Source organism: Vigna angularis, chromosome 1 (genome assembly GCF_016808095.1).
Source record: "Vigna angularis cultivar LongXiaoDou No.4 chromosome 1, ASM1680809v1, whole genome shotgun sequence".
In the NCBI taxonomy this organism is placed as follows: domain Eukaryota; kingdom Viridiplantae; phylum Streptophyta; class Magnoliopsida; order Fabales; family Fabaceae; genus Vigna; species Vigna angularis.
This window is the reverse complement of record NC_068970.1, coordinates 62,533,854-62,652,024: the sequence shown is the minus strand read 5'-3', so window position 1 is coordinate 62,652,024 and position 118,171 is coordinate 62,533,854. Positions and strand designations below refer to the sequence as shown.

The window sequence follows — 118,171 nt, the reverse complement described above, 5'->3', positions numbered from 1 at the left end:
AAGGATAAACATATTAAATTTGAATGAAAACGTTTATCATAATGTATAAAATTAATTAAAAAACATATATACTGACTTTTGTCATCTCTTCCATTAAATTTAAACATAGAAAGAATATTTGAAAAAACTGACAGAAAAACGAGAATTTTATAAAGACCAATGAAATGAGTAAGAGTATTACACACAAAATAAAAGCGGGAGAGAAAACCACTGTTGCAGTTTATTATTATTATTGCAAGTTTATTTTAGTATCATTATCATGGTTATTATTATCAGCATTATAACTTATTACTGTTCGATCTTTTTTATTATTGTGTCATTCACCAATATCAAATAATCTTTTCTTTGTTTTATTGAATTATTATTTTATTATATATAGAGAGAGATCTTTATTGATATTTTATATAAAGACTAATTATCCTAATAATTTTTTTTATCTTATTATATCTATCGAAATCTTTAATGTGTTTACTACCATTAGAATTAGTTGTGATTGTTATTGTTTTTATCACTGTTATTCTCTTTTTATCATCATTTGGCCACCGCTGTCGTTATTATTGATAATATGGTTATCATTATTATTCTTTCTGGAGAATTTTAATTAGAAATATCCCTGAAAAGCTGGTTAATGAGTTCATATATATATATTTGTTAACTTCTTTTATGTATATTCCTTCCACTGAAATCTTTTAGTACTAAAAATAATTAATACAGATGTCGCCACTGTCACTCTTCGTTGTCACCATTTCGATAGATATCATTAGTAACTAATTGTGTTATTAGAGGGAATTAGATTGGTCATTTGTGTACAAATATACATTCCATGAATAAGGAAATTATATTTCTTTTATTTCTTATTTTTTTATGGTAAGGTCTTCCTTTTCTAATCTAATCTAAGTGCATTAATTAAGCCACTCCATTAGTTTCATCACTACTTTATTTTGTTCCTATTTAAGTTAATTTTTTGTATCAATTTTTTCTTTGTGCATAATTTAGAGCTATGAACTGTGTAAAAATACGATTTTGAACCATAATTTCAGTTTAAAGTTAATTTTTATATTCAATTTTTTTTCATAATTTAGACGTATGAACTAACTTTAACCGTGTAAAAATAGATTTTGAACTAGAATTTCTGCTTTAGTTACTCAATTTAGTTTTTTTATGCCAAATATCTAGTTAACTGGTGACTATTAAATTATGGATCAAACTCACAATAAATAGCAACTTCAAAGACTAAATTGACTTAATTAATTATATTAATTGTTAAGGGTTTATATAACCTACTGTAGTTTCCACACAAAAATCTATTTTAATAGTCTTCCTTAAATTAATAACAACCACCACAATTTGAATTGCTTATATAATTCATAAAATAAAATCGACCAATACTTATTCCATTATATAATAAATTCCATTTTAGTAAACAAAAACTATTGCCATTTTACAATAAGAAAATACTCACTCAAATATTTCTCTAAACTTTAGGAGAATTTATCAGTCCCCTTAATTATTGTAACCTTAAACCAATATTTCACAAAATATGAACAGGTATTCCCCTAAGAACGGTGCAGATGTAAAAAAAAGAAGCTGCTATCATTTTCTTTTATTGGCTGTCATAACGGAATAGGTTTTTCCACAACCAAATCAAATGATTCTGCAGAGTAGAAATAAATAAAGGAAAGACAGTGATACGTATAACCTCTGACAGTGACAATATACTATCAGAGTAAGGAATCCTCCAATTGGGGTACACTAAACACCAACCACAGAAAAACCAAATGGCATAAAACTTGTGAACAAACCACATGGATGCCTTTCAGATGGAAAAAAATTCAAAACAAAACGGCAGGGCATTAAAGTACATCGCTATTCCTGAGTTATGGCCTACAAACCCTGCACTATTTCTCCTTCACAAACTGTGTATGGATTCATGCTGTATGTAGCATTTTTGTGACAGGGCCAAGCTTAAAGAGCAGTACCAAATTAATGTCCAACATCATTTCTGTACACTCTAGTCTCCGGAGACAAATTTTTTCTCTTCATAGTATCTTTGCTCACTCCTAGTTTTCTTAGCATTGCGTTTCTGCATTAAACAAGAAATCAAACCAGATAACAATGTCATCTTAAAGGATCAAACATCTATCGTAATTTTGAAAGCAAAAGCAAAAGGGGTGAACTTCTTTAGTCCAAAAATAGGAACTGATATAATCATGAGCCTGTTGATGCAAAACCCACTACAATTTGATCTCAACACACTCATTTCAGTTTCAAATGCTTCAGTGGTATGTGCATGATTCTTGGCTTTTTCACGTCAGACCCCACCAACTGGAGTACAATTCAGGAATGTGAAATAGTTTTTTAATGAAGTTTTACTTTGAGAGGTGAAACTGTGCATTTGTGAAGAATTATAAAATTAACAGCACCTTTGATAAACTCTATATTGGCCTAATACACTCGAATAACAGATTAACTATACCAATTAAGATTTGAAGGTTAGTCAAATCTTGAGAAGCAAAAATGGAAATAAAAAATCGTATTGAAGAGATTACCACGTAAGCTTCATGATTGGCCATTATCCTTTGGGCTACAGTGGCAGTAGTAATATCTTTTGGGCTTTCGAGCAAACGGAATATTCCCATGCTCTTGGGGACCTCATATGGATCTAGCTCACACTGCATATTAAAACTTGTTCAGAAATATGTGAACATAGGAAAATGATATCGTATACCAAGTGAACTGAAAAACTAAAGGTGCACTTACATTTAATGACTTCTCAGCAATAGTACCATGCACAACTAGTGAGATATTAAAAGTGGTGATCTGTTTGATTCCAAAATAAACATTATCATCATAATGAAAATATCCAATGAATTCAAATTATGTGCAACAACTCTTCAGATGCAGCGATGGATGTGTCAATAGAAAATAGACCTCATTGTAATGAAAATATCCAGTCGGTTCAAATTACCAAAACAAAATTGTATTTGCAAAATTTATGTTTTTAAGAGAATAGTGGGGAGGTGAAGTTTGACGAAACATTTTAAAAAAATGGTAAAACTACTTGAACGAAATCCAGAAAATGTAGAATCAGAGACTTACCATGTCCTTTGTAATTTCCCAAGGTGAACCAATAATAACTTCATCAACATAACGAGAAGCTAACACACTAAGGCTACGCTCATGCAGATGCATGATTGGATAGTGATTTCCTCTATGCTCACTGCAGAAAATTTGTTAGTTTCTTATCTGTCGTTAACACCAACTGGATAATACTCATATTCAATAGTAAATATATACCTCACGGTCTCATCTGAGTGGATTCCAACTAGAAGAAAATCTCCAAGCTCCCTAGCCTTCTTAAGTATCTGAAAGAACTCAGACAAATAAATAAGACAACAAATAAATAAAATGGCATGCGCTTTGATTTCAATATTTATCTGTACCTCAACATGGCCTGCGTGAAAGAGATCAAAAGCCCCGTCAATGTATACAATACGTGCATTTGGTCCAGGACCCTACAATAAGATGGAGTGACGATGAATTATCACAAACAAAAATTCCACAAACTGTAACAAAAAAGACAAATTGCCTCCAATGTGAACCTTTTAAGTGTAACATAAATTTAAGTCATTTTTGTTGTATTAAGTAAATCCGTATAAATCTTGGTATTGTTTTAGGGTAGCTCTCAAAGAAACAGCAAGAATATTTTCAACTAAAAAATCACCAGAGAAAATTGTGAACCGAGTGTGTTCTTCTAAAGAACAGGCATGACACAAGCAAACAAAAATACCTTGCCATTTGAAAACTGGACAATACGTCGGGAAGTTGGTAGAAATTGAGCTATGTGGGAAGCCTGTGATGGGTTTTCTTCTTGAGGTTTTACCTCACTGCCATTATGATCTTCACAACTTTTTTTATTTCTTAAAGAAGACAGTATTCTCCCTGTATAAAGCATTGTTAAATCAAACACATTATAAGCTTAATGATTCACAATAGTCGTTGAAGCATAAAAAAACATTTATATCAAGCCCCAATATTAGAGAACTCGGGTAATATTTTTCATCTAAAGAACCACAACTTCATACAAACGTATCACACCAGATTTTTCCTGCAAGCTTATTTACCCCTCAGCAGATGATGTCGTGTCAGTATCCTGATATGATATGAATAGAAGCTTAGTACCTACGATATCTGTACTGGAAACTCCTTCAGTACGCTTAATTTGCTTGTAACGACCAGCTTTCTTTGCTGCAGCATATGCATCTGTTCCGTCTGGAAGCAGGCACGGATCATCACCGTGTATGACATAGTCAATTTTGTATTCATGAAAGAGACGATCCAAGAATTTCTCAGTAATTGCATAAGGAGCATCGGTTATGACCTCATCCACCCATTTCAATCCACTGACAAGGGCCAGCCTACAAGATAATCCATAACTCGGTTTTCAGAATCACCGACACAAGACTTTAGAATTGAAAAGACCATACAAAATCAAAATTTATACCTTTCTGACATAGACAAAACGGGTGGTCCTTTATTGGCCACGATCTCCTCATCACTCACGAGACCCACAACCAATTCATCTCCAAGAGCCTTTGCTTGTCTGAGAGCATTGGCATGGCCATAATGCATCAGATCAAAACATCCATCCATGTAAACCCGAATGCGCCTCTTCCCAGACTTCTTCTTGTGGAAAATCCCCAAATTAGACCAAGAACATGGCAGTGACAAATAAGGAACACCAATCCCACCAAAGTAGCTGGTTGACAACCCCAGCAAGGCTGCTGTAACCATTAGACCCCCAAACACGCGCGGGTAGTAGTTTACCCCCTCCCAAATCCAACTGTTGTGTTCGTAATCCATGCCCTTTTTATTTACTTCTTTTTTTTTTCTCAGAAATTAGTTATTACATATAAGAGGAGGCACAGACCTGCAACCAACCATCGTGTCAAAAACAGAATCAAATCCGTTTTATTCTCACAAGTACAATTCCCACAAACATTGCTAGTAAAACTCAACGGAGAAAATAATGCTTCAAAAATGCAAAGAAAAAAGTTCAATTGCCACCCCCAACCAAATGAAACAACCATTTGCATGCAAAATCCTTACGGAAAACAAGAAAATTAAGAATCGGGGCATTCACACATCCCTGATCTAGCTTACAGCAACACCAAAAATGCAGCTTTACCGAAATGAAATTAAGAGTTAGAACGAATCTTCGGTAGCGTACGCAGATGCAAAAAAAAAAAAGTCCAAACTCAGAAATAACGAGAACCAACCTGAGATCCTGAATAAAAAAAGAGAATTGAGGAGTAACAAAGTGCGAAAACGAAGATATGGTAAGAAGAAAAAAACGAGTTCGACGAGATGCAATGGCCGAAAGCAAAAAAAAAAAATAGATAGATGGAAGAAACAGAAGAAAAGATCGAATCAGAACCTTTTTTTTCGTTGCTTTTTCCGTTGCCTTTGTGTCTGTGTCTCCTCGCTCTTTCTCTCTCTCTCCTCCTCTGATTCGTATGGAGGAAAGCTGGTGGTAGTTTTTTGGTTTGCAACACAACTTTGTCTGAAACAAAATAGGCTTCGCTTTTTCTAAACACGGACCAAATTGCAGAAATATAAATATATCGCAATCTTAGCGGTCAATTATATAGGCCAATGACTCTTTTACTCCTCCAACTTATGCTATTCTCTTTTCTTCCTTTGTTCTTCTAGAAAGATAATTCATTTTATTTCCTATCTTTCAAAAGTAATTAGAAATTAAATATCACCAATATCTGATTTAAGCATTAGTCCCACCTCGGATGGACCCCTCCTCTCATATGTGGCTGTGCCTCAATTCTAGACTCTTAGGAGACATTTTAGGGCAATATTAATTGCGTGTTGATTCACTGCTTATATATATATATATATATATATATATATATATATATATATATATTATTTTCAAATTATTATTTTTATTCAGTTACTCAATCCAACGGTCTGATTTATGTACATCTGGGTGATTCCAATACACCTGTTACTTGCTATTTCCATGCTGATTTCCGCACGTGTTAGAGCCTCTATATTTTTATTATTAGATTTTTAAAATTTTATTTTTATTGGTAAAAGAATTTATTACAAAAGTTATATATATATATATATATATATATATATATATATATATATATATATATTATAATCAATTTATAGTGTACATATTCATATAAAAGAGTAATATACTGCATTCAACTAAAAATGTAAGACATTTACATTATGACATTATGATCATATAAAAATGATAAGACATTTAATTATGACATTATGATCATTCAATAAATGGTAATTTTTGTCTTTACCATTATAGTGAAAACCATGTTAGAAGTATCAAATTTTCTTTATTAATTATTGATGTATATTAATTTTGAAATTTGTAATATTTACAAATATTTACATATAATTATATATTACATTATTTGTCTTTTTGATGTTATAAGAATTAGTTAAATTTAGTTTCTGTGTTTGCTTTTCTTATTACAATTTTCAAATTCTATTTTTATAATAAAAATGTATAAAATGAACAAAAACATCATTTTAATTAAAAGAATATGATTTATTAAAACGTTTGTTAGTTGGTATTTATCATTTGAGTTATGATAATGAATATCACCTAAACACATGTTAATGATGAGCGGATTCTGAGTGGGACATAGTATAACCATTTTTGTGTGATCAGTGTCATATCAATGACCAGGAATTTTGAATGATATGGTTTAGTAAATGGGTGGCTTCTCCAAAATATAACTATGTTTCCTTTTAATTCTTCTTTCTTACAATACTTTTATAGAATACATTATTTTCTTTCTTCCACGCAAAACCTTGTATGTTTGTCTTCTTTTTATATTACTACAATTATTTATTTTTTAAGTTCATATGCCACAATTTATATTTCTTTATTATAAGTATTAATAAAATATATACAACATGATTGTAAACTTAATATGAGTATACCACAAACATTTATGCGTATTTACTTGAGGTTTAATATTAGTTAAATTATTATTGTTATTGCTTATTAAGTTTTATTATAATAAAATATATATTTAAAACAATATTATTAAAATAACAAATAAAATAAATTGTTACTAATGAATAAATAAATAAATTTAATATTTTACCCATTTTTATTGTATTCTTTATTCGTATTTCCTTATTAACATGATTTAATGATTTATTTTTCTCTTTTATCTATACGTACTCTTCCTAAATTTACACGTCTATAAATTTATATCTCTATATAAAAGACTTTTCTTTCTTTTCCTCACTTTTTTTTTCACTTTTATTCTTTTTATTTAAATTTAACTGATTTTTTTAATTTAACATTTTTAAAATTAACTATTTTTCTAAATTAAAGAAATAAAATTTATTTATAAAATAAATAAAAACTATCTATAAGAAAATTGTAAAAATTATTTATATTTATTTTGATAATTATAACTTCATTATTTTTTGTTATAAAAAAAATAAACACAAATGCATGTGTTTTCACTATTATATAAAGATGATTATATTTTTGGTATTTTATTATTTTTTTAATAGAATAAATATTTAACCAATTTTATCTTTGAAGAAACTACTTTTTAAAATCTAACCATATTTTTTAATTTGATATTTTTTTAAACTTAACCATTCTTTTAATTAAAAAATGACATGTGAAATAAATAAAAATTGTTTATGATAAAACTATATTTAATTTTATAATTTTACTAATAATAATTTTATCAGTTTTTACTATTATAAAAAATAACACGTAACCTCCCTATATATATATATATATATATATATATATATATATATATATATATATATATATATATATATAATTAGTAAAAGACATTTGATCAACAAATATACCGTGTTAATTTACACTATAGTTTTAGGGAAGATGAAACTCACACCTCGAAAAAATTACAAAAATGTAAAATGTATTTTAACACATTTTTTTTAACCCATTAATTAAAATTTATTAATAATGATAAAACTAACATATTTATTAAACAATAAATAAGGTAAAAAGGTTATTAAGGCAATGTATTTAAAATAAGCCAAAGATAATTGGAGAAAAGTTTATGAGAAAAATAAAAAAATGGCAGAAAAAACAAGCACTTGGTGGTATAAGGGATTGCGGACTTTGATTCTCTGCTTTCGTGTGCAGCCATGGCTTTATCTCTACCTACTCATTCTTCTCGCTCCCTCCTCCCTCTTCCACCGTCCACCAAACCCACTTTCCCCACCCTCCGCCGCCTCAACCACCGCGTTTCACTCGTTACTGCTTCCATTCCCCTGCTCCAAGTCAATGACCTTAGAGCCAAGATCATCGAGTCTAACGTCCAGATTCTCCACGGCGTTAACCTCACCGTTAACCAAGGAGAGGTCCACGCCATCATGGGAAAAAATGGCTCTGGCAAAAGTACTTTCGCCAAGGTTGCTCATTTACCCTACCCTCTTTCAATCAATTGAAAAAAAACTGATTTTTTAGTGTTGAAATGTGACCATGCTAATTGAACAATATGCAGGTTCTAGTAGGGCACCCTGATTATGAAGTTACTGGAGGCAGTGTTGTATTCAAAGGGGAGAATTTGCTTGAAATGGAACCCGAAGAAAGGTCTCTTTCGGGTCTCTTCATGAGTTTCCAATCCCCCGTTGAAATTCCTGGTGTTTCCAATGATGAGTTTCTTGTAATGGCCTACAATGCTCGAAGGAAAAAGCTTGGTCTACCTGAGCTTGGTCCACTCGAGGTATTGTAAAGTTGATTTTAACTTTAAGTCATTTAAGTTAATCCAAATAGTACTCTGTGTTTCTCATATATTGTTATGAGGTTGGTTGTTGATATTACCTGTTATGGTTGTGATTGTTTTGTGGTGCAGTGTTTTTCTTACCTGATGGAGAAGCTTAAGCTTGTTAATATGAAGCCTGATTTTCTCAATAGGAATGTGAATGAAGGGTTTAGTGGCGGTGAACGCAAACGCAATGAAATCTTGCAGCTTGCAGTTTTGGGGGCGGATTTGGCTATTTTGGATGAGATTGACTCTGGGTTGGATGTTGATGCGCTTAGGGATGTTGCCAGTGCCGTTAATCGGATTCTCACCCCACAAAATTCTTTGATGATGATAACTCATTATAGACGGATTCTGGATCTTTTGAATCCTACACATGTCCATGTTATGGTAACTTATGACTTACTATTCATCTTCATTGTCATTGCAAGTTTTGGAGTTGTAATTCGTCTTATGTATGGGTTTTCACTCTTCGTTATTGGAATCATGATGCTAGTTCTATCACATTATTTTTCCTTTTTATTGGGACACTGTCATATTTAGCAATCCCAGGATAGCAGATGAAACTGAAAATATTTTACAATACAGGGCTTACTGGGATAATGACTATTTTGAAATAATTTATACAGTTTATATAAATATAAATGATCAAGTATTAACAAGTACCAAAGTATCTAGACATGTTCGTTATTAAGCCATAGGTTTTAGCTTTTTGAAAAAAACCTACAAGTAAAATAGTAACGAAGGATGCCGTGACTGACCAAATAGATAGAGAAAAACAGAGTGCTTTAGTGTTGTGCATGACTCATATCTATGGGTGGGTAGATGTTGGAGCGATTATAACCCTATTTCTAATTAACGGTTGAAAGACAACTGCCTTGTTTCCTAGGACGTAGGAACATTACTGAATCCTGTTATATCACTATGCATGTGTGTGTGCTAGTTTATTCTATTGTTTTAGGTTCCAGTTGTTGGTGCTATAATTAGTTTGGGTCCGTGGGTTATAGATAAAAGAACTCGAGAATTAGACTACAGAGTCAATAAATGGAGAACATGGACTGATGGAACTAAGGGAACTAGAGAAAACAGAAAAAGGAACTCAGTAGTGTGACAATAACACTAAAAACAGAGATGAATGAGAATAAGTGAACAATGAAAACTAGATTTAATCACGAGAAATCTGGAACTAAGAGTGAGAACTAGATGTCAAATAAGCTTCATCATGGGTTGCCTGAAAGTGGCCGGAGGATCAAACCGAGGTTGTGAAGTAGTCGCAAGATAGGAGGGAGGAGATAATTGAAGCATGGTAATCATGAACTTTAAAAGGAATTTCTTTAAGCTGAAATCCCTTTTTTACCTAAAATTACCTCCACAAATGACCCTCTAATGTTAATTTTGGTGGGCAATCTTAGGATTGTGGACAGTTTTAACATAACGGTGCTATATAACTGCTACAGAAAGTGCAATGCCATGGTAGTGCATATGGCCTCTATGAGCTGTTATAGCATGCTATTGGCAACTCTTGACACTGTTAAGAAAAATATTTTGTTAAATAGTTGTGATCTTGGGTATTTTGGTAGTTTAGAGCTGTTATTAAACATTTGATTTGTATCTTGTTTGAGTTTGCAAGTTAATAGACATTTATTTGTCTTCTTCTGATAGAATATTGTTTATCTTTCTTAGAAAACAGTTCTCAACCATGTATGAGAAACTGAATGTGCATTATGTTTATGCTGTATGCTTTGTGAAATAATATGAATGGACCTTTTCTTTCTTTTTCTCAAAAATCAGGACAATGGAAAAATTGCAAGAACAGGTGACATATCAATGGTAGAAACTATTGAGGCAGAGGGATATGAAACTGTCTCCACTTCAACATAATACAGTGTGTATCGGTATTTTATTTTACTTCAGTGTAAATTTCCTGATCCTATTTCAGTTTAAGTTCATTTTCATTTATAAATAGTTGAAGAATATCCCTTGCAAGAGCATAGTGGGGAATTGACAGTATATATTATTGTGAAATGAAGAAAACTTTCTTACCGGTTGTAGTGAGATACATAATAAGGTGAACTGATTTGTACTGAGTTTGGGAAATTTGTTTGTTTAACTGCTGCAAGTAGTTGAATACTACCTTGTCCTCCTATATATGAAAAACAGACATATAATTCATCAGGACCAATAAAAGTACTTAAGTTGACTAATCCTAATAGGGAGGCTTTTAGCAATAATCTTTTATTTCTGAGTACCTTAAAAATTCAAATTGTAATTGCTTCCAGATATGCCTTTCTCAGTAAGATAAGAAAATCTTTAAATGTTGAATTTCAGTGCATCTACATTAGTCTCAAATATCATCAGTTCTTGTAAGGAGCAGAAAAATATTTTCAACGCAGATGTGAGTTCGGGTGCACTACCAGGTAAAATTCATTCACGTTTTGTTTTTAAAGGTCTCGTCTAAGTGCTGAGCATTTCAAGTCATTAGTTTGATCATAATAATTTTCAAACCCATTAATATTTTTTAAATATTGTTTCAAATCCTTTATTATTTATTGATCACTGATATGGGTAAAATATATTTGAATTGACTGTAAGATAAATGACGAAACTTTGTAGTTGTTTGTCATTGATTGACCTTATCAAGCAACTTAGTATCAGGTTTTGTAGATTCATTTGCTATAGAAAAATTGTACATTTTACCATTCAACTTACTATGTTTTTGCACATTTTTCCATTTGATTTTTTAACTTCTACTCATGTTACCACTTTGTTGGTAACAAAATGATGCTTTGTTTACAAAAATTGGTAGAAAAAGCATAGTAAGTAAAATTCGCAGAATAATAATACTTGAGCAGTAAAATGTACAAGTAATTCTTTCAATTAACATGACATGCTCGATAAACTTTCTTAAAATAGCTGTTTGTGTTGCAGATATGTATGCAGTTGCAGTAATGTTTTGATTGCTCCTTTCATCTTTCTTGTATCCATTTTCAAAACGAGGAAGCTTCTTGACTTGACTTGGGGACATTTTCTTCTGGGCATTATTTCCGTAGTCTTTGGTATAGAAATTTCGAAACTATTGAATGGGAGGTTTTGAAGTTATGCTTTCGCTTTTGTTTTAGATTTGAGCACTTTTGAATTGTTAAATACCTACTTTAGGATCACACAGCCAACAAGGATTGGAACATATGTTAATTCAACGTTAAATGCTAGCCAAATTTTAGTTCCGGTATTTGCAGTTTACCTTCCTTTTTCTTTGGTGGGCATATTAAAGAACTTAAATTATTGCATTTGGAATCATGTTTATCTGTACTCGTGCTTTGTGCTCTGAGAACATTTATGAAGAATTATTGACAAGTTTCATCAACATGCCCTTTTTAAAAGCTGGAATAAAACAGGGTAAAATGTAGCGTAGCATCTATGTCAGCAGACCAAACAATGGTCTTAATATTATAATTAAGTGTTCCTTTGTACCTTTTCTGTTTAAATTGTTGGAAAGGGGTAGTTAGGAACTATGTGATATGTATAAGAAGACAAGGATCACCATTAACATATGTTTTGGACTGAGACCAGGATACTGGGACTGTTTTTTCCTGCATCTCTATAATTTCTCCCTCACCTGCATATGAAAATAATTCTGATTTTATTGGATTATACAATCTGGAAATCATTTTCCAAAGTGAAAATTAACCTTTGTTTAATCTGAAAGTCAAATTTTATTTTTCGGATTCCTCTTTAATCTAGAAGTTAAATGATTTTCGGAGTGTGCAATTCAAAATTTATTGTTCTCTTTTATTACTAAATTATATAATCTAAAAATTATTTTTTGTTTTCAAATTATACAATCTGAAATAAATAAAAACCAAATTTTGTTTATGTAAGAATACAGAAGCTTCCGGACAATGGTACTGTGATGAAAATGTTCAAGATAAAGAAAGAGAAGGGAGTGTTTTACTCACATATTGTGGTTTTATATAAGAAAATTGATTTTATAAATTTTGTACAGATGGACAAGGATGGAGTTCTAATATTTAGAACTAGAAATACAAAATGAAAGAAATTTGATATATTACCCTATAATTTGAATTGGAGAAATAAAAGAGGTTCTTAAGATGAAAGATGGTATAGTTTGAAAGTGTGTAAACTATCAAGATATTATTTGACTCATTAAACTTTTTTTAATGAGCTTTTCATATCTAACAAAAAAGAGTGTAGTATAGAAAGAACACTTTGATCCTTGTATTTAAGAACCAAAAGAAATATTTAGATTTGTTGAAATGCATGTAGAAATCTAATGAGTTACAATATGAAATTATAGAAAAGTGATTGAGCAAATTAATTTGGTTTAATGCCGCGAAGGTTTATAATAACAGAAATTTATCCTTTTAACAAAATCAATGAATAAGATATTAAAGTAAAGATAGAGACTTACATATAATTTTTATTAACTTAAAAAAAATTCATGATCTAAGTGTAAAGTATTCTGGAAGAGTTTGGAGAAGAAAAGTATTATTGACGTGGTTTATATTCAAGTTATACAAAACATACAAGAGGGAGAGGGAGTAACTATTAATAAAAAGAACTATAATAAAACTAAGGATTTTCTCTAAGAAAAATATTACACTAGGAAACTCGGATTAATTTAGTCATGTGGTCTATCAAGACATAAACATATATATATATATATATATATATATATATATATATATATATATATATATATATTGTATAATATATGACCAAGTGATCGATAAAAGTTGTTCTTAGTTGTATATGTCGATTTACAAAGCTGCATGTATCATGTTTATACCTTTTTTATTAGGATGACATTGCACTAATTGTATTACCACAGTTAACTAGGATAAGTTGAGATTAATAAATAATTAAATCATATAACTCATATTCATCCAGGTAAAGACCCATAAATAATAATATAAATAATGCATTCTAACATTCATTAATTATTATATTTATTACTAGCTGACACATTTGATTGACTTTTGGAGTATTTTTTAGAGACACAACGACTATCCAATTTAAGAAAGATAACTATTTCGCAAAACCACTACAACTTTTAGAATTGAAGGTTTTAAGTGTTCGAAATACTCTTAGAGTCTCCTTAACGTATATAAGTCATGTAAAAATAATATTATTTTATGTTTTTTGTGAATATAGTTTTTTATAAAAATAATATTATTTTATGTTAGAATCCAAGGGAAGCATTGACATTACATAAACTTTGGAGAGATACTTTAAAAATAAAGATTTTGATATATAACTTAACCATGACCAATGTGATGTTAAAAAGTAAGAAAAAGGAAAAATGTCATACTAATTTTTTTTAAGTTTAAATATCGAGGGTCAATACTAGAAAAACAAGGAAAAAATTAATGAGATGTCATAAATAGGATATGAACAAGGGTATTAAAATGGTATGGTGTACATGTTTGTTTTAGAGGGACAAAAGAAAGACGTGGGTTAACATAAATGAAAAAATAAAAATGGATAAAAAGATAATAGAGAAGGAAACGTCAGTGAAATACTAGGAAAAAAATTACATAGACATGTATAAAGGTGTGGAGATACACTTGTGAGAAAAATACATTACAAAATTTAAAGATACTGGAAGTATTAAAAATGCATTTTATGATAAATGTCGATAATGAAACTTTGATATTTTAACCGAGTTAAATCACCAAAAATAACCTTATAGCTGAAATTGCGATAAATACACGATGTTTTAAGTATGAACCTCAATGTCACTAATATATATATATATATATATATATATATATATATATATATATATATATATATATATATATAAAAGGGTCATATAGTGTATATTATTATATATGATTGATAAATATTTTTTAAATTAATAACAAAGTTATTATTATTCGTATAAAAATGTGATGAGAAATAATTCACTATTGTATTTAATATATTTGTTATTCAGATGTTTTGAATAAGATAGCAAGTTTAAAATTTATAAATAGAGAACAGTTAAAACATATTATTAAATGAAGATTAATCAACAAAATCAATGAGATTTTATATAAAAAATGACTTTTCATGTTTTTCACTCCATTTTCGAATTTGCACATTATCACAAATTTAAATTTCTTTACCCCAAATTCTCACCCATTTGTTTATATGTTTTTCTTTCAATCATCGTGATGTTTTTTCCAATTTTATTTCAAAGATCTTTCATTCTCACTCATGTACATAACTTTCCTGCCAGTCATTTAAATAATTTTTAATTTTTATTCACTAACTTTGTTGCTTGTTTGCATAACTTTCTCACTTATTTTTAGTGTTCTCATTCATCTGAATTTCTCGTCTGTATATTCTGTTTCTGGTGTTGTAATCATTACAGAAATTAAATTTCAGGAACTTAGAAGCGTGTGGAATGTAAATAACAGGCCGGGTTGACGCCTTTAATAAATGTTATTCGTGAGAAAATATGAATATTACCCAAACATTAAATATAAAAATTCTTTCTGGTGTGTATTATACTAATAATTAAACTAGATCGCGATCAAACAATTTAAAAGGTTAATTTTTAAGAACTTTAAAGCAAAGAAAATTGCAGTGAAACTCGCATGTCGTTTTTACTTAATAAACGGCCTTAAACTCTGTAATCCTCTCATAATACAAATTATTTTCAACCAGTACGACATTATTATTCTGTAAGATACAAAGACAAAATTGATTTCTCAAACGAGAAGACCACAAACATGATGAAGCAATAAAAATGGGTGACCTTGTAGAAACCGAGTGGGACTACGCACCGAAAAACTAGAGCTACCTAGTAATTTTTTATATAAAAAATATAAAGCTATACATGTGACCACTAAGATTGCTTGTATAAGGGAAAAAAGAGGGTAAAGGGGAGGATACAAGAAAAATGAAATTTGACGTGTGCTTAGCCTTGGCGAAACTGTTTGTATGGTAGTCAATCTAAAAATTCGGAACCAAAGGCAGCGCAAGAATGTTTGACAAGTAAGATGAATCCACCAGGGCGTCCAGGAGCGGAACAGCTAGTTTCTTCATTTCAATCACAATATACGAATGCATTAAACAAACGTAAGCACACCTATCGCCAAGGACCATGTTGACCTGAAAGAGAAACCCAATACATATCTTATGGCCACAGTACATAAAAACATCTGGAACAACCCCAAATAAACAAAAGGAGAAAACACTGAAAAATAAATTGCATTCCATCCTTTTAAGTCGTCACATGACACACTACCAAATTTTTTGATTAACGACCTACACTTGCATGTTTGTCTTGGTAATTGATAATATTTCTTTTGAATAAATTATTAACTAAAAAAGGGAGAGGGAACTTGAGCGGCCTGAGTTTGGCATATCCTACACCACCAATTTGCAGATCGAAGATGCAAATTTCAATTCAACCATGCATCAGCAAGATGTTGGCACATCAGCACGCTTCATACGTGTGAAACTAAACTAGTTTTGGATATCTAATGATTGGTGGAACGAATAGATTTGAGGACATGAAGTTATATGAAATGAATTATCACACTGGGTATTTTATAATGCAACAGAATAAAAATCAGAAGACCGTAGGGAAAATATGATATACCCTCAATTATCAAGCAGATAACCGTAGGGAAAATATATGATATACCCTCAAGTAAGCAAAATTGCAACCAAAACAAACTATAACAGCCAGAATAATTACATCATGTCATGTGATTTATTATTTCTAATAACATAGAAGTACTTTAAATCTCACCGGTTCCCTGCTTTTTCAGAGGATGGACTCTGTCCAGGTAGGGAGCAATTATGACATCTAGCTTCACTAACCACAAACCAAGGGCGGATGATGTACGGGGCATAGATGCAAACGATGAAATGATTTCTTCAAACACATCATCCGGAAATTTGCATTGAAACAACCAGTCCTTATTGATGGCACCAACAAAATCATCAAGAACCTATAACAAAAAATTCATACGAAAATAGATTTAAGTTAATTTAAGACAAATAGAATTTCAGACACTCCAGAAATTCTATCAAACATAAAGTTAAAACAATAACCTGTAAAAGCTCCACTAAAGTTGAGGTGCGTCTGAGTCGTTTCACCCATAGTTTATGAGCAGATTTCCTCCAAGCACCAACCAGGGCATCCTCAGGCATAACAGACTGTACAAAAAGTCGGGTGAGAGTAATGGAAAAGATTATTAATCTTCAAAATGCCCACGTGCTTAAAATAAACAGTAAACCATGTCATGTTTTCAATACAGAACATCAGAAAGTTGGACAAGCAGATAAAAGTTAGGGCAACACGTTTGAAATTAATTTACTGTCATGCTTATCTAGGATTAGAAGTAACATAACTTAAATATTTTCTAGAATTGCAGCAATACTATTCAAACAAAACTAAGTAGCCCAAAGAATGAAGTATCAATTTTCCCGCAGAAACCCCAACCAATTGCATGGAATTTGTGCCTTAAAAGGACCAATGTAACAAGACAAGACATCAATGCCAGTAAGAATATAATGATAAAAAAGGAAATGAATGCCAACTTACCTCAATAGCATAAACTGCAGCTTTCAGAGATTGAATCTGTGATGGCAGCACTTTGTGATTAGGAAATGTGTTGTTGTCTTCTTTCTCCCTGCATGTGGCTATGTGGATAGCATATTTTTCTTCTAGGTCAAAATCAAGCTCAAATGTCATATGGCAAATTTTACAGTGTCTCTCATCTCGCCAGTAAAGATCATGACAACTCTTACATTTGGCAAGAGAGTCCATGTAAGACCTTCTACCATATTTTACAACATTGAGATCTGAGTAAAAAGAATTCCAAATCCAAGAATCGTATTCTTGAACACGGATCCATTTTTTAATTAGATCCTCTACTTTCTTTCCAGCTTCAATTACCACAGCCCCAGCTGAAGGAAAGGAGTCTTTAGCTGTCTCGGTCATGTTCAGGTTGTCTACATCAGATGCAGGAGAATAACTGTCATCTGTGACCATATCCAGTTCAGACTGATCAGAATGTGACATAGAACCCATTCCAGTACTATTAACATTAATCCTGGCCATAGATCTGCATAGTGATGTTTGTCTCCTTTCCAATGATTCAATAAGAAGAGCCTCCCGTTTTCCTCTATCGTCCAGAACTGACATCAATGCACATAACGCCTGCATAGATGCAGGTTAACCAAATGCAAGTAAGTAACACTAAAATAGTAATGCAAACAATAGACACACGAGACTATGAAACATATGCCTGTTTGGTTGTTTACTCTTCCATGTTTCCAATATGTGCAGCTAAATATATTTTCTTACACACAAGAAAACAAAAGAAATTCACCTCCACAGTATCAATAACCTCCCAGTGACCATCTTCAGAAGATTCAAAATATATCCTCCTGTGACCAGGATCATCTACATTACATGGGCCCAAGAAAAGCCAGTATCTATTGTACCGACGATCAGATCCCAAAAACACTGATTGAATGGGATGTGACATAGATGGACCGTTTCCCTTTTGGAAGTAAGCTTCATAACTGTGGAATCTTGAGAATAATAATGAGGAGTCTACACTACAGGGATCAGAATTCAAGTGTACTTTATGGTTCAAAAGGGACCCAGGTTTCGTTACTACTGATCTCTTTATTTTAGCTCCAGATCCTGGTAATTGGATGCTAGAATTGCAATCAGCTGAGACTTTAGACAAATCCTGCATAAAACACATCATTCACAATACAACCTAACATGATAAGATTACTTCACAAAACATCTCAGAGGGTGGTTTTAAGTTGGGAAGGGATGTAAGAGGAATGGAGACAATACAAAGCCTGTAACTTCAATTTTATCAATTTAAAATTCAGGCTTAATTTGAAGGGAGGGGCAGACAATTGAATGAACCCTTTGCCTAGAAGTTAATTATTTACCTTCATCCTAACGCTGGATCCAGATGAAACAAGATCAGTTAAAGCTGCCAATGCATTCAATTTTTCTTCAATTTTTAAGTTCGAATATTCACTCTCCATCAGTCCTAACAACCATGCTTCTCCGGAACGGCTCTCATCAATTTCAGTGTATATTTTCCGCATATTATTTTTATGACTGTTTACACTCTTCAATTTTCTTATACTGGAATTAATTGAATCATTTTCAAAATCATCAGCACTGCTGCATGTATCAGTGTCATCAAGTTCATCATCAACACTACCAGAGTACTCCGTATCTGAATGAGATTCATCACTGTCCTTCATAACTGTGCTCATTCGCAGTCGGTAAGCAGTCGATGAAATCTTTTCAAATAAAGTAATATCACTTGACAGAGTAGAACATATTAAAGACTCAAGTTCCTCTGTAGTGCTGGCAAGGTTTAATTCAACAATCTATATGATATCAAAATACAGATGAAATTCATCAGTAATATAGGTAAAGAATATAATTTAAAAAAAAATGAATTAGAAAACAGTTAGTTGCCTGCATTGACTTTGCCAGCTCAACCACTTTGCATCCAGTGTTTCCTCTCTCTGACAAAATATTAAACAACTCACTCTTCAAGGTGCCAGGGCATAGACCATAGTTTACAAGAAGATTCAATTCCTACAAAACAAAAGCGTAAGACTATACCTTAAAACCTACACATTCAATACTGAAAACTTGGATGACATCCAATAAAAGATTATTGACTGACTCAAACAGTTTTCTAACTATTGTAACTTAAAAAAGAAATAGGTGGCAATATATGTTTCACTGATAGTACATCTTTTACCCTATCAATGGATCAGAGTTAAATCCAGAGAGAAACACAGTAATCTAAAAGATAGGTTCAGATTAAGCACATGAAAAGGGTAATGTTTATTAAATAACAAAATTCACTGGACATTCAAGGCTCCTAGCCACAATGATAATTCACCCACTAACTCCTCTTCAAATGTATAGTAGCATGCCTTGTTTCTTCTAACTATCAAAGTTTAACTAACCGTCTAAGGCCCTAAATCAACAGATCTGTCATGATCCAAGCTATACCAATTGAAACTGCTAAAATTTCATATCTGAGATGCCAAAGTCAGTGGTTTATACATTTGAGAATCGAGCAGAATTTGTTGAAATTACTTAAAAGTTACTTTAAGTTAATGTTGAAAATTATAACTTTTAACATTTGAGAACCTGAGAGATATCAGAGCCAGCTTATTTTTAACTTAAAAGTTACTTTTAAGTTAATGTTGAAAATTATAACTTATAAAATCAAGTATGAGGTTGTTTGTTAAATTCTATTTTTTAGCTTAAAAAAAATTTGACCCAACTCTTAAGGGGAAAAAAGGTTAAAAAAATATGTACGGTCAAACACAACCAAAGTACATGCTAAACAACTTCATCACATAGTTTAGTAGTTTCTGATGATACTGAAGCTTTTCAACAAAGGTTACTAATACAGTCAAGGAGTGGATAGTAATTAGTAAATCATAGAAGACGATGATGCTTTATTTTTTAGGGGAAGGGGCTGTGGGTGGAAGAAAGACAGGCATTTTTGAAACCTAATTTTTCCATGACTACGTGAACACCATGCATGTATTGCCTTCATCTACAACATATATGATATAATCTAAATATTATTTTACCTCAATCTGTCAAAGAAGACAACATACCATAAAACAGATGTTCACCATTTAGGATGTGTTGTAGTATGGCAGTTTATAAAAAAAAAATACACACTAATAATAGTTAAAAGCATCTAGAATGTCTGATTTATGTAAAAGAACACATGATAACAAAAACATATTAAAGTCAGGTCAGATGGAGAATAGAGGTTCATTTGGACTTTGGAATACCTTGTTAAGGACATCTCTACGTAAGGACCCTTGTTTCGAACCAAATCCAGAAGCAACCAGCACTTGACGAAGTATTTCAATCCAAGTAAGAGAATTTAGAGATCTTCTCCAGAAGTCCAGGGAATATTCCTGACTTTCAACCTGCCAAATCATTATAAAAGTAAACATGTAATGAACTTGTACCTAAAACATTATAAAACAATAAGTCATTCTATAATTAAATTTTGCAAAACAATAAGTACTTAATAATCAATGACCTCCCAAAATGAGGTAAAGAAAATAAGCAACTCACCGAGTGAAGCAATGCAAGAAAGTTACATGATTTATTTAAATGAGGTGAAAATCCATTAGTTAGCTCCGCTTCAATGTCAGATAGAAGAAGTGTGAGCAGGGCTACATGAATCTTGCCAAGTAACATTGAGTCCTGGGAAACACATGCAGTAAAGAGATAGATACTTTGGATGCTAAAATTAGAATTAAACAATAACAATTGAAAATACTTCCAATGCATGGGTCAGAGATGGCTTATAACCTTGTCATGAAAAGCTTGAACAAGCTCGTCAAGAGTGAAGGGACAAATATCAACAATTATGGCATATGTATAAATGAAATGGAAAACCTGCCAAAATAAAGTTAGTTCCATGTCAATATCAAGTTAATCATAAAAAAAAATTCCAAAAAACTTAAAATGAAGCTATATAGTAACTTCAGTACACCTTAAAAATGACAATGATTAACTAATTAAAGAAAGAACATTTTGTCAAATACAAAATAAATCCAGCAGGCTGTAACTAATAAATCCAAAATTCAGTAATAGTTTATCCAAACTTAAACAAAAACCCATAATGATCTGTCTGAGAAATAACAAGGTACTAAAACCAGGAAGAATTTCCTTCACTTTCACATTATATAATCTATAATGTCCATCACATGTTTAAATTCCAGAAGCATAAACAAAATATGTACAGAAGAAAGAATGTTGACCTTCGAGACTTAGGTAGGTTCTGTTAAAACAATAATGGTAGAGGGATTCAAAAGAGAACTAGGTATGGTCTTAAATATAAAAAAAAAAAATTATAAGATATTTTTTTATTTTCTCTCCTCTTGCCTCTTGTGTTCATCACCCTCTCTCTCTTCCATGTAGTCTTGTTTCTGAAGAAAAAAGGAAGTAAACACAAACTTATTCGTTATTTCTGCACTCATTTCCCATATGTTCTAATTGGTTGCTTAATTCATCTTATTTAAACTCTTCCAGTTTATCCCGCTACAATAAAAAGATCATTTTTTGCAATAAAGATTATTAAAACAAGATTGCAAATTAAAATGAAAGATGAATTTCTTGCTGACAATATAGTTATAGTTATACTAAATTATGTGCTCCTTCTTGTTGTATTAATGATTAAATATATCATTTTAGCTCCCCCAAGATTATTGGTCAAGATTCTTCATGAGAGACAAATATATTCACGAGGAGAATCACATGGAGAGCACACCAGTACTGAGTAAATTTGATTGAAAACTTACTATATTCATAATTCTTGATATAAACTACTACATGTTTCCATTTACTTTTATGGCAATCTTGATTAAATTTGAAACTTTTCTAGCACGGTAATGTTTAGCGCTATTTGAGTAGTAAAGGTGCATTTTATAGCAGAGAAACGTTAGTGGATGAGAGTAGAAACACATCTGCAAGAAAGTACCAATAACAATACACGTCCATAAACATAAACATATCTGAAGTCAGAACTGATTGATTGTATGCACCTTAAATAATTTCTTCACAATTTCAGGAGAGGAGTCCCATGGTTGCAAATGGATAGGTTTCTTCATCTTGACAGTATCTGGTGGAAACTTCACTAGCGCATCTGTATAATGCCACGCATTAAATGAATTAAATTAATCAGAATCGGAACATTCCAACTCCATAACATCATTACTCATTTGAATATAACAAGGAATACTGGTCAATTTTTGTTCCTCCAAGTTACCTTTACAAAGTGAGCAGACAAGCATTCCACTGGCAGCAAGATGATTAGAACACCTAAACAGATCAGTTTCTACTTGTAACTCCCTCAGCTCTAGCTCTTCATCATCAATTAACATTGAAACTCGATCAACTCCCTCCTCGGATATTGCATTATCAAGAGCTAGTCCACAGCTTTTATTTGGTGACTGATTCTGAGTCACACCTAGGTTCAGTTCCCCCTGCCAGACAAGAAAAATAAAAACTTGCCAAACCATTCAACAGTAGTAAACACAAATTCACATTTAACTTTTTGGTTACCACTCTTCTTTGCATGGAAATTTTCCTCTTATCCTGTGATTTATTTCTCTTATTCTGCATTTTATTTTTTGGCATTACCTGTTCAGAAAAAAAAAATCCAGACCTACTATTATAAACCAGAACTAACAAGCTTATTCATATATTGTATAGGAAGAAGACTAAGTGTGCATATATTGTGGGCTTATATAGCTTACATTCCTGTTTACTGTTTTTCGTGATCTGTTGTTTTCATGGATCAGCTTCAGTCCTATAGAATTTGAAAGTAAAGGAACTTCTTGGCCATCAACGCCAAAATTAATTGGAAGGTCTCCAGCATCAGGATTTGTTGCCCTCCAAACTGTCATCAGACCTTTGCCAATACCATGCTTCTTCACAGGTGCTGTCCTATTACAATCGGTGAGACTTTGAATTGCACTCTTGGAACCCTGATGAAAAAGGACTTGTGATAAATAAATGTAAAGGAGTGGCAAGAGAAACACCACAGATCTTTCTTGGAATAATAGAAGTCACCTTCCTCTTTTTTGAGGATCCTTGGTCCTCTTGACAAGCAGAAGTGTGTCTGGGTCCTAATCAATCAAAGAGGAAACGGAAACAAGGCTCGTTATAAAAGTTACAATAGGTAGGTATAGAAGACTAAATAGATTTAAAGGTATACTTAGAATAACAATAGAAATGGCCAAATGGGAGAAGTAAAACAATGTTATTTGCTCAGTAAAAGTGCACAATGGAAGGAATTAAAAAGTAGGGTGTTTTACAACTCCATGTTGAATTGAGGCCAACAAATTTATTTCTTCTGTCAGAAAGAAAAAGTTACAGAACAATGCAGTGATTAATAATCAAATCAAAAATAATATTTTGTTTAACTTCATATTTCCTATGAATACAGATACAAATACGATGCTTAACTAATGACTATTATTTACTCCCTTCAATGTTCACTCCAATCAACGAAAGGGATGGTGTTAATTTCGAAATCAAAGCCAATTCATCTAATACAAAGTTCTTTACTGAAATAATCATATTCCATCTATACCCCATTTTCTTCAAAAATTTAGTAAACTATCCACGCACTCATGTACCGTAATATACAGTATTTAACAACACAAATCCACTGAATCCGATCACCAAAAACCACTGCCTTATACTCCCATCTAATATCATTGCTCCACAACTATCGGATACAATAAAAAAAAACAGAGCACTAAGCACTCGGCGCACAGTAGAATAACTATGAATCGTTCAAACGCACCAGAAGGAAGAAAGTCAAACTCCTGACCAAGCGAAGGACCGTCCTTCCGCAACACTCTGTTCACAATGTAATCGGCTGTGAACAGCTCCTGAAGACCTTTACGCTTTTGTGTTTTCTTGACGTTCCGCGACACAGCCATGTCATAATTTGAAACAGAAGAACCGTTTCTAGCAGCCGCGACAACTCGCAATGATCCTTTTCCACCGCCAGACGCGCGAAATTCTTCTCCCGAGCAAGTGCAGGGTGGCACTGCCACTCCACTTCCACCATTATCCCTCCGTGTATCATAGTCTTCCATTACCCTCAGTATTCAGTGTTTCTCATCTGCGTCACACAACAAATGGAAGAGACTCGAATCAGAGTTCAGAAATGACGCTGAAACGCAACGCGAACCGAATTTGAGGAGAAGATGCAATTCGTTATTGCCGCGATCAAATGTTCGCATTCGTTGAATTCGTTTAAGACGGTTGAAATCAGTGTTATGGCGGTGTTTGAAGAGATAATGGAGGGAGAGAAAATGGAAGGAAAAAGAAGAGTGAGGCGTGAAACGTACCGCGATTGGAGCTTGCCAACTATGCTTGCATGGAATGAAATGAAAGAGAATAGGAAGTGAGTTGAAGAAGTGAAAAAAGAAGCAAAAGTGAGGATAATATGACAGGAGAAGTAGGGTTTTGGGTTTTATGGAAGAAGAGAAATATCTCTCTTGTTCAACCAAACAACCCCTTTCCAGCCATTACTCGAAAAATATCATAACAAAGCTGTTATTTCCTTTGGGCTCCGTTTCGGCCCATTCCATCCTCTGTCAAAAAAAAAACATCAATTCACTTTTTTTTTTTTGACATTTTTTATGTTTGAGAAAGTATGTTGTCAAAGTGACCGACCTCGCTTACGTTTACAACGTTTAATCTATCATGGATTTAGTTAAAAATGTATTAGTTCAACTTTATTATTTTTTATGAGTTAAATATTTTATAATCAGACTCAATCTCAGATGGATGGAATTGGTAAATTAATGAATTGATTTATTAAATATATTTGATTTTTTAAATTTATTTTATATATTTATTGTTATACAATAAAAAGTAATTAACTCGATTGATATTTTATAAGAGTATAATTAAAAAATTTATTGATTATTTTATCAAATATTATTGTAAACATCGAAGTTAAAAATTAATTGATTATTTGATGGAAATAATGGTTGTATAAGGATTCTGAATTTTATGTGATATCAATGGTTACAGAGCTTGTCACTTATTATTCCACAAATGAGATATTTTTGTGATATAGTTAATTGTTGGTGATAGTGTTAAAATTAATTTTTAGAATGATTTATGGTGTTTAAGTATATGCATTTCTCTTTTTATAAGTGTTCCTTGTGTTGTTGTCTTCTTACGCTTTTTTGCCATTGTTTGTTTGGATTATATCTCTTTTTTTAGTTGGGATTTATGAATTGCAATTTACAGAGTCTTCCGATCATTTCCTTTAAATATGTTCTTAATTAAATTTTTTAAATATTATACGATTCTAAATCAAAAGGGAGCTACCTATAAAAATTTTCTTTATTGTTATTACTCAAAAGGATCAATAGAAGTTAATCTGGTTTGCTTTTATTCATCTCTCAAAATCCTTGTTTTATGAAAATTCTTACATAATAGCCATTTGATGGATAAAAAGGCATAAGGTACATGTGGAATTTATTCTCCATGTGTGTTTCTTACAAGGGACAAGAACAATCCATTCAACATATTTTTTTTGAAGATCAAATCGTTGTATACATTTGATTTTCATTGTGGGACATTTTTTTCTAGATCTTCAAAAATTGTCTACCACTCGTTTAATTGTTTTTGATTAGAAATGTTTTGTTGAACTTATTCAATTAGTTATTGTAATTTATATTATTTGAATGATTTGGAAAATGAAAATTTTCAAATGTTTTATTGCAAACTCTAATGCACAAGGTTAGAAGATATGCAATATTAGTGGTTAATTCTTTTATAAGACATGAAAAGTTATGTACATGATTTTCTAAATTTAAAATATTTGCATATAAACACTAGATTGGGAATATTTATACAAATCCTTTTGTAATTTTTCACAGTGACTAGATTAAGATGAATGTTGATGGTGTAATTTGTGAGAATCTTTATCTTAAAACTTGTATTGACTATTTCAGAAATAATATATTGATGGCTTTTTATTTTTTTTGTAAGGATGCAAAATTCTTTATATTTCAAATTTATGGGAGCTCATTGAGTGACTTTATAGGTGTTTTATTAGAAAGTGATTTTGTAATGTTGTCAAACCCTTTTTCCTTTCTCAAGTTGTTCTCTAAATATTGGAGGAAGATGAAAAAAAAAATGTTTAAAAACATATAAAATAACCGTGTTCAAGTGTTACCATGTTTTACAGAGAGAGAAATCACATTAATTGACATTTTTTAAAAATTTAAAAATGAAACTCGTTATAAATGTTGTGATATTATGTTATATATTATTGTTCTTGATTTTTTTCCAACTTTTTATGTTTAAAGTTTTTTTTTTTTAAAGTTTGTAATTTTTTGTGTATAAGTTTGGTTTGATATTCCATATTTTTTTGTTATTATTATTTTTAATAATAATTCTCTTGTGATTATAAATGATTTCAAATAACGTGATTATATCAATTTAAGCCAATCGTAAATTGATTTAGTGGTATAATCTTCTATACACACAAGTAGCAATATTAAAAACATGTTCATTCCATGCCCAATAGTCATTGATTTATAACCATTAAATTCACATATTATATGTTTACATAGTCTACCAAATGTTGATAGAAGAAATTGTCTACCAAATAAAAAAAATAAAATGTAACCCCATATATCATCATAATCTCAGCCTTCCAAAATCTATGTAGTCTTACCGTATATGAAATCCACACGGAGGAAGAATTTCGGATATATAAATCATAAACAGAAAGTCTTATCATAAGTACCTTAAATAAATTTGTTGGAAATTATACTTGCCATACACATTTACTATTACCAACATCATATTCATTTACATAGTGTTCCTAAAACCTAACCTCTAATACATTTTCTTCAAATATTGGTATTTTTCAACAATTTAATTATATTACGTAACACTTATACAACATAATTGAAATAATTTTAGTCATTTAAAATAATGTAAAAATAGTGAAAATGACATATGTACTATAGGATACCTAATCCTCCAACTGTCGACCAATAACCCGACGACAATTAAACCACTGCAGGACATTCTCATAGCGTGGTCGACCATGTGGCATTGTCGACCAGTTGAGGCTCGACAACCGACATGAAGCATACGTGCGACACGTCGTCCACTCGGGTCGACACGAATGATGATCGACATACAGTATGCGACATCGTGATCTAACGACACGTCATTCACTCGGGTCGACACGAATGATGATCGACATACAGTATGCGACATCGTGATCTAACGGTTACAGATGAGCAGTTACACATCTTGGTTACACAGCGCCGTGAATCACGGCCATATATCATAGAAGTAGTTAACTCGATATCAGCACACGATATGACGGTTACAACTTCTAAACAGTCAGTTTCCGTAACCGACCGGATTTTCAGGTAAACGGTTTATTATGTTAATTTAAATATACAAAGCACAGGAGAAAAAAGGTATGTTTTTCCCCTAAGAGAAAATTAAGAAAGATTTGGTTATTCTGACAACACCTCTTTCTACACCCCTATTGACTTGAGCGTCGGAGTGCCTTTGTAGGTACCCAGCCCACCTTACTCAGAGACTTGGAAAAGAGAGAAAGACAACACAGTGAAAGCAGTTCAGAGAAGGAGGAGAGAAGGTTGTTAGGTTCGTATCTTGGTCTCCACATTCCTACTGAAACATTTTGGCGCCCACCGTGGGGCCGAGATTACTATCCCAACAACGACCACTGGAGCGATGGAAAATTCTGATACGCACGATTTGATCAGGCAATTGCAGGCGCAAATTGAGGCACAGACACAAACCATGCAGGAGATTCAACGTAAACACGCGGAGGAGATAGCGGCGCTGCGAGCACAGATCCCACCACCAGAGTTATCCGCCTCCAACAGACAGGAGGATAACGATGCCAGCCATCATGGTGGAGGAAGGAGGGGGCCTACTCCTATGCGCCTCACTAACCTGCTTCCATTCACAGAAGCCATCATGCAAGCAAACATGCCGGACAAGCCTCCTCCAACCTTGGAACGCTACAATGGTTCTGAAGATCCTGACGACCATCTACGTAATTTTATAGATGCAATGGCATTCTATACCGATAGCGATCCGGTGATATGCAGAGCTTTCTCCTTATCCCTTAAAGGGGAAGCTCTGGAATGGTTCCATAAACTTCCCCGAAATTCCATAGATTGCTTTGCAACCGTCGAATCTTTATTCCGAAAACAGTACGCAGCCAACAAAAAACCAGCGATGACTGCTACTGAGCTTGTCCATACCAGGCAGGAGAAGGATGAGACCCTGAAAGCTTTCATGCAGCGGTACATCGAGACGGCCCGACGTGTGCCAGATATTACTCCCACCTTTATCATCAGCAACCTGTCGTCCTGCTTAACGCCGGGACAAGTCTCGGAACAACTATATGCTGACCCTCCAGCATCCCTGGAGGAACTCCAATCCACTATGGCGAAATTCATCCGCATCGAAGATCACCGTAACTCCAGGATGAAGCGCCAGCAGGATGTCCCTAACCAGGAGGCAACAAAACCAACGAAACGACCCCCCAACGACTACAGACCAAATCGACCACCTAGGAAGGAGTCGGGGTGGACGTCCAAATACGATCGCTACACGACTCTCAACGCACCAAGGGCGAGGGTGCTAGAAGAGGCCTTACACGCCGAACTTCTCACCGTGCGGCGAAGTGCCACTCCAAAGAACGCGAATAACAGCAAAACTTGCCGGTTCCATATGAATCATGGGCACGACACGGAAGAATGTAACGTAGTAAGAGACGAGTTAGAACGACTCATTCGTGCAGGTTATCTCCAGAACTACGTTAAGGAGAGAGTTTCCACTAGAGCAACAACTCCTCGTCGAAGAGATCCTCCTAGGCGAAGTCCCCAGCGATCTCCCCCTAAAGATGTTCGACACCGTAGGCGGTCGCGCAGTCCACCTCGGCGCATAGAGAGAGAACGCTCAGTCCGAGGCCGCATCGACACCATATCTGGTGGTTTCGCAGGGGGAGGCGTGTCGGCTTCGGCGAGGAAGCGACATTTGAGACAGTTGAAGTCTGTCCATATGGTCGAGCGTCAGGCTCGGTCAATCCCTGATATCACGTTCACGAACGCTGACTTCCATGCTCCCGACCCTGATCATGATGATCCTATGGTAATCACGGCTAATATAGCTCGGTATGATGTCGGAAAGGTCCTCGTCGGCCAAGGAAGCTCGGTCAACATTTTGTATTGGTCCACCTTTCAGAAAATGGACCTATCTGAGGACCTCATCGCCCCATTTAATGAGCAGATTGTCGGATTCTCAGGAGAACGAGTAGACACCAGGGGATACCTTGACCTGCGAACTCGGCTCGGGACAAGTCGGGAGGCACCTGAACTTCGAGTTCGATTCCTGCTGGTCGAGGCAAATGCATCGTATAACGCCCTGCTAGGACGACCTTGTCTAAACGCGTTTGGAGTAATAATGTCTACTCCCCACCTCGCCATGAAGTTCCCGACAGACCATGGAGGCATTTGTACCGTGAGGGCTGATCAGCGCACAGCTCGACAGTGCTATGTCGCCGGATTAAAAATCACCCCCTTCATCCCAACCAGAAGGACGACAGGACCCAAGGCAACGACAGTCGACTTAGACCCCCGAACCAATGTAGACGAGCGTCTGCATCCGCAAGGCGAAGTCAAACTCCTGTCCTTAACGACAGACACATCCAAAACCACTAGCATTGGCAGAGACCTCACCTCCAGCGAAGAGCACGATTTGGGACGCATTCTACGGAACAACGCAGATTTATTCGCGTGGACAGCTGCTGATATGCCAGGCATCCATCCCGGGGTCATGGCCCACAAGTTATCCATCTTCCGGGAAGCACGACCTGTTGCCCAGAAGAAGCGACGAGTCGGGGAAGAGAAACGCCAGGCTATCCAAGCTGAGGTCGGGAAACTGCTGGATGCCCAGTTCATCAAAGAGTTGACGTACACTACGTGGCTGTCAAATGTAGTTATGGTTAAAAAGTCCAACGGCCAATGGAGAATGTGTGTCGATTTCACTGATCTTAATAAGGCATGTCCTAAAGACTCATACCCCTTACCCAGCATCGATCGTCTGGTAGATGGAGCTTCGGGTCATGTAATGCTAAGCTTCCTCGACGCCTACTCAGGCTATAACCAGATTCCAATGTACGAGCCCGATCAAAGCAAAACAGCCTTCATTACCGAACGCGCTAACTACTGTTATGAAGTAATGCCGTTTGGATTGAAGAATGCCGGGGCTACTTATCAACGCCTTATGGACAAGGTCTTCCATCACCAGATTGGACGATGCATGGATGTATATGTCGATGACATGGTAATACGCAGCAATTCTGTCGAACAACACCTCCAGGATTTGAAGGAAGTTTTTGCCCAGCTCCGACGGTACAACATGCGCCTCAATCCTGCCAAGTGTACCTTCGGTGTCCCCGCGGGAAAATTCTTAGGTTTCATGCTCACACGTCGAGGTATTGAAGCCAACCCCGACAAGTGCCAAGCCGTGCTCGACATGCCAGCACCAAAAACCCTACGAGAAGTACAACGTCTGGTGGGTCGCCTTACCGCCCTGTCTAGATTTATTCCAAGGCTGGCTGAACACATCAAACCCATCCTGAAGAATTTGAAAAAGGGCTCCACTCAGCACTGGGACAATGACTGCGAGACTGCATTCATCACTGTCAAACACATCTTAACCAGTCCTCCAATTATGGCTCGACCGGACGAGGGATCCGACTTACAGCTGTATCTCGCAGCCGCCCCGTATGCGGTTAGCGCCGCCCTGATACAGGAGGCGCCCTCCCTTAAGTTGATTTACTTTATCAGTCGCACTTTGCAAGGGGCTGAGGAACGATATTCCCGCGTTGAGAAGTTTGCCTTAGCGTTACTCACAGCCTCCCGCCGGCTTCGACCATACTTCCAGAGCCATCAAGTGATAGTCCGCACAGATCAACCCATCGCCAAGATCCTCCGTAAACCAGATTTAGCAGGACGAATGGTTGCTTGGTCAGTGGAACTGTCAGAATTCGACCTCCGCTACGAGCCCCGTGGATCTGTCAAGGGTCAACATTTAGCAGATTTCGCAGCCGAGTTAACACCTGCCCCAGAAAATCCCACGACAAAATGGCTCCTCAGCGTGGATGGTTCCTCCGACAAAAGGGGGGGAGGAGCCGGTGTCGTATTGGAGGGGCCGGATGATGTGGTCCTAGAGCAAGCCATCATATTCAATTTTCCAGTTAGCAACAACCAAGCCGAGTACGAAGCCTTAATTGCTGGCTTATCCCTGGCTAGAGAGTTGTCGGTCGAGCGTTTAGAGTGTCGGATGGACTCGAAGCTGGTCGTCAGCCATGTGAATGGAATCTATCAAGTCAAGGATAATCAGCTGTTGCGTTACTTCCACAAGGTTCAGGCTTTACTCCGCAATTTCGTCGAGGTTAATGTCCTCCATGTACCCAGGGAGCAAAACGCAAGAGCGGACCTTTTGTCCAAATTAGCTCATTCTAAGGAGCGAGCGCAATTATCTTCAATCATTAGAATGACGCTCGACCGTCCTGTGGTGGAAGCTTTTGTTACTAATGTGTCGACACCTATAACAGACTGGCGGCAGAGAATCAAAGACCTCATGGAGCGGCAGGACAAAGGTGTTAGCATTACAGCGGCTGATTCCAAGCACATTGCGCGTTTTGTGTGTATAGGCGACGACCTATACCGTCGCGGCCATAGCACTCCGCTGCTAAAATGCATCTCGGAAGAAGAGGGCGACTATGTGCTCCGCGAACTGCACACAGGGATATGTGGATTTCACTCTGGCAAACGGACATTAAGAGGACGTGTTCTCCGCGCTGGATATTACTGGCCTACTCTCGACCGCGATTGCGAGATATTCGTCAAGAAATGCATTTCCTGTCAAGCACATGGTCACGACATCCGTGCACCTCCTGAAGACTTACACAATATTGTCTCTCCATGGCCGTTCGCCCAGTGGGGTCTCGACATTGTTGGACCGCTGCCGATCGCCAAAGCGCAAAACAAGTTCCTCCTCGTGGCGGTTGACTACTTCACCAAATGGATAGAAGCTGAGCCACTGTCCGTCATCAGCGCCCAACAAGTGCAGAAGTTCATTTGGCGTCTCATCTGTCGGTTCGGTCTCCCTCAGAAGATCATCACCGACAACGGTCGCCAATTCATCGAACGCAAATTAGAAGATTACCTCAACAGTTTGGGCATTAAACATGTCACATCATCAGTCGAGCACCCTCAAACCAACGGCCAAGCCGAGGTCGCTAACAAAGCCATTTTGACAGAGTTAAAAAAGCGACTCGGTGAAGCCAAGAGTTTATGGGTGGAGGAGCTACCCGAGGTCCTGTGGGCATACAGATGCACTCCCCATGGATCTACAGGGGACGCGCCATTCAACTTAACTTACGGCACTGATGCCATGCTCCCAGTCGAGGTGGGCGAGCCCTCATTGAGGCGACAAATCACTGATATGTCCCTTAATGAAGAGCAGTTACGGACAAATCTCGACGTCCTTCCTGAGCGTCGTGAGGTTGCCACCATCCGCGCAGAGGCCCAACGGCGCATGCTATCTCGACGGTACAATACCAAGGTCAAGCCCAGAACCTTCAAAAGCGGCGATTTGGTGTGGCGAAAGCGGGGAGAAGCTCGAAAGAATCGAGCCCATGGCAAACTCGCAGCTAACTGGGAAGGACCCTTTCGGGTTGCTGAGGACATGTCGAACGGCGCATATCGTCTCCAGCTTCTTGACGGACAGCCAGTTCCCAACACTTGGAACGCCACTCACCTTAAATATTACTTTAGTTAACATCCACTTCTTATTCATTCTTCTTACAACGCTATCAAGTTTAATTATCAAATAAAGATTGTCTTTCATCATGATTATTGTTTAGATTCATTTATCACTGCTGTGAGGTCAAGTCCCAGGGTTATCGTACCAGACACTTCCATACACGAAGAGGATGAAAGCAATCCCACTGGCCGATGTTCACCCTTGAACACCCAGTCTGATCGCCACTGGCCGATGTTCACCCTTGAACACTCAGTCCGATCGGGATACACTCCCACTGGCCGATGTTCACCCTTGAACACCCAGTCTGATCGCCACTGGCCGATGTTCACCCTTGAACACCCAGTCCGATCGGGATACACTCCCACTGGCCGATGTTCACCCTTGAACACCCAGTCTGATCGGGATACACTCCCACTGGCCGATGTTCACCCTTGAACACCCAGTCTGATCAGGATACACTCCCACTGGCCGATGTTCACCCTTGAACACCCAGTCTGATCGGGATACACTCCCACTGGCCGATGTTCACCCTTGAACACCCAGTCTGATCAAGATACACTCCCACTGTCGCACAAAGCATTATCAATACACTCGACATTCACACTTAGGGATCACCACAGCAAATCATCAATAGCAGAATCAGCTAAGTTAAACGAACAGCGCAATCAATTTCAACGTCAAGTATTCGTGAATAATCAAAGATTAACATTTATAGTCGTCAACCAAATACTCAAGTATGTATGTACAGATCCTTACTACATCTTAATCTATTACAATTTGGGATGTGTCGCCTTCAACAGCTTCAGCAGTCTCCTTGGCGAGCTCGTCCACTTCCGTTGCTCCCTCGGGCTCATTATTGGCGACCCCCTCTTCATCCTCTTCCCCCTCCAGGACAGCGTCATCCGGAATTTCCTTCAAGGGCTTCAGATGACCTTCATGCACATCCTTCCGGACGTCAAATTCAGCTCCCTTTGTTGATACCTGAAGCAAGTGCCCGACTTGCCTCAAGGCCTTCCTGAAACCCTTCTTATGTTCGTCCATGATCGCATCCTTCAGCTCCTCGATCAACTCATTTTTTTCAAAGACCTCTACCTTCAGCGCGTTCCTCTCTCGGGCCACTATCAGCATTGAGTTCTTCGCTTGATCCAGATCCCTGGCAATCTGATCGCGTTCCAAGGTGCGCAAAACATCCATTTGGAATGTGGTGAACGACAATCTCACATACAGATCATAGAATAGCGTAGCATAACAGTAAAAGAATTCATCAGAGGCATTCTCCCTCCCATAACAGATCCTCTCATCCTCCCGGCAAGCTATCAGCTTCACACAGGTGTGATACCCTAGGGTCCTCAACACACAACTATTCTCAATCCAATCCGTAATTACAGCCCTACTCCTAAATTGACTCCTAAGTTCTTTTACCTCACGCGCCGCCCAGGCGTATTCATCTCCGCTAATCGGAGACACTATGCGTCCCCTTGGATCCTCGCCGCACACATTTCCATACACAAATGCCATTTCCCCATAGGGTATCGTGGTAACTTCGGAACATTCCGCCGTAGATGACGGCCCAGGCATATCGCCCCCGATATCCTGCCCCCTTCCTTCCATGATCAAAAAACACACTAAGATGAAAGAAATTTTAGGGTTACCTGGTTGATTCTCGTAGCAACGAGGGCAATGAGACTGAAGAAGAGACAATCTCGCTAACAGTGCACACTCTCAATGTCTGCTCTCCTGCAAAAGTGACTAACCCCCTTCTGAAATCGTGCTGAAGAAGCCAAACCGTCTCATCGTCAGGCGCCGTAGGATCCTTTGTCATCTAACGGCTATTAATTCGCGTCCCCTCACTTCCCTACAGGAGCGGGAGAACCCAAATTCGTAACGCCACGCACAGCTGTTGTACACGTCTCCTCGATTCTTCAAACAATACTCAAAAGTCCTTCGTAACTTTGTCATCATCCATTTACTCGGACTTGGGGGGCATGTACTATAGGATACCTAATCCTCCAACTGTCGACCAATAACCCGACGACAATTAAACCACTGCAGGACATTCTCATAGCGTGGTCGACCATGTGGCATTGTCGACCAGTTGAGGCTCGACAACCGACATGAAGCATACGTGCGACACGTCGTCCACTCGGGTCGACACGAATGATGATCGACATACAGTATGCGACATCGTGATCTAACGACACGTCATTCACTCGGGTCGACACGAATGATGATCGACATACAGTATGCGACATCGTGATCTAACAGTTACAGATGAGCAGTTACACATCTTGGTTACACAGCGCCGTGAATCACGGCCATATATCATAGAAGTAGTTAACTCGATATCAGCACACGATATGACGGTTACAACTTCTAAACAGTCAGTTTCCGTAACCGACCGGATTTTCAGGTAAACGGTTTATTATGTTAATTTAAATATACAAAGCACAGGAGAAAAAAGGTACGTTTTTCCCCTAAGAGAAAATTAAGAAAGATTTGGTTATTCTGACAACACCTCTTTCTACACCCCTATTGACTTGAGCGTCGGAGTGCCTTTGCAGGTACCCAGCCCACCTTACTCAGAGACTTGGAAAAGAGAGAAAGACAACATAGTGAAAGCAGTTCAGAGAAGGAGGAGAGAAGGTTGTTAGGTTCGTATCTTGGTCTCCACATTCCTACTGAAACAACATATATAATATATAACGTGTTCAAACCTTTTGCAAAATGTCATCTTATTATCAATAATCACAACATTAGCAGCAATATTAGTAATTAAAGTAATTTAAAGAAAATACGTGACAATAAATAACCATTAACAATATATTACCCACTTTAATATTAATTATAAGTTTTAAAAGTATTTCATAAGCACAAACAAATAAAATTAATTTTAGAGTGCCAATAATGTTAGTTTTACCAATCAAAATCAGTGTCTTAATATTTTGCTGGTCAAATTTTGGAGTGCAAATCATGTTAGCTTTACCAAAATTTAACTTTTTTTAACAAAAAAAAGTGTCTTCTTATTGAGTACGTCCAATCTACGATTATATTAAATATTTTTATTATTTATAAATTCATAAATAAAAAAAGTAAAGATAGTTAATGTGTTAAAAATATAAAATATATACTTCTGCAAATATAAAGCCAGCAGATTGGTTAAAAAATATTCAGAATTACTATTTTATATAACAGTAACTTTGATGTTTTGTAAGCCATTTTCATCTTAAACGACGCAACCCTTGTTGTCGTTTATAAGAAACTGATATGGTTGGTTCGACAAGTGTGCGAGCAATACGACAGGAACACTATAATTAGGGTTTATGGTATACCCCAAATAGACCAACTGGGAGGCAGAGAAACCGAGAGAACTATAGAGAAAAGGGTGTTTAGTTTCAATGGCGTCAAGGGTTTCTCTGAAAGCGAAGGGAAAGAGTTCGAAGGGATCGAAGGCACAAGAAGACCGATCCGTGTGCGAGTCTCTGAAGGAGTGGACGACATGGACGATGCGAAAAGCGAAGGTCATCACTCACTATGGTTTCATCCCTTTGGTCATCATCATTGGTATGAACTCTGACCCTAAGCCTGCACTTTCGCAGCTTCTCAGCCCCGTCTGATCCACCTCTTGGATTCTCCATCATTAATGCGACGACGTTTCGTTCTTTTTTTTTTCTTTCCCCTTTTTCATATCTGTAACTTCATTGAATCAGTTTTCAGAATGGAGTAGTTTTTTTTGTTCGAGACAATTATCGAAGACGCGGTAGTAAATAATGGATCTTTTTTTATAATTGCAATATTCAAATATCGTCCTTGCTTTTTATTTTGTTTTCATCTATTGAGGATTGTTTTTCTGATAGTTGGTAATGGTTTGATCAATGGAATTGAACTTGTTTTTTTTTTGTTCTATTTAACTGGTATGTGGCTTCTATAGTATCGTGTTTGTCTTTGGTTGAGCAGGTGGGAAATCACTGTGTTTGTTTCTTTACTATCTCTAGGGAGTTGGATTTTGCAGTCATGTTTCATGCTTAGAGATTCACATGGTTTATTTGGGGGAAGCACTGTTCCTGTGGTTTTATAATGTCAATATTTGACGGTGTTTGATTTATATCAAACCAAACCCTGTTTTCGCAATTTACTGCCAAATTAAGTTCATATGATATTTCAGGGCCAAATTTGGGGTTTTTTCAATTGTGCTACTTCTTCTGACTACCCGAAAGTGTTCAAATATTTTTTCATTTTGAACTTCGGTTTGGGTTGTGCCTCATAGCAAAGATAAACATTTTAGCAAGAAAGATTATAGGATTGAGAAAATTTTATGAAACTCTTTTGTAATAATTCTAGAGTCTACGATACTTTGTAAATTTTATGCTGTATTGCGTTGAATTTATGATCATGAGATTTCTTACTGGTGATATGAGAACCTTGTTTCCACAGTTAACAAATTGGTATATCTTTTTGTCATTTCCACTAAGAAAAAATGTAGTGTAACATTTCGAGCATTGTGACTTATTTTTTGTGTTTTTTATGTAGAAAAACAAGTTGTACCAAACAAACACCTCTGTTCAATATATACATTTTGTTTTAGCTACAACAAGTCGTAAAAAACACACATCTCTGATTCAATTTATACATTGCTGTCAAATTTTAGAAGATATAAAGTTTGTTACCTTTTCTTATAACTCAATTTCGTTTGTAAACTTTGCCCGGTACTTAAATCATCTTATTGCTTCAGAAAACATAGACGTGATTAATTGTCTTGACATGAAATTCTAGCTTTGCAGTAGCAGTTTCTATACCAAATTTTAAAATACGGTACTTGCACCTTAAAATATGATATTTCATAGTTATGGGCATTATTTTAAACACATTTGAAATTGATTCTTGTTCTAACGCAATGTTTCATCATGTTGTTCAAGCTCTGTCAAAATGACTGTCAACAGCTATGCATGCAAAGAATAAAACGTTAAACGATTAACTTTGTGTTTAGAACCAATCTTGATGAAGTTTGGCAACTTCTCAATAATCAGGTTTAATTCTTCTAGATGTAAAATATTAAAATAACTCTTTTAGTATGCCCATATTGTGTATGAAATTCATACAAAGATTTTAGGTAAACTTGTGAGAGGGAGAGTTAAGCAAAATATATTTTTTGTATTAGCATATTTGTTAGTTTTACCATGACTATAAACAAACTGTTTCTTCTTCCAATTTAACATTTTACGAACATTCCAATAATGAAAGGAGACATGTTAGATGTCACGGAATAAAACTTATATTATTGGGGTTGCATCTTCCTGCACCCTCCAAGTGGACTGATATACTTTTCATTAAATGGAAAAAGAAGGCAGGTAAACAATAGGTACTGTCATTTAATTCCACTATTATATATTTACTGTATCCTGTATCCACAAGTTCATTTCGTTCTTATGCAAGTTTATTTTGTTCTTTTGATTCTCCTTCGTGGTCCCTCTTGTGGGTCTTCTGGTTTTGTTTGTGGTCCTTTCGTGTTGAGTTTTGGTGATGGTCTCTATCATTGTCCTCTTATGTCAAAATTAATCCTTTTCAAAAGTTAAGTAAAATTATTTTTTCGTGTGGTAAGAATGCTAAGGTTGTTGAGTCCTGAAGATGTTACTTCAATTATCTAAAACAACAATAGTTATTATTATAAAAAAAAACATTAAGTGCATTTAACAATTTTATTGTGTCAGGATGTGTTTAAAAGATATCAGTTGTTACCTTAGATTTGTCGACAGCATTTACTTTAGTCTAATTGATGTACTTATCACGATCTAACGTAAGTTATTACAATTGACCATCTCAATTATCATTTGTAAGTATATCCTGCATTGTATGTTTGTTTGATGGTAATGTGCATTGTATGTTTGTTTGATGGTAATGTGCATTATATGTTTGTTTGATGGTAATGATATTACCATAGTTGTTTTTTTTATAGTAAAATATTTGAATACTTTACTTGACTATTAGTCATGTTAACAAATAATGTCTTTTCAATGAGATTTAAACTCCCAATAAAACGATGAGCAACTAAATTTTGTAATTTTGTGTCAAATCATGGTTATGATACTCTTATATAACCTTTGATACGTACTCTCTTTATTAAAATTTGGTTTGTCTCAACTTAAAATAACTCACATTTTTTTGTTTGTTATAAACATCATGTTTGTATTTCTTGTATTTTCTACCACTTTTACACTTTAACAAGACAAACATCTTTTTTCCAAATTTATTAGTAACTTTATCAAATCTTATAGTTACAACAATAAATTCAATATGAAAAACAATTCTTCAAACTCATTCACAGAACTTACATTTTTTTTGTTTTGTGGAACATCATGTTTGTATTTCTTATACTTTCTTCCACTTTTACATCATTTAATAAGACAAACATTTTTCTTTTGACTCCTTTGTAACTATGAAATCTTATAATTACAACAACAAACTCAAGATGAAAAACAATTTCTCAAAATCCATTCAATTAAGTTATCATGATTAATTAGATTTTGAAATTTAATGGCTTTTTAAACTGAATTTTAAAATCTTATGATTTTTCTCACCAAATTTCAAAATTTGGTAGTCTTTTAAACAGGCTTTCGACATCCAATTTGCTTCCCAACAATTTAAAATAGAGAGTAAATGAAAGAAACTTAAATGAATGATTATACATCATGCCAAACCAAGAGATGAATATAGACAACCTTGCACCACCATCAAAAAGTCATAGGATTATTCATTTAGATATTATTATTTACCCAATAGACACTCTTCATATTTTTTTTACATTTATTTTATTTAAAGTCATAGGATTATAAGAAAAAGATACTAAACAAAAACTTCAAATCCTTCAATTGTAATGATTTTAAGAACTTTACTTAATGAAATAAAATGTGTCAAAAAGTGTGTTTATTTCATTTAAAATATATAATTTCAGTTTGATTTACATTATTAATGAAGTGTATTTAATATAAAAAGTGTTATAATTTATAAATTAATCTTATCCATATTTATTTGAGATAATACTTATATTTAAATTAACTCGATTTATCTTAAGCAATGGTGAAATCAAGTAAAATAAAATTAGTTAAAATTTATTTATTATAATTTTATGACATCCATTATTTTATTACATTATATTTTTGGGCCTCTCATTCCATTCCAAGCCCACAATCACAGTGAAGCAATTAAACTGAACAGGCACAGAAAATAACAAAATTGTGGACACGCGCACAAGTTAGGGTTTCGGCCTGAAAATCAAACACAGTTACACTTCCCCGCGTGTTCACCGTTAGATTCAAACTTCGCCGGTAGCAGCACTCGCCCAAGCTCGAAGGAAATGGAGAACGAGAAGAAGGAATCACCGTCGTTGGGAAAGCGAAGAGAACCCGAACTACCAGTTACAGTCCCAGAAACGGCATCGAAGCCGAAACGAGCTCGCAGCGCTGAGCGCACGTGCGTGCACGAGGTCGCCGTTCCGAGCGGTTATGTCTCAAGCAAGGACTCCGAGCTCAACGGAACTCTCTCGAATCCTCTCCACAAGGGTCCCATGGCGAAGTCGTATCCCTTCACACTCGACCCCTTCCAACAGGTCTCCATCGCGTGTTTGGAGCGCAACGAGTCCGTTCTCGTCTCCGCCCACACCTCTGCTGGCAAAACCGCCGTCGCCGAATACGCCATTGCCATGTCCTTCCGCGACCGGCAGCGTGTCATCTACACGTCTCCGCTCAAGGCCCTCAGCAACCAGAAGTATCGTGAGCTCAGCCAGGAGTTCACCGACGTCGGCCTCATGACTGGCGACGTCACGCTCTCGCCGAACGCCACGTGTCTCGTCATGACCACCGAGATTCTCCGCGGGATGCTCTACCGAGGTTCCGAAGTCCTGAAAGAAGTGGCGTGGGTTATATTCGATGAAATTCACTACATGAAGGATCGAGAACGAGGCGTTGTATGGGAAGAGAGTATAATTTTTCTGCCTCCGGCGATTAAGATGGTGTTTCTCTCCGCAACTATGTCTAATGCGACGGAATTTGCTGAGTGGATTTGTAATATCCACAAGCAGCCTTGTCACGTTGTGTACACTGATTTTAGGCCTACGCCGCTGCAACACTATGCGTTTCCCATCGGAGGGAGTGGGCTGTATTTGGTTGTAGATGAGAATGAACAGTTCAGGGAGGACAATTTTCTGAAGCTGCATGATACTTTCGGGAAGCAGAATTCGGCTGAAGGGAGGAGAGGAGGGAAAGGCGGTGGAAGAGGTGGGAAAGGTGGCAATACTTCTGGTGGTTCTGACATTTACAAGATTGTTAAGGTTAGTTTGACATTATTGTTTGTTGTTGTTTTTTATCAAATGATATGTTGTTCAGCATGACAATTTTATTAACCATAAATGAGTATATCTGCATGTTAAGTCTTGATATCCTCTGTTATGTTTCATAGTTTTTTCTTTTCTTAATTTTTTTTTTACGGTGACTTTGGAGAGGTCATTTACGACTTATTTGGGTTTGATGAAAGTTCTTGGTCGACTAGAGATAAAACTATAGTATATAAGTGGATGCAAACCTTACTGTTTTTTAGGGTTTAGTTATGCTTAAAGTCTATTTTTTAACATGATATCAGAGTTTTAGGGTTTAGTTATGCTTAAAGTCTATTTTTTAACATGATATCAGAGTCCGGATTATAGTATATCATAGTGATATTTGTTGTTTGTTGGATATATCTTTCCACTCTCTATGTGGAAATTCCATGTCAACTAAAAATAAGGTTAGTTTAAAATATATAAGTTGATGCAAATCTCACCTTACAAGTTAATTTTGTGGGATTGAGTTGTGTTAAGAGAAGGAAGGATTTGACCAGAAATTATGTTTGGTTGAGTGGAGGATAGGGATACTAAGTAGGCATTTGCTTGTTTGGTTCTCAAGAAGAGGGTAGGAGATTTAAAAAATAATTTGCTTCTCTATTCGTACAATTTTAAATTGAAAACATCAGTAGGGATTTTTCTCCCATCCATTTCCCTCTCCTTTTACAAGTTGGACTTACGACAAAAGTTTTAAAAAATCCTTTCCCTCCCTTCTATTTCCCTCAAATGAAACACTATGTAATTTAAACCAATTTTTTTTAAAAATAAAATGTGAAAGCCTTTATAACGTGTTATGCATAAGCTTATTTAACCCTTGAGAAATATTGATTCATTTAGGAAGTCTAAATCTCCCTCTAAAATTAATTGCATTCTTGAGAAAGCCTTTTTTAGTGTAAATAATTGTTTTTTATTTTCAAATTTCTCTTAGAACGATGTAACAGAATAAACATTTTGAATTTTAAATAAACTATCCCAAACATGCAAGTGATTTAAGTGTCTGGCTTCCGGCCATATGGTTTAAAGCACATGGCCTTTTCAAAGGAATGTTCTTCACAAAAATGTTGAGAGATTTAGTAGCTTTACTACAATGGTGCCTAATGTTCCTAGATGTATTGCGTTTCGTTTGGAGGACTTCTTATCCTCATTTCCCTATTTTTCATGTCTCAATAAACTACTCAATTAAAAGAACTAGTGCTTGGTCTTTATTTGAGCTAGTGTGTTTCTTATTTTCCAGATGATAATGGAACGGAAATTCCAACCTGTTATCATCTTTAGCTTCAGTAGAAGAGAGTGTGAACAACATGCAATGTCTATGTCCAAGCTTGACTTCAACACCCCAGAAGAAAAGGAAACAGTGGAGCAAGTTTTTCGAAATGCAGTGCTATGTTTGAATGAGGAAGACAGGTGCTTACCTGCTATTGAGCTGATGTTGCCTCTTCTTCAGCGAGGGATTGCTGTCCATCATTCTGGACTTCTTCCTGTTATCAAAGAATTGGTTGAGCTTCTTTTCCAGGAAGGTCTTGTCAAAGCCCTATTTGCTACTGAAACTGTAAGATTTTATCCAGCTTCTGATTTCTTTCTTTCTTTTTCTGTTACTACTAGAATGAGTCTCTTGCATTTTTTTTCAGTTTGCCATGGGTTTGAATATGCCAGCAAAAACAGTAGTATTCACTGCTGTTAAGAAGTGGGATGGTGATAGTCACCGATATATTGGATCTGGTGAATATATACAGGTGAGAGATGATATATTTTTGAGTGATGGTTGTTGTTAATATATTCATTCTGGTGCCCACGTTATTATTATTAGTGATTTGTTCCTTCAGATGAGTGGAAGGGCTGGGCGTCGAGGCAAAGATGAGCGGGGAATCTGTATCATAATGATTGATGAACAGGTGAGTATTTCGGTGATCAAATTTGTTCTGTTACCTAAACTTGAGAGCTTTTGCATGAGATTCCACTATTAGATCTCTTTCTCTTTGTTGCTGTTTTGAATCCTTCCTTCTTTTTTTTAGCCTTGTGGTGTGGTGTTGTGTTCTATCACCTAGTTTGGGATAAGGCTTTTGTTGTTGGTGTCCTAGCAAAAAAAGAAACAGTGTAGTTCCTGCTCCTCCACCAACATCTGAAATCATACACATCTATTCTCTTATGTCCAACACAAGTTGGCTTACTTCAAGTATATTCTTGAAAGCCATCGTCCTTTCTTTTGTTGTGTAGAAGGTTTAGAAAATAATGATGTTATGTAATAGGAAAAGGTTTAAAAAATAATGACATTGTGTAGGATTACGTTGATTGACTCACCTCTCAACTAGGACATGTGTCCAGTCAATGTTTTAAAACCCACCTCACATATTCCAGCTATATCTTCTCTCAAAAGCCTCCTTCAACCCTAGACATAGTACTGCAGAGTGGTTGCGTGCCACCAAAGATGACCACAAACTCACCACCATAGGTGTCAGGAAGAGATTAGTTTGAGAGATGGGTCAAATCAGTCGACGGGTGACACATTTTCAGGATAAGGTGCTCTCCTGGCTGCTACAGCTGGCCACTACAGTCGCAACTGTGGGACTGCTATGGAAGCTCTCATCACAATGAGTGTGGGCCTCTCTCTGCCATGGTGCATTGTCAACCTGGTACTAGTTCTTGGTGTGTTCTTGTAGCAGTTTGTTTTTGCATATGAATTGTGAAACTCTGGAACTGGACACACATTTAGATCATTGGATTCATAACTTGGAGAGGAAGATACCGCATCTATGCAGCTGTTGCCTTGGTCATAAAATCTGGTGAAAAAAGATAATACTTAATCTGAATTAAAACCCTATCAATATGGCTTATAGTTATTGAGTTTTGGGTAGTGGGAGCAGTTTGAGGGTAGTTTCTGTGTTTGGTCCAATTAAATTCATTCCCAAGTATATGTAAGTTACAACTGGTTTGTATATTACTGAGAGCAATAGCTAATAGTTCCCAACTGCTGTAACAGTAAAGTAAATTAAAAGCAGAGTAAAACTACACCCTAATAGCTCTTAACAAAAGTTTCTCCTGTAATGGGAGGCGACAAAAAATCCATTAGATTCAATTTGCTCCATTACTGGACTGATCCAATCCATTATTATAAGAGCAAATAATTGGATTGGAATTTGATCCAAATCCATATTTTCTAAAATAAATCAATTTTGAATTTTTTTAGATCTAACTTCAAACAAATAAATGGACCGGAATCCACATCCATATTTTCTAAAAGAAATTATTTGAAAACTGTTACTTTTTCAAAATTTTATCCAAAATATTTAAAATAAAAGATAAGTAAATATTGAGTATATTACAGATCAAATATGTGAAAACGCGCAGAAAGTTTAGTGGACTCCAAACTCTATTTAACATAAGAATAGGTAATATGATATAATAAAAGAAAGTAATGATATTCAGTGTGGAACATCTTTAAATGAATCTCATCTATAGGTGAATAAAAGTCATTTGTTTAAATGAAGATTAGTTAAAAATTTATAAAGTATGCATTGGCAGAATATGCTCTCTATGTAGATTTCACATAATTTCATTATTATTAGCACTTTGAAATAGATACCAATAATAGTATGTGTGTCTATATATTTATATGTCGTTCAAGTATTGTACTCACTTTTTTTACATAATATTACGTTTTGTATGTCTTTTGAGAATAAAGAAAATAAAATGAAATTATGCGCACCATTGAATGTCTTTCTTGCCACTAGAATAGGATTTTTTATAATTGGGAACATGGTAAAAATAAAATTTGCTTAAACATTACCGCAAAATTAATGCAATTTTTATATTCAAAATGAGAATTTGAGTTTGACCAAGTATCTTCTAGTGGTTTTATATTTTCAGTTTTCATTACATTTAAAACCGGAATTAAGCTAACTTTTTTTTAAATTTGTATTAAGTATTAAGACTTTACAATAGCATACTGTGTCTACCCCTACATATCGCACATCGGACAGAGTAATGTACTGTGTACCCATAGCTGTATAAAAAAATATTGCACACCGGGCAAACTATTGAATGGCCGAATGCATTTCATTTAGAAAATACCCTTTTTATTACAAATGCATATGCAGGAAGGTAAAAAGTTCTATCTATTAAGTTGGTCTGGTGTAGATTCAATGCATAGCTTGAATTCGTTTTGAACCAGCTTTCAATTGAGTGTTTAAAGCAACAATGCGATTAAATTGTTAAATGTGAAAGTTCTTCACAGAAACTAATTAGCTAGTAAAGTATTTTGAATAAATCAAGCCATTGGTTTTTTTGTTTGTTTTTTTTTAAGGAAGTCATTTAAATCTAATTTAAGTCAAGTAGTTTATTTAATGTTATTTTTTTGAGATAGAACAGGGTACTATTTAGTTGTGTTATTTGTCACACCCTATGAACGAGGAAGTTACTGGGTTGGTTAGTTGTGACATGTATATTTTTGTTTCTCTTCTATTTTCCCTTCTTCATACATTTATGAAAACAGAATCTGTTTATTTTTGGTATGAAAATCGATTAGTATAATTTGTGTTCTGTTTTGTTTATAACTCACTCATGTGGCATGCCAATGAGACTCTAAGTTTGTTGCTGTATATCTTGTTCATTTTTTTCTTATCTGTTATCTATACAACAGTTCCTTATTTGATAACTAATTAGTTTTACGTTGACAACTTACATTTTTATATGATTATTTTATGTAGATGGAAATGAATAACCTCAAAGACATGGTTTTGGGTAAACCTGCTCCTTTAGTTAGTACTTTCAGGCTTAGCTATTACTCAATTTTAAATTTGATGAGCCGTGCTGAGGGTCAGTTCACTGCTGAACACGTAATACGAAATTCATTTCACCAATTTCAGTATGAAAAGGTTTATACTGAATCGTTTCCTTCAAAATCTTATTAGTATTTGTTGCACTGAGATCTATATCTTACTTGCATATTCTTATTCTTGTTTAGGCCTTACCAGATATAGAGAAAAGGGTGTCAAAGCTGGAGCAGGAGGTAAACTTGCTTGATGCTTCAGGGGAGGTAATTTCTGTTCCTCGGCATTCAGTTTAGTTTTCTTAATTATGTGTGGTTTCCTATTGATATTGGTATTTTGTTTTGTTATGATTTGTGTAGGCTGAAGTGTCTGAGTATCATAAGCTAAAATTGGAAATAGCACAGCTGGAGAAGAAGATGATGACAAAAATAATTAGGCCAGAAATAATCCTTTATTTTCTTGTCCCTGGTCGATTGGTACGTCATATTGTATTATTATGCATCAGCATGGAAATATTTTGAATTATTTTATGCTTCTACAGTTTTTCTTTAGCAATAGTGTAAATATTGGTTTGTAGATATATTATATATTATATATCTGTTTTTTTTTGCGCCCCTTTAATGTCTTTGCCTACAATTTGTCATTTGTTATGTTCTTGTTTACTTTGTCTTGTACTCCTTTTCCTTATCTTATGCTTTACTGAGTTAGAATGCACTTTGTAACCTTTTAGGTCAAAATCAGAGAAGGTGGAACTGATTGGGGCTGGGGTGTTGTAGTCAATGTTGTTAAAAAACCTTCTGGTGGTGGTTATATAGTTGATACTTTACTTCATTGTTCACCTTGTTCAACTGAAAACAATTCACGGCCAAAACCATGTCCACCTCGTCCCGGAGAGAAAGGTGAAATGCATGTGGTAAGTTGGTATTTCAAACTGTTGCATGATTTTTTAGTGTCTTATGAAACTTTTCTTTAATCTGAAAAACTTGTAATTTTTTTCTTGGCTTCTCCTTTTGTAATAGGTCCCTGTTCAATTACCATTAATATCCACTCTTGGTAAACTGAGGGTATCTATACCTTCTGATCTTCGACCCTTGGAAGCAAGGCAGAGTGTACTGCTTGCTGTACAGGAGCTTGTCAATCGTTTTCCGGGAGGTCTTCCAAAGCTTAACCCTGTAAAGGTAATTATTTTCCACACACAGACGCTGCTAGTTGATTGTATGATATTGTTTTGTTTTTTAATAAGAGTTAGAATAGTTAAATTATTCAGCAATGATCTTCAAAATTGTTCACTTGGTAATAGAATCATGCTATTTGCGTGAAATATGTCAGAGAAGCTTTTATTAATGTCAACTAAAGGGAAGAGAGAGACATTAAGCTGAAACAATGTTTATGAGACAATAGAAATGCTTGATTTGTATTGGGAAAAAGAATCAATACAATAAATAGAGTTTGATATCCTAAAATAGCAAAGATATGATACTGAAATAAATAAAAATATGTGCTTAATAATACATATATATTCTAGATAATCTTGATTATATAGGATTTGCTATTATTTTTCCTATAATTATAACAATCCCCATCTAGATGGAGTCTAGTAGAATGAACTTAGCTTGATGCAAATATGATTGATCCTTGGTCTCTTGGAGACTTGGTGAATACGTTAGCCAATTTTTCACAAGCGTTGACAAATCTAATGGTGATGTCTCTAGACTTCAGCCTTTTTCTTATGAAATGACAAGCTATCTCAATATGTTGTTTGGTCATCTTATGAAAGAAATAATTGGAGGCAATGTGAGCTTGGTTTTGTAGTTGATCTTGCCACAGAATAGCTAAGTACATTCTCTAAGAGTCTCCTTTATTGCATTTACCTTGTAACCTCTCTATTTCATTCTCCCTCTGAGTGGTTAAGATTCTTTAACCTCATGATTACTACTAAAATAAAATATAATATTTTTTTAATATCTAGTCAAAGGTTTAATGGGTGCATTATTTTCAGATTATTATAGAAAGCAAGTCAGAGCCGTTGAGCTTCAGTGGTCTTTAACTCTACTGAATCAAATATTATTTATGTTGTTTCTTTAAAATAATATTTTTAGGACATGGACGTACGTGACTCAGAGATAGTTGAACTAGTTAATCAAATAGAGGAAATTGAGAAGAAAATGTTTGCTCATCCTATGCATAAGGTTTGCTAATGAGCTCCATTTTCACTATCCTTTTTGTTATAAATATGATTTGCCTTTCCTTTGATTTTAATGTTACCTTAATGCTGTTACAAGTAGCGCCAAGATGTGGATCAAATTAAATGCTTTGAGAGGAAAGCAGAAGTGAATCATGAAATTCAGCAACTGAGGACAAAAATGCGGGATTCTCAGGTATTGACTTTGCGAAAGTGTCTTTCTTTGCTAGATTTACTTATTAATCCAGAACACATTAGAAGTTTGGAACCGAATGTGAATTTACTCGATTGTGTCTCCTATCCATTTTTGTGTGTCCAGTATCCATGAGGCTCCATGCAGATTAACAACTTATCAGTTGGTGGATTGTTAATGAGAAGATTTTATTGATGACAAATTGAGGGGACTATTACTGATAACTATAGTCCTTCATTTAATTTTTTGAATCACCGTTTGCATGATTTAGTCGTTGTTTTGATGGGTTCAATGTTTATAGAAATAAAATTGTTAAATTTTCAGCTACAAAAATTTCGTGAAGAATTAAAGAATCGCTCCCGAGTCTTAAAGAAGCTTGGTCATATTGATGGTGATGGTGTAGTACAGTTGAAGGGACGGGCAGCCTGCTTGGTTGACACGGGGGATGAACTCCTTGTTACTGAATTGATGTTTAATGGTGAATTAATAGTTGTTTCCTCATTCTGCTTTCTGTATAATTTGCAGTTCATTATGTTTGTAATGCGTTTTTCTTCTTTTCCCCCATTAGGTACTTTTAATGACCTTGACCACCATCAAGTTGCTGCTCTTGCAAGTTGTTTCATCCCAGGAGATAAATCAAATGAGCAGATACAACTAAGAACAGAGCTTGCTAGGCCCTTGCAACAACTTCAAGATAGTGCAAGAAGGATAGCAGAAGTAGGTGTTTGATCACTTAACTTAAATCTTTCGGGAGTTCTGAACTAAAATATAAATGAGATTACCATTTGTCACAGATTCAACATGAATGCAAATTGGATATAAATGTGGATGAGTATGTTGAATCAACAGTAAGGCCATACTTGATGGATGTAATATACTCGTGGTCAAAGGTTAGTTATACCATATTTTTGGCTTGAATGCTTGCCTACTTTTAAGTCATTTACTTGGCTCCAAAGCCTCTTATGGTTCAAGTGGGAGTTTGATCCTGGTTGCCCCCTTCCTCTAGTGAAAAATAGTTTAATTTAAACACCAAATTGGTGGTTGTGTGTATTTTCCGTGTTTCAAACCCAAAGGTTTCGTGCATTTGGATTGATGGTTCGGCGAGAGTTTGTATTGTTGGATGTTATTGAATCTGTGCTTATTGTTGAAGTTATAATTAAGAGTTCTTTTCATGGAAGAATAAAATTTGGGGTCAAAAGGCAATGTCACATGTAAATATGAAAAATTTAATTTTATTGTTATTATCATGCTTAATTAAGTTTTAAATATCTGATAAATTTGGATATTTTCAATTTAGTCCCTATTAATTTTTGTGGTATATTGAGTATTAAAACTTGTTATACTTTTATATTGAGTCCCTGCCATTTAATTTTTCTATTAACTAGGTGATGTGATTGTTATCTTGTTCCATTACCTTAGTTATTTTGTCCCATTAGGTTTTCTGTTAACAAAATGTTATTTTGTTGAAAGAGAACCTAATGAATAGTATCTCTCTGGCGTTTATTGTAGTCAGAACTTAATGTAAAGAGTCATGGAAATGGTTTTTAGTCTCACTTAAAATTATAAATTACAAATTATAAAATTTTATAACTATAATTTTAAGCGACTCTGAAAATCATTTCCTTGACTCAACATTTAGTCCTCAACTACAACAAATGCGAGAGAGAAATATTGGTCATTAGGATCTCTTGCAACACAATTAACATGCAGAGATCTAACCAAGGTAACATGGTAAGATAGCATTCTTAATTGAAAAGTATAATTTTTTTTTACTAAATAAAATTGAACGATAGGGACTCAATTGAAAAGTATAAAAAAGATTTTGCTATTCAATAAACCATAAAAATTTAACAGGGACTCAATTAAAAATACCTAAAGTTATCAAGGACTTAAGATTTAATTAAGCCTTATTATTATTATTATGGTTGTTATTAAGATAAAATTTTCTTTCTGAATAAAAGTTGTCACTTTTGTTTCTTCAGTTTTTTTGCATTTAGTCTTTTTTGGTTTTGTGCATTTTCTTATTGTCCACTTGTGTATATTAAATATTTAACTTCAAGTTGTGCTGACGTTGCTTTTGCCACTAAATAAACATTAATTTTGTTTAGGCTTTGTTGGGGTTTATGACCGTCGTTACATATTCGAGCATCATTAAATTGTTACATTTCTTCATTAATATGGATTTTAAGTTTCAAGAGTGAGAGCTTCAGGAAACTTGCCATTTAAATCTTTTCATAATATATCAAATTGTCACACAACTTGTCAAAAGCCTTGCCTAAGCCTGACCGGTTGCATTTGTTCTCTTTCTTGCTGCATGGTTGGATTTTCGTCTCTTGGTTTACAAAATGTGAGTATAGGACCTGTAACTATTTGTTGAGCATATCTTTATATATATATATATACATATATATATATATATATATATATATATTTATATATATATAGAGAGAGAGAGAGGGGGGGGGGGGGGGGGGGGGGATCTTCTAAGCTTGAACTTTTGATCTAACATTATTGAGTAAACAAATCCGCTGAATATGTTAGTGACAAACTCAATGGTCTACTACTAGTCCACCTTAGTGAAATACTAAGTATCTACAACATGAGCTCATCTGCATATATTGTGGCTCTAAAGTTCATTTTATACTGTAATGCAAGACATGCATGTACATCTCAGCTTAGTAAAAATAATGGTGGTTATGTTCTCTCTTGTATTAGTGGGAGAAACAAAAATGAAAGATTCACTTGTTTTGGGCATATTAATAATAATTTCTCTGGTATTTCCTTTCAAAATTTTCTCTCAGGGAGTAAATTTTGCCGATATTATACAAATGACTGACATCTTTGAGGGAAGTATCATTCGGAGTGCTAGAAGGCTTGATGAGTTTTTGAACCAGGTAAACAAATGTCCAGCTAGAAATTGCCTCTTAAATATTTAGCAGTCTTTTTAAATTCTTTCACTATTGATAGCTTGGGCAGACACTATAATGTATGTATTTGGGACAGAGGAAGTCATATTGCCCTGACGCAGTTCTTTAACTGTTTCAAAATATTCAAATTTTATCTTCATGGGCTTATAGAATATATAATTAGTATGCTGGATTATTCTCTAAGTTATCTGAACATATTTTTAGTCATTCAAATTTGGAAATACAGTGGCATGACGAATCTTAGAGTTCTGATTGTCTTGCTTCTTTCCAGTTGCGTGCTGCTGCAAATGCAGTTGGAGAGGCTGACTTGGAGAAGAAATTTGCAGCTGCAAGTGAAAGCCTTCGAAGAGGCATTATGTTTGCAAATTCTCTGTATTTATGACGTCGTTTTCCTATAGGCCATTCGTTCTATTCATGGTTATTCCGGCTGGCAGAAAGTTTACTTTCAAATTCAACCTTGGGGGTGTACCCACTTTCTCTTGTAAGCCTTTTTGTGTAAATATTTCATTAAACTATTAGGGCATGTTGTAAGGTTAGATTGTGACCAATAGTGAAGGTAGTCAATATAGAATGATATAAAAATCTGATCTTTGGAAAACATCCTGTCAATGGGTGTGCTATGATATGACAAACATTTGGTCCATTTATTTCAGAGTATTGCCTTCAGAACCCCTTGCCTGCCTTGGGGCTTGGGGAGTGAGGTGCTGAAGATATTTACCTGTAATTGCGGAATTTTTTTCAATATAAATTTTGATCGACAGTTCATTATTTTACGTTTACTCAAGCTTCTCAGATGAGTGAATGTGTACTAATTTCTTTTACGGAATAAATGGCTTCTGGATATTAGTAAGCATTCACCAACCGAATATATGATAACCCCCAATCCTCCCCCTGGTCCTTGTGACTGCTCTGTTTGAACGTTGTGTGTGTTTTAGTATATAAAAGAGTCTGTCAAGAGATTCAAAGTAATTTGATAACTTAATTGCATTTGAGGTATTTCTAGCATGGATGGTCAGAATTCGTGACTCTTTTTTAGCTGGATCAGTCTCAACTTTTGCACTTCAATTGGGGATTGAAATGTGAAATTATTTTAAAATATAATAAATGAAAATGTATTTTAAATTAGGTTAATTATGTTTTTTTTTTCATTTAAATTATTGACTAAAATTGTAATTTGTACTATATTTTATGAAAGGAAAATGTCTTCAAGATGGTAAATGTAAATTAGAGATGTTAGAGTTTTCATTTCCTACTATAACTTCCTCTCCTTACGGCATTCTCGCCTGGCTCTTTGATAGTATCCTTTCATTTCTTTTGGAAGTTGTCATGACATGTATCCTTTTACTAACGAGGTTCTTGACACCTCCAACAAGATTCTAATAGTACACATTCTTTCACTTGTGAAATTTCTCCACTGACGGTCTCTCCATTGTTAACTACACAATCATCCAAGTCTTCATCCCTCAACCTCATTGCATACTCCATGTCTACCTAAGCTACCTTTAACACTTGAATCAGTGAAATTTAAAGTTATGTAAAGAGGAGAAATACCTTAAAGATTTGCATGAATTTTGTAAAAGAAAAATAAACAAAACAGTTGAGAAAAATGATAAAAAAGTGTGTAAGAAGAAAAACACAATCATGAAACTAAAAACTAATATATATATATATATATATATATATATATATATATATATATAATAATTTAAAGAAAATATATAAATATTTACATATCCATATCCGTTTTCGTATATAATTTTAAAAGTTAAATATTAATCCTATATTCACACTCAATCAATACAAATTTTTTCTATCAACATAAAAATAAATTCAAACAATAACGAAATTCATAAACATGCCATCTCTTACCATACAAAATACATAAACATACAAAATACATAAACATACAATTCCTTAACATGTCACAAATCCCTAAATACAGTAGCAAGAAAGTACTTACATTATTGGAAAATAATGATTTGGAGAAAGGATGCATATTAAAAAATAGCAGGAAAGTTGACTTTTTTTACTGGAACATTATTAAATCTATTGCTTAATTTTCATGTTTGGTGGAGAAATTTGTTGTACTGAAATTGCTTAGGGATACAAGGGATCAAGAAGAAAAAAGTACAGATAACAATCATGCAAATTTTGTATCCTACTATGATGTTACATGACTACATTTTTTAATTAACTTATGTTTTCACCCTAGTGATTATTTTTTTATTAGGTGCGTGAGAGTAATTCATCACTAACTTCTAATACAAGTAATAAAGATAAAAATAAGGCCTTAGTTATACATAACCAAATTTTTACTTTACACTGCGTTTGGTTGGGGTGATTTACTGTAGTCGCCAATTTGCAAGGATGGTTTTGCGGGTTAAATGTTGTTCGGTTCGTATGATTTGCGACGATGGAAAAGCAAGTAACAGGACTGATTTGCGCAGATTATTGCTTTTTCCGGGTCTTGCAGTTTTGCAAATATTTGCGACGATTTGGGATGAAAAGTCGTCTATGTCCCTCTAATATTTCTATAATTCCAGAAGCATTCAATAAAGCATGCATAATATATTAACATGTATTAATGTATTGGGTTTCATTTTAACCGTACTCCATTGCAGCAAATGCATTATGCTTTCACGCGTGTTATTGTGCCTTCCCATGTGAGGACTTTGGAGTGTCCGAAAGCAAGCTTTTACATGGTGGTTTAGCAGCGCACAGTGTCCTACCGAGATTCCCTGGTTGACACAACCATTCGGTGCTGCAAAGAAGAGATTCGTTTTTGAATTTGTAAAAGAATCTCTGACCATGAACAGCATTAATAAGACGGTCTTTGTAGATAAGTTTGGTGTGTGTATTAATTGTGAGGGTTTCTTTACTTAGCAGAGCTTTGCGTGAGTGAGAGTTGTGTGTGTGCTGAAGAGATCTGAGAGTGAGCAGCTGTGGAGAACAATCGAGGTGAGCTCATGTTTGTGGAACAGATTTATGTGGTTGTTGCAGGTTGAAGACCTCTGCAAGTAGTGAAGACGAAAGAGAAGGGTGTTTGGAGGAAGAAGAAGGGGGTTCATGGAGACGACGACAGCGGATGAAGAAGTAATGAAGGAGGAGGAAGAAGGCAGTTGATGATGACGACGCAAGCAGATGAAGAAGATCAAAGCGCAGACGATATGTTGATGTATTCGGATCAAGGGTAAAGTGTATCCGGATCCAGGGTTACCAAGGTTTTGGTTTGTTGGTGTATTCGGATACGGTGTTTGACGTATCCAGATATGAGGGTGGTGTGCGACTTCCTATCATTGCAAGCGGATGGCAACGCTGTGTTGCAAATCCAATAAGCGGATCCCCATAGCTGAAATCCTGGCTCCGTCGACAAAGGTGAAGGTGCAGGAATGGTGGCTCAGTCGGCAAAGGTGAAGGTGCAGAAGCGTGTAAGCTGTCGTCCATGGACTGATGCTGTTATGATGTTGGAGGAGTCGCTGTCGAAAGTCTTCATCCGCGTTGGAAGCAGCGGTTGGCGAAGGTTGACGATAAGGCCGGAGAGGATGGAGGTGTGTTGTTATGACCACCCTTGGACGGAGAAATAGGGACATCAATCAACGAAGATGAGGGACATGTGTGGCATGGAGTTGCAGATGAAGTGGATAGAGGTGGTGGAAATGTGGTGGTCCGAGAATGCATGGTAACAGTAGAGGATGCAATAGGATAGTGAGGTTGATATACATGGAGGTGGCATAGGGTGGAGTACGAGAGTTGTGAGGAGGGTGAAGGGCAAAGTATAGGAATGTTTTGTGGCGTATGGGTTGGGGTGATATGGCTTCCATCAAACCGTAGATGCACGAGGAATGAGATTTGGTCATAGGTTGTTTTTGGAAATGAATTTTTATGGCATGAAGATTAAACATTTGTATGTGTTTGCAGTTTTTTTATCAAGATCTTAGAATTGGAAAGCAACGAAGTATTTGACCGAGGTGAAGAGAGGGATAACTAAGCTGGAGGTGAAAAGAGGGATAACTAAGCTGTGAAGGTTAGGGAGATATATTGTTTCCATTTTTTAATGTTTTATTGTTAAAGAAAATCTTATTATTTGGAATGTGTACCTTATTACTGAACTTCTTCTTATAGTCTGATTAGAGGCTGAAAAATCTTGGTGGCTGTATGTTAATAATGTTGACGCATTAAGTGGTTGAGGTTCCTAAGTTGCTCTGTGTTGAGTCATTGTTCGGAGTTTCTTGAAGTCGCATGTAGGGTGAATTGAAGGTACATATTTGACAATCCAATTTATTTTTTTAACTATATGATATAAGATAGTGATTTATTTTTTTGAACAGGTTTGGTTTGGAATTGTCACTCAATTATATCAATATTGACAATTGAAATTGGTATCTTATTGGGAGCTTACCGTTATAGCGTTTTCAACCTTCCTTCAAATCCAGTCAACAATCTGAAATTAAAGCTTCCTAAGTTTCTTCATTAGGTATGTTTCATATTAGGTTATTTAATTATTATGCATGACCGTGGTTTATTTATTGAATAAATATATTGAATTTTGTTTAATTTTTTTATGAATGCATGAATATTGTTAATTAGTGCATGATTATATGAATATATGGATTTTATTGATATTGTTCATTTTAGTTGTATGTATAAAGTTCATAAATTATATTATTTTGTTAAGTAAATATAGATGCAAGAAGAATTAGATTTATCATATGTGGACCGTGAAGATATAGATGATGACGTGGTTGGTGTAGACTTCAATATTATCGCAATGATACGTCAACAATTACAAATAACCACTTCATTGGGTGCTTTAACAATGGTATGCATTGTTGGACACACGTTGAGTATCTTGAATAAGTACTCTAGTGATTACAGTAGTGTAATGAATTACCTACCAGACAGAGACCGTCGTAGGAAGCAATTAATGTCATATCTTGTGCATACTAATCGATGCCGCGACATTATTAGGATGGGTCCAGAGGCATTTATTAATCTTTATGAGAGACTAAGATCAACTGAGTTAGTTAAGGACACCATTCGATCGACAGTGGAGCAACAAGTTGCTCAATTTCTTCATATAATTGGCCATAATGTTAAGAATCGAAGTGTCGCATTTTTCTTTCACTGATCTGGCTCGACGGTTAGCAGACACTTTCACAATGTGTTGGATGCCATCTTAACTTTGGAATCTGAGTTTCTAATTCAACCCTCAGGAAATGAAGTTCATCCACATGTGTTTAACAACAATCGATTTTATCCGTACTTTAAGGTAGTAATTTCATTATATTCGTACATGTTATTTCAACAAAGGATGAACTCAAATTATGAGTAATATGATGAATTCTTATTTTTATGTTTAGGATTGTTTAGGGGCCATAGACGGTACTCATGTTCGGATAAACGTGCCAAGATATGAAGCTCCGAGATTTCGAGGAAGAAAAGATTGGCCAACTCAAAATGTGTTTGCGGCTTGTGATTTTGACATGAAATTCACATACGTTCTTGCTGGGTAGGAAGGGACTGCATCTGATTCGAGAATTTTAAAAAATGCTCTTGATAGAGATGATTCGTTGCTTATCCCCCAAGGTCAGTGTATACATTGCGATGTTGAAGATTTAGTGTACTAGTGACTAATTACCGTTATATCCCCAAAATTGTAGGAAAATACTACCTCGGTGATGCAGGATTTATGTTGAAAAGCACAGTGTTGACTCCATATAGAGGCGTAAGATATCACTTTAAAGAATATACACGCAGAGGACCACAAAGTGCACGGGAGTTGTTTAATCATCGTCATTCATCGTTGAGAAATGTTATTGAAAGAACTTTTGGTGTGTTGAAAAAAAGATTCCCTATCATTGCAAGTGGCACTGAACCACACTATGGATTGGAGACAATGACAGACATCATACTAGCTTGTTGTATCTTACACAACTTCCTTCGTGGCGTGGATAACGATGACACATTACTTGATGAAGTTGATAACGAGTTGAATGAAAGGGAAGAGCATAATGTTTCATCATCTCAAGTTAGAGAAGACGACCATAGGATTGGTAGTAGTATCAGGGATTCTATAGCAGATCATATGTGGTGAGATTATCAAAACTCGTAGTTATTTTATGTTATTGTGTTGTATGAGTATTTGATGTTATGTGTATGACAAGAACAAGCAATTAAGGATGTTTAATGTTAATTTGTTACCATTTTGTTTATGAAATAGGTATAAAATGAACAGAGGTAAGGCAACCGCCATTGAGTCCTCTGGTCCTACTAGAGAGTTCATGAAGTGGACAGAGGACATGGACGCACGTCTTCTACACTCTATGATTGAGGAATCACGAATCGGTAATAGGGTTGACGGAAGCTTGACATCCCAAGCATATAGTAATATAGTTGATCATCTTCATAGCTCTGGGTATGTCGCAATTACCAAAAATAATGTTAAAAATCGTCAGAAAGTCTTGAAAGATAAATGGCGCGAGGTACATGACTTGTTTTCTGGATTGAGTGGATTTGCGTGGAACCCGGTTAGTATGACATTTCATGCTGAGGACGAAGTTTGGATGGACCTGATTCAGGTATTTATAAAAATACTAACATTTTGTGGATCGTTATTATACATCATATGAACCAATGTGTTTGTTCTGTTTGTTGTTTCAGTCGAGGCCAACGGCGGCAAAGTGGAGAGTTAATAGTATAAAGCACTACGATTTAATGGTCGAGTTATGGGTAGCTGATCGAGCTACTGGGAGTGGTGTTCGGACTGCTCGTCAAGCACGTCGACAGCGTGTTGGGCCTCGTGTCAGTGTTGATTTGAATCAAAATATTGAGTACATTCCAGAACAGCCTGATTGGACGAGGTATAGAGACCCAACTCCACCATCACCTCCTCCATCTGTGGATGAATATAGTCCAGGACAGACTCAATCTGTGCCTTCCGTCCCATCCGGTGGAACTTCATCCTCACGAGGCTCGAAAAGGAAGGCACCTATGGTCGATGTTATTGATTCTCAATTTGATAAGTTGACGACCAGCCTGGATGGTTTCGCAAATGTGCTTAGCTCATCAAATGTTCATTTTGGTGTGATCTCTGATGCAGCCGTGCGTCAAGTCTCAGCAATGGAAGATAGAAATCAAATACTCCGTCGCAGCTCGACGTACACATACACAGAGGGCGATATTTATGAAATGCTGAGTGGTATGAACATTGCTGATGAAAACTTGCTCGAACAATGTTATGATTTCTTATGTGCGAACCCCACATGTGCAAAGAGGTTGATGAGACTTTCACCACACAAGCGGTGGAATAAATTATGTAAAATGATCTCCGGAGGTGATTGTTAGGAAGTGTTATCTGACTAGTTGTAGTAATATTATATTCATTAATGTTTCTGTGATGTAATTATGACTTATTGGTTTTCCATCCATCAACAATTTATAAGTTATGGTTATGGTTACGATGTATCGTGTTTGTCCTTGGTTGTTGATATTTTTAAATATAAATAATTTCTTATAACTAACTTTCTTATTGTTTTCATTAATTGCTTTGTTCAAGAAATTGTCAAATGGCCTCATCATCAACCAAAAGGCCAAGAAAAACTCATAAGGGAAAAGAATCCCTCAATGAGGCAGAAGATGCAGCCCATGTCTCACCATATGTAGAGGACCAATTAGATCAGCGTCGTTTTTTCACTAACAACCATTAGATGGAAAACTATGCAGCTGATTTCTATACAAGGAGTATTGTTGGTCGAAAGATAATGAATTTTGAATCATTTGCCGGTTCAGGGTTATTTTTCCCAAATCATCTTCTGTTTCAAGGGGTTGTCGAATTTCTTACATTGCAGGGACCCTACTATCCGGATTTAATCAAAGTTTTTTTATTCAAATCTGAAGATTTCTGCAAATGGATATTTGATCAGTGAGGTAAATAAGAGAAGAATTAGATTGAAACCTGCTGATTGGTTGAATGTAGCTAAAATGAAGTATGAGGGTCAGAAATTGTCTTTTTCAAATATCCCTGACGACTTCCCATATGACCGGGAGATGGCATTGGCTACTATGGTTATACCAGAAATGCAGGGTCACCGTGTTAAAACGGTTGGTTGTTTGAATATTAATGATAGACTTCTGCATTATGTTATTGTGCACATGTTGACTCCACGAGCAGCGAATTTTGCTAGGTTATTGCAGGAAGATATCTTTATGATATGGGTGCTTAAAAATAATATAGCTATCAATTGACCTCATCACATCATGCAACATATGCTTAAATGCAAGGCCGCTGACACACCCCTACCATACGGTGTCCTTATCACACAGATCATGCAATATTGTGGAGTTCATGTTGATGGCGATGCCATCACTCTTATTGGGACCCGACATCATTTTTCAATTAATTCTTTGAAGAGGTTGAATATTGTTAATGTCAACGGTGTTTGGCGACACGATGTCCATGATGATGAAGAAGAAGACCAACCACACCATCATGACAACCCTGTGCAACCTCCTCCACCTCTTCCGAATCCTAATTTGATGACTCAAATGTGGGAAGGGGTACAAGACTTGCAACACAGAATGCAGGGTATGGAACAAATGCAGGTGCGAGTTCAACGTATTGAAGATAACTTGACAAACCTTTCCCTCGACATGAACCGCCAATTTGCTCACCTCAATCAGAATGTTAACTTGATTCTTCACCATTTAGATGATTGAGTTAATTTTTATTCCGATAATGTATTACATTACTTTTTTTTTTGCTTAAATTGACTTATGTGTTTCAAATATTACATTACTTATTTTTCAATGTTATTATCTTTCACATCAGCTTTGCTAGTTTTATTTATTGTGAGTCTGCTCATCTGCAAATTAGATGGACTCTCCAATCATTGATGAACTGCAAAAACAAATTAATCAATCAAGAAGACTATGTGCTGCTCTTGAACGACATACACAGGCCATGGAGCGTCGAATATCCCTGGTAAATGCTAGGATTCAATCATCTAATCCAACTACAGAAGAAATTGAAAACTTATTACGGACTATGAACATTGAAGATCATAATTTATTCAGACAGTGCTTCGACTTTTTATCTGCACATCCATCCCATACAAGACGTCTAATAGGGATGCCAATACAATATCGTTTCAATGCATTGCAACGATACCTTACTGAAGCAACGTCATCATGAACTATTACAAATATATTTGTATGTTTAAATGTTGCCACTTTTTTTTAGGACATGTAATATTATAACTTCCTTTAATTATTTGTTTGTTTAAAATTAATCATTCTCACTTCCGTAACAAATAAATTGATACTACTTGGTAGTAAATTATATTACAAACAAATACTACATTTAAAAATAAATTCATTTTACTACGTTATAATTTTTATAATTTTTAAAAATTAATTTTAAAAATTATTTATAATTTTTGTCTCTTTATAAACATTTTACAATTAAATATAACATTAATAAATAACATTTTATATTACTTTAATAACTAGAGACATTTTGGTAATCTTTAATTTCTACCAATTAAACTAATTTTTTAAATCTATCACATCAATTAAATCCTACACTAATTCTCACAAACTTTATTTCCAAATCCACTCTTAGTTACCTACAAATCCACTCAAAAAAACTACAAAATTACCTTCAAATCCACTCAAATCCATTCAAATCATCTCCCCTGAATCATCTCCCCTGAATCATCTCCCTGAATACCCCCAAAATAACAAAGCATTAATGAACATAAAGATCCTAAAGTGAATCAGGCTTGAAATCAGAAAGAGATCCAATTGTTATGGGCCACGTAGCAGTCCATTTTTGTAGAATGATAAAAGTTGAACGAAGGGTTGTGATGCAAGAAGTTGAACACCCTCACCTTTCAACTGCCAAAGTCCAACTAAACCAGCTTTTGCATTTAGATTTAGATTTAGGCGGAGCTTTCAATTAGGCACCTCCCTCGTTTCCATCGCCACAGGCATCAAAATTCACTCCCATCACAACACAACACAAATAACACATTCTCTCTTACACTCACACCATTGCTATCATCTCAAATAGGTAAACCATTACTCGCTCCATTCACCACCTCTTCACAACCATTGTGTATAAATATTTCACTCACACGCCATTGGCCACTGCCTTTCTCTGTTTCTTTTCACAGGAAATGGAAGTCACACTCTCCGCGTGCAAGTCCGTTACCTCGCCTTCTCTTCCCATCTCAGTAAGCACTCTCTCGTTTTCTTCCATTTCCCTCGCAAAATCACAATTCCTAATCTCGTAGTAACAATGTCCGTTGATTAATTTGTTCCTTTAATATCGTTCCATTGCTCTAAATCTGAATTTCAATCTGATCTGAATGGAAAACAACGAACCTAGGGTTTATCTGGGAGGAAGGGAGGGATTAAGAGTTCGCAATGCAGTTTCATAGCTGGAACGAACGGAGTGAGGTTTCCTAGACAAGTAAGTCAGGTTAGTCACGTTCGCAAACAGCGCCAAACGCGTCACTGTGGTGCTCTCCACGCGACTTGTAGCGGTGAGAAGATCCTGATCGCGAACAGAGGCGAGATTGCGGTTCGAGTGATTCGAACCGCTCGTGAAATGGGGATTCCTTGCGTGGCTGTGTACTCCATCATTGATAAGGACGCGCTTCATGTCAAATTGGCTGATGAAGCTGTTTGTATTGGCGAAGCGCCGAGTAAAGAATCGTATGTTAGGCAGCCTTTTTATTTTTTTAGTTTCGGTTGATTGTTTTGTGTTTTCCTATCTGCGTGTGGTTAATGTAATTTTTGTTGTTCTTTCTGTTCAGGTACTTGCTGATTCCGAATGTTCTGTCTGCTGCTATTAGCCGCAAATGCACGATGTTGCATCCTGGCTATGGTTTTCTTGCGGAGAATGCTGTGTTTGTTGAAATGTGCTGGGAACATGGAATCAACTTTATTGGGCCTAAAGTGAGTAGACTATGCAGCGTGTAGAATACATGTTTGTTTGCCTTTTGTCTTGAGATTTTCCTAATTTAGAGTTTTACGATTGACTCACCTGGTTTGAATGAGTCCTATACTATCTATCCTATAAATCTTAAAACTTGCTTCTGTTTAAACTATCTTGAAGCCTGTAATTTGATTTCTAATTACTATAAATACACTAAGTCATAAAAATATTTGAAGTTTTAGAATATATAGAAACAGTGAACTAGTGAGCTATGCTTGCTGAAAGCATTACATGGCTAAAATAACAGTAATTTTAACCTGTATGCAAAATGTTTTTGAAGAGTTCAGATTTTAAGCATTTTAATAGTTTAGGCCAAGCCAAGGGCAGCTTGCAAGTTATATATTGTTCCAAATTTTATTTTATTTGAATGTATTGATCTTAATTTTTAATGTTTTCTCCGTTGAGTATATTTAGATAATTTATTTCATACAGCTGTAAAACAAAAAATGATTTTATTATTTCCCTTTCAAATTATATGGTAATGCTGAATATTTAGTTTAAACTTTCAGCCTGATAGTATTCGGGTTATGGGTGACAAATCAACTGCCAGAGAAACAATGAAGAAAGCAGGTGTTCCCACTGTTCCAGGAAGCGAGGGTCTTTTACAGGTATTTTATTAGAGGCTTGTTAATAAGTAGCTTGAATGTTAAATTTGGAGGCCAATACCAGATTCTGTGACATCAATTTGATGAATTAAATTTATGGAACAGAGCACAGAAGAAGCTATCAGGCTGGCAAATGAGATTGGTTACCCTGTGATGATCAAGGTAGAGATTGCTTTATTATTTTGTATTTATAGTTTCGTGCCTATTTGAATAATTCAAATTTTTTGGATTGACGTAGATCATTGAACACTTGCATTATGCATACAAAATAATCTCTTGTGTGAATCATAAAAGTAATATGTCTGAGTTAGAGGTATCTACTATGTTGGCACACTTTCATTTGTGTTTGAGTTGTCTTGTATTTTTCCAACAGTGACAATGAGAAAAGTAATTTTCATCTCCAAGTATAACCCTCCATTTCTAGGCCTTAATTTAAGTGTTGGGTTATGAGTGGTTAGGCAAAAGTGAACTTGTCTGAGTTTCCTTTTCTTTACTCTGCCTTAAAATAATTTTCAATTTGAAAAGTTATAACCATAATAGGGTGAGATTATATTGTAAAAATGGGAAAAAAAGAAAAAAAGACTTTCTTCTGCAGACTTTTGTAATTACAGCCTACAGGCTGAAATAGCATATTGCATCCTGTTTGGAACTCTACTACTTTTCTTGAAGTTCTTCTATATAGGGTTTCATGTATATAGATTCAACTTTTTAGGCGTATGCTTGTGTACATATCCCATTTTCAGCGAAATTTAAATAGGAGAGTTTATGATTCAGGAATATTTATTTCAAAGTAATGATTGCCAATTTCAGTTGCTTAGCTGTGTTATTTATTCCTTGCAGTGTTTCTAAAAGTAAGTTGAACATTGTTATGGTTGAGTCTTTCTTTGGCCAAGTGTACACTTGGTGTTGGGTTATAGTTGACTCAATTAGACTCTCAAAAAATGGAAAGGGCAGTAACACATTGATCTTGATAAAAGTAGTAATATTCATATTCATTTGTATAAATCAGCTTTTTTTTACATGCTTCTGCTTTCCTTTATATATTGCTATAGAACCCTAATGATTGAACTCTATGCTCACTTGTTGCTTAGGACCACAATGTGTTCTTGTGGTTATGTTGTAATTGTTTGTGGCCATGGATAGAGCTACAGTGATGGTCAATTTTGATTTTTTTTTTTGTTGGAAATCTCACATCAACTAGAAATGTGATCAAATTTTAATATATAAATGGGTAAAAATTTTATCTTGGAAGTTGGTTTTGTATGATTGAGTTTGATTTAAATCCATTTTCTAAAGTAGTATCAGAGTCTATTCTTGCAAAGTTTGTTGAGTCTATTGGACCACCCTTAAATATCTAGTTTGATGCTTGAGATGACCAATCTTTAGTGTGATGGTACGTGAGAGATTCCTGTATATTCTAGTTTGTGGTGCATTGAAAAGAAAATAGTTTTAGTCTCTACAAGTTTCCACGTGATTCATTTCATTTCTGATTAAATGAGAATTTTGAAGTTTTTCTTTAGAGTGTTTAACGTCTTGTAAACTGGCAACATTGGTGTTTCTTAGGCAACAGCTGGTGGTGGAGGACGTGGCATGCGTCTTGCTAAAGAACCTGATGAATTTGTGAAGTTGTTGCAGGTATTTCTTTTTATATTGTCTGCACTATGGAACTAGTTACAATCTTTAGTTTCTTATCTGTTGTAATAGCTATAGTATGGAAACTTTGATGATCAAGAGTTTGATTTTTTCAGATTTTTTAGTGTGTTTAGTTTTGAAATCATAACACTTTAAAATTTCTTAGTGTGTTTAGTTTCTTTTTTCCTCTTAAAAATGTCAAAATCTTAATCAAATTTCTGATTATTTTGAGAAGCAGCTTTGCGTATCTCCTAAAAACCCTTCAAACCACCTTATTTCTGTAACCAGCTTTTTGCAAAAATCTGGTTAAGGAAAAAAACTGAAGCCAGAGTGCTTGCACCTTGAGGACAGTTTTTTTACCACATCTATTTTCCAGTTATGTAATGGATCAAGATTTCTTAGTAATTTGCTTGGGGCCAATTGGTAGAACAAGGTTTTGTGGAGTTTCTTTCTTGCAGCAATTGTTCTGAAATATGCTGTTTTATTGTAGACCATCTTAATGGACTCTGATGGAAGGGAGATGATTTTTTTAATTGTAAATAGTTGTAGGCTAGTAGAGCTTATCCCGTTGATGTGGAGTAGACATGCATATTTGGTGATTTTCTTTTTTCAATTTGATTTATTTGCAGCAAGCTAAGAGTGAAGCCGCCGCTGCATTTGGCAATGATGGGGTTTATTTGGAGAAGTACGTTCAAAACCCAAGGCACATTGAGTTCCAGGTAATGCTATCTTTAAGGGAATCTGTGGAAAACACCTAAATTGGGATTTACTTAAGAACTTGAACTTTTGCATTTGAGAAATGTAATCATTGATTGATTTTTTTTACATCAAAATACAAAGGTCCTGGTTATCTTGGAGGCCCAGAAGTAGATTCTATTAATGTCATTATTCAATTTGATTTACTAAATTCAGTCAATAATGAAAGTCTGAAGCCTAAAAAATTCCACAATTTATACTGTTGTTAACCTTTTAAATTCCTTATTTTGTGTTTGTTAGTGTTAGTATACTACAGTTAAACAGTTTATATGTAATATACTATGGAATTTTCTCTGTATTTTGTACAAGTTTTTTCTGTGTATTTGTACAGCTGTCAACATTAGACAGCTGTCAGTAAATGACTCCTTTATAAGTCAGTGCACTTGTGATTGATTAAGTAATTGAATAATACACAGATTCATTCATGGTTTAGTTTCTCCCTTCTATGTTCCATTTATCTTAGATGGTATCATGAACTATTTTTCGTGATGATCCTGGTTCTGCGCAATCGGTGCTGGTTCTTCAGCCAATTCTTGTCTTTGTTCTTGTTCGCGTCTTTGATTCTCGTTTGTGACTGTGATTGACGTGTTTGCTTTGATTCATTCTTGCAGTTTGTTCTCGTGGAAATTTCATGGATAACACAATTAATTATTTAACCACATATTCTTGCTATATGCTAAAGCTGGTTGGAAAAAGTTGTGATGGTCATTGACTAAGCAGTCAGTCTTATAATTGATTTGACAAATTCCTAGTGTGATTTGAGTTACAGATTACAAAATTAATTTATTATTGTTAAGTGCTTAAGTCCTGTTGAATTACTTAAAGATTAATACTTTCTGATTGTTGGTGATTGTTTGGAGTTGTAATCCACCCCTATGCTTCATGGATGACAGGTTCTTGCAGATAAATATGGTAATGTTGTTCACTTTGGAGAACGTGATTGCAGCATCCAGGTACTGCAAACTGAACTTCATTTCTATCTGTCTGCTTAATTTTCCAAAATTATGTAAAATGATATTGAACATAACATAATTACTGTATTTTCAAACTTGTAATTTCTGACATAGGCGAACTAATGATAAAAAACTGAACATAAAGTAATTAAAATATGTATGGCTTGCATTTCTGACTAGAGTATTTTATTTTGTTTTTATAACTCTGCACTGTGAAAAACTAAAGTAATGTTATAGGCAATAATTGAAGCAACTGCCGTCACTGTCACAATGATTCTTTTATGGTTTTTTCAATTATATTTTTGTTCACTATGGAGTTTCCTATGTATATCTCATATTGTTTGATAATAAATTGCAGATACGTGTGACAAATTGTTTTGATTTAGTTTCTATTTTTATGTTTATGATGTACCCATAATGAATTCTGTTAATGGTGTTGTTTTTTTTTTTCATGCAGAGGCGTAATCAGAAACTGCTGGAAGAAGCACCATCTCCAGCCCTGACCCCTGAGTTGCGAAAGGCAATGGGAGATGCAGCGGTTGCAGCTGCTGCATCTATTGGTTACATAGGTGTTGGAACAGTGGAGTTCCTTTTGGATGAAAGGGGTTCCTTTTACTTCATGGAGATGAACACTCGTATCCAGGTTCAAACTAATTTATGTCATTACTTGTTTTATATGAAATGAAACCTAGGAAATTTTCAATATTTTTGTGAATAATTTCCATTATTTTATTCTTTTGAGTCAGGTTGAGCATCCCGTGACAGAGATGATTTCCTCAACAGATTTGATAGAAGAGCAAATTCGTGTTGCAATGGGAGAAAAACTTAGAGTCAAACAGGTAATACATGTATATTTGACTTTTAATTCTTTAGAATCTTCCTCTTATTTTAATTTTTTTTTCTACAGGAGGATATTGTGCTCAGAGGACATTCTATTGAATGTCGTATCAATGCAGAAGATGCTTTTAAGGGATTTAGACCAGGGCCAGGTATCCTAGCCTTGATGTATTTATGCACGTTTATGTCAGAAATAAACAAAATCACAGCTTAATGCTTACTTAGAGTGCAACAGATTTCATACATATTTTAGATCATTTGGTCAATTAACTTCTCCATCATTTGAATTTTGTTGTGCCAAGTGCTTGCATTTTATGGTTTTTTCAATCTTTTATTTAGAAAGTTTATTGATTGAAGGAAACTTCTTCCTCAAATAACAGGTAGAATTACAGCATACTTGCCATCTGGAGGTCCATTTGTCAGAATGGATAGCCATGTTTATCCTGATTATGTTGTTCCTCCAAGCTATGACTCCCTTCTTGGAAAGGTGAGCCTATTTGTTCTCTTTTATAGCTTTGATTTATCATCCTACCCTGGATTGTTATACTAGATAATTTATGTTTGATCCCTATGACATCAAATATGTGTAAACCTTTTTCTGTCCTGTGTATATAAATTTCTTAGCTATACTTTTCAATGTAATTAATAACAACTTTAATATATAATACAAAAATATATTTGTCATGCTCTTTTCCTTGAAAACCCAACTGCATTTTATTTGGGCTTCTTTTCTTGATGTCTGGGCTTTTGGATTGAAGAAATGACAGGTTATAATAAGTATAAATTAAATTTACTGAATTTGTTAAAAGGAGAATGTATTACCTATTGGTATGTGATTTGTAATTGGTCATTTTTCCCCACGGAAGTGGAGAGTGTTATAATGGATTACAAAAATAAAAGAGGTTCAAAATATCAAATGAACGGGATGTAATACATTCTAAATGCCAGTTTCAATTTATATTCAATTTATGTTGTGAGGAGGCTTAGATGTGATACTACCCCGAACTATATGTAAAGTGTGCTATTTGTTTCAAACTCACTCTTGTCTTGGCTTCGTGAACTTTTTGTAGCTGATTGTATGGGCTCCAAATAGAGAAAAAGCCATTGAACGCATGAAAAGGGCTCTTGATGACACAGTTATCACAGGTAAATTAATTTGATTTTTATGATTGTGAGTATTCTGTCAAATATCTATACTTGGTGTCAGTTGCATCCCTGAATCCGAAAAAGACCCAAAACAATTAATTACTTTTCCTTTGCATCATTAAAGAACTAGGTCCTCACCCTCTGTAGTTTGAAACAAATTGCAGGAGGTGCAGTTTACTAACCCAAAGGATATCATTTGAACTTTGTCATAAAGATTGCCAAGTTAAAACACTTCAGTTTTAAAAAGAATCTGAAGATGATCTTGATTCTATTTTAAACCAAGTTCAATTTTGTTTTAAATACCTGTGCTTGCTGTAGGTCCATTGCATGCTGAAGCCTAAATAGGCTGAAACAATCTAATACTTGTCATTTTCTCCCTGGTCAATATGCTTGCACAAAGATAAAGAACCAAATCCTCGTTTTCTGTTGTTTGAAACAGATTCATGAGGTGCAGTTTTCTGGTCCAAGAAATCAATCCATTGAACTAACTCTGACAAAGATCTCCAATTTTAAACCCTTGATTTTTAAAACGATGCTGCAGTTCTTGCAATACTTAGTTTTTTGGCTCGCAGAATCTGGGTTTAGATGGAAATATATTGTTACAGTCTAGATCCTTTTACACACCAGATGCTAGTCAGTTTGGTGTGGTAGGTCATGGCTCAGAGCAGAGGCTCGTGTGTGTGTGATGTAGGATTTATAACTAACCTGATTTTCTAGATCTTTTTTTTAAGTTCGATTAAATTAACAATTTGTGTCTTGATACAGGAGTTCCTACCACAATTGATTATCATAAACTTATCCTCGACATAGAGGTTAGTGTGCCTTTTATGTACTTTTGGTAGCATGTATCCTTTAGCAATATTTTCTGTTGGTCAGAAGTCAGTTTAAACGACTAAATTTAATATATGTCATTTTTTCATCGTATTGCAGGATTTCAAAAACGGAAAAGTTGATACTGCATTTATTCCAAAACATGAGGAAGAGTTGGCGATGGTAAGAATTTATTAATCTTGAAAATATTAATGTCCCTATCAATGGGCTTAAAAATTATATTCCTTGTTGGTTGGAGTTGCTTCAGAACAATTTTGGTACGAAATACTTTTAGAATCATGATATAGAAGTTGAAATATCTACAAATTTTGGCTCGTAGAATCAGGGTTTGGATCACATACAGAAATGTAGTGTCTAGTTCCTTGCGCTTCAGTTGTTAGTAAGTTTGGTGTGATAGGTCATCAGATGCTCATGTATGTGATGTAGGATTTATAATTAAGCTGATTTTTGGGATATAGTGCTCAATACTCCCATGATCACGAACGAAATGATTGGTATAAAACTAATTTTTTCCCACTGCTCATGAGTACGGCGACACTGTCATGGAAGACTTCTTATTAGACTGTAGTTAACTAAATCATTAGGTGCTTGCGTTATGTCAAAATGCCGTGTAGAAGATGTAGGGCTGCTGGCAAGTCTGTAAACAGAAGGCATTCCTCAGTGATCTTGTAGAATGCATGAAAATAAGAATAGTCCTATTGCTGATAGCATGGGGCATCCTTGCTAATGTATTATGGGAGTTTCTAAACCCACACGTTAAGAAAATATTCTTGATTTTCCTGTCATAATAGTTTCTTTTAACATTTTTGTTTGATTTTGTAAGTTATTTGATTTGCTGTCCTCTTCAAATGCAGCCGCCTCAGAAGTTGGTATTGAGCTAACAGGTTGAATGAACTAGTTGGCTCAACTGCCTGAAGGATATGATTTTGTGGTGCTGCTTAGTTGTAATCACCTTATCGTCAGTGCTTGGAAGTTAAAAGTTTGAATGAAATTTTGATAATTAGTCTCGTACATTCCTATTTCTTCACATAATTTTATCGTAAAATCAGTTAATCTCATTTGATTTTATCCCAAATATCAGTGCAAGAAATTGGGAGTAGCTCCTTGCTTTTAGTCGTAGTTGCTACATTGGTTATTAGAGGCTTGTTTGTAATTCTTGTATTAAGAGCTCGTGTTAGATACAGTAATAAAAACTTGACATGATTCTAACCGGCATGGATTGTTATATGGATCAATTGGTGTCGCTAGCTAGATTATCTTTTTTCCCACGGTTCTTATTATTTTATTACTTGTATTCAACGTGAATGAGATGATTTAATGCTGTCCGTCCTATTCGACTGTTCGTGCCCTTTATGCATTTGCCACTGAACATGAACTATGATTTTAGTAAGGCGCAATTTAAGGAATAAAGTAGAGGCAACCTTCACCCAAAAAAAGAAGCTAAACATGACTTGTGCTTATTCTGATTAAAACCCTAACAAAATTCTTTTTAAGTGTTTTGTCCTTTAGTACATTTAACGAGGTTAATCCTTAAAAGAACTGTAGTTGTGCATTAAGTTGAATCAAATTGTAAGCTACATAGGACCAGCCACGTATTTTATATATTCACAAAAACCGGCTGTGACAGACATGGTGGATACACTTGTAAGTTTCTCTAGGATAAACTAAGGTAGGCGTTGAAGTGCATATTGCATATTAATCATGTGAGCTTGAGTGGGTTTCGTATCCGGACATTCCTGACGTTGAGCCGTCACTCATGGAGTTCTACGAGATAAACATATGATGTTAGTGGCCATAATATAAGCTAAAGAAACAAAAAGTAACTAATGACAGTGACTCACTTGAGCTGAGGAAATGGGGTAGTTTGAGTAGTTGTAGTTGCTCCTTTGACCGAATCCTGTGGGAGCACCGAACATCATCATCATGGGCATGTTATCTTCAGCAAAGTCTCTGAGTTTATTGAGCTCGGGCAATACAACCTTTGCAAGATCAGGTCTATCTTTTCTTTTCATTTCTGCACACACCAAGGCAAGCTTGGCAAAACGCAAGGCATGTTCAATTGGCCAGTCCTCAACGGCTGGGTCAAGCATCTCCGCAAAAGTCCCCTTCTCAATAGCTCTTTCGACATGGTGAGTCAAACCCATTGGTGGCTTTGCTGTTATTATCTGTAGAAGCATGATCCCCAATGAATAAATGTCAGATTTGGTTCCCAGCATGCCCGTTTGCTGATACTCAGGGTCAATGTAACAGAAAGTTCCCGCAGTTGATGTCATTCGATACTGTGTGACACTATCTTCAACTGAAGCCGGAACAAGCCTGGCCAATCCCACATCACTGATCTTGCTCACGAAGTTACGGTCAAGCAAAATATTCCCAGGTTTCAAGTCACGGTGCACAAGTGGTTCTGGCTTTGTCTGGTGTAGGAAAAGGAGCCCAGTTGCAATCTCTGCAGCAATTCGGAATCTCAGCTGCCAGGGAAGAGCTCTTTTGTTGCCCCTCCGAAATAGGCAATCATCCAAACTTCCATTAGCCATATACTCATACACCAAGCAGCCAAACTCTGGGCACGCTCCAAGGAGAAGAACCATATTTGGATGCCTTATGCTACTTAGCACTTCAATCTGCACGCACCAAATTCAAAAGACATTCATTCAGCCATAGTCCATTGATTACCTCAAATGACAAGGGATAGAAACACGATAATAAAGGTTCTATTGGACATAAATCATGTACAAGTTTCTGTTCTCGTTTTCCATACCTCCTGCTGAAACTGTGCTTGTCCCTGAGCTGCATCTGGTTTCAATATCTTCACTGCAACTGGTGTGTGATCTAGTTCACATCTATAGACTGGCCCATAACCACCTTCACCGACCTTGAGAGAGTTCGAAAATAAATTCGTTGCTTCTTCTATTTCCTCTATAGTGTACCTTCTGTACCTGGCGGGACAGTGTGAAAACATATCTGTAGTCTTCTTATGCCCAGATTCTACAGTCATTCTCTTTCGTGCTTCCAACTCTGCAATTTTTCGAGATGTTTCTGCTGCTTCCATGGCAGCTACACATTTTGCTTTCTCCTTCTCATCCATTGACAATGCTGTTTCTTCAGTTAATCGTGCCTCTTCCATTTTCCTTTGTTCTTCCACTTTCCAACGCTGAAGTTCTAGTGCCTTTTGGAGAATAGTGCCAATAAGTCAGTACATATTTAATAGATTACATTTATCAATTCCATGACATGGCAGTCGTATTCTTAGAATTTGCATGTTTGGACTAAATAAAAATTTGTAAGGTACCTTTTGCTTAGCTGTCATAGCTTCCTTGCATGCAGTACTGTACATTTCCATCTGCTTCAGTTCTAGCTTCAGTCTCCTCATTTCAGCTTCCACTTCATCCTATGGTTTAGTGAAGATATTTGTCAAATCTTGGTCTTGAAACAGTTAGAAAACCAATCATGATTGTTTTGGCGTATTGATTATAATATATATATATATATATATAGTTCTTACTGAGGCTGAAAATATGGACGATGACATTGATGTCCCACTGTCTTGTGAACTGAATGAGTAGTCACCATGATCAATTGATTTGGCTCCTGAGAATGAAGAGCCATAGCTTCTCATATCAAAATCTGAGCCTGTTGAAAGCCGGGGATTTATACAAGAGTCCATATCATCATACATTGAAGGGAACATCCTATCAACACTAGGCCTTCCACTGCTCACGAATGAAATATCAGAGTCAGCGATGGAGGACTCGTATGATCTGTAACTTCCTCCTCTACCAGGTCTTGTAAAGGGTGATCTGTCAACAGAATATCAAGTTAGTCCTCTCAGTAAGCCCTGAAATCTTTCTGAAGCTTAATAATCATCAATCTCAAACTCTCATGTACATCTCCATTGTAGAACACATTGAAGTTGGTAATTAGCATTCTTGTTCTCCTTAAATGGAAATGAAGTCATTACAGCTTATTTGATTTTGAAATTTGAACATGCAAGGTTTCTACTCCAATCACATCAAGAATGATTTCTGGTTTTCTTTTGTACTGTGAAAGAAATTTCCTAACATGGATGGGTTGCTTGTGTATCTATATATTATGAAATTGAAGTGTGCTATGTTTTTTTCATAATAACTTTATGTCACTCCAACTATGGATTCACGTGGTACTTACATTATTTCGTCTTCATCTGCTGGTTGCTGGCGGACAATGTAGGGTACCTTCTCCATTGATGCTGTCATATATACATACGAATCCAGTGTTTTATGAACAATGTTACCAAAAATTAGAAAATTTTAGACAAAGAGGATTAAAAGAGAAATTCGCATACGTCGTGCTAGGGCAGGATTGCGTGTTAGGTGTGGGTCCATTCTCCCAGGAGTTTGAAGAGATTGCTGCGGCTGCAGTGTATTGTTACGAGGTGGAGGTTTAGCAGTAGCAGTTTTCACCGATGCGATTTTTCCTTTGGAAATTATGTACACAGTACAGAATGGTGGTGCCCCTTTCGACACAAGACTTGGAACATCCGATGTCCTAAATCTTCTGCAATAAATAAAATTTTAAAATATTAGAATTCTGTATTATTATCATAGTTGTACCTAATCTTCTTACGCCAAAGTCTCTCAATATGATCTTAAAACAAAGTCAAATTCATACAATGTGTTTTTCCTCTTTATCCAATTAACCATTGCTGTAATTGCAATATTGTTTTGCTAATGTTTGTTATATTGGTCGAGATCAAGCAAACTCGTTTGAATTAGTGTTTGCTGAGTAGGGAATTCTTACCTTACAAGACCACTCCTTGAAGGTGCCCCAAGTACCAGAAGCTCGATGGCGTATTTAGAAATACCTTCTATTAATCCCTTGGTTATATCTACGTCATCCAGTAAGACCTCTTTGCATTGTATCTGTTTTGAATCGAGAAGAAAAACATTGAAAACGAAACGAATTTAGAGTAAAAAAATCAGATTCCGAACAACAAAACTGAATCTCATTTCATTAAAAGCAAGCCCTCTTAATGGCATGAACACACGAAATGAAAGGAGCAATTATGTGTCAGAACTAACACTTTTTCTATTGCAGAAGACCCGAAACGAAGCGAAAAGTTCTTTAGATTCGTTGTCCATCTGTTGCATGTATGCTCTAGCCACATCATCGTTGCCATCAAGAGGTATAAGATTTCCCGCTGTATTCAAAATCATTCAAGTCACCTATGTGTCACAAAATATCTCTTGCAAAAAGAGCAATTCATGGTGCACATAACAATAAATTTGAATTATATTAAACCACCAATGCACTGTGCAGATATTGTCACAAAATTGGCCTTCTATATTTCAGACAAATACATATAGGCATAGAGCAATCAATTATATGAAATTTAGGTTCGATGATTACTTGGTGTAGGAATGGAAGATGCTCTCTGTCTAACATGGAGCAGTAAGAGCGCTTGTTCTTTGGGAAGAAGATTATCAACAGCCCATTTTGCTGCATATTGGCTTGTTTTGTTATTTTCAATTGCCACTGCTACCACACGTCCTGCACCTATCTTCTTCTCCTGAACCAACCTTGACATCCTTTTTTTTTCCTTGTGAACACTTCAAAGTATTCACCAGCTCAGAAAAAAATTGATGTTCAAGATAAATTCAATCCAACTTCTTGTATTGGCCCCCAAGTTTTCTGTTTATATAGTTAGTTTTGATTCTTTCCAAGAGACAATTTAGTAAACCTAAGTGTACATATAACTATAACGAGCTGTGACTATTGTCAGCGCCATTTTAAGCATTGTTCGAAACTCTAATAGAAATTTTGTCTGCTGTTGCAGAGTGTCAAACCCTTTATTAGTTTGCGTTTGTTATTACCTTCCAAAATTAGTGAATTTTGACGACTACAACATCTTGTACATGTTCCATCACAAGTCATACCACATACCGATAATCTTAGCAAGCGTTTGACACTAAAAAAACAATAATTAGTTTTAGGAAGTTAGACATGGCTTTTATAAAACAAAAAAAAATAGTTTATACAGACTAAGTTACAATTAAAACATATACTACATATAGGATTAAAAATAAAAATTATTATTTATTTAGTTTTATAATGTTATGTTGTTTATTTGTTACTCAAAAATATGTGCATTTTTTTCTTGTTTAGACATTAATTTTATGTGTAATGTTTTGTGAAGAAAAAATATATTATGTTTTACATTATTATTATTCCATCAAGAACCACCTATATATATAGTAAATAACTATTTTTAATTTTTTTTTATTTGTTAACATTGTTAATTTGCATTACCCTTATATGAGATTATATGTATTTTTTACATGAGACTAACCCAATCCCAGTATGATCAATAAGAGTGACAAAATTGTCCTTCTGAGTTGCATACCCAGAATTCGAGCTTGAGACCGATGATTAAGCTAGAATCATTTTTATACTTGTTTCAAATGATTGGTGGTAATGAGTGAGTTTTATTAAATTAAATTTTAAAAAAATGAATTAAAAAAATTAATATAACACTAAAAAAAATGTTTTTATTAGAGGTTTATTCTTTTAGTTATATATTAAACCGTTAACACTCGTGCATTTTATCAAGTGGACTATCCCAGCTATATATATATATATATATATATATATATATATATATATATATATATATATATATATATATATATATATATATATATATATATATATAAGAGGCTACAATTGCAGCTGCATGTGTAAAACAATAATAAAAAAAAAGTCTAAATGTATAAGAAAGTCGAGCCAAAATGCCAACTTTTAAAAGTAATCTAGTGCAGCTTCATGGCGGAGGATCTAGTTGCAAAATATTGCATTAAAATGCAGCTTCATGGCAGAGGATCTAATTGCAAAATATTGCATTAAAATGCAGCTTCATGGCGGAGGATCTAATTGCAAAATATTGCATTAAAATGCAGCTTGGATTAAAAATCAGAAAGTGTGACTGACACTGTAAATGTGATTAGGAATGGGAAGTAGAAGGCACAAGGCTTTACTCTATCAGAATGAAGCACTTTTGAGGGTCAAATTCAGTATACCCAACATCAACTAGACATAAACCATCAGGGGGTGCTGGAGGAGCAGTAGCACGCCTACACGTGGCATCCATGAGCTTTATCAAGGCATCATCTTCAGCACCAGCAGCAGCTTCTCTAATTGAGGTTGCCACAAGCACCCGAACCATCTATAATAATATGATTAGCTCCAACCAAGCCAGCAATTGAAAATAAATAAATAAAAACACGACACAGAAGTAGCTAGTTTTAGCTCAAATCTAGGACGCCAATTATTCTAATGAAAGGAACTAAAACTATGATTTTTACAGGAAAACACCAGAGAATGATACTTAGCAAGTACTATGGGGCATAACAGGATTATTGAAGACAAGCTATGTGCCGGAAAGCAGACCCATGACATTTTCCACTATTAGGGAATTAAAACACTTTTATAGGCAGAAGTATATATATATATATATATATATATATATATATATATATATATATATATATATATATATATATATATAAAGCAGGGTTTTAAATAATGTTAAAGCTACAGTATGTCTAAGATATTTAAGCTAACTCCAGCCTACAAAATCTTATAAGACATGTTAGGTGGATTATCTCCATTTATATAATTTATTCTGAATATCTCTAGTCAACCGAAATTTAATTTTTTTCAATACCACGTTTTAAAGTAGTTTAAGTTCAATTTAATCTTACAAAATTAACTTATAAGGTGAATATTGTCTTCACCAATATACTTTATTTTCACAATACCTCTAGCCAATATGAATTTTTCCTAACGTAGCGCTATGCATTGATTGCAAAATTGAAATATATAGACCTAATAATAGTGAAAATGATAAAGACTTTGATTTTGATTTAGAAGATGATGATTGATAATTCCAATATAAAATAATTGTATTGAATTTTGTAGGTACTTACTTGACTTGGAAACCTATGACTTTTTATTGTTAAATATGAATGTTCTTAATTTGGAGTAATTTTTATCATTTTCTAGTATATATTTATACGTGTGTGTCTATATATGTCTGTATGTATATGTATGGGTAGAACAAAAGTGTTGTTCTCCTTTAAATTGATTCATTTGTGTTGAAAATCAACACGGTAATATTTAGAACGATAAAGGTGTTACTCCAAGCTATGCTATCGTCTCAACTTCTATTCATATTAAGTTACATTAACGTTGCAATAAACTTGTGATGCTTTACTTTTCATATTTACATCAATAAATTTGATTATCTACATTTTAGTGATACATATGAGAAGCCAAAACCATTCACATGTTTCGTAAATCGAAAGCAAAATTTGCACAGCAGTTACCTTTCTTAGAAAGCGATTAGCTACCAGCTCAACACACATAGCCTTTGTTTCTTCACCACAGTCCTAAAAATACCACGAGTGAAATCAAGCATAAATACAGCTCTGTTCTCAACAACCAAAGTACACAGTAAAACTAAGGACTCTGAGTAAAATCATAGCTAGACGTGATTGTTGAATTACATTTTTGACACTAAGGGGGACAAATGATTGGAAAGAGGTCTCAGAAGATGCAATATGGACACATGTAAAAATCACAGGAACTCAGCCAAACAGCATAAAACTCTACTCATTGGTACTTTTTGACATGTTTAATATATTTATGGGAAAACCACTGGAAACCCATATTTGCTAAAACTACATACATGCTTGAAAAGAAAGTGAAGAGAAAGTCAAGGGCATATTAATCATGTGAGTAACTAAATATATTCTGAACAAATGAAATCTGTTAATATCGAAAGCCATAGATAAATTGCATAACTTGCATGTTACAGTAAATCCAACCAAACGGATATCCTAGGAAATATTAGCACATTTAGTAGGAGGCTGATTGACCAAATTAACATTTTTTTAGTTGATTTCACTTCAATTCAGAATGAGCTAAATGGCCAAGACTTCTAACGGAAGTAATATGATACAGTCTTCAGCTGATTAACAAGATTCCATTATATATTTCATAGTGTGTACTTGAAGGAAACGTTATAGAACCATTGAGAACCTGATGAATGAACAAAAGGTTCTCAAGTCCTTTTCTAACATTTCTAGAAGATATAAATCTGATTAAAACAGATAACATCTCAGAAGATTCCCATATTATATAAAATATTATAAAAGGATTTAATGATGCCTATGCCAAATATAGTTAAAACTCAGCTCGCCCTTATTTCCCATACACTTAGAAAAACTTTCCCTGGCTATTCTGAGGAATAATGTGATGAATAATTGATTTTTCATGTCATGGTTAATGAATATGATTTGAATTAAACTCTTTGTTTCTCAAACATGTTTCTTCCTAAATCACTTTAGAGAATAAATCCAAAGCTAAGCTAGAAACAAAATGAATTCACCCCTCCTCTACTCTATTGGAGCAAGCTTTATGCCAAGCAATATTGCCAATCAGGAGCAAGACACATCCACAAGCTTAACCACGCATAACCAACAGCCACATGAGCTGAAATAATTTCACTTAAGTATAACAATTCTAGGCAACAAAAGAAAGAGGTAAAGGAAAGACAAAAAAAAGGTAACATGGCACTCACAGCTGTTGGCAGTTTGACTTCCATAGCTCGAGCATGGTAAACAAAACACTCAGTCGGTGGACCACTGAAATGGAATGACAGTCATCAGCCAATTCAATGAATGGCAATTCCCCTCTTATAATTCATGGTAACCCCAGGCAAATATGTAAGTCGTCTCATGAAACAACAATCACAAAAGCTTAAACTTTTGAGTGAAGACACGTGAATGCTTTTTATATTATATTTCTAACAGGCTCCCTCTTGCAAGAGCCCTTTCAACCTTGGTACATGGACAATACATAGACCCACCTACTTAGTGCTGAAATGAGACTTATTTTATAAGAATGAGAAAAGCAAGAATTGAATGCTAGAGATCTTGGCTATAAAGGCTTTGATGTTAGATTGAAAAGTTCTCACGGACTAAAAGCTACAACTTAAGTATGATTCATCCGAAACAATAGAAAAAATTTAAGACTCAATGCCAAATAATAGTTACACGACCATTAAGTTTTGCTACCCTCCCCAAAATATTATGTGGTAGTTTCTATAATGTGCACTGAAGACGAATGAGATAATGAAGTGAGCTGTGTTGGAAATTCAAGGATTAAGCTCTTACTCATTTCTTGAAGCTTTTGTATCACGAGCAAACATCTTGTAGGATAGCAATTTTCCTTCTAATTTTCGCAAAAGCCGGTTTACCTTGCTTACGCTGAACACATAAGATTTCTCTTGATTTTCTATCTCGTCCTTGCTGGAAGAATCATGAATTTCATTATATCTAGAAATGTCACGTGACTCCACATTGTCATTACCTTGGTCCCTGTACCCATCAGTGAGTGGAAATATATAAAGGTAACGCCTCCATTTGGCAGAGAAATTCGGATGAAATACACGTGATACCTACAATAAGTCATATCTTATAAGAATAACTATTCCATCAAGTATGAATAACAAAGAACTCAATTCTGCAAGCCATGTTTTCGCTTGGTTTCTTTTTCATTTGGATTCAAGGCAACTGATATCAAATATTAGCTTCACATTGCAGATTTCCCAAAAAGGATATTACCTCAGAAACTGATACGACTCTAAGTTTTCCTAGAGCTGCTTGATTGATAGCATCTTCAATATCTCTAGGCTTAACATCCTTCTTCCAAGTATCTGTGTATAATGAACACTAGATCACGGGCAAAAAAGCTTAACCAAAGCCAAAGCATGCTAGAAAAGAACCCACTCACCCACTACCCTGCATGCCTCACTATTTCGGAAAAAGATCATGTAACTTCCGAAAGTTTTCTTTCCTTACATGGCTTAATACTAATTTAATACATTGAAAAATATGGCTCAGCATGATTAGCGCTATTTCCTATAATCCTTTAAATTGTGCCAATGCAAGAATTTTTCAGTGTTCTTCTTACTTCTATACATAAAGAACATGGGAACATATCACTGAAAAATTTAAGAAAGGATTTCTTTGGTCCTTTCAAAATTCGATATCAGGCATTAGTTGTATTTATGTTATAAATGATTTCAATCAAGGTTCTTATAGTCCCTGTCTACCGTATGACTTGATGCAGGTGATAACTTCTTTCTTTCTTCCTTTATGGTTTCAGTTAAGCTTCTGGTGCACTTGGACTTGCGTCCAAGCTTGGTATTCATTAAAAGAACCAAATTAATAGATCTCGCATAACCTATAAAGAACTATCCATACTGTAGACAACAGACTTACAAGAACCATATCAAGCAGAAGAGATTTCCACAAAAATTTAAATCTTCACCAGAAAAAAGAGTATCTCTAGTTTCAACTATGATTTATTTTGCCTCTAGAAAACAGAGTAACCTAACCATCCAAGTTCACACAGCCTACAAAGAGTTTCCCATATCACTGGAACCCACTGTGAGGAAACAAGCAATCCAATAAAATTCTGCCAGACCAAGGCAGAAAGTACCCAATCAGATTGGACGAAGAACAGAATCACACTCAATAGTAGAGATGGCAATTTTACCCGCGGGCACGGGTATCTGCAGGTAAAATCCGCGGCGGGTAGTAACTATCCGCGGATATTTACTACCCGCAGGTAACGGGTAGTGGGTATTTTAATACCCGCTTCTAAACAGGTCGGGTACGGGTAGTATACTACCCGCCCCGCGGGTACCCGCTACCCGTGAAAAATTAAAAAAAAAATTATATATTTTTTAATTAAATTAATTAAAAATAAAATAAAATTATATTTTATTAGATTAAATTTAATTAAAATTAAATTTATATTTATATTTAATTTATATTATATTATATTATATATATATATATATATATGTATTTTTTCTTTTTGTAATTTTATTTAAATTTTATTTTAAATATGTATTAAATATTTCTTTTTTATTTTTTGCGGGTATCTGCGGGTACCCGCGGGTTTTAAAATACCCGCGGGTATTTTTTAAACGAGTACCCAGCAGATAGAAGGTCGGGGAGCGGGTACAATTTTATCCGGCGGATCGGGTTGCGGGTAGGCACTACCCGTGCCCGACCCGTTGCCATCCCTACTCAGTAGTCCTTTTGGTGGTCCCAGATGCCGCTTGTTCAGCAACAACACGTTTTGAGTAAGGACATGTGAATGTTAAATTTAACCAACCAAAGACATCATAGACATCTAGGCATCAAAGAGACAGTATCAAATGAAGTCAGATATTAACATATTTGATGTAAGAAATTTACAAATCAAAATGCCTGCTGCTATTTGTACAACTATAAGTGCATAAACATGAGGTCAAATAGTACCAAACAATCTTAGACACAAATACTGCACTTATAAGAAATCCTTTGGGCCTCCAGATTTATCTTCGTAGTTCTTGCATACTGAAATGAGAGTGTGCGACAGTTCATGTTTACAAAGTCTTGGACACGGGAAAATAATTGCTCATAACAGGGAATTTACTTACAGAAAGAACAGACTTGTTGAAGGCCTGTCACACCTTTGTCTGTACGACCAGCAACAACAGCACAACCTTCAATAGGCAAACCTTTATCCTTGAGCAGTTGTGTTTTCTTTTCATCAACAAATTTACCAAGTGACACTTCTACAATGCTGTGTGAACAAATGAGTACAAGAGCAAGAAGCAGAATTATCATCCAATAAAAAGATAAACTGATGGCGAGCATGAAGCAGTAAAGGAGAAGACAATGAAACACTTTTACCATGTTCAATTGTGTCACGTACCTATCTCAATATGCATTCTAAAGATCAACTAATATTCATGGATATTTTATATACACAGGCAACAAAATACAAAAAGAGAAAGCTAGTTGTTAAAGGCATCTTATATGTGACAAAAGCCGCAAATGATTACTTCATAAATCTGTAATAACAAAAGGTACTCCATCCAACTAATGGTAAGACGTTCCATTTGCAATAGGCACAAAACTTCAGAAGCTGTAAATGTAAGAAGAGCAACTTGCCTTTGGACAGTGTTCAAGCCTGGTTGTTTTTGCCACCCATCAAATGAACCCCCGTGATACGAAAGAATAATTTTGAACGTCGTCCTCGCCCATCTCCCAGAGCGATCCTCAGATGCAACACTTTCCAACTCACTCTGATCAGAAAGTGCTGCAATTCCAGTGTCATTGTGGTCAAGAATTGTCTGATAGAAAGTCATGAATTAACATATAAATGGTTAAAGACAGTACTCACACATACACACCCCTAACCATTCATAAGATTGCAAACATTCCATTTTACACTGAACCTATCAGAATCAGAAATTAGGGTTCAGATACTACAAGTAGTAAATTTTCAAAATTGCCTACCTGGGGTCCGAAGAGAAGTGAGAGAGACAAGTTGGCACGGACAATGTCCAAGTAAAAATCATTGACTCGTTGCCAAGGCCTTGCATACATAAATTGGAAGCTCTCCCTGAAACCCAGATAACATCACAACACATCAATTGCAGTTAAATTACAGAAATGTAAAACAGAAAATGCAATTACAAAGAAGAAAGTTGCATACCTTGCAGTCCATCTTGCGTATTTGGAGGGATCGGTATGGTTATAATGCACGTGACTTTCAGTTTCACTTTGAACTTCCCTTTGATTATTCATGGACATGCAACAAAAGAGTGACTTCTGCAAGCGATTTTGATGGTTTCTGGGGAAGCTGATGAACATATGCTTGGCAACACCAACCGTGTAAACACTGAGCATGGAAATACCAAGTAGCAGTGAAAACGAAAGAGAATGCTAATATTCAAAAGGAATTTCGATCCTGAATCAATTTCGCTATTTTCTTCGTTCACTTTGATTTTGAAAAATTTTTAAGAAGGAAAACATTAAGAATAAATTAAAGGATAATCATACACGGATTTTCTTTATAACATTTTAACATTAAGTGTGTTATTTTTTTATTAGATTTAAAATATTTTAGTATAATAATAAATTAATAAAAAATAATATGTGGGTTTTGTTAAAATATTATTAAAAAATCTATATTAAAATATCTTTTTCCCAAATTAAATTAACACTTGTTATTCTTGATAACTCTTCCTATTATTTCAGACCGGAACATATTTTTATAAAATTGTTTAAACAGATAAATGCAATGTACAGAAGTTAAATATTTATTAAATAATTAAGAAAAGTAGAGTGCATATACAACAAGGAGAGATGTTAATGTGTAAACTGAAAATTTCTATGAGTGTTGATGTAATTTAACTTTAATGAGAAAATAAAAGAATATAAATTACAATAGATGGATTAAGGAGATGTATTATTTGAGATCAAAATAAAAAACAAAATAAGTAAATAAATGTCTGCGTTAATAAGAAATATTAATAAAACTTAATTCGTTTAGTTTTAGGTTTAATTTGCCTTTTAAACAAAAAGGCATATAAAACAAATTTTAGTTTTTTTATTTAGTCAAGTGTTCTCCAACCTAGTTAAGTAAGTTTGTATATACAAATAAAAATAAGAAAATGGATTAGTATTGTCAAATTTGATCTTTTATTTTTAAATTTCTCTTATTTAAAAGGATTTTTTTTAATTATTTCTAGGTAAGAATATACTATGTATTGGTCATTTTCCAAAATAATTTATCCAACCACGTGTTTCTGGATCGATACTTGTTTACGTAAAAAGATTCGTGTTCGATTTGAAATTTGTTTAACGATGAATTTCAAATAAATTAAAAATGTACATAGGAAATTTAAATATGCATATCATTGAAAATAAAATTAATATGGTTGCTTCATGTATTAAAAAAACATTTTGTTATTAACATAAAGGAAAATTCGCATTCTTCATTTGTTCAATTTTGTATTGAAAGATATTTTTATTTCAAAGATAGTTATTAGAATTTTGATATAATTCACAACATCAATGAATTATACTCATGTTTAAAAGAGGAACAAAAGATTTATACTTTTGTTTTTTCTTGTTGTAATTATTTATGTTTGTTTTTTTTTTTTGTATATATAATTTCTTTTTGGTTCCCCTTTATATTGATCTCTTTCTCTTTAATGATAATAAACAAATTTCTTTTGAAAGTTTTTCTTTTGAGTATTCTATCAAACTTTATCATGTATCAAATTGAATATTTTTGATTTTCTCATGACCACTTTTATCTCTTTTTTCGATCATCTTTCTAACCATTTCTAACCATGTCCATTCTTTATTTCTTTATCTCGTAGAAAACTCAACCTTAATTATTGTTATCCCTCCTCTCTCAAACACCTTTGAAGGTTAATCTATCTCACAAATGCGATGTCTCGTATTGCTTTTGTTGTTCAACAACTTAGTCAACTTATCTCTTCTTCACGACAACCTCATATGCAACAACTCATGAGAGTTATTAGGTACTTAAAGAATGCTTTTGGTTATGGATTATTATATGTTGTTGATAATTCTTCTAGAATTCATGCCTACTCTGATTTTGATTGGGCCACTCATGCTACCACTAGAAGATTTATCTCTGGCTTCTGTATCTTTCTTGGAACTGTTCTCGTTTCTTTAAAGTCAAATAAACAAACCATCATTTCTAAATCATCATTTGAAACTAAATACAGGTTCTTAGCTTCTCTAACTTGTAAACTGCAATGATTGTAGTACCTTTTAAAAGATTTACATATATCGCGTCATACTCCCTATTTAGTTTATTATGATAATAATTAGGCTATCCACATTACAAAGAATCTCACCTTTCATGAGAAAACCAAACATATACACATGGATTGCCACATTACTAAACAAAAGTTTCAAGATGGTCTCATCAAACTTCTTCATGTACCTTATGCCAATGAAGTTGTTGATATTCTTACAAAGTCTCTTTATCTTTCTTCTTTTAACACTATTATGTTCAAGCTGAACATGCATAATATTCATGTTCACCTTGAAGAAGGATAATATAAAGATAACACATATTTTCTTAAGTTTTTCTTGTAGTAACTATTTATGTTTGATTCCTTTACTCTGAATATAATCACTTTTTGCTTTCACTTTGTATTTATTTCTTTGTCTTCAATGATAATAAAAAATATTTTTTTGAGCATTATGTCAAACACTGTTAATGTTTCATAATAACATAATATATTATTTTCCTTATACACTAATAAACACCCTAAAGTGAATAATATATTATTTTCCTTATACATTAATAAACACCCTAAAGTGATTTAGGCCAAATATTATATATATATATATATATATATATATATATATATATATATATATATATATATATCAATTATGTCTCTTTTACAATTTAAAAATGAATGACTTTTTTTAACGGGACACTATTTGTATTTGGTTTGTTGTACTTTTATTTCTATTTTATGCAAGTATCACGTATTCTCCATGTAGTGTACATTTTGGATACTAAGTTATAATTCGATAAATGATTTTTCTTAAACTTTTACATTGTCATGTTTTCTTATTACAACAGTTTGGGGAATGCATCATTATCTATTAGTAATAAAAGAGACATGATGAATATCATCAATGAAATTGCTATCTCAAGGAAATCGATGAAAAAAACACAAAAATATAATCAGACATAAACTCAAATAACATAAATAATTAACATCATTTTCAATTAAAAATGTTAAGATAGTTTTCTTTCTTATATATTATTTAATATTTTCATTATGTAATGATACTTAATTGTTTTCCTTTTGTTATATACGATTTCCCTCTTTATATATTGTATCCCAAAAGCTTGAGTTACTTTATGTCAATGTCTTCCCTTTAAAATCTGAAATCACTTGGATAAAATTCGAACTTAATCACACTATTTTGGAAAAAAATATTCCTTTATTCTCTTATTTTTGAGTAAAGAAAAGGAAATAATTATGAATTGATTAATTAAAAACAGTTTATTTTGAAGAGGAAGGTTGAAAGGGAAAGGAAGCGTTACTGAACAAAACAGAACTGAACAGTGTGAAATAAATTAGAGGGAGGAACCCTCGATTTGTGCTTTCGCTCTATCTTTTACAAATTTTCCCTTTTTCTTGCTGTGTTGAGTTCAGTAATTCCAGAAACATTACGCAATTTTCAAGCCGAACCCTACTATCAACTAAGCACTTGTAAGTTCGTTTGTCTTCGTCTAGGGTTTTGGTTCTTTTTTCCTCTCAAAATAATCACCAGAACTGATATTCGCTGCTGATTAGTAACGGATACTATTCATTGCTTAGAATGCGTGTTTGCATGTTATTTTGGTTTTGTTTTTGAAATTCGTTTGGAATTGATTCATGTTGTGTAGCTCGGTTTACAATCTGGAGGTATGAGTTCGTCTTCGGCAGATGTTTTTCCAGCAATTCAGGTAATAATGCTCCTTTTGTCTTCTAATCTGGATTGAATTTTTTTTTCTTCAGTAGATGTTTCCCTCCCTTTTATTCGGTCACGAAATCTTCTCTACGTTGAGCGAAACATAATCTGGATTGTTGTGAGAAAGCTTAGGGTAGTGCTGTGCTGGGATGCTTATTGCATTAAGGATTCAGAGTACTTTAAATGTAGACGATGGTGTGTTTGTTTTAGTTGCAGTGTATTGTTTACCATTTGATATGACGTTAATGATAATTTTGTTTTGAATTTGATGAATAAAGTAGGTTTGGGATCAAATTCTCAAGTGTTTATCATTGTATTTTTCCCTCTGTTTTTCATTGGATAAAATATATATTACAGGAAGTTATGCTGGAGTTCCGTGCTGGTAAAATGTTTCTCGAGGGAAAAAGGGTTGTTCCTGATACACGAAAAGGGCTTGTTCGAATTGTTAGGGTATGGTATAGTTGAATATTGAATAATAATCAATATTTTTCCTGGTATTTTAAACGCTTGTCGGCCACTACATTTCTTAAAGTACTTGCTTTTGTCTCAGGCTGAGGAGGGATTAGTTCATTTCCAATGGCTTGATCGCACACAAAATATTGTTGAAGATGTATCCTTTGTTTTCTGTTTTGTTATTCACTTCAAGGGAGTATCTTTTGTTTTCTCCGTGATTCAAGTATTTGTAATGATATATAAAGTTGGGAACAGAAGGAACCGAATGCTTATTGGAACAATGACACATTTTTTAACCACATGTTAACATTGTGAATATTTAAATAGTGGAACACTAACAGTCTGCTAGAAGCAAATTAATAGTAACTGAAGTCTGGAGATTGAGCTGTGAACTTGTTAATATTTTACATTGTGCTAAAAATGAAATAAGTTGGCCTCTTACAACTAGTATAGGAAGTATCTTACTTGTCATGTTCTGGGAGTTCATTTTTTTAACATCCGTAATTTTAAGTTCAATTTGATTGCGGGACTCAAATCTGATGTCTTCTGAGTTGTTTTTCCTGTTCCTTGCTGACCATTATTCTGTTGATTATTATCATTCTCTTTTTTACAGTACCACTGTGAGTCTATAATATTATGTTGCTTTTCGCTGGATTTTTCTTGACCCAAGCTAACACAGGATCAGATTATATTTCCCAATGAGGCTGTTTTTGAGAAGGTTCCATTGCTTTACTGTAAATAATTTTGGTTTTACTATTTTTTGATGATTATAATGACTCCAATTCTTGGTTGCATAGATTAATCAAACATCTGGAAGGGTTTACATATTGAAGTTTAATAGCGATGACAGGAAATTCTTCTTCTGGATGCAGGTAGTTCTACTACTTAATTTCCTCTTATTCAGTAAGTGTTGCCTGTATTACTAGTGTTAGATGTTAAGGATTTATTTTCTGTTAGTTGGGCTTAGCCCATTCTGTATTAAGGGCATTGGCCCTTATGTTTCACTATAAATAAAACTACCCTTAGTGTATTCAATACACAAGGGGATATTTTCTCCTAATCCTCTCCATTTCTCACATGGTATCAGAGCATAGGATTAGGTCCAGCCAACTCTAGTTTCCGGCAAAACTCATCGCCGCCGCCGCCGCCGCCATTGTGGCCGCCGCTGTCGCCGCCGCTGCCGCCGCCGCCTCCGCCGCCGCCGCCGCCGCCGGAGTTCCAGAATTGACCGACGACCACATCATCGGCATCGTCTCGCCCGGGCGACCACCGTGGTACAAATATCGCAGCCAACGGACCAGTCACGCGCCTCCACGCGCCGCCGCCAGAATCGCCGGAGCCGCCGCTTCCCACCGCGCGTGACGGCGCGTCGCCGGAGAGTTCCGTCGCCGATCTGGACCGCCGTGATCGCCTCCTCGTCCTCTTTCTGGATCTGTGATCGTTGCGTCAATCGGAGTACTTTGGATTTTTAGGGTTTCTCCTTCTCCATGGCATCTTCCTCTTCTACGAACACTTATGTTGGTGGCTCTTCTTCTGATCCTTCAATATACACCAATTATGTGAATGTACACTTGTCTATTGACAAGTTAGATGGCACAAATCATGCAACATGGGCGTCTGACATCAAACTTTGGTTGAAGAGTCAAGGGTACTTAGATCACCTTACTCAAGATGTGACTACTGCTACAACGGATGACACTTCCCGCTGGATGAAAATTGATGCTCAGCTATGCATTGTCATAAAATCCACCATTCACTCCTCGTTGAAACAAATGTTTCGATCATATGAAACATGTTCAGAAGTTTGGGCACAGGCGAAGTTGTTGTACACAAATGACACTCAACGCCTGTATGGTGTTTGTCAGGACCTATTAACTGTTATTGGTCCACGCAATCATGGTCCCATGGCCGAATATTTGGGTAAAATTCATGCCCTTCTTCATGATTTTAATGATATATTACCTCCTGCTCCCACTCCTGCAGAAGAACTGGAACAACGATCAAAGTTCTTCATGTTGTTGGCTTTATACGGACTCTCTGATGATATCTCTCATGTCCGTGATCAGATTTTGGGTTCTCCTGTCATACCCAACTTTACTTCTACTTGTTCAGCTCTTCTGCGTATACCGAGCAAACCAGTCACTGAGACATCTCCTCATATTGATGACTCCTCAGTTATGGCTATCCAACGTAATGATCGAAGTCGGCCTCGCAGGCAAAATAAAGGACGTGTTACAAAATGTGACCACTGTGGCAAGTTAGGCCACAAAATTGATCAATGTTATGCACTTCATGGACGACCTCCTCGACCTGTAGCAATGGCCAATTCTGAACCATCTGGAGACCCTCCTACTTCATCTAATACCGTAGAAAAACCTGCAATCTTTAACGAATTTCTCAGATGGTATGAGGATCGTCAGCACTCTAGTTCCACTACATCTGCATCTGTTGCACGTACAGGTACACCTTTTGTTGGTCTGACTCACTTTCACTCCCTCGGATCTTGGGTCCTTGACTCAGGCGCCACCGATCATATCACTGGTAACAAGTCCTTATTTTCTTCTTTGTCATGTCCGGATAACTTACCCTCGGTAACAATGGCTGATGGGTCTAGAGTCTCATCTCATGGTGTTGGTACTGTTGATATTTTTCCGTCCATATCCATTGATCATGTACTTTATGTTCCCGGGTCTCCTTTCAACTTATTGTCCATAAGTCGTCTAACTCGTACCCTTAATTGTGTTATCTCATTTACTAAAGATTCTGTTTGGTTGCAGGACCGGAGTTCGAAACACATGATTGGCACAGGATGTGAGTCTCATGGCTTATACCATCTCCGCCCTTCTCCACATGTTGGCGTAATCATGGAGTCACCATCCCTTCTTCATGCTCAGTTAGGTCATCCTAGTCTTGCCAAACTACAACAACTTGTCCCGAGATTGTCACAATTATCAAGTTTGTCGTGCGAGTCTTGTCAGTTAGGAAAGCATACTCGTAGTTCCTTTCCTCGTAGTGTCTCACAACGGGCATCGTCCCCTTTTTCATTGGTTCATTCTGACATTTGGGGACCTAGTCGTGTTAAGTCCAATTTAGGTTTTCAGTATTTTGTTACTTTTATTGATGACTACTCAAGATGTACTTGGTTGTTTTTAATGAAGAATCGTTCTGAGTTGTTTCCTATTTTCCAATTATTTTTCAATGAAATAAAAACACAGTTTGGGGTTTCTATTCGAACTCTACGTAGTGATAATGGTCGTGAATACCTTTCTCAATCGTTTACACATTTTATGGCTTCTCATGGTATTCTTCACCAAACCTCATGTGCTTATACCCCTCAACAAAATGGGGTGGCTGAGCGCAAGAATAGACACCTTATTGAGACAACTCGTACTCTTCTAATTCATGGTCAAGTACCCTCACGTTTTTGGGGTGACGCCGTTCTCACGGCATGTTATCTTATAAACCGCATGCCATCTTCCGTCTTAGATAACAAAATCCCTCATTCTATCTTGTTTCCTCAAGATCCTCTACATCCTTTACCTCTTAGAGTTTTTGGGTCTACTTGTTTTGTTCATGATTTTAGTCCTGGTCTTGATAAGTTATCTCCTAGGTCTCACAAATGTGTCTTCTTAGGATTTCCACGGTCACAAAAGGGCTATAAGTGTTTTTCCCCTTCCCTCAATCGTCATTTTATCTCTGCTGATGTTACTTTTGATGAATCTTCTTTCTACTTTTCACATCTATCTTCGAGTTTTGAACCTCCACCTGTTACTGTTGATATTCCTATTTTCTGTGATTCTCCTAGTGATGCTCCACCCATTTTGTCTCCTCCTTCTTTGGACTCTCATTCACCACAGGATCGTCCTTCACCACCACCCCTTCAGGTGTATAGTCGTCGCAATCGTCTCCCTCATGACTCACTTCCAGTGCCGGTTCCTGTGTCTCCTCCGGCTCCAGCAAATGAGTCTGACCTGCCCATTGCCCTTCGTAAAGGTATACGCTCTACCCGTAACACTTCTCCCCATTATACTGTTCTTAGTTACCACAGATTGTCACCATCTTTTTATACATGTCTCTCATCCATTTCTTCTGTGTCCATTCCCCACTCTGTGGGTGACGCCTTAACTCATCCTGGCTGGCGTCAAGCTATGCTGGATGAATTAAGTGCTTTACAGAAAAGTGGAACTTGGGAGCTTGTCCAATTACCATCTGGAAAGTCTGTTGTTGGTTGCAGGTGGGTGTATGCTATCAAGGTTGGTCCTGATGGCACTATTGATCGTCTCAAAGCTCGATTGGTTGCCAAAGGCTACACACAGATTTTTGGTTTGGATTATGGTGATACCTTTTCTCCAGTGGCAAAAATGACCTCTGTTCGCCTATTCATTGCCATGGCCGCTCTTCGCCAATGGCCTCTTCACCAACTTGATGTCAAAAATGCTTTCCTTAATGGTGATTTGCATGAAGAAATTTATATGGAGCAACCGCCTGGCTTTGTTGCTCAGGGGGAGTCATCTGGATTGGTATGTCGTCTTCGCAAATCCTTATATGGACTAAAACAATCTCCTCGGGCCTGGTTTGGTAAATTTAGCTGTGTTGTTCAACAATTTGGTATGTCTCGCAGTGAAGCGGATCATTCAGTGTTTTATCGCCACTCAAATGCTGGATGTATCTACTTAATAGTGTATGTCGATGATATTGTTCTCACAGGAAGTGACTATCTTGGCATCTCTAAGATGAAACAACACCTTTGCCATCATTTTCAAACCAAAGATCTTGGCAAACTCCGGTATTTTTTGGGTATTGAAGTAGCACAATCCAACACCGGTATTGTCATATCTCAGAGGAAGTATGCGTTAGACATCTTGGAGGAAACAGGGTTAATGAACTCTAAATCTGTTGAGACACCTATGGATCCTAACATCAAACTCCTACCAAATCAGGGGGAGCCTTTCTCAGATCCTGAACGGTACAGAAGACTAGTTGGCAAATTAAACTATCTTACTGTTACACGTCCTGACATTTCCTTCGCAGTTAGCGTTGTGAGTCAATTCCTAAACTCCCCATGTGAAGACCATTGGGATGCGGTTGTTTGCATACTGAAGTATATTAAAGGATCACCTGGAAAAGGTTTGCTATATGGTCCTAACAACGATACAAAAATCGTTTGTTATTCAGATGCTGACTGGGCTGGTTCCCCGTCTGATAGGAGATCTACTTCTGGATATTGTGTCTCTGTTGGTGGCAACCTAATATCATGGAAAAGTAAGAAGCAAAGTGTTGTGGCAAGGTCCAGCGCAGAAGCAGAATATAGAGCTATGGCATCAGCTACTTGCGAGCTTGTGTGGCTTAAACAATTACTCAGTGAATTGAAATTTGGAGATGTCACTCAAATGACACTTATATGTGATAATCAAGCTGCTCTCCATATCAGCTCTAACCCTGTCTTTCATGAGAGAACCAAGCACATTGAAGTTGATTGTCACTTTATTCGAGAAAAGATCATATCCGGAGACATCAAGACTGAGTTTGTTAACTCAAGCAACCAGTTGGCAGACATATTCACTAAGTCCTTACGAGGACCTAGAATTGATTATCTTTGTAACAAGCTTGGAACATATGATTTATATACTCCAGCTTGAGGGGGAGTGTTAGATGTTAAGGATTTATTTTCTGTTAGTTGGGCTTAGCCCATTCTGTATTAAGGGCATTGGCCCTTATGTTTCACTATAAATAAAACTACCCTTAGTGTATTCAATACACAAGGGGATATTTTCTCCTAATCCTCTCCATTTCTCACAACTAGTTTTTACATTTCTGTATGATCCTTCATTGTATCCAGGAGTCAAATGCAGACGGTGACTTGCAACTCTGTAGCTCAGTGAATGATTACATCAATAGACCATTGGGTAAGTTGCTCTGTTTTTACTTGAAGATAGAAAATGCCATACTTCCTTTTTGTTAGCTTAAGCTGTCTTTCTGTCATCAGTCTGCTTAAATGCCATTTGTGAAATTAGTCATGGCAAATATTTTCCAAGTCAATTTTTAAGTAGTTTTGGAAAATATTAAAGTTTACTTTCATTTTGAATTATTGATTTTTGGCTCTGAGAAATTTAGTAAATTGGAAATCACTTCCAAGAAGTATACACAGTCCATTGTAATCCAACTCTATTATTGACAATTCTTTTCAGAATACAAGAAAACCACTGATCATGTTACAAGTGGCTCTTAATTATCATCTAAGTTGTGTGATATGGGTATGGGTGCTTTTAAATGTTCAGGTATGGGTTTGAAATAATATGAACTTGCACATGCTTGGGGGGATCAGTTACTACAGGATGTTATATAAAAGATACAAAACCATAAAGTATGGAGGGTTAAAATCATTTGTTAAACGCAGTATTCTCAACATTTTAACCCATGCCAGCAAAAATATCAGAGGAAAACACACATTTGGAAAGTATCCATATGGTTCATTAACAGAAAATCGAACAACTTAACTACAAAACTCGGTGCTTTGTGTGGACCTTTGTACTCAAGTGATTAGTGAATATTGGTTACATACTGATCTGTGATAAGTAGTGGTAACATATATATACCTGGCATGGCTGGCTACAACTAATATTTAGAAGAAGTACCCATGTCTCACAGATTTTCATTGATTGCTTAAGGACCGTAATTGACTGACCCTACAGGCATAACTTCAAATATCTGATGTTTTTGTATAGTTTGGTTATTGTTTTATGAGAAGATATAAGTATATAACTAAAGCATTTTATAGTTGTTTATTTTTTGGTTATTTGATCCTTTTGATTAAGGTGGCTCATATTTTCTTGTAATTGGAGCTATATTATCACAAGAATAAGTAGTCTGAGTGGGCTCATTATTATCTTACACATGCGAATATCAAATTTCATCAGTCCACTGCCTAATAGGTGAGGTGATCCCAGGCACTATGATTATTAATTATTTATGCAGATGTGTTTCTAGCTGTGTAACAACACTACTGAAAAAAATTGTAGTTGGAAACCTTCTGTTTTGTTTTGGCTCTTGGATTTTGTTTTGAATAAGGTCTACAGTTATTTCATAGTGGCATAGGCAAATAGATAAATTTATAACATGGAAATAAATAGGGAATTACATACTGATTTACAGAGTTAGGTGAAGAGGAGCCTGAGGGATCTCTTCCACTTCAAGTGTCTGAAGACATGGCTGAGGATGACATCACATCTAGGTATTGATGTATTTTGGATATTTAAATGTTTACTGATGCTTGGGATCACAATTAATGATTTCTTTTTCTTGGTTTTGTTTTTCTCTTTTAATTGATGAAAGTAATTTTCACTTCTTGGTACAAAATACTTTATTTCTAGATCAGGTGAATTCTGGTGAAGTTCCAATGAAAGTGGGAAATTATGCATGCTTATGCGTTTTCTGTTTCAGATCATCTCACTATCTACTGTCTACTTTATTTACTTCCCATTTTTGACCCATTTGCTAGATACCCGTGTTCTGTTAGACTATTTTAAGACACTGGCAAACCCACTTTGACTAGGGTTCTTAATGTGGCTTTCCAGCATTCATTATAAGTCTGGTGCTTAGAATAAAAAATAGATCTGATTTGGATGTAGTATATGCTGTTTTTATGACAAATAGTTCTTTAATGAAGAGTCTTAGAGAGTGGAGTTAGATCAGATCTAACTCAACTTTACAAAGTTAGCTTATGAGGTAATATTTACACCCAATCACTTGTATACTATGATTTAGTCATATTTTATGTATATGTGAAATCTTTGAGAACCCCTCATGTGAAGGACTCATATTTTGAGTGTGAGACTAGATATTTGTAGGTAGTTTGACATCAAATGTCATGATATATCAAACAAACCTTGTTAGGATAGACTCTGATACTATTATAAAAAGTAGTTTTATGTCTAACTATCAATCCTACAAATTTGACTTGCAAGGTGAGGTTTGTAACCATTTATATATACTGTAATTTGATTATATTTCTAGTTGATGTATGATTGCCAATAAAGAGAAAGAAAGTATTATTTTGTTTAACAAATTCTCTCATCTCAGCCAGCCAATGGTCTATGTTCTAAATGACGCATGACTTCATTATTCATCTCCTGCCAAATATCTTCAATTTTTTTTCCAAGCATGAGGTTATGTATTTGAGGTCGTAGTGAGTCATGACCATTCTTCTTTTGAGATTTGGTCAGTCTAAAATTAAGGGTACATTTTATAGGGAGAACTGTTTAGTTATGCTTTTGATTGGAAAATCAATAGTTGGGATGGGATTATGATGGAACATAGGTACATGTGTGGCAAACTATGAAGTTGTTAAAATCTCAATTTGTTTTTTTAATTGCTTACTCTTATATAACCAACCGGACACTAAATGTATTGGATTTTTTTTGTTGAAAAGAGCTGCAAACTTAGGTATCCCAAACTTGCGTGTGGAAGCAACTAGTGATGTACCGTCTTCTGGTCGGGTTAGATTGGAAGATCTCCAGAGAATATTGAGTGACATTGGGCCTGCAGGTAACAAATTCACTTGAAAGAAATATGTATTTTATGTATTTTAAAATTGAGACCTAACACGTTATATTTTTTCTGATGAGATGTTTGCAGATAGTATTGTTGATCCTGATGGAGGTAATCTTTCCATACTATATTCCATTCCTTTTGAATACAAGGATGAATATGTCTTCGACATATAATATTCCATGCTATTTTTTACATTCGAAGTTCAAAACTAGAGACTGTATGGCTCTTACTGAAGTGCATTTCTCAGCACGATGATGAGAGAGGAATAAGTATGAACTAACCAGGATACACTATTTTATCTGCTTAGTTATGGGTAACACAATCTTTGGTTCACCACTTGAATGGTATTAATTTTGGGGAGGCTCCACGGGTGCTTAATATGCATGCGTAATATTATAATGTCCAAAGTTTCGTGTTTAATGCCAGTTACCATTGCTGGTACCATCCTTTCTGATTTGGAACTTCTGATTGCCAATTTACAATGTGGTGGATTCTTAGGAATGAGTTAGGCTCTTTATTTTCCTTTTTTGGGGCAAAATGTTGGTAAAATAAATATACTTTTGACAATTTTCCTGTATGTCTCTAGGCTTGGGACTTGGCGATATATTGAAGCCTGATCTAATAATGCCATTGATGGAGACATTACCTTTGGAGCAGCGTTTAGCTCCCTACTTACCTGAGGTAGATGTCAATATGGTAATTGAGTTTTAGTATTCCTTAAGTTACAGATTCATGCAATATTATTTTTGATGCAGGGTAAGTGGTCTCCAGAAGAGATATTGGAGTTGTTACAGAGCCCACCTTTCCGTCAGCAAGTAGATTCATTTACTTATGTGAGAACAAAAGTGCCTCACTTATCTTATTTTACATTTATTTTCAAAATATACTCAATAAATGTGTTTATTTATTTATTGCTATAGGTACTTCGTACTGGGCAGATAGACTTGTCTCAGTTTGGAATTGATCCAAGTAAATGTGAGTAGTACTTAGTCTTTTAGCCCGGGTATTATTTAGTTCTATTCACATTTGTATTTTCTTCTCTAATCTAGCTTCTGGTGAGGACCTGTTATAATGGGTGCTGATGGAATCGTCATGTTGTTCCCTTTTTCCCTTTGGTATGGTAGGGGGTTTAGAAGTGAGTTGTGGGAAAAGGGACTTGTCATTGAACACCAGCCTTTTTTAGGGTTAAACGTGTTGCATGGTTGTCTTGTACAAATTGGGAGTTCGCTATTTTATGCGTTTTTGAGAAAGGACACAAATGAGAAAAAGAAAGGCTAGAAACTAGTATCGAATTATTGGTTTGATAATTTAATATTGATGGTAATTTTTTCTTTCATGGCAGACAAGTTCACAGTTTTGTCTTTTCTTGAGGCACTTGAGGATTCTGTTTCCGAGTCGTTAGAGTCTGAAGAAGCTAGGCAAGATGATCAGGATTTAAGATCTCAATCTTGTAATCGTCATGACGCAATGGATGAATCTCAGTAGAGTGGCTTATTCAGCATCGTTCTTTTTTTTTACTTCTATAAATACAAGAATCATCTCATGTTTTTATATTTTTGGACATTTTCTGCTTAAAAGAAATTTAAAATGCAGTAACAAGTTGCAAATGTCATTTGAGAATCTTTAAAGGTTATATAGTGAAGTATTGATCAATAAAGTCTAAGCAATCTGCTTCCCGTTTCTTCAAAAAACTTTTTCGTAAGTTATACTAACATGTATTAATAAATCAAATTTTAAATATGTTTTCAGTCTTCTAAGCTTGAGTTTTATAAATGCTATGGGTCTCTGTCAAATAGATGAGCATGAATTTATTATTTATGGTAGTGAAATTATTATTTAATATGTAATTTAAATTATTCGCAAATAGGCATCAGTTCAGTCAGTCCCGTATCAACCTTGTGTAGCTTCTCTGGAGCTGCTTCTACGTGGGCAGTGTCACCTTTGTGCAGGCTCTAAACCTGAGATCTTGTATTGCTCTTGTAAAAATGTTAAAGTAGTGTTGAGTACTGATTGATTTTTTAAAGGTTGATAGAGAAGTGTTGAAAAGTGGTTCTTGATAAGAAAAACGTCATTGTTCAAACTGTAAGCAAACGACCCAACTTTGACCGGTTGGATTTGGTTATCGGCATTTGAAAATTTTGATGATAACTAAGGTGAATGCAAATTAGTTTTAGGCAATAAAAATATGCTTGAAATTGTTGTCCTTAATGATTTTTCACTTTTCACATAGAGATCATGGATAGAATAATTTTCAACTATTGACTTTTAATAATGATGTTTGACTACCAATATGAAAAATTAATCCCAATAGTGTTAACTCTACAGGTTTACACCAGACAAATATTCTCAATTTTAGATCGCAATTTTTACTTTAAAACGTTTTAAATCCAGTTTTCACCTAAATATTAGTCAGTTCTTTAATTGGTAGTCTTACTTCTTTAAGTCTATTTTTAGACTTTTCCCAACACCAGCTATACTGCAAACTCGCAACTAATACAAACAGCCATTAATTTTAAAAGAAATATTTCTGAATAATTTAATCTTTAATAAATAAGTGTAACCCAAATTAAACTAAATGTGAGTTACGCTGATAGACCGACCTATTCACATACATCCTCACCTATAGGATTTGACGCACAACATATGCTTTTAACGGAATGCATTTTGAGTGCACAGATGTTAAAAAATGTTTTACAACTACTCTGTAAAATATTCCAATAAACAGCGTCCTGATCACTAGAAATTGGAATAAAGACAACAGAGGATGCTTAAGCCACATAATTGCCTTCGTCAATTCTGCTCAAAGCAAACATCTCATCTGGAAACACCAACCGGACCCACCTGCTCAACATTTTGTAGAAATTTTAATTGCCATCCACATCGGTGAAATTTCAACTTCTGGAAGAGAAGACAACTTTTCGCGAGCACAAACTTTGGTGAAGAAACTAGATGAATTAGAGTCATACAAGGCTGGTGCAGCTTTTTCTTCCAGTCATGCTTCACACGTGCAAACCCCATCAATTTTAGTTTCGTTTTGCCTTAAGTTGGAGTGTCATTGCTGCCCTTGGGAACCTCGTAAAGGGTTATACTACTGCTAGCACCAGTTTGAAGCATTTGATCTTCCTCATTTTCCTCCCTTGACTGAAAGTTATCGAGAATTTCAACAACCTGGCTCATTAGAGGTCTTCCTTTCGGGTTTTGGCTAAGACATTGGTATGCTAAATGGGCTACCTTTAATGCAGTTTTACTTGAATATTGTCCCTCTAATTTTGGTTCTAAAATTTTCAGAAGTTTCTTATTATGATTCAGAAGCGGGCGGGCCCACTCGACCAAGTTGTGCTCTCGGCTAGGCCTGCTCTTGTCTAATGCCCTTCTACCAATAAGCATTTCAAGTAGTACCACCCCAAAACCATATACATCACTTCGAGCTGTCAAATGACCTGTTCACGATGACAAACAGGTTGGTTAACAGATGTAATCTCACAATTTAAGGTTTAAAGAGCTGTTGTAAACAAGAAAAGAAAACATTGTTTTTTTTCTTTTTCTACAGCATAAATAGTTACTTAATTTAGAAATACCAAAAGGACAGTCCAGATCCAGTGCACAAGGTCTCACCTATTAGGGGCTGAGAAGGGTAAATGTTCCCACTCATAACCCCGCAAAAAGAGAGCCAGCTTACAGGTTTTGAACCCGTGACCTATATGTGATCACATGGCAGTAACCTTATTGGCTAAGGCTCACCCTCGTATACTAAATATTAGAAATAAAGCACTAAAATTTGACTCGTGAAATATGCTTCAAGTAATTACACGTGTTCGTAAATGAGAGACCAAAAGAAGTTGATTTATGTTTTAGAGACTAAAACGAACGTACAAAAACATATTTAACCGCTAAAATTTAACCACGTCTGGTGCAAAGTTACTTCTACCTTTTCATTTATCATTAAAAATATTACCCAGACCGAAAAAGGGAATAAAAAAAAAAGTTATGACATATTATGACCTAATTCAAAAACAAAGTTCAAATATGATATAATATAAAATACAATACCAATTCCAAATTTCCAACGTCACAAAACTCCAACAACGGACAGAAATCTAGAATCTAAGAAATGACCTACTTGTTTCTTTGTCTTAGTCTTGATATCGAACAAATTTAGAGAATCCAATTTAACACCTATAGAATATGTTTTAATGCAATGCATGCAGGCTTTCATTTCCAACAATGAGTTCAGACATCTCCAATAAGAGTTGTTTATGACAATTGTTTAAATCGCATAAAAAATGAATATTTGCACTTTACTTTTATCATTTTACGAATTCTTAAAATTTTGGAGAATTCAGGAGAAGGAAAACATTCACCCATCAACAGCTTCTAGTAACTCACCAGTCATGACATACTCGGGAGCAGCATATCCATATGTGCCCATTACTCGTGTTGAAACATGGGTTTGGTCCCCCATTGGGCCATCCTTTGCAAGACCAAAGTCTGAAAGCTTCGCATTGAAATCCTGCAAGTTTATACATACCTCTATTTATTAGCAGAAACCTAGACAAACTTCACTGGTTTCACAGTGGCTCACAAATAAACATTTTGAAAGAGTTATAGCCCGTTTTTCCCTACATTACTTTTTCCGAATTTTTAAGAAAGGAAATAATTCGGTGGAAGATCTGTGATTTGATCGAATAGGACGGTCTTCTATTTATCAAACCAACAAAATAATAATTTGCTAGAAAAGGGAATTGTGCAATAAGCATCTTAGGATAAAAATCCTCTAAAAAGAATCAAGAAAATAGAGACCACACATTAGAACAAAGACATTGATAAGCAATGCTCATCAATCGCTCTGCATTTTAGCCATTGAAAGCCCCGAAAAGAAACCATTATCAGAGCACCACAGATGCAAAAATAAATTTTTATCCCGGCTCCTAGGTTGAGTAGTTATGGAAGACCAAAACATGGTTTTTTTGTCCCTTGCACATTTTGCTGAAGCTAAGAATATCTATTGATGTAAAACAAAAGAAACGGGTTTTGAGAAAACTACAAATCCCAGTTTCTAGTAAAAGTTGGAAACAAAAACTTATTTTTCAGATTAGAATAGAAGACAAACCTCGTCTAGCAAGATATTTGAAGTCTTGAAGTCACGATATATAGTAGGTCTTTCTGCACCATGAAGAAAAGCCAGCCCCCTCGCAGCATGTAAAGCAATCTTCATTCTTTTTGACCAAGTCAATGTTGAGCCCACTCCTAGCATCAATAAACAGTATGATGGTTAGGATGGTAAAGTAGAGGCCATTTCTTTACCAGTTTTGTCTTTTATAGTTACGCTACAAGTAGAGGTAATGCACTTATGGAATAGAATGGTAAGAATTATAAGTTTATTCAAGGCTTCCGTGTCAAAATGGAGCTTTGACAAAAGATGGAAAACTAATTACTACATGAATTGCTGACAAAACTGGGGGCCTTATTAGGTTATTAGCAGGTGAAATTTCAAAGAAAGCATTTACAGACAGATGGATCAATTTTTTCCATCTTGTTTGTCAGAATGAAGCTTTGACAAAAGATGGGAAACTCATTACTACATGAATTGATGACAAGACAGGGGGCCTTAGTCGGTCATTATCAGGTTAAATTTCAAAGAGAACATTTACAAATGAATCAATTTTTCCAACATCTTGTTTGATCGTGCAATTAACTCATCATGCTACAAGCCATCTAAAAGATAGAAGGCCAAGTACTTCAGAATCATGCAGAAGGTTAAAAATATTGAAGGTCATTACGACTTTGGAACCTTTGCTCCCCCAAAGCAAACTACATCCGAAAAACAGCCACTACAAAAAGGGGATAAATGGGCAGAGAGAGAGGACAATAAGGTGGTGTACACTGTACACCAATTTGAAGCCCAATGAAGGCTTCGCACTTCAAATCCACAAGATGGGTGTTAACATAATTGAGCTACTCTTTTAGATAAAGAGATAATTATGTACCCTTCGTCAACAACATGACAATTCAAAACACAACCTCCTCCTGTGTACAAACCCAATTACAGATAACATATTAGTTAAGAAAATAGGCTGATCCCAGTACATAAATAACCTTAGTCCAATTTGAAATTTAAATACATTAGCAAATTTAATGCAAAACTTACTGCGAAAAAGATGTTTCTCCAAGCTCCCACTTGCCATGTATTCATAGACCAATAACCGGTGTTCGTCCTCACAGCAATATCCAATGAGCTTCACCAGATTAGGGTGACTGAATTGACCTAAATAGTTAACTTCGGTCTGCAAAGTAAAGAAAACCATAAAGCTAAGTTCAGTCTTGTACACTCTTTACTTGCATAAACTCCTTTCCACTCTAACCATCAATTCTCATTATCCAAACACCAAATCAAATTCAACTAACAGAATGCACAACAATAAATGGTTCATTATTTACTCTTTTCAACTCCTAACGATGGCAGAAAAACAACCAATTGCAAAATGCACCTCACATAACACGTTGGGATTATTTAGCCAGCATATGTTAACAGAAACAATTAAGATAGAAAAATGGTAATCGTAAATGTACTGCTGAGATTCTATACCCAGCGTTCACTCGTCATACTAGGCTAACTACGTGTGTAGATATAGTTAATAAGTGCTTAATAGAAAATGGATGTAATTGTATACAATTATCAATGTCTACCAGTGGCACCATTGGTTAAATATATATTACAAGTAATTAATAATGTCATAAGATTACTAAATTATCTAATATTTTTCAACTTTGTCTTCCAGGTAGTTGAGTAAATGATGCTTGTATTATACAATTATCAATAAGTATTTGCTGCGCTAAATGTTAAATATGTCCCACAAGACCACTATAGTGCTTCATAATTAGTTGAAAATTTTGTTCGTTAAACATGTGGTCAGGGAATGGATCGCAAGTTCAGCATAAGAAAAAATAAATAAAAACTGTTTAGAGATGAGATTAGTCCTTAGATTGATTTCAATACCCCATATTCACACACACAAAAAAAGTCTCACAGGTGTTTAATACTTTCATAAAATTATTGAAATATGTAACGGTCATGTTTATAATAAATGAATATTTCTGTGCAAATATGAATGTGTAGTCAAGACACTAGTAATAGATTAATATGCCTCTCTCAAGTGGTTAATATGTCACGACCTTATTGAAAAGGTGTGATGGTGGTTGACTGATCATTAAATTCATTTAACATAGCGGGTGAACACTGAGCGCACGTTTTTCAGCGGGAACATTACACTTTTTATTCAGATAAAAGGAGTTCAATGTTAAATGGCAAGAGTAGGAAAAGTAAGTTACGTACGAGCCATTCCCTGTCTCCTTGAAATCCTTCGCGATTAAGTTCCTTAATTGCGACCTCAGTGGTCTTGTAACCCGACCTCACACCATGGTCTATGACGCCTTTATATACAACTCCGAAGCCTCCTTCTCCCAAGATGAAATCGGGACGAAAATGCTTCGTAGCAAGCCTCAGTTCCTCGTACGTGAAACTATCCACATTGCTGTATCCAACACCTTCGCGGAGATCTTTGATGTTTATGGAAACAATTGGAGCGGCAGATTCATGACCTACTGATCCTATTTCAGACGCTAATCAACGTCAACCGATGAATACGACGAAAATTGGATCGGATGGAATCGTAAATCAGAGTTACCTTGAGGCTTTGGCTTAGCGTTGGAATCGGAGACGGAGAGGTTGCTCTTGTCTTCAATGCTAAAGCAAATCCCCATGAATCTGGATCTGGATCGAAATCGCAGAAAACTGCATTCACGTTCCTTTTCGCTTTGGAGTCCCCTACATTATTTCATGGATTTGAGATGGTTCGAGGGAAAATGGAACCAACTACCAAGAAATTGGAATTGCAAATTGAATTTGAAGAGAAAGAGAGAAAGAGAGAGAGATAGAGAGGTTTGACTGAGAGGAGTGAAGAATGATTGATGGTTCAATGGCGTTGAGTTCACCAATGAGCGTAGATAGCGCCAAAACCAAGGGCTTCTCTTCTTCTTTCGTTTTGGTCCCGTCTCTGTTACACAAAATACCCTCTAATCCCATACTATTTACACCTTTGCCATTTCCGTTAGCAACACTTTTTCTTTTTATTATGCAAGAACGATCTTATTTCAAATCAGGGAAACTTAAAAAATGAAAATTTAAAATAATGGAAGTCAAGAATTTCATTGTGTAGGTAAGAATAACAGTAATATCAAGATTCAATTTCACTATATTATTAAATATATATCAATTCATTTACACAAGTTTTAATAATATACTTGAAACATCAAAACAATAAATGGTTTGATAAATGATTAAGTAATAGAATATGTTTCATTAATAATATTGATATGATAATTCTTTTTTGGAAAATATTGAGCACTTTAAGGTCTAGAAAATAAATATTCACAAAAATTTATATTTCATTACTAAATGTTATTTTATCTTAGCCAACATAATTTATAATTTTAAAATGAATATCTCAAATTATAATAGTTATAATAGTATTATAATATAAATAAGACTTAAATATTAGTCTTTATTTCTGTTTAGTTTTTTTAATATAGTATTTTTTTTCCAATCAAATTCTAATTTTTATCAAATTTATTTAATTTAATCTTTTTTATAACATTATTTAAATAGTTAATATACGTGAATAATATATGTTACAGTTCATGACATACATTTATATGCTATAAATTATTTAAATAATATTTATAAAAATCTTGATTGGAAAAAAACTAGGATCATAGAAAAATTTAACAAAAACGGAAATCAAATAAGTATTTAAACTTGTAATAAAATAAGATTATTATTAGAGATACAACTATTTTATTTTCTTACTAAACTAATTTTTTTAGAATTCTTCATTGATTAAATTTACTTTTTCTCTTAAAATATGATTATTTTATTACATTTACTTATTTTATAAATTGGTAGCCTAATGGTTATGAATAATAGATGAATTATTGTAAATTTTGTCCACTAAAATTAAGACGTTACTCATTTCGTGGTCCACAGATCCAGAGAAAATACAAAATTTGGCATTTTAGTATTTGACGTGTTTTATATGACTAACCGTCTAATTCCAATAGCCCAACGACATTACCATATTTCATTGTTTCTTACGGTAATCATATTACGTTTGTCACGTCCAGCATCAGTATTTATATTTCATTGTTTATTACGATAATCATATTACGTTTGTCACGTCCAGCAGCATGAGTATTTAGAATAGTCCTCTGAACAAAAATTGACAGAAAAGAGAAAAAAATAAATAAAACATTCTATATAAGTCTAATCATATAAAAAAATTGACACAATTTTCTAAAAAAATCTTAAAATAATTAATTAATAGGTTTTTTATGTTAATATAGTGTTGTAATTGTAGAGCTTAGGCTTTCATTTCCAACACAAAACTAATCTGATAAATACATTATAATTTGCGTATTATTAAGCCTATGCTAATGAAGATGATCCATGATAACACTGACATATACAATGGGTGCATTGAGAGCACTAAAGCATTTGATTTGTTTGAGTAAATACACGACGACGATACTCTCCCAGAACCCATATGGGAAAAATGTTTCTGTACGAAGAGTAGTTTAGAGTACAATTCCTCATAAATACACCAGTGATCTCCTGTACATGGATAAGGGAAAAACACATTCATCACAAAGAAAACACGTAAATCGTTCATTTCACTTCGCATGAGATCAGAGTATTTTTCACCTGTTGGGGGAAGTCTCCATCTTCCATCTGTGAATTGATCAATAACCTTATTCCACGCTCTACTGCTGTTGGATCTATCTCAACCTTTTTCCCAGCAAAAAAAAAAATCACTTTTAACACAATAGCAGCTACGAAATTGAACTCTACAGCAGTAGCATATCTAGAGATCTGTCTACTAACCTGTCCTGCATCAATAAGGGACATCAAAGCCCATGATGTTTGAACCAGGTTTGCTCTGTTGCCTTCTAGATTTGTATATACCTGTTTGGAAAAGATAACATCTCATAGTCTTAAGTTTACTTTTTATACTTTTGTTCGAACCATTCTTGTGTGATGTACAAAAAGTAATTTTTATACCTTGTTTTGGCTTGACAGGTAACTCTCACCCCATCCTCCATTAGGAAGCTGCTTTGACAGCAAAAAATCGCAAGCTTTGCGTAAGGCATGACTGTTACGGTAGTTTTTTCCACAGTCTGTTAACCCCTTTACAGAAAACCAGGTGCCATATGTGTAGCAAATTCCCCAACAACCAAACCTGAAAAGTTGAAAAGTGTAAGGGTTTATTTGGCTATGGTAAATGAACTAAACCTTGTACCTTTTCAACCAAATATAGCTCCAGGAAATCAAAACACAAAATCTTATTTATTGGAAATATCAGTTGAAACAAACATTTGCTAAATAAGTAAACATAAAACTACTGATACGAGAAAGAAAAGAAAAATACCATGATCCATCAGGATTTTGTGCCTTTTCAATGTAATGGATTGCTTTAGAAATGCAATAATCGATTTCCTTTCTTCTGTGTTTTGGATATAACTTTCTAAACAGAGCCAGTCCCTGCATTGCCGATGATGTGCACTCAACATACCTATTTCACAAACATTTCACACAGTAAGCAGAGAGAATTGGAGAAAAAAATACTGCATGAACAACAATGACAGCGTAATCTTACTCCATCTCAATGAGAGTGTCTTCAAAGATTTCAGTAGGATTGAATTTCTGCAGCAGTAGACACGAGTATATCTCTCAGCTATAACAATGTGGTGAAATATATATAACTCAGTTTCACAAATCAGAAAAACTCATTTTCTTACCTCTAACCAACGGTAGGCTCTTTGAGGCTCCCAAGCAGGGAATCCTCCATTGCTGCTCTGTAGTGTTAAATGCAGTTAGTATTACAAAATCAAAATTACAGTTAAAAATTTCACGGTGCATTCTAACTAGAGAAAACCACACCTGAAGAGATAGGATCACATTCACAGCATCGTAGAATCTATCATCTTCCATTTTCTCACCAACTAGTTCAACAGGCATTTGTGACAATAGAAGTGCAGCCTGCAGAGAATGTGTTTGCACCATGTCAAATTCTACTAAAAGTTGATAGATGAAGTTCACTTTAAGCATGGATTAATTCAAAGAACTCATGAAAAATAAGCAGTTATATTTTCTTAATGAGTTGGACCAAACATGCATTAAATTAATCAATTGAATTTATATGAACCTTTAATCCTTCTGCTGTGCAATCAGAGACTTGCCAACCCTGATCCTGCATTGAGAACGTCCATGCTCCTTTGGATATGTGTCTATGCATTGCTTCGAAGTCACCTGATGGATTTTCACGTACCTTCAATCAAGAAAATGAATGGTATCAAATTTCTCATTATGGTTCTGATTCTGAGTATTCTTCACGTTTATGCAAGCAAAATGCTTATTAACATGTAATGTAACCTGGGAAGCCTTCACGAAGTGATGTGCTTTCTGAAGTGTAGATCCATAATCTTCACTCAAATCACATGAAAGGATTGCTTGTATGGCTAATGCTGCATCCCACAGTTGAGACCCAAAACTCTGCAATTTTTTCAGTGCATTAACATGGTGCATTGTGTGACTAACAGTAAATTTTACACTTTTCAGATTTTGATTATTCACAAAAGTTTTGTCCAAACAAATCCATGTAATTTGTACTGATGCTAACCTGAATTTTCAAGCCATCTTCTGCAAGCCAGAAGTAATCAGGGATTCTAGCTAAATGAAGTTTGTATGCCTCTGAGTTGGGATTTTCGACCCAACGTGCAATCAAACATAGCACCTGACATGTAGAAAATTCCATTCAGTAACCAACTTCAATGTTCTAATTGGCAATAATACTGTTATTTAATGGATTAAGCAAGTTTGTTATTAACATTACCTTCTCTACACTACCAATGCAAAGGTATCTACTATTTTCATCCTCGTAACGTATGTGATCAATTGCAACTTCTAGTGCCTTCTCTCTCAGCATGGAAAAGGGCCAGCAGTTCAGAAGAGGCTCTGCCACGTGATGAAGAGATGCCCATAACATATCTTGAATCAGAGGATGAGGGTAGTAGAGATCCTCCTGAAATTTCGTATTTATTAGAGTTTAATTCATACCAACATCAAACAGTTTCCTTAATAAAGACAGAACATCACTAAAAGTAACTAAAAAATTGCATCTAAAACAAAACCTTGGCAACCCTGCTACGGCATTTATTCCAATCGATTTGACCATAATTCTGGTTGTACATTTCTTCTCTTAGTGATATGATTAAGTTGGTAATAGGACCCACAAACTTCTTCCCATACAAGTATGACATGGGCATGTAAACTAAGCGACAGTAGCATAACATTTTTCCTGTATAACATTTGCAAAGAACTTCAATAAGCAAATAATTGTAGATATAAAAGAAGCATCTTTCATCACCCTTTCCCTTCCCTGATTAAATTATATGATTATGAGGCAAGGTAGTAAACCTGGATGAATTGGGGTGTATTTGGGCAAAAGCCATATTTCTGGTGGGAGAGGGTTACACCCTGACCACTCATAAACTCCAAGAACCTGCATAATTCAAAATATACGTTTGTTCAAGATGTTAAAGTTCACTTATTAGATGATGCATACTATAAGTAGTAAACTATAAGCTTGACTTAACCCAACAATAGAAAACAAAATTTGCAGGTATAGTCTAAATTAGTTTTATGGACTGCATTTATATAGTCTAAATTAATTTTATCTAGTCGACGTGGGAGTAATATATATTTGTTACCGTAACCCAGAACTTTCCCCATGATGGAATAGCTTCTAAACCACCATGGTCAAGGATCCATTTTCTGCCTCTAGCCATTGCCCTATCTTCACCATCTTCAGGTCCTTCTCCAAGAATTCTCAAGGCAATGTAGCTCAACGCTGATCCAAACATTGTGCTGTGACCCTCTATATGGAATCCCCAACCTCCATCTTTGTTCTGTCACATGTGACAAGACCAATAGGTAATTAACTCAGTTGGAACCAGATTGCATGCAGAAATCTTACTTTTATGGTTTATTTTCAATGCCAGTCTTGCTTATTGTCCGAGCCTGTGTCAGGGTTATTTTCATTCTTATATGCACAACTTCAGAGACATGATAAACATACCTGGTGATTATACAAATAACGAATAATTTCCTTCTGATGTTCTGTTCCTAAAACAGCATTCAGGGACCCTGTAATATAGAGTGCCATAACCTGAAAATATATATAGTTGAGCACATGTGACGTAAGCTACAAGAAAGAAACGTCTAAATTTTATAAATAGAATATGCACAATTAATTTATAAAGAACTTTAAAACTATATATACTAAAAAATATGGCAACAAACGAATGAAACCCGTTTTATAATTTAAAAGTAATGAAGTTTAAGAATGATGGTCATTTGTAAGCATAAATGTATCAAGAAATTAATCAGTCTAATTAATTTACGAATATAAATTAAAAATTAGTTATTTAAAAGATAAAATATAAAATCTAATAATATTTAAAGAAAATATAAAATTTTAAAATAAAAAAAGTAAACGTTTTTAATAATTACCTTTCAACATTAATTAAAACCACATGATAAGAAAAATGACACTATATATATATATATATATATATATATATATATATATATATATATATATATATATATATATCTTTTAAAACTAATAAATCTTTATTGCAAGAGTCCTAATATAGGATCTTAACTTCCTTTTCTTTACATACCACATTATTTTTAAGATCCCATATTTAATTTTATTTTAATGTAAAAAGTTTATAAATCTTCATTTATTGATATTAATATGTTATTTACATTTCAACCTAAAAATATGTATTATTATGAAATATTTCTACCCAAACAATATAAAAATAAAACTTTTATATTCATGTCCTAAAATCTTATTTAAAATAGAGAGTTTTAAATCTATAATCATACCAACATGAGTCATGAAATAGAAATACAACAAGAGCAAAAACTAAAGATATGGAGAAATGCTGACCAGAGGTTGAATGAAAAACAAAGGACCAGCAGATTCTGCAGGCCAGTGGCCATCATGGGCTTGAATTGAGGAATAAAAACTGATTCCCCTTCTCATCGTATTAATCAAACCTTCTTCTGTAACTTTCTCTCTGTCTGTCACCTTCACTCTTTCTGGAATCCAACCACACGTGTGCTCCTTCCTCAGCTGACACATTTCAAAGTCAACATAGTTCTTTGTCTCAAATTTCAACGACCACATGCATTTAAAACTCAAGAATAATGGACTTTCGAAAAGTCAAACAATAAGATAATCTCACTGGGAATATTGTTGCAGAAAAAACGGTACCTGCATTCTGAGTAGAAGATCAGCACTTTGCTTATTAGAAAACCGATTTTTTCTGTATTCCTCTCTCACTCTTTCAATCTCAGCACGTTCTTCTGGAGTTCCGGCATTCGGATCAAACTCCCAATGTTGTCGTCCGATGAAGTTGTTCACGGAAATTAACCCTTCTCCTCCTTCTGCAATCTTCAACTTCCACATCCTAAGACAAAATCTAGTTACTAAGGGAAGATAATTAATGAAGCTTGGTTTCAAACTTCCAACACCGACCACGTCATGTTTGATTCAAGTGTTCGGCATTAAATATATTGCCGAATGAAGCTCGGCATGCCACGAGTTTAATTTTGAGTCCAATCTAGACAACTTATAAAGGAAATAGGCAATTGATTTCCAAACAACAACCCACTGTACTTACCCACCCATGAAGACTCTAAATAATTCAAGCACGATTTTTTTGTTTGCTATATCAAACAGTTTCAATCTTCGAAAGTCTCTTTTCAATACGCATCTTCTAACACATGGTGGAAGAAACTCAAGCACCAAACGAAACAAAAGCTATGCTTTATAACGAACCCACGACACGTCTTTGAAATAATATATTCTGGCACTTTTCAAATCTCACGTAAAGAATCATCATAGTAGTATTTGATTAAACGACTAAAACGTTTTCTACCACGATTTCGACAACTAATAGCTTTTATAGGATAGAATAATCTCATTTTTGACTAGGTAATCAATCATTCATACTTACTTAATGTTGGATTTTGAATGTGCTAAACCTTAGACCTAATTAAAGATAAAAAGTTCTTGCTCTATTATGTCATTATTAACAGAGAAAAAGTGAATTGACTAAAACTCCGTCAACATTTAGATGAATCAAAAGCAAAACAAAAAAAATAAATTATAAATAAAAAAGTAATAAAACATGATTTGTATTCATAATAAAATATGATTAACATGTGCTCTAATATTAGTAAGTTGTGTTCTTTTTTTCAGAAAGAGGGTTTTTTCAAACCTCTAAAACAAGTTTTGTAAGGGACGAGACTGAATTTTAAAGTTTCAAACGCTTTTTCTCTTATTTAAAACTTGAATTTTTGTTACATATCTAATGGACTGGGAGATAGAGAGTGTTAAATTTGTCTATTTTAATAATACAGCAGACTAATATTTATAGAGATGGCTTAGTTGTACTGCTTACACACGCATATTAAAATTTAAATATTATTAAATCGTAAGGATTGAAGTTATTACTTTATTTTTAATATTATGTGTTCTTATAAATCAGACTATATGTTATTACTATTTTATCTTATGCAATTACTTTCTTTATTATTAATATAGAAATTTATATTTAAATCGAAATTAACTAAATTTATCAATTTAAAGTATTTTTGTGAAGTGAAAATTTTAAATTTGTTTCATAATTTTCTGATGAATCGACCCTGATTATTTTTAATTACCCCTCAATTTATATTTAATTTTTTCATTTAAATATATTTTTATAACTAAATTGATAGATTATGAAGAAAAAAAATACTATGTAAAAATTAAAGGTAATTTTGAGATATCAACTAGTACTATCTTGGTAAAACTGCGATCACAACCTCTCAAACCATTAGATTAAGCTGTAATTTTTACATGATATTGTTGAAATATAGTTTTCTACTATGACTGATGAGATTGATAATGGGAGGTTTATATAAAAGAAATAATTTTTACATTTTAATATAAAAGTTAGGTCTTTATATTGTTTAGTTATGATATAGTACTTCATTTTGATCCCAAAGTTCGTGATTAAAGAAAAAAAATTCATAATTTAAATTAACGTTATTTATTTCCTATTTTGAGTTATTTCGGTAATAATTCAGTTTTAGCTTCATTAATAGTGAATTTTTTTTAATGTTCTTAAGATAATATTCTTGATCGTGATCGTTCATATTTACATTTAGAGGTCTTCAATAAGAAATATTATTTTGCATTTGGGAGTGAGAAAAATTTCTTTTAGAAAATCAATAAGTTTCAATTACCATAAGTTACCAAATGTGAAATACTATTATAATATTTAAATATTAAATAATGATTTTCTTATACACTATTGTGATTAGGAAAAAAATAAAATTAAGAAATAATATAAATTTTTTATATAATGTTAAGAGAAGAAGTGAAACAAGATAGTTTTGGTTGTTGTATGCATGAATACTTTTCCATATTTTTCATTTTCAATTTCTTCATCTGTTGATCAAGATTTTAAAGTAATTTCAAAAAATTATTCAATTAATTGAAAAACAGAGTTTTAGTTGAACAAGTTATTTTGAAGTAAGCGAGGTATATTTATTTTAATAAGTTCTAAATTTATTTTAATATTTATTTATTTTACTTTGATGTCTTTATTTTTATTTTTGTTTTATTTATTTATTTATTATTATTATTTTTTAGTCAGGTGTTTATAATCTTATTTTTATTTATTTAATATTATTAATTTATTAGTGATGTGTTTATCACATTTTTACTTTTTATCTTACAAGCATGAAATTAGAAAAAACAAATATTTTTGTGTCAGTACAAGGCATACCAAGATATACCGACTTTTTTTTGCAATAAAGAAGGATCTGAACCCAACCATTCCTAACTGCAATAATATGAGACAATATAAACATTATAAAGCGGGGAATAATTCAATTTTCGCGAAGACAAGGATTATAATTAAAATTTATTTTTTAGATTAAAATTAAGTTATATTAGCTTTATGTTTTATTTGATACTATAATTATTGGGTTGCTAGAGATGGAAATAGGCCAAACAGATTTTCCTGGTAATAGGTTTAGCTTTTTAGAACAAAACACTTTAAGAAAAAAAGTTTGTTAAGCATCGCAGATTGTGTGTGTTTATATAATAATAATAATAACAATAATAATAATAAATATTTTTTCTTTTAATTTAAACAATCTTATTTTTCATTTTTTAAAATTTTCTCTGTTTTTTCACTTCCTCAAAATCACTAAATAATCGAAATACATCCTTAGTAAAGCTAGTTAGAAAAAGAAAAGTGGGTCAGATCATTCTCCAAAATACAAATAATCACGTGGAGTTAAAAAGGAGCAGAGGAAAAAAAAGGTGTTACTGTTTTCTATGACTGTGTTTGTGTTCAGCAAACAGAAAAAGCTTGTAAAGGGTAGCGGCTGTGACGTTAAAGTCGACTATAGATTCTGTTAGGTTAACAGTGTTACGGTTTTATTTAATTTAGACTTTATGTAGATTCAACTATAAAGGAATTAATTAATTTGAATGTCGATTACGAAAGTTTATCAATACAAAATTAATTGGTTATATTACTTCTTTTTAAAGAAATGTTCTTAACTATATGTTGAAACTCGGTACAAAAATAGATTAAGAATACAATTTCAACTAATTAAAAGCTCTTTTGAATATGATATTATTAAATAACATAAAGGGTTATTTTTGAAAAAGCTACTTCATAAAGTTTTTTAGGAGAAAAAAATAAAATGAAAATTTTCAGCAAAACTTAAATAAATTCTTTTAAAAATTTTATACGAATTTTTTATAATTAAACTTTTTCTTTTTTCTCTCATAAAAATCTTAATAGAAAAAAAATATTTAATTGAATTTAAGTTTAGAATTCATTGATAACATTTTAATGTAAAATTTTAAGTGCTTTACTTTTTAATAATTCATTATTTTAAATTTTAATTATGAAATCCAATTTTAATTTATTAGATATATATTTTAAAAGATAAGAGTTAAAATTATAATTTTAACTGTTTGGTTATTTATGTAACCATCTCATAATCCTTTTAAACTATTTCTTCTTAAACTCTTCAAACTTTTTTGTAACATCCTATATGTGTTTTTTTTTATAATTTTTTTCTTAGACAATGTCAACGAGTATATAAAGTATTGCTTCCGATTGATCATAAATTTTATTAGACTACATGCATTTATGTGTTTATAATATATTTTTTTAAGTATTTTCTAAGTTTTATATTCTCACAAGTTTTCTAAAGATGATGAGATAATGCTTATTCATCAAGATTGAAGTTTTTGTATTTTTTGTATTTTTGAGTGTTTTATGGGTGATTAAAGCTCATATATTTATTTTTAACTATTTTTTATTTTCAAAAAGTAGAAGATGAGTGTCCACCAAATAGGGAAAGTTTTAACTCTATTTTAGTTGTATATTTGTTCAAAATGAATGAAATTGAAGAAAATTAATTAATTCAAAGTTGTTGGTTAACCTATAAGTGAGATAATTTATTAAGTTCAAATGAATGAAGTTGAATAAAGTTAATTAAATTGAAGTTGTTGACTATCCTAAGTGAGGATATTTATAAAAGGCATCTTAAATTCAAAATAAATGAAGTTATAGAAAAATAATTAAATTGAAGTTGTTGACTAATCTAACTGAAAAAAATCTATAAATAATATCTTAAGTTCAAATTAAATGAAGTTGAAAATGTTAATTAAGTTGAAGTTATTGAGTAGTTTAATTAAGATGATTTATAAAGAATTTTAGATATAAAATTTGATTAATTATATGTAGATGATATTATTCATAATTAAATTAATTTAAATTTCTACACAACTAGAATATATCACATGCAGTAAAGTAAAGGAAGAATATTGTGTTACTTTTTAGAATGAAAGATGAATCACGGTCTTCAGTCAAATCCAAAAATAATGTAATCAATTAAGGATTTGCCAGAGTTTGTGCTTTTCTTTCTTCAGGTTCTTTTTCATTGCTAGGTCCTTTTTGCTCAACCTATATGTATCAATTCAATAATAGGGTTTATACTTTTGGTTAAAAATATAACTATATATATGATAAAGAAATTGTTGCAATCAGTTGATGTAAAATGAATAATATTTTATTTTATATTGTAACTTTTTGTTTTACTTTTACTTTTAATTACAAGTTATCACTTGTAATTATGGTATCATATGAAAAGATTAAAAACTATTTTTAAGTAATAAATACTATTAGTATTATTACTATAACACGTGTTAATTTAAAAACAGTTTTAAGATATGTACTTTTTTTTATCTATTTTAGAATGAATATAGAAACAAAAGAGTGATTTATAAATTTAGAGACATAAAAATAAAAAATATATAATAAATAAATTAACATCTAAATTCATACATTTTTAAGAAAAAATATAACAAATGATTACAAGTTTTATATATCGAGAAAAATTACAAGAATCAAAGTTAAAATTAGTTAATTTTACAAAGAATAAAAATATACTAAAACCTAAAATATGATATTTCTTTTACAAACACGGTTGATTATGTAAATATGTACTTATATTTTTTATTTATAAATATGATTTTCTCACACAAAAATAGAAAAAAAATTATTTTATCATTTTTAACAATCGGTCCAAAGTTGTCTAAAATTTTTATAATTAATATTTTCAAATATTAAACAAATAACCTATATTTAAATAATTGTACTTGATGTTAGGATTAAAAATTCAAAATGAACGTCTTATTGTAAATTATTAATGACGCTTTTTTTTATTTCTAATACATTAATTTTTGCGAATCTCAATTGTAAGATCCATGAAAAATATTTACCTTAATAATAACAATTTTATTACTAGATTTCTTTGTGAATGGGAAATATAATAAGTTTATGTAAAAAATAAAATGTGGAAAGCTAAATAAGAAATTTTGGTAGCTTAATTGGTAAAAAATTGTGGTGATTTCAAGAACATGGGTTCAAACTCTCTTCACCTGGATCCAATATGTGAAGTGGTGATTAAAATATTAATATAATAAAATAATATTAAAATAATAAATAATATTAAAAAATTAGTGAATACTAAAATTTTTGGATTATAAATAGCCATGAGAGGGGAGGCTATTCTACACAAAGAGAGGAAGAATCAAGTGAGAAATCTTGAGAAATAGAGAAGAAAGAGTTAGGAAAAAAATTTTAGTTGCAAGAAGAGTAGAAGTTCTTGAGGGTTTTCGGGAAAACAAATTCTAAGCAAGAGATTAAGTCTGGAATAGAGGTAGGGGAGTTTCTAAGCTTTTATATTATGATTTAATATTATTTTATTATTATTCATGTCTTGAAATTCTATGTGAATACTATTAATGAAAAACATAGGTGCTTACTGTATATCTATCTATAGTGAATTTCTGTGCTAATATTATATGTTGTTGTTTTGAATCTGTAAATAATAAATTTGTTAAAATTAGTTGAGGAACACTTTGGCTAAGGGAAGACTTGGTACTTAAGTTGTCCATTGTGACGCACCTCTCTTTCCTGTAAGTCTACTCGACAAGTTTTTAACTTAAATCTTGTTGAACAGATTATGTACTGTTAAATTATTGTGCAATATATCTTGTTGGAATGAAAATTTCTGATGAATTCATGTTATTGTGGTAGATATGGAATTATGAATTATAATTGTGATGGTAGGATAGAAGAATCTTAAAAACCGGAGTTGGTATATCCTTGATCATAGAGCAGCCCTGGTCAAATCCAGTAAGTTGTGACTAGTCATATGTACTGGCGTTTATGGTGAGTTTGATTCATCAAACATTTGATTCTTCTTCGGTGACCATTTATGGTGATATTTTAGTATTGTTAATTTATTTTGTGATATATTCATTTTGTATGATTTCTACGATGATTGGATTTTATTGGATTTGAATTTATGCATCTGAACATGATATGAGTATTATGGGGAGATTTTGTAAGGGTATAATGTGAGTTGAGGAATATGAGCATGGTATGAGTCCCGTGGAGAGATTCAGTAATGATATGGTATTTGTGTATATGTTGATGTTGAGGGTCCTGTAGTTGGAGGTTATCTTGATACTCTAATAATCATCCAGTCTCAAGTAGAGAAGGATGAATTATGTGGTGAGAGGGGCAGGAGGTCCTGGTCTATGTGCCGGTTTTGGACACAGTGTTGAGGACTAACCTTGTGGATGGTATGAAGTATTTTGGAAGTGTATTTGTAAGAGGAAGTAGAAGTCATCACAAGTGCATAACCTCCCGTGACCGCTCATCAACATATCATCGAAATGAGTGTCTATTGGGTATTGTGGAATGAGTGTCTATTGGGTATTATGGAATGAGTGTCTATTGAGTATTGTGGAACGAGTGTCTATTAAGTATTGTGGGATGAGTGTCTATTAGTAATTGTGGTATTGTGGGATGAGTATCTATGATGCATGCGATTGTTGTATGATGGTATGAGTATCTATGATGCGATTGTTGTATGATAGTATGAGGGTGTCTGACATAATTATTATATGAGGTTTGTTGAGTGTATCAAAGTAATGAATGAGTATCTATGATGCGATTGTTGTATGATGTTATGAGGGTGTCTGACATAATTATTATATGAGGTTTGTTGAGTGTATCAAAGTAATTATGCATGTTTTATAAATGATTGGTTGCATGTTAGCTCACCTTACTTGTTTGTGTTTGTGTATGTGCGATGATCGTATAATTCGTTATACGGGAGCAGATGGAGGAATGTCGTCTGATTCAGTGCCAATGAAGAAAGAGATACAAGAATAAATTAGAAGAATTCGAGTTATATTTATGAGTTTATAATTGAAATCTGAGTTTAAAACATATTTATATATATATATATATATATATATATATATATATATATATATATATATATATATATATATATATATATATATATATATATCAACTATGAATTATCAAGTGTGAGATTAAAGGATGTTACCTTAAATGTAATGCTACATATAATATATCAATTATGAATTATCAAGTGTGAGATTACATGTTACGTCAATAATAAAGGTTAATTATATTTTTTTCCTAAATTTTAAAGATGAAATTGAAATTTTGAAATTGTTTTAAATTTTAATATATTTTTATTTTTAAATTTAAAAAATGAATTTTAACTCAAACAT

At 34.3% G+C, this 118,171-nt stretch overlaps 12 protein-coding genes across 20 annotated transcripts; 6 read left to right on the top strand and 6 right to left on the bottom strand.

Moving 5' to 3' along the window:
• Window positions 1–1,574: 1,574 nt before the first annotated feature.
• On the bottom strand, window positions 1,575–5,642 carry LOC108322961 (ethanolamine-phosphate cytidylyltransferase). The gene is made up of 10 exons (XM_052876996.1): window positions 5,438–5,642; window positions 4,505–4,930; window positions 4,183–4,418; window positions 3,791–3,942; window positions 3,444–3,515; window positions 3,298–3,365; window positions 3,100–3,220; window positions 2,761–2,820; window positions 2,550–2,672; window positions 1,575–2,083 (listed from the first exon to the last, which is right to left on the bottom strand). The coding sequence occupies exons 2-10, from the start codon at window positions 4,861–4,863 to the stop codon at window positions 2,012–2,014; spliced, it is 1,263 nt and encodes a 420-aa protein (XP_052732956.1). The 5' UTR covers window positions 4,864–4,930; window positions 5,438–5,642; the 3' UTR covers window positions 1,575–2,011.
• A 2,526-nt stretch (window positions 5,643–8,168) lies between these two features.
• LOC108322884 (ABC transporter I family member 6, chloroplastic) lies at window positions 8,169–12,045 on the top strand. Of its 4 annotated transcripts, none has more exons than XR_008250433.1 (6): window positions 8,169–8,463; window positions 8,556–8,777; window positions 8,907–9,206; window positions 10,608–10,701; window positions 11,145–11,233; window positions 11,745–12,045. XR_008250433.1 is itself a non-coding variant. In XM_017555171.2 (4 exons), exons 1-4 carry the CDS (start codon window positions 8,197–8,199, stop codon window positions 10,695–10,697), a joined length of 879 nt encoding a protein of 292 aa, XP_017410660.2. In that variant the 5' UTR covers window positions 8,169–8,196; the 3' UTR covers window positions 10,698–10,858. The 4 variants fall into 4 exon arrangements, 1 of the variants encoding a protein (XP_017410660.2); XR_008250434.1 differs by having other exon boundaries at window positions 10,608–10,711; XR_008250432.1 differs by having other exon boundaries at window positions 10,608–10,731.
• A 3,366-nt stretch (window positions 12,046–15,411) lies between these two features.
• Window positions 15,412–24,902, bottom strand: LOC108322952 (homeobox-DDT domain protein RLT3). 4 transcript variants are annotated; one of them, XM_017555267.2, is made up of 17 exons: window positions 24,738–24,902; window positions 24,185–24,508; window positions 23,446–23,501; window positions 23,130–23,360; window positions 22,936–23,013; window positions 22,640–22,856; window positions 22,416–22,516; window positions 21,181–21,267; window positions 20,941–21,072; window positions 20,649–20,789; window positions 19,297–19,419; window positions 18,753–19,205; window positions 18,170–18,538; window positions 17,380–17,997; window positions 16,887–16,991; window positions 16,582–16,783; window positions 15,412–15,935 (listed from the first exon to the last, which is right to left on the bottom strand). In XM_017555267.2, the coding sequence occupies exons 2-17, from the start codon at window positions 24,480–24,482 to the stop codon at window positions 15,913–15,915; spliced, it is 3,234 nt and encodes a 1,077-aa protein (XP_017410756.1). In that variant the 5' UTR covers window positions 24,483–24,508; window positions 24,738–24,902; the 3' UTR covers window positions 15,412–15,912. The 4 variants fall into 4 exon arrangements, with proteins under 4 accessions (XP_017410756.1, XP_052735276.1, XP_052735272.1 ...); XM_052879316.1 differs by lacking the exon at window positions 18,753–19,205; XM_052879312.1 differs by lacking the exon at window positions 22,936–23,013.
• Window positions 24,903–28,131: 3,229 nt separating this feature from the next.
• On the top strand, window positions 28,132–29,452 carry LOC128195445 (uncharacterized). Its single transcript, XM_052873010.1, has 2 exons — window positions 28,132–29,316; window positions 29,414–29,452. The coding sequence occupies exons 1-2, from the start codon at window positions 28,132–28,134 to the stop codon at window positions 29,450–29,452; spliced, it is 1,224 nt and encodes a 407-aa protein (XP_052728970.1).
• Window positions 29,453–36,538: 7,086 nt separating this feature from the next.
• On the top strand, window positions 36,539–37,063 carry LOC108322918 (mitochondrial import receptor subunit TOM7-1-like). Its single transcript, XM_017555216.2, has one exon. The coding sequence runs from the start codon at window positions 36,642–36,644 to the stop codon at window positions 36,858–36,860; it is 219 nt and encodes a 72-aa protein (XP_017410705.1). The 5' UTR covers window positions 36,539–36,641; the 3' UTR covers window positions 36,861–37,063.
• A 3,395-nt stretch (window positions 37,064–40,458) lies between these two features.
• On the top strand, window positions 40,459–52,461 carry LOC108322943 (DExH-box ATP-dependent RNA helicase DExH10). Of its 2 annotated transcripts, XM_052877109.1 has the most exons (16): window positions 40,460–41,566; window positions 42,849–43,163; window positions 43,243–43,347; window positions 43,438–43,506; window positions 46,318–46,485; window positions 46,575–46,646; window positions 46,740–46,856; window positions 47,111–47,293; window positions 47,400–47,558; window positions 48,480–48,569; window positions 48,666–48,758; window positions 49,080–49,233; window positions 49,324–49,472; window positions 49,550–49,645; window positions 51,557–51,649; window positions 51,954–52,461. In XM_052877109.1, exons 1-16 carry the CDS (start codon window positions 40,595–40,597, stop codon window positions 52,062–52,064), a joined length of 2,946 nt encoding a protein of 981 aa, XP_052733069.1. In that variant the 5' UTR covers window positions 40,460–40,594; the 3' UTR covers window positions 52,065–52,461. The 2 variants fall into 2 exon arrangements, with proteins under 2 accessions (XP_052733071.1, XP_052733069.1); XM_052877111.1 differs by lacking the exon at window positions 48,480–48,569 and having other exon boundaries at window positions 40,459–41,566.
• A 9,085-nt stretch (window positions 52,462–61,546) lies between these two features.
• On the top strand, window positions 61,547–70,676 carry LOC108322949 (biotin carboxylase 1, chloroplastic). Its single transcript, XM_017555263.2, has 17 exons — window positions 61,547–61,751; window positions 61,855–61,914; window positions 62,070–62,398; window positions 62,500–62,641; window positions 63,191–63,289; window positions 63,392–63,448; window positions 64,850–64,921; window positions 65,548–65,637; window positions 66,568–66,627; window positions 67,085–67,270; window positions 67,374–67,466; window positions 67,535–67,616; window positions 67,845–67,951; window positions 68,535–68,610; window positions 69,376–69,422; window positions 69,541–69,603; window positions 70,296–70,676. The coding sequence occupies exons 2-17, from the start codon at window positions 61,858–61,860 to the stop codon at window positions 70,320–70,322; spliced, it is 1,587 nt and encodes a 528-aa protein (XP_017410752.1). The 5' UTR covers window positions 61,547–61,751; window positions 61,855–61,857; the 3' UTR covers window positions 70,323–70,676.
• Window positions 70,677–71,022: 346 nt separating this feature from the next.
• On the bottom strand, window positions 71,023–75,004 carry LOC108322947 (U-box domain-containing protein 35). Its single transcript, XM_017555262.2, has 10 exons — window positions 74,827–75,004; window positions 74,499–74,617; window positions 74,218–74,339; window positions 73,763–73,974; window positions 73,606–73,666; window positions 72,944–73,238; window positions 72,731–72,829; window positions 72,200–72,607; window positions 71,283–72,062; window positions 71,023–71,205 (listed from the first exon to the last, which is right to left on the bottom strand). The coding sequence occupies exons 1-10, from the start codon at window positions 75,002–75,004 to the stop codon at window positions 71,137–71,139; spliced, it is 2,343 nt and encodes a 780-aa protein (XP_017410751.2). The 3' UTR covers window positions 71,023–71,136.
• Window positions 75,005–76,344: 1,340 nt separating this feature from the next.
• On the bottom strand, window positions 76,345–83,317 carry LOC108322883 (uncharacterized). Its single transcript, XM_017555170.2, has 9 exons — window positions 83,038–83,317; window positions 82,839–82,944; window positions 82,491–82,672; window positions 81,974–82,119; window positions 80,103–80,194; window positions 79,653–79,936; window positions 79,058–79,121; window positions 77,802–77,864; window positions 76,345–76,639 (listed from the first exon to the last, which is right to left on the bottom strand). Exons 1-9 carry the CDS (start codon window positions 83,229–83,231, stop codon window positions 76,448–76,450), a joined length of 1,323 nt encoding a protein of 440 aa, XP_017410659.1. The 5' UTR covers window positions 83,232–83,317; the 3' UTR covers window positions 76,345–76,447.
• Window positions 83,318–86,410: 3,093 nt separating this feature from the next.
• On the top strand, window positions 86,411–97,526 carry LOC108322962 (26S proteasome regulatory subunit RPN13). Its single transcript, XM_017555279.2, has 14 exons — window positions 86,411–86,602; window positions 86,779–86,838; window positions 87,201–87,293; window positions 87,394–87,453; window positions 87,976–88,014; window positions 88,094–88,168; window positions 93,136–93,202; window positions 94,449–94,527; window positions 95,725–95,840; window positions 95,931–95,954; window positions 96,433–96,527; window positions 96,602–96,679; window positions 96,767–96,821; window positions 97,189–97,526. Exons 2-14 carry the CDS (start codon window positions 86,800–86,802, stop codon window positions 97,329–97,331), a joined length of 963 nt encoding a protein of 320 aa, XP_017410768.1. The 5' UTR covers window positions 86,411–86,602; window positions 86,779–86,799; the 3' UTR covers window positions 97,332–97,526.
• A 948-nt stretch (window positions 97,527–98,474) lies between these two features.
• On the bottom strand, window positions 98,475–103,854 carry LOC108322953 (probable serine/threonine-protein kinase PBL17). Of its 2 annotated transcripts, none has more exons than XM_017555269.2 (6): window positions 103,532–103,854; window positions 103,180–103,448; window positions 101,995–102,130; window positions 100,957–101,093; window positions 100,233–100,356; window positions 98,475–99,286 (listed from the first exon to the last, which is right to left on the bottom strand). In XM_017555269.2, the coding sequence occupies exons 1-6, from the start codon at window positions 103,605–103,607 to the stop codon at window positions 98,886–98,888; spliced, it is 1,143 nt and encodes a 380-aa protein (XP_017410758.2). In that variant the 5' UTR covers window positions 103,608–103,854; the 3' UTR covers window positions 98,475–98,885. The 2 variants fall into 2 exon arrangements, with proteins under 2 accessions (XP_017410758.2, XP_017410757.2); XM_017555268.2 differs by having other exon boundaries at window positions 103,180–103,454; window positions 103,532–103,853.
• A 1,380-nt stretch (window positions 103,855–105,234) lies between these two features.
• Window positions 105,235–110,612, bottom strand: LOC108322906 (lupeol synthase-like). The gene is made up of 18 exons (XM_017555202.2): window positions 110,246–110,612; window positions 109,919–110,104; window positions 109,037–109,126; window positions 108,669–108,866; window positions 108,376–108,460; window positions 108,090–108,256; window positions 107,792–107,980; window positions 107,579–107,692; window positions 107,332–107,451; window positions 107,105–107,227; window positions 106,840–106,938; window positions 106,698–106,754; window positions 106,556–106,602; window positions 106,328–106,471; window positions 105,961–106,138; window positions 105,784–105,864; window positions 105,604–105,687; window positions 105,235–105,513 (listed from the first exon to the last, which is right to left on the bottom strand). The coding sequence occupies exons 1-18, from the start codon at window positions 110,438–110,440 to the stop codon at window positions 105,388–105,390; spliced, it is 2,283 nt and encodes a 760-aa protein (XP_017410691.1). The 5' UTR covers window positions 110,441–110,612; the 3' UTR covers window positions 105,235–105,387.
• Window positions 110,613–118,171: the final 7,559 nt, after the last annotated feature.

What these genes read in the sequence shown, in the direction of transcription:
- LOC108322947 (XM_017555262.2), bottom strand. Translation starts at nt 75,004, where the DNA reads ATGTCAAGGTTGGTTCAGGAGAAGAAGATAGGTGCAGGACGTGTGGTA. An exon ending in ATCTTCCATTCCTACACCAA is followed by an intron (nt 74,618 to 74,826) that starts GTAATCATCGAA and finishes TTTTGAATACAG; the next exon opens with CGGGAAATCTTATACCTCTT. An exon ending in CAATCCTGCCCTAGCACGAC is followed by an intron (nt 73,667 to 73,762) that starts GTATGCGAATTT and finishes TATATATGACAG; the next exon opens with CATCAATGGAGAAGGTACCC.
- LOC108322883 (XM_017555170.2), bottom strand. Translation starts at nt 83,231, where the DNA reads ATGCTCAGTGTTTACACGGTTGGTGTTGCCAAGCATATGTTCATCAGC. An exon ending in GAGTCGTATCAGTTTCTGAG is followed by an intron (nt 79,937 to 80,102) that starts GTAATATCCTTT and finishes GACTTATTGTAG; the next exon opens with GTATCACGTGTATTTCATCC. An exon ending in ACAAAAGCTTCAAGAAATGA is followed by an intron (nt 79,122 to 79,652) that starts GTAAGAGCTTAA and finishes ATTCCATTTCAG; the next exon opens with TGGTCCACCGACTGAGTGTT.
- LOC128195445 (XM_052873010.1), top strand. Translation starts at nt 28,132, where the DNA reads ATGGAAAATTCTGATACGCACGATTTGATCAGGCAATTGCAGGCGCAA. An exon ending in AGCGATCTCCCCCTAAAGAT is followed by an intron (nt 29,317 to 29,413) that starts GTTCGACACCGT and finishes GTGGTTTCGCAG; the next exon opens with GGGGAGGCGTGTCGGCTTCG.
- LOC108322953 (XM_017555268.2), bottom strand. Translation starts at nt 103,607, where the DNA reads ATGGGGATTTGCTTTAGCATTGAAGACAAGAGCAACCTCTCCGTCTCC. An exon ending in AAGGAGACAGGGAATGGCTC is followed by an intron (nt 102,131 to 103,179) that starts GTACGTAACTTA and finishes TTTACTTTGCAG; the next exon opens with ACCGAAGTTAACTATTTAGG. An exon ending in CAAATATCTTGCTAGACGAG is followed by an intron (nt 100,357 to 100,956) that starts GTTTGTCTTCTA and finishes ATAAACTTGCAG; the next exon opens with GATTTCAATGCGAAGCTTTC.
- LOC108322952 (XM_017555267.2), bottom strand. Translation starts at nt 24,482, where the DNA reads ATGGAAGACTATGATACACGGAGGGATAATGGTGGAAGTGGAGTGGCA. An exon ending in GAAAAACAGTAAACAGGAAT is followed by an intron (nt 23,014 to 23,129) that starts GTAAGCTATATA and finishes TTTTCTGAACAG; the next exon opens with GTAATGCCAAAAAATAAAAT. An exon ending in TTGTGAAGAAATTATTTAAG is followed by an intron (nt 21,268 to 22,415) that starts GTGCATACAATC and finishes TTATTTTGGCAG; the next exon opens with GTTTTCCATTTCATTTATAC.
- LOC108322943 (XM_052877109.1), top strand. Translation starts at nt 40,595, where the DNA reads ATGGAGAACGAGAAGAAGGAATCACCGTCGTTGGGAAAGCGAAGAGAA. An exon ending in TGCTTGATGCTTCAGGGGAG is followed by an intron (nt 46,647 to 46,739) that starts GTAATTTCTGTT and finishes TGATTTGTGTAG; the next exon opens with GCTGAAGTGTCTGAGTATCA. An exon ending in TAATATACTCGTGGTCAAAG is followed by an intron (nt 49,646 to 51,556) that starts GTTAGTTATACC and finishes ATTTTCTCTCAG; the next exon opens with GGAGTAAATTTTGCCGATAT.
- LOC108322962 (XM_017555279.2), top strand. Translation starts at nt 86,800, where the DNA reads ATGAGTTCGTCTTCGGCAGATGTTTTTCCAGCAATTCAG. An exon ending in CACAAAATATTGTTGAAGAT is followed by an intron (nt 87,454 to 87,975) that starts GTATCCTTTGTT and finishes AAGCTAACACAG; the next exon opens with GATCAGATTATATTTCCCAA. An exon ending in TGGAATTGATCCAAGTAAAT is followed by an intron (nt 96,822 to 97,188) that starts GTGAGTAGTACT and finishes CTTTCATGGCAG; the next exon opens with ACAAGTTCACAGTTTTGTCT.
- LOC108322961 (XM_052876996.1), bottom strand. Translation starts at nt 4,863, where the DNA reads ATGGATTACGAACACAACAGTTGGATTTGGGAGGGGGTAAACTACTAC. An exon ending in GTTTTGTCTATGTCAGAAAG is followed by an intron (nt 4,419 to 4,504) that starts GTATAAATTTTG and finishes ATTATCTTGTAG; the next exon opens with GCTGGCCCTTGTCAGTGGAT. An exon ending in TTCACGCAGGCCATGTTGAG is followed by an intron (nt 3,366 to 3,443) that starts GTACAGATAAAT and finishes GAGTTCTTTCAG; the next exon opens with ATACTTAAGAAGGCTAGGGA.
- LOC108322918 (XM_017555216.2), top strand. Translation starts at nt 36,642, where the DNA reads ATGGCGTCAAGGGTTTCTCTGAAAGCGAAGGGAAAGAGTTCGAAGGGA.
- LOC108322884 (XM_017555171.2), top strand. Translation starts at nt 8,197, where the DNA reads ATGGCTTTATCTCTACCTACTCATTCTTCTCGCTCCCTCCTCCCTCTT. An exon ending in CTGAGCTTGGTCCACTCGAG is followed by an intron (nt 8,778 to 8,906) that starts GTATTGTAAAGT and finishes TTTGTGGTGCAG; the next exon opens with TGTTTTTCTTACCTGATGGA. An exon ending in CTACACATGTCCATGTTATG is followed by an intron (nt 9,207 to 10,607) that starts GTAACTTATGAC and finishes CTCAAAAATCAG; the next exon opens with GACAATGGAAAAATTGCAAG.
- LOC108322906 (XM_017555202.2), bottom strand. Translation starts at nt 110,440, where the DNA reads ATGTGGAAGTTGAAGATTGCAGAAGGAGGAGAAGGGTTAATTTCCGTG. An exon ending in GCCGTAGCAGGGTTGCCAAG is followed by an intron (nt 107,981 to 108,089) that starts GTTTTGTTTTAG and finishes ACGAAATTTCAG; the next exon opens with GAGGATCTCTACTACCCTCA. An exon ending in CCCTTATTGATGCAGGACAG is followed by an intron (nt 105,688 to 105,783) that starts GTTAGTAGACAG and finishes GCTGGGAAAAAG; the next exon opens with GTTGAGATAGATCCAACAGC.
- LOC108322949 (XM_017555263.2), top strand. Translation starts at nt 61,858, where the DNA reads ATGGAAGTCACACTCTCCGCGTGCAAGTCCGTTACCTCGCCTTCTCTT. An exon ending in CGCCTTCTCTTCCCATCTCA is followed by an intron (nt 61,915 to 62,069) that starts GTAAGCACTCTC and finishes CAACGAACCTAG; the next exon opens with GGTTTATCTGGGAGGAAGGG. An exon ending in AACGTGATTGCAGCATCCAG is followed by an intron (nt 66,628 to 67,084) that starts GTACTGCAAACT and finishes TTTTTCATGCAG; the next exon opens with AGGCGTAATCAGAAACTGCT.